The sequence below is a fragment of the Molothrus ater genome, chromosome 15 (assembly GCF_012460135.2).
Source record: "Molothrus ater isolate BHLD 08-10-18 breed brown headed cowbird chromosome 15, BPBGC_Mater_1.1, whole genome shotgun sequence".
NCBI classification, from domain to species: domain Eukaryota; kingdom Metazoa; phylum Chordata; class Aves; order Passeriformes; family Icteridae; genus Molothrus; species Molothrus ater.
The window spans coordinates 12,999,904-13,141,369 of NC_050492.2; the positions used below are offsets into that span (position 1 = coordinate 12,999,904).

Sequence of the window (141,466 nt, forward strand, 5' to 3'; positions counted from 1 at the left end):
CTTGGGACTCGGGTACAAGAGCCTCCCAGCAGGGGTGGCAAACACTTCTGCATGTCCCAGGGAGCAAAGGGATGCCAAGCACAGACAAGGACAGCAAGGACACCCAGTGAGACGAGGGGCCTGAGGTGAGCTGCCCATAAAATACTGAGTTGCAGTGCTGAGTGCACAGACCCATTGCTGGCAAAGGGTTTCCTTCTGTCAGAGGAGCTGATGTGCCTCCAGATGAGCTGCCTGAGGCATTGGAGAGAATGGGGGGCTGGCTCTGCTCCCTTTGGGACAATCACCCCTGTAATGCTGCTGCTGGCAGAGCTCACACCCAGTCCTGTGGCTGTTCCCTCAAAAGCCAAAACTGCTCCTGCCTCAAGCAGCTGCTCAGCCCTGGACACTGAACAAATACTCCAAGAAAGCAGAATTCTCCATTGTGGGACACGTGCTGATCAATGGCTGCACGCACAGCTTCCTGTAGGTAATATTAATAATTTTTGCTGTAAGTAATTTCATGTAGACTCAGAAATGCCTTTGTCAGAAGCCAGAGCAGCTCTGCATTTGCATTAAAACCCTGCACACGCCGTTTATCTTAAACCACCTGAACTTCTTGTTCCAGTGCAGTGCCTGCCAGCATCCCTCCACCCTGGGAGGTGTTACACAGCATTTCTCTGCTCAGAGCCCTGCTCCCTCAGGGCCTCGGTGGTTTAGATCATAATTCCTCAATAAGACACAAGCTGTTGGAAAAAAAAAAAAGAGTAAACACACCACAGAAATGACAGGGAGCCTGTGAGCACATATGGAGAAAAGGCAGAGCAGGTTCTGGGTTTCCCACCCCTGCTCTTCATGTTCAATTCCCAAACCAACTGCAGGCAAAGCCATCCAAAGCCCAGATGATTTGCAGATGTTCAGTGGGAATTGTTCTTGTCCCCGTGCTCCCATCACAACATTTTCATCTTTAGAGGCTCTTAATTAGCCACTCTATTTTTGCCAAACCCTCCTCTGTTTCACAGCCTGAATGTTGGGATGGGGCCACCCTGACAGCAGAATCCCAGCAGCCCTGTTCCCACAGGACCATTCCAGTTCCCCCTCTAACCTCTATGGAAACACAGAGCAGCACATCCCCCCAGCACCCCAATATGTTTTCCAAGTCATTTATTTGTAAGGGACTTAGCAGCAGGCTTGAAACTTTCCTTTTTGGCTCAGTAACTCCAAAGCATTGATGCTATAAACAAATGGCAAAACTTCAAACCCCTGGGCCAGGCTGTTCCCCAGGTGCTGCTCCCCCAAAAGAGACACCTCCAGAGCTCTGGAGGGCTCAGAAGGGCTGGCACAGCCTCTCCCAGCCCATGCAAGAGAAGGGATGGTGACGTTCCCTTCCCACCAACATCCAGCCAAGGAGGAAAGCGCAGGGATGAAGCAGAGGAGCAGCCAAACAGAGCTTCCTTTATTGATTTATTTATAGAGAATGAGATATTAATGCAAGACCTGTTGTTTGAACAGGTTTCTCCTGGCTGTGCTGGGAGAGAGGCCCTGCAGCGAGGGGGGTGTGCGGGGAGGCGTGTGTGGAGTGCTAATCCCTGCCCGGTCCCCTGTCCCCTCCTCACTCCATCTGTTCCTTCAGATGATTCACTGTGACTTCTCAACTCCTTATTCCCCTTTCCCCACCCTGAGCAGGGAGTAGCTGGCAATTAAAATATTAGCAGGGGGGAAACGCTTCATAATGCATATGATTATTTCTTAGTCCGAGGAATTTTAATTAGCTGAGCACATGGAAGGCCAGGTTTGGCCAGTCAGACCCCACAGCCTGATGCTGAAACCTTCACTGGCTGCCTTCTCCTGCCCACAGTGTGCCTGGATGCTCTGTTTTTGCTGGGTCAGAGCTTGTGCCTCCAGATTTTCCTGCAGCTTTATTATTATTTTTATGTCTTGAGTTTTACAATACACAGGCTTTACAGCAGGGTACTTTTTGTGATGTTTTTTTTTTTTACCTTGGCTTTGGTTTTTGCTCAGGAGCATAACAAGGTGATGGGATTTATGGGCAGCTCTGGGTTTTCTGTTACAGCATTTCTTAGCAAGATCATCACTTTTGCCACTATCCTTGCTGGCCTTTTTCTCTGGCTTTGGTCGTCCCCAAGAGCCACAGCCCACATTAGTTTCCAGCTGTTGTTCAAGCAACCCAAGCAGAGATCACACAGGAGCTATTGAAACTAAATAAAAGTTTCAAGAGCAGCAGGGTTTTAAAAGTCTTCTGAGCTATTTCTGCTGTCATCTGTTAACACCAGTTTGAGCAAAGCCCTGCTTACTGGGGACAATGGCAAAAAGCATCCTTGGCTGGAGGGCTGAGGACTAATGCAGAGTCCTGGATGACCAGCTGGGGACTGAGAAAGCAGCCAAGAGCTGCACAAAGCCAGAAGCTATAAATTAGGAGGAGAAAAAAAAAAAAAAACATAAAAAGGATGAGGGTATTATTTCCTAATGATGCCAAACCCAGGATTGAGGTGGGGAAGGTGTGAGCCAGCTCCAGTGTGTGCCCAGGCTGCTCCAGGAGCTGCCCCATGGCAGGGGAAGCAAAGGCTCCACCCAGATGTGGATTTGGGCCTGTGATTTTGGGGACAACAGCCATGAAGGCTGAGGGATCCCCAGAGGATGAACCTTCCTGCAGTTTTCCTGTGAAGTGTCACTGTCATATTTTCTGAAAAATCCCTTTGCCAGGATTTCTCTCCTGGGAAGCTGAGAAGCCTCAGAGAAAAAGGAAAACAATGTTATCTCATTTGCTTCTCCTGTGTTTTGCTGCACTGGAATGTGGCTGGAGATTGTTTATCCAACAGGTGAATTGTTTTAACTTAAAGTCAATCACAGCCAGCTGTGTCAAGGCTCTGGAGAGAGTCACGAGTTTTTCATTGGTATCTTCCAGCCTTCTGTCTGCATCCTTTCAATATTTCAATATATAATATAATATAATATAATATAATATAATATAATATAATATAATATAATATAATATAATATAACATAACATAACATAACATAACATAACATAACATAACATAATATATAACATAACATAACATAACATAACATAAAATAACCTCTAAGAACATGGAGTCAGATTCATCATTTCCTCCCTTCGACGGGGGACCCAAAAATAGCATAGGGAAGCAAAGAGCATCCTTCAGTTGAGAGCTTGGTGAGATTCTGGGGGTCCCTGCCAGCAGATCTGCAGGCTGAGTCTGGATCCAGCCCCATCTCAGGACTCTCAAACAGCCTCATCTGCATTTTACTGGAACTGGGCTAATGAGATTCACCAGCCAGCCACAGCAGGAGGAAGAAGAGCCAGCAAAAATCTCTACCCCCTGGGTTTTGTGGAGTTATCTCTTGAGCTTTGTGGTTTTATTCAGCTGGAGTCCCAGCCTGGGCACCCAAGGACGCTGGTGCTGCAGCCCTGCTCCTTCAGCATCTCTCAGGAAGGACAGGGGCCACAGCTCCCTCTCCACACCCTCATTTCTCTCAGCTTGCAGAGATGAGCACATTTCAGAGCTTTTGCTTACACTTTACAAATATTGCTCCCCCTCTTTGACCAAATACTGGATTTTTTTCCCCTCAAGGGAAAAATCCCAGTTGCAATGTGCTCTGTGACAGGTGGGGCAGGTGCAGAGTCTGGGGGTGTCCCTTTCAGGGCTGCATTTCCTAGAGCTATTTTCTATCTCAGCAAGTACAAGATCATTATCTTGCTCTGGAAAAGAGCAGGGAGGAGAGCCTGGGGGTTTTACAGGAGTGGCACAGCCACTGGCAGGCAGGGCTGACCCTGCATGGGGTGAGGCAGCTTTGCTCAACCTCCTCATGGGCTTCCCTGAGCTCTGCTCCCTCCAGTGCTATTTGTCTCAACAACTACCCCCTCCTCACCACTAATAAAATAAAATAAAATTTAAAATAAGTAAAATAAAATATAAAAATAAAATATAAAATAAGTAAAATAAAATAAAATAAAACCAAAATAAAATAAAATATAAACAAAAAATAAAATAAAGTCAAAATAAACCAAAATAAAATAAAATATAAAGAAAAAATAAAATAAAGTAAAATAAAATAAAATAAAATAAAACCAAAATAAAATAAAATATAAAGAAAAATTAAAATAAAGTAAAATAAAATAAAATAAAAATAAACCAAAATAAAATAAAATATAGACAAAATTAAAATAAAGTAAAATAAAATAAAACCAAAATAAAATAAAATATAAACAAAAAATAAAATAAAATAAAAATAAACCAAAATAAAATAAAGTAAAATAAAATAAAATAAAAAATAAAGTCAAGTAAAATAAATAAAATAAAATAAAATAAAATACATAATGAAAGGAGGAATATTTTAGATGCTCCAATTACAGAGAAAGCTTTTCCCATAGCAGGAGCTCTCCTCCTCTCAGCAGCCAGGGCATGGCAGGGCTGAGCCTGCCCTCTGGCAAGATGAGGAATTGTTCAGTGGGCAGTGTAAATATCTCAGCAGTGTTATCTCCCGTGTCTAATGCCCTGGCCATTCCCTGCTAATTCCCAGGGGTCCTGTGCATAAGCAGGCTGCTGGAAGCCACTACAGTGGGCTGGACACACATTTCCAGAGCCCCTAAACCAGGAAAATGGGCTCAGTTTGGAGCACAGGGGGTTTGGGGGAGATGCTGGGGTGTCAATCCCAGCTCCAAGAGCAGGAAAATGGGAGGGAGGGATTAAAAACAGGGGAGGCAATATTGACCAACACTGGCACTGGGAGAGCTGGCCCTGCCCCAGAGCTGGGGGTGACCTCTGGGGGTCCCTTCCTATGAAATCTGCCTGTGGAAAATAAAAATAGTGACACCCACCTGAGACTCCTGGGCAGCACAGAACCGACCCCAGCAAGGGGCCACCACCACTGTGCAAAGCCTCCCTCCCCAGAACTGCAACCAGCCAGGCCAGCAAGACATTATTCCTTTATATAAGGGAGCAAGATGAGAAATCGTGTATGGTTTCCCTGCAAGGGACAAAGCAAGCAGGGCTGGGTTGGTTTTTTTGGTTTGTTTTCTCTTTTTGGTGTTTTGGTTTTTTGGGTGTTTTTTTTTGTATGTTTGGGGTTTTTTTGTTGTTGTTTTTGGTTTGGGTTTTTTTTTTTTTGTTTTGGGGCGTTTTTTGTGGGGTTTTTGAGGTTTCTTTTTTGGGGGATTGAGGTTTTTTGTTTTGTTTTTGGTGGGGGCTTTTTTGGTTGGTTTGTTTTTTTTTGATTTTTTCCTGGCAGAGCCACTATAAATGCCAGAGGAGGAGGAGGAGGAGGAGGAGGGGGCCAGCCCTTGCAGGCCCTGGGCAGTGTGAGATGGAGCAAGGGATGCTGATGGAGCATGGCTGAGGCCATCTCCTCCCCACGCCAGGTGTCTGCAGGACACAGCTGCTGCAGGAGCAAAGCCAAGCTGGGCTGGTGCAGAGCCACTCAAAAATCATATCAGGAAAATTATACCTCCAGCTTTAGCAGAGATTTGAAGGGAAATCTCAAAGGGGTGCTTGCTATCAGCAATCAAAAAATAAAAAAAAAGAGGGAAAGGATGTGGGATGGAAGAAGAGCTGTAGGTGCTCTGTAATTTCCACTTGGTATTCTTCTTTCCCAAACTCTTGGAGGACTCAGTCTGGGCTGGGCATCGCTGACCTTCATCCCACAGGAGAGTCATAGCAGCCCCAGGAGGAACAGTGCCTGTCCTCAGCAGCTTGTGGTCAAAATAATAATTAAAAAAAAAGAGGCAGGAAGCAATCAAAGCTCAGGTGAGTGAGGTGAATTTCATATCAGGTAGGAATTTCCCATGGTTACAGCTTGCTGGCTCTAATGCCACTCTCATAAAAATGAACATTTCTTCCTTGGGAATATTTCAAGATTGATGAAAAAATATGAGTTTCCTCTGGGAGAAAGGGTGGGAGAGCCAGAGCCATTCTCCTAGTCCCATTTCTGCCTTCAGGGAGAAAACAAAATTAATGGGCACCGGTTGAGCAGTCACATGTTGAGCTGAGAAACCCCACTGAGCTCTCCTAAAGCTGTGCTGAACATCTCCTCCCATGGAAAATAAAAATCTGATATTGTGTTTCGCCCCAATTCAGGTATACAAAAATGGCTTCCAAATCACACATTTTTGAGTGTTGGGTGGGGTCTCATTTCCCAGCTGGCAGCAGATGTCAGCAAGACTCTGCTCTGCAGCATGCCCTGCCCAGCCTGCCCCAGTGTCACCAGTTTAATTGGCTGCTGTTCCCAGTGCCCGTGGCTCAGCTTAACTTCATGTGAACAGACCCTGCAGTGCTCCACAGGCTGCACTCCTGCTTGCACCAGGGAGGAATCAGCGCCTCTGTCTCTGGTTTTTTCTCTAGCCTGGAAGAAATTAAAACTCAGAGACTGGGCCCAGTTGGATTCATATGCTTGGTCACTCAATCCTGTCTTTTATCTAAGGAGGAAAATAGATAAAAAAGGGACCTCAGGGAAATGAATCCTCCACTGAACCTTGATGTGCAGCTTTCCAGGTTGCTGGTGTGAGCCTGGGAGTGGGATTAATCCATCAGAGGGACTCATGGAGGGAAGAGAACCCTCAGCAGAGGCAGGAGGGGACAGAGAGGGACCAGGAGGGACACATGGAAGGCTGGCTGGCAAAACTGGGTTTTAGGCACAGAAAGAGCAGGTTGTAATAAGGAGATAATGGGAAAAGTGGTGGCAAGAAAGGGAGGGGCCTGTTCTTCATCTTCTGCTGGACAAGGAGGGATGGACTGAAGCAGCAGGAAGAACATTGGGGATTTACACCAGGGAAAGCCTTCCAGGACAGCAGTTAACCCTGGGGCAGGCTGGCTGGGGAGAGGCAGGCACTGCCACTGCACTGCACAGAGCTGCACTCTGGGCAGAGCAGAGGGACTGTCACAGACATTCTTTTATGGAAAATCCTTTCCTTAGGATTTTTCCTCCTGAGAAGCTGAGAGCCTCAGGAACAAAATGTAGCCAATGGTTATCTGCTGCTGTGGAATGCAACAGGTGGCAGCTGGGATTGGGCTCATGTGGTTGTTTCTAATTAATGGCCAATCACAGTCCAGCTGGCTCAGACAGAGAGTCCAAGCCACAAATCTTTGTTATCATTCTTTCTTTTTCTATTCTTAGCCAGCCTTCTGATGAAATCCTTTCTTCTATTCTTTTAGTACAGTTTTAGTATAATACATATCATAAAATAGTAAATCAATCCTTCTGAAACACGGAGTCAGATCCTCGTCTCTTCCCTCATCCTGGGACCCCTGCGAACACGGTCACAGAGGGAGCTGATCCTGGCTGGACACACAGCTCTGGACCACACAAATTGCTGAGGTTTCAATGGCTCCACTTCCCACTGAGCCAGCCCAGGGCCAGCCCCTGCCTGACTCTCTTGGGGATGCATTTACAGCCACTTTTTGTCACTTTGCCACTTGATTTCCCAAGCAGCAGCAGCAGCACCCACCCATGGCTGGGGTACCCAGCTGGATTGGGCACCCAGGCACCCCTCCTGTGAGGGGAGCTGGATTTACTGAGCTGCAAGACAAACCTGTGCATCCCTGCCTGAGCCAAGGGGCTGGCAGTGTGCATGGCAGGGGCACAACTGCCTGCAAATTTTTCATGGGCTCAGACAGCTGAGGGGATCAGAAAAATACCACAGAAAGGTTTGCTGCAGTGGGATTTCTCTTGCTTGGCTCCATGAACTGGATCAGGAATCTCAGCTGGTATCTCAGAGCACTAAAGTGATCTCTTTCCCTTTGGATACATGACCAGAGACTTCTCCAAAAAGCTAGAAATCAGGTGATACTCTTTTTCCAAAGAAGAGCAGCACAAATGGGCTAGACTGTCTCACCAGCATCTCCCTGCCTGCCCCAGCCACGTCCTGCTCCTTCCCCAGCAGCCAAAGCTGCCCCAGCCAGAGCAAAGCCCGCTCCCATGGCAGTGAGCAGGGACAGGGTTTCATCTCCCTCTCAGGGTAGAGGAGGGGAGTGGGAGGGATGTGCAGGAGGGGGTAACCCTGCTGCTATGGAGTTTACCAGCTTTTTATGGTGTCTGATTTTTGTCATCTGCAAAGCTATCTGCTGAAAACGTCAAATTAGTGCTGTTAGTCCACTGCACAGCTCTTATCTGCGTCTCTCAGGATGGAAGACACTTCAAGATGATTATTGTTCCCCACTGCTCCTGAAATGAAATTGGCCCTCCCAGAGTGCTAAAAGGGAACCGAGAAATTGTTTGCCTGAATTTGCATGAAAAGCCCTGGAGACGTAATGAGAGCGGGTGACAAGCCCAGTGTCACCTTCTGCCAGCTAAATGACACAGGGAAAATCTCCTTTGTGTTTCTGCTTCACTTCAGGGCCCTGATTCCCCCTCCTGCCCTTTCCCCTGGCCTGTCCCTGAGCCCCTGAGCCCCGTGCATTCCCCTGCCCCTGACTGACTTGGGGCTGCCTGTTTTGGAGCTGGAGGATATTCTGCCACCTGAGGAAGGATGCTCTGTCCTGCACAGAGATCTGGACCCTATTCCCAGCACAACAGCAGTGTCTGTGTGCCCAGAGCACAGCTCTCCCACCTTCACCCCAGGCACAAAGAGGGTCCCCAGTGTTCTGGAACATCCCATCCTGCTGGAGCTTTTCTGAACGGCAAAGAGTGACACAACCTCAAGTCCCAGCCATTGCAGCTTGATATTTTCCTTTTGATCCACCTCTTTGGCAGTGAGTAAGCAAAGTGACATGGTGCCCTAGGACAGACTGAGTGCTTCCAGAGCTCCCCCTGATTGCCACGGTGTAGCCATGATATTGTCTGAAAAATCCTTTCCTTAGATTTTTTTCTCCTGAGAAGCTGAGAGGCCCCAGGAACAAAATGCTAAGCAATGGTTATCTGCTGCTGTGGAATGCAACAGGGGGATCTGGGATTGGGCTCATGTGGTTGTTTCTAATTAATGGCCAATCACAGTCCAGCTGGCTCAGACAGAGAGTCTGAGCCACAACCTTTGTTATTCATTCTTTTTTATTCTATTCTTAGCTAGCCTTCTGATGAAATCCTTTCTTCTATTTTTTTAGTATAGTTTTAATATAATACATATCATAAAATAATAAATGAATCCTTCTGAAACATGGAGTCAGATCCTGCTCTCTTCCCTCATCCTGGGACCCCTGTGAACACTGTCACACCCCGGGACCATCAACCCAAACCTGCTACACCCTGCATGGGGCAGGGGTGTAATGCTGGGGCTTGGCTGGTAAAAACCCCACAGCATCAAGGAAGGCAGGGCTGGGGAGGGGCTCCTGGCTGGGCTCAGGGCAGCATTTCAGCTGCCAGCTCCTGCAGTGCCCAGATGGGGCTCCAGATCCAAGGTTGGCCCAAGCAAGCTCATCCTTTTGTGTGTGTGCTTGCCCAGGCTGGGCAGGACAGCTGGCTCAGGGAGAGCTGCAGCCAGCTTCCAGCAGGGAATTTGCTCACAAGGCACAGTTTGTGAAATTGCTAATTCCCACCAGCCTTGTGGTGTCTGCTGCCTTCTCCCTCCAGGGCTGGCTGTTCCTTGCCTTGCGCCTTTCCTTTGTACCAGGAGCACCTTTTGAGATTTCATACTCCAGGAGGAGGCCTGGAAATAATCATGCAAACGGGCATGAAAGCTCAGAAACCCAAAGGAGAATAGTGAGATCGCAGAAAATGTGAATAAATGTAGAAATTCATGGTGTGTTCAGTTTGGTTTGCTTTGTCAGGGCAGGGCTGAGCCATCTCCACCCTGAGGACTGTGGAAGCTTTCTGAGAGTCCAGCTTCACTGGCTCCTCTGCTCCCAAAACTTCATCCCACGTGGTTTTTCCCTCTTGTGCCTCCAGCCAAAGGGCTGCTTGGGCACCAGAACAAACATCTGCACGGGTGGAAATGCCAGGAGGTCCAGGGAAGAACTGAGCTGCAGAGAGCTTAATCCACTTAGTTTCTCTTCTAATCCACACACAAGGAAATGTCCTGGAGGCAGGACCAGCTCAGCTGGGAGCTCCTCCTGAGTTTTCTTCCCCTCTCATCAGCAGGGGAAGGCAGACATCAGCCCCTGCTCAGCAGAGGGGTGGAAACAACTGTTCCAGAGATGGAGAGTCCAGCAGTGAACCCCAGAACTGGTCTGAGGGCGATGCTGGGACAGTCCCAGAGGAGCTGATACAGGGCTGCCACCACAGGGACCTCGTGGGACATCACCACATCCATTCCTGTCAGGTGTGTGAATTCCAAAACTGGTCCCAGGGCGATGCTGGGACAGTCCCAGAGGAGCTGATACAGGGCTGCCACCACGGGGACCTGGTGGGACATCACCACATCCATTCCTGTCACACACCTGACACCACCAGCAGCACCATCCCCTTCCCAGGGGACATCTCCCAGGTGGAACTGTCCCAGCAGTCCCACGGGGGGTTTCCTCCAGGTCTCTGTCTGCTTTGACTCCCTGCAGCAGGTTCTGTCCATTTGTCCATCCCTCCCTGCCCTGCGTCATGGCCTGTGGGGTGCCTCACGCAGGGGGAACACAGCCAGAGCCACACAAGCGTCCTCCTGCTGCTGCTGGAGAGGCTCTGCTGGCACATTTTCCCTCTCCCCATGCTCCCACCCCCAGCAGTGGGAGTTTTCTCACTGCCTCACCTCCCACAGCCCAGTGGAGGGGGGTGTTGTGTAACAGGAGCCCTCGGGAGGGGAAACTGAGTCACGGCAGGGCGGGCTGGGGGGACAGGGGAGGGCAGAGAGTGAGCCCAGCCCACCTGGGGATCCGTGGCCAGAGGAGCCCTCTTGGAATGGGGGCTGAGCAGGAGCATCCCTGCATCCCTGCAGCAGAACTCGTTGCCATGGCGGGGAATAAACGTGCCCGGGGCGAGGCAGGAGGATCTGCAAACAGCCAGCACAGCCCTGGGAGGGCTCCTGGGCTCTGCCCGGCTGCGAGGGGAGAAAAATCAGATGGAAAAATACACAGCTGGGAATTAGGAGGGATCTTTCAGAGCCAACAAGGATGGTTACAGGGTCAGAGATGAAGCCTGTGGGTCGGTGGTGAAATGAAGGCAGCGATTGCAATGGGAAAATGTACATATGAATATCTGGCCAAGAAAAGCAGATAGTGGTTCTTATGTTATGGAAGATATGAGATGTTAAGAATTCAAAAAACAATGAAAATAGCAGGGAAAAAGCATACCCAGAAGGGCTAAGGACAATAAGAACAGAGTTTTTCGAGTTGTATTCGTATTGTTACTGACAAATGCTTAATAGAGATGGCAAAATTGCTAATGATACATAACAGGCAGAAACAGGCAGCAAATATTTCTGTTTGGTGCTTGGAAATGAGCAGGCAGCTATATTTGTCTCACGTCAAGCTGCTGAAGCACTTTCTAGTTCATTAATTATGTGGCCTTATTAAATATCATCTGCCAGGAATAAACACTGCAGAAGTGGCAGGCCAGGGTGCTCAGCTCCATGCCCTGCCTGAGCCAGATCCTGGAGTGAAGCCCAGAGCCAGGGATGCTGCAGGAGGGAAGGTGAGTTGGCTCCTGGAGAGAAAACAGGGGATGACCCAGATCGGTGCTGCCTGCTCAGCCTGGCTTTAATCCTGTGCAAGAAAAGACAAGCTGATGTAAGATTCAATTAATAAAGAATTAAAGGATAGAAATCTAATTAATGCCAGTCCACATGGTTTATGGAAAACAACGTCTTGTCAAACAAAGCTGGCTCAGTCCGTGCTGGGGTGGGGTTGGGTGAACAGAGGTGACAGCACCAACCCACATTTCCTGGGGTCTGGCTCTGAACTGAAGGGGGCCTGGTTCCCCAAAACTGAGGCTGGCAGACTCTCAGCAAGGGCTGTGCAGTTGGGGTGAACTGTGGGGCTCACAGCATTGCAGGGACACTGCACAGGCTCATCCTGGGGCTGTGGTGACAGGCACAGGGACCCTGCTGCCACCCCCTCAGCTCCTATGCCTGGAGTGTCCCGTGTCAACTGAGGCAGAAGGAGACCTTTGGGGGCTGCCCCTCCTGCAGGAGGGACTCTGCCTGTCCCCCTCGACAATGTGTGAGGTGAAATGACCTCACCTGCACTCCTGCTCTTTGCACAGTCAGTCCACCAGCTGGTTTCCCCCCTTTTTCTTTTTTTTTTTTTCTTTCCATGATTCCTTTGTTGTTTTTCTGCTGATTTCTTTCTTCCCCTTTGTTTTAATCAGGGATAATATTTTGGAGGCAAAATAGACCCACAAACAAGGCACAAGGAAGGGGACAGGCACCTGTGTCACATCCAATAGTGCCCTGCACATCTGTCACCCCCAGCACAGTGCCAAGGCATGCAGGGCTCTGATGGGCACTGGGCAGGCATCCCCCACATGCCAGGACAGGGAGTTACCATTCATATTTCTGCCATGCTGCACATCACCCTGCTCTCACTCCTGAGGAGGAATTATCTTCAGAAAAAATGCAAAGATGTCCTACCAAGGCAGGTGCCCAAGTGCCTGTAACCTCGAGGTGCAGCACCAGAGGGGAACTGCGAGAGCTGCTCGCAGGGAGGGCTTGAAAAATCTCTTTATCAATGAGAAGGACATGGAGAGAACAGCTTCTGTTCCAGGCAGGTGAGCAGAGGGAAGAGGGGAAGAGCGTGGGCATCCCAGCCACGAGTATTGCAATAATTACCAATACAGCCAGATGGAGCGTGCCTGGGCTTGTCTGGCTCTCGCTGCTGGACCAAAGGTGGCAGCTGTGGTGATTTCACCCCACAGACACCTTTGGCTGGCTGGATGTTGCAGCTGGGCACTTGGGACAAGTCCAGACATGCAGGAGCTCAGGTTCACCTCTGGTGGAGAAGCTTTAAGGCGAGGATGAAGGAAAGGAGTCGGTTCTGAAGAAGGGTTTGGATCCAGAGTTTTATTCCTGGCCCACAGGCCTCTGAATCCAATAACAGCTCCCACAGAACTCCCTGAACCTCGTGGTTGCTGTTCCTTTTAACCCCAGGGAGAAGTGGAGAGAAGGGGTAGGGAGCCACCAACCAGGTCGGGGGCGAAGTCTTAAGGGACAAAGGACACCTGGATGGGCCAATGTCCCCCCAGGACTGAAAGGCATCTTTTGAACTCTGCCAATCCCTCGATGCCCTTCTGGAATGCCAGGACTGACAGACAGCGCTCAGCAGGCTCACGGTGGGGGAAAGGAGAGCTGACTGACACAGCTGGGGAAGGAATCTACAGGGAGAAACCCGGGGTATCTGAGACAAGCCACGGCATCACCCCACACCACACGAGCCTGGCTGGCCATGCTCTGCAGCGAGGCCAGGTCCCTGTGCAGGTGTCCCCTCCTCGGGCACTGTCCCCAGGTGCTGGGGGAGCTCGGGGCTGCCTCTGCACGGCTTGAGCAGCGCTCCGAGGCTCAGCCTCATTGCGATTCCGTGTCCTCGCGGCGTCTCTGGACACTGGATCATTTACAATGCCCAGGAGGCAAATACAATGACTCATTATTATTAGTTAATGAAGCATCCAAGCACTAAACCCACTGTCTGCCGAACGGATAAAGAGCTCTGGCTGAATCCGATTTAGCACGGCTGCATCTCGGCAGCTCCTCCGGCAGTGCTGCAGCCCCCGGCCCCTTCCCTGCCTGGATGGGGCAGGAGCAGGAACAGGGAACAGGGAAAGGGAGCAGGGAGCAGAGAACAGGGAACAGGGAAAGGGAGCAGGGAACAGGGAAAGGGAGCAGGGAGCAGGGAAGAGGAGCAGGGAAAGGGAGCAGGAGCAGGGAACAGGGAACAGGGAACAGGAGCAGGGAACAGGGAAAGGGAGCAGGGAGCAGGAGCAGGGAAGAGGAGCAGGGAGAAGGAGCATCCATCCCCCTGCCAGAGCGCTGCTGGCTGCTCCCACCCAGCAGAGACTGTTGCATTGTGATTTCAGGGTTTACCCCAGAGCCTTGGGTCCCTCCCCTGATAATTCCCTCCCAGGTGTGTCAGTCTCCTCTCCTTTCCCCTCCCTGACCCCTGCCCAGCACTGTCTGTCAATCCTGGCATTCCAGAAGGGCATCGAGGGATTGGCAGATTCAAAGGATGCTCTCTGCCCCTGGGGGGACATTGGCCCATCCAGGTGTCCTTTGTCCCTTTAGATCTCCTCTCCTGTACCTGCTTGGTGGCTCCCTACCCCTTCTCTCCCCCTCTCCCCGGGGTTAAAAGGAACAGCAACCATGGGGTCAGGGAGTTCTGCTGGAGGAGTTGCTGGAATCAGAGGCCTGTGGGCCAGAATAAAGCTCTGGATCCAAACCCTCCATCAGAACCGACTCCTTTCCTTCACCATCGCCACAAAGCTTCTCCACAGAGGGAAACCCGAGGAGCAGACCCTGTTACAGGGAGGAAGCTCCATCCCAGCACCACCAGAGCTCCTGCAGGCCTGGACTTGTCTGCAGGGCTCAGCTGCAGCATCCAGGCAGCCAAAAGTGTCTGTGGGGTGAAACACCACACACCCAGGCAGCCAAAAGTGTCTGTGGGGTGAAACACCACACACCCAGCAGCCAAAAGTGTCTGTGGGGTGAAACACCACAGTGCCACTATTTGGTTCAGCACCAAGCCCAGACAAGCTCAGGCACATCCCATCCTGCTATATTGGTAATATTCCAATATAAGAGACACCAGTGAGGCACTGGTATCCCCTCCTGCAGGAGCAAACCCATGACACAGAGCTGGCTTCAAAGCCACCAGCCTCAGGGGACAGGGGACACCAGGGGACAAGGGATGGTGCTCTGCATTTCAAACCTGCACCCTGGGTCAGGGTGGGTGAGGGCAGGGCAGGCATGGAGGACATGTCACGTCCTTGGCTGGCAGCACAGATAATGCAGAATTTCTCAGGCTGCATCTCCCTTCCCAGAAGAATAAATATTTGATAACAAATTACTTTGAAGATAATCCACTTAATCCTTTGCCATGTCTCCAGGTTTCAATATAATTAAAGTGTGATTAATGTTCTAAAGAAAAGCTCAAACCCCATGCTTCTTCTTGCCCCCTCTCCCCAGGCTGCAGGGGATGGGCTCAGCCCATGACAGGGATGATGGTGTCCTACCAAAATCACTGCTGGTGGCCAAGTAAGGTCCAAAACTGGACCTACACACATCCTGCATGGCTCAAACCACCAGGCTTGGAGCAAGGACAGGCAGACCAGATGTGCTTCTGGCTCTGCGAAGGGCTGACACAGGCATTCCCAGGAGCTGCTCCCACAGATGTTTCCCGGGACTGGGAAGGGGCTTTTGACCCCATATCAGCTTCCTTCCAATTCTCCACCAGCCCCTCACTTTCATTAGCCCTTGTCCCCCACTCAGGGCTGCTGATGTCCCTCTGGTATCCCAATTTCAATCTGTGGTCTGCAGAGCTGGTAGGATGCTCTTCTGCATCACCCAAGGGCTGATGCAGCTCCAAACCAGGACTTTCAGATGCTCAGCCCCTTAACCCCACCTCCATAGAGGCAAAAATATCTGATAGTGGTGTCTTGGCAGGGATACACACGTGACAGAGCAGAACTGTGTGGGCTGGGGAGCAATACAGAGGGGAGATGTGTGGGCTGTGCCCTGCTGATGGAGTGGGATCACCTTTCCAGTCCTCAAGCACTGAAACCAGGGTTGAGTCAGTTGATTAAAAATAGAGAGTGAGGGGAGGTGTGAAAGCAATGGGAAAAAAAAAAAAAAAAAAAGAAAGAAAGAAAACAGGAGAAAAATAAAGAGAAGCCAACCAACCTAAGACAATCTGCATTTGCCTCCCTGAAGGTCCTGGAGCTGGGAGGTGGGGGCCTGGTACTTGGGGTATTTCAGAGCTGAGATACCTCCAGGGAGCCATGGTGACACCTCCCTGGTGCTCCCAGACATGGCAGCACTGACTGGTCACACTCCCAGCACACAGCAAGGGATCCCAGGGCTGGTAGGGGGTGCTGGCAGCAGGTGACACCACTGGAGCTGGAGGACAGAACCCCTACTCTGCTCTTCTCTTGCCAGCACAGCTATCAGGGACTCAGATATGCAGAAACAGCACAAGGTGCATCCTTCATTCCCAGCAGTGTCCCTTGTCCTGGAGCTGTTTGCAGCAAACCCAGGCTGGATTTTCTGAATTCTGCTGATCACTGTTGAATGAAGCTCCCTACAAACCATCACCACTATGTGTCTGGGACAGCACAAGCAGAGCTTGTGCCAGCCACATGTGTGTCCCCTACCATCAGGAGGGGCAGTGTCACAGACATGCTGTATGAAAAATCCTTTCCTTAGGATTTTTTCTTCTTGAGAAGCTGAGAGGCTTTAAGAACAAAATGTAAGCAATGGTTATCTGCTGCTGTGGAATGCAACAGGTGCATCTGGGATTGGTCTCATGTGGTTGTTTCTAATTAATGGCCAATCACAGTCCAGCTGGCTCGGACAGAGAGTCTGAGCCACAAGCCTTTGCTATTCATTCTTCTTTTCTATTCTTAGCCAGCCTTCTGATGAAATCCTTTCTTCTATTCTTTTAGTATAGTTTTAATATAATACATATCATAAAATAATAAATGAATCCTTCTGAAACACAGAGTCAGATCCTCCTCTCTTCCCTCATCCTCTGACCCCTGTGAACACAGGTCACAGGGCAGAGCAGAGGAAAGAGGCAGCCCTGGCTGCTGACAGCCACATTCCACCTCCCTTGTGGCAAAGCAGCTCTGCCAGGCAGCACTGGAGGATGGCTGTTGCTGCATGCAGCTCTGCTCCTGGTCCTGCATCGCTGGTGCCACCACCTTGTCATCCCCAGGGGATTCCCCAGCTCTGAGCCAGCTCCTTTCAAGGCTGGGAGCCCTGGGGAGTTCCCAGCTGCAGCACAGGCTGAGGGCAGCCACATGAGCAGCCACAGTGCTAGAGCTGAGCTGGGCTTCTTGTAGGAGGTGATCCTGCCTGGGGAGACTGCAGCATGCCATGGGCAGGGAGCCTTGGTGCCAGGCAAGCCCAGCTGCCCATGCCAGCCCAGGGAGTGCCACACTTTGCCTGCACCTATCGAGGATACGGATCCTGGCTAAAATTAACACTGTGCTTTCACTGCTCCAGTCCTGGCAGGGCTTTCCTTGTTGTGTGCCCTAGGATAGTTGTGTCTTCAGGTCAATCCTGTTAAGAGAAGCTTTGGAGCTCAGGACCATTCATCATGAAGTTAAAAACCCCCTCAGCTGAGGGAGCGTGGGAGAGCGGCACGGAGCTGCACTTACCAGACAGTTCAGCACAATCAATGCTGGCTCTAAGGACACTGGTAAAGCTGCAGTATTCAGAATATGAGCTCTAGCTATTGAATGTCAATAGCTGGCCAGTGCTTTTAAGCATCAAACACAGCAGGCATCTCGCTGCAAGTCAGGATGCTGCCCTAGAGCTGCTTCTGCAGCCGGCACGTGGGCAGGGATGTGGAAATCTGCTGAAGAGAAGGAGCCAGCTGTCAAAGCCTGCCAAACTGTCAATGGGAAAAGAGTTACACTGCTGAAGGATCAGTTATTCAGCAGAGATGGCAGTTTCATTGCTGGGATGAATCACAGAGCCGTGGCAGCCATGGTGGGGAACTCTGCCCGGCAGAGGCTGTGCAGCCATCGGGGTCTGTGCTGCTGGAAGCTCTCAGTGTGATGCTGGGCACCAGGAGCAGGGTGGGTTTCCAACAGAATACCAGCAGGTTTTGCATCACAAGCTGCAGGGCTTACATTAAATGATAATGATAATGATAAGGAATAAAACTCAGCACGTTCCTGAGCGCTCGCAGGTGCTCAGCAGAGTGCAGCCTGCAAGGCAAGAGGGCTCTGCTCCGTGTACTTTGCTTTTGCTGCACCCTGGGGTAGCCCTGAGGGAGGGAAGAAACAATTTCTTTCACAAGCCTTCCTCCCTGCCTCTTTCCTCCTTCTATTTTCCCCACTGAATTCAGACTCCCAAATAAAACTAAGCAAAGAAACTCTCCTGGTGGTGTCTGGCTGAGCTCTCTGCAGCAAGAGGTATTTCAGGAGCATCCTGCTGGCCTTGCTCTCTCCCCTTACAGGACCTGGACAGCCACAGTGCTGAAGACCAGTGGAAAAGGGGTTGCAATCATCCTCAACCAGCACCTCCAAACCCACTTGGCAGTGTAGGAGCCCCAAAATCCCTTCCCTGGCTGTCCCTCCCTGCTGTCCCCTGAGCCCTGGGATGCCCCTGAGGGCTGTGCCCACACTGAGGCACGTAAGGGTTCACCTGGGGCCATGCCAGCAGGCAAGTTTTGTATTTATCTCCCTTGAAAATATGTCCTTAACAGGCAGTTAACATTATGCTTAAGTGACAACGAGTTACACATTTCATTTAAGAGCAGGCACAAGGAACAGTGTAATTCCCTATAGACTAATGGTGCATTTCTCCTCACAGACAGTCAATTAAATATTTAATCAGCACAATAGCCAGTTAAGTATTGTATATGGCCATAAATACAACCCAATACATTTCCATGCCACATTAAGCTGAAGCTTGTAGACACTTGTCTCCCCAGCATCAGGCACGACAGCTCGGTCAATGCATCCTTCGAAAGCAGATTCTATTTATTTTCTGTCATATTAAGCAGGCATCATTTCTGTCCTGTCCCAGCCAAGTGTATTAACTCCTCAGCAGCACCATGTGAATAATCTGCATCCAATTGTGGACTAGGGGAAGATTCCTGCCTTCCTGCTCAGCAGCTGTTTGTGAGGTGACTGCAAATTTTTTTGAATAATTTCTCTTCGGGTCACATCCTGAAGCTGCAGCAGTGGCTGGAGGGCCCCTGCTCCCTGTGCTCCTCGGATGCTTTAGAAGAGATGAAAGATTCAGCAATTAAAAGCACAAGCTACAAAAATAAAGGGAAAGAAAAGAATTCTGCTTCTCCTCATTTAATAGGGAGGGCTGAGGTTGGAAAAAGTAGCAAAATTTAGGTTTGCAGACAGAGCATTGCCAAAAGGAGGGAGGGAGGGAGGGAGGAATGGGGCTTATGGAACCCTCCAAGGACGCAGCAGAGCACTGGGTGTGGGTTCTTGGTGGCAGCACAGCACAGGCTGTGGGCACAGTGTCCCCCATGGGCAAGTGGAGCTGGCCCCAAAGGAGAGCAGTGCTGGATCTGGGCATGCAGGGCCATTCCAGGGCAGTGTCCAGAGGAGAAACATTAATTCCTCTTTCCCACCACCTGGGAGATGTATTCATTCGACCAGTGTCTTCTTTCAGGCTTGATTTCTGCTCTGCTTGCTTCCAGTCCCACTTCCCAAGCTCTCATCGGCTCGATTATAACCGTAAGAATAAATCTATTTATGATGCCTTGTTGCAAAATGAATCAATAAACCTGAAGCAAGCACAAGGCCAAATCCTCAACATCCTGAATGGTTTTTGTGTCAGCTGCAGCAGGGGCTGCCTCCCACATCCCCCCTGAGACTCTCAGGGGTGCTGTTTGCCAGCACAGGGGTCATTCCTGGGACAGAAAGTTAAGCATATGGATTATTGACAGATTATTTTCTTTTCTGGCTTTTAAGCAACTTCAGATACAACTCAAAATCCTCTTTTTAGTTTTGGCAGGCACAGTGATGAGTGCTGGTAAAGCAATGAGAGGAATATGAACCCCCTCTTGTGCTTGGAAAAGGGGTCTTTGCTTGATTTCCAGATTTCAAGCACATATCAAGGGAATGGCACCTGAGTATGGCAGAGCTCCCAAAAATCTGGGACCATGGAGGGTCCCAAATAACTGGAGGGCTGTACCAGAGTAAATCCTACAAAATGCCACTGTAAATGGCTTTTCAAGGGTTGTGAGCCACCCTTTGGAGAGCTGGAGACTGTGAAAAGCTGGTGTGTAAGGAAAGGTCAAACTATGGGAGGGGCACCAGATTTTAGTTCATTTTGCCTGTTTTAGAATAGTTTCTGGGGAAATCTGTTACAATACATAAAGGTTTGGGAAGGTAAAGACTGTGTAACTCACTGGAGGCCAATGCACAGACCAGGCACCCCAGGCTGAGGGGGTCACACTTTCCTGTGGTGGCAGCCAGGACTGTGACAAGTGACTTCATGACCTCCCAGAGCTCCATTCTGACACGCAATTCCATGCTCAGCCTGGCCACCAGCATGCTTTTGCTGACTGCATCCTCCTGGCTGAAGCTCAGTCAGGCTTTAAGCCACATGAATGCCCTCAGTTCTGTGGCCCTTGCCTTAATTACAGCCTGGATTTCATCAGAAGTCAGTTTGGTCCTGGGCACGGGGAGAAGTGGAGCTGGGAACCTGCCCACAGGTGCCCCCAGCCACCCCCAGGGGCTCCCTGCTGATAAATCCCCTTCCATTAGGAACAACAGGCGAGCACCAGGGGTGGTTTACGCTTTTCTGTCTCTGTTGCTCTTTGTTCAACCTCTGCAACAGCTGCCAGGAGCCATAAATCACCAAGCACAGTCCTGGAGCTGGGGATCACTGTCTTGTAAAACAAACATCTTCCAGATTTTGTAGCACCTGATGCTGGTTACAAACTGTTGGTTGTCAAATTCTTCCTCTACCATTTATTTCCCAGCCCCTCATCTCTGCTGCTCCTTGTCTGCTATATATCTTCTGGTTATTGTTATTTCTTTCCCACCTTTGTTTTAATAACTCTTTTACTGTGGATTCTTGTAAAAACAGCTGCTCTAGCCAGTAAAAGAAAAAAAAATAAAAAAGAATATCTGGAAACAGATGCCCTGGCATTGCTTCAGCTGTAATCTGTTAGATTTATAATTCCTCTTCAGTTCAATATTGATTCAGAATAAAGCAACTCAAAACACACTGGCAGCTCACATCTTTTTGTAGTCTTCTCCAGTCTTTCTTCTTCTCTGCCACAACATTTCTTTTCTCTTCATCCACACAACTAAAATATTCAGAGGAACAGCCCAGTCCAAGCTGATGAGATATACCCAGGTGCCTGTAGAGCAGAGGGTTTATGTCTGTGGAAGCTCAGAGGAATGATGTCAGCTCATTTTTTACTGTTTTAATTTCTTTCCTCTTGTCCAGCATCATCTCCCAGCACCCCCTTAAGTCACTGCCCTGTATTTCAGGGACTCTGGGAGTCCCCAGAGCTCCCAGGGAGGCAGTGGCAGCCTGGCAGCCCTGAGCAGAGCACAGCACCTGCCAGAGGGCACAGCTGGGGCCATTCCCCTGGGCTGCAGGTGCAGGGGCCCAGGGAATGGGCACTGAGGCTCCTCTTCTGCCTCTGAGCAGCTCCACAGGGGTTACTGAGTCCCCTGGCACCACACTGGGAAGGAAACACCAGAATTCCCCTTCATAAAGTGCCTTGAGAGCCCCCAGAGGACAGGAGAAAGCTGTTAGCACACATCTCAGGTCTGTGGAGGAAAAAGCCCATTTAGGATGCATGTGTGAGACATAAGGCAGCAGATGTCCCTGAACCTGACTGGGAGTGCCTGAGGGCCACAGCACCCTCCCACCAGCACACAGATTCCTTTTGACTGACCCCACACCAATGAGACTCTACCTAAGTGCTGAGTGGAAGGGTTCTCTGAAGCCTGAAAGAGGAATCTGCTCTTTTGAACGTTTTTCCCACACTTTATTCAATGCCACCTGCCTCTTGTATCTCAGTTTCTCTCAGGACTACTTGCTTTGAATGGTTGGGACTATTTGTAACTGGCCAAGTCCAAGGTTCCTTCCTCATTCCTGAGAAAGCTCTGCCAGCCCCACAAGCTGTGTCTTCCCAGTGGAACTCTCCTTTGGGTGCTGTAAATTCATTCATTTCTTCTTTAGGAGAGGTGGCCTGAGCTCTCATTAGATTGTAAAACCTCAGACGGTTTCCAGAGTCACATCCCACCCAGATATGGTGCCACCCACATTCTCCAAGCCCAGCAGATCCCTATGGGTCTCCCCTCAGATTCTCCCCTGTGTTCTACTCTCCTCTGGCTTTTTTTTTTTTCTCCTTTTCCCTCTGAGGAAATGGGCCCAGTTCAAGGGCAGCACACAAAGCTCAGCAGCCACGTGTGTCTGCATTTACCTAAAGCCAGGCTCTAAGAGGCACAAATTCAGGCAGTATCAGTCCTATGATAAGGGGGAAAATGCCACTTCTAGCAAAGCCAAACTGCTGCAGGGAATCCAATTTGGGGAAACAGCTCCCAGTGCTCCAACCCTCAGCCAGGCTGTCTCAGCTGGGACAGAAGCTCCCTGATTCCCCTGGCTGTGTCACATGTCAGCCCAGAGCTGAGAAACCCTCCAGCAATCATTTGCATCCCTGTGCCTGGAATGGCAGAAATGCTTCTAGAAATGTTCCCAGAGGCTCTACATCAGCAGCACAGCTGCTCCCACCCTGGAGTGTCCCTGTTCTCCCCAGCACAGAGCCTCTGTCAGGGTGGGTGGTGGTGTTCACAGGGATCCCAGGATGAGGGAAGAGATGAGGATCTGACTCCATGTTTCAGAAGGATTCATTTATTATTTTATGATATCTATTATATTAAAACTATACTAAAAGAATAGAAGAAAGGATTTCATCAGAAGGCTGGCTAAGAATAGAAAAGAAAGAATGATAACAAAGATTTGTGACTGATGGAGACAGTCTGAGCCAGCTGGACTGTGATTGGCCATTAATTAGAAACAACCACATGAGCCCAATCCCAGATGCACCTGTTGCATTCCACAGCAGCAGATAACCATTGGTTACATTTTGTTCCTGAGGCCTCTCAGCTTCTCAGGAGGAAAAAATCCTAAGGAAAGGATTTTTCATACAACATGCCTGTGACGAGGGTGGGTGATTCTCCAGGAGGGATGGGCAGGCATTTGTTTTTAGCAAGCTCAAAATCCATCTTCACCATGTTGGCCCAACCTGAATCATGTGCTAGCCAGGGAAAATGCCAGACAGGAGCAGCTTTCTGTGCTGAGAGCCCCTGTGGTCCCCAGCTGGATGTCAGGCACAGCCTGCTGTGGAACCAGACCATGTCCCCTGCCCTCTGCCCAGCCTGCATCCCAGCAGAGCACACAGGCAGCTCTGGAAAGTCACCAGGGAATGGCAGCAGTGAAATATCTGTGTGCTTCCAGCCCAGCAGCTTGTAATAATTGTGGCTGGCTGTGGGTCTGGGGATGCACCAGAGAGTCAGCACATCTTGGGCAGGTCAGCAGGGTGACAGACACCAGGAATGCCCCCCTGCCCCTGTGCTCAGCTCTCAGCAGCACTGGGGAGTTTGCAGCTTCAGTGTGTCACATTTTCTGTGCTGTCCCCTCCTTCCCATGGGAGCAGCACCAGGACTGAGCCCTTATGTGAGCTCTCAGGTCTGTCAGCTGGAGAGCTGGGGCTTGTGACCTGTCTGAGGTTTGTCACAGCGTCCTTGAAGTCTGCTGGTGCAAAACAGCTGGGATTTAACAAACTGGCAATCTCTGAGGGGAAAAACCCCTGTTCTGTTGAAGCATTTCCCACCAGCTCTGTGGTCACTGTATTTTTCTTTCAGGAACTGATGCATTGGCAGAAATGCACAACCCACACACAGTCCCCAGGGTGGCTCTCCCTGCCCTGCACCTCCTGCCTCTCCAGCTCATTTCCAGCACATTCCACTGCTGTCCATCACCACTGGTTGTTACTCTGCCACTCAGCATTTCCAGGGATGTGCAAGTGCACATCCTTTCCCAGTGGTACCCAGGCAGGGCCAGGTCCTGCCCAAGCCCAGGAGGGGCAGCAGGATGGTGTGGGGAGAGTTTGCTTGCCCTGTGCCAGAGCTGGCAGAGCCATCACCAGCCAGTCTGGGATGGTCCTAATTTGATTATTTGTTGGCTGCCTTCAGGGTGCTGGAGGACAATGCACACGGCCAGGACACGCCTGTGGGCTGGAGATGGAGATTCATTAGGCTCATTGCATACCCCATTACACAGTTATGAGACTCTCTGTGGCTCTGATGCAGCTCTCTAGAAGATTTGCAGTCACATTGCTCTTCCCTGGTCTGTCTGTATTTATTTCAGGGAAGAAAAGGTGAGCTAGGCATGATGGTGGCTGGAGAAACAGTCCATATGGAACTATTCCCACAGGAGAGTCCACACTTCTGCAATCTCTGTGCAAGGAGCAGGGAAATGTGATTTTCCAGACGAGAGCATCCCTTCTCCAGTGCTGGACACATTTGCTGTGTTTTCCTTCCCTTCTCCCTTCTCAGACAGCCCAGCAGCAAAGCAAGATGCTGCTCTCTCAACTCTGCTTCACCCAGCTCCTCCCTTGCTTGCTTTCCTGGGCAAATCTATGTGTCAGCTTCAGGCTGAAATCCAAGAGTCCCAGAACTGACTTTCTTGCTCAGTTTCCAACAAATTAAGCAAGCAAACACCAGAACTGTACCGGAGACTTCTCAGGCACAGAAGAACATGAACCCCTTCCCTTTGTCTCTGCCCTGGTAATAGGGGGACCCCCAATACCACCCCTCTGACCCCACAGCTCAGGCCAAGGAATTTCTGCCTGCTATTTCCCCTCTGTGATATGGACAGGGTTCACCCTGAGGTCTTCCTTGGGTGCAGGAGTTTTCCTGTCTCCTGTGAAACTTTTTTATGTGTTTCCCAGGAGGGAAGGTCTGGGGGAATCCCGTGGGAAGTGCTTTGTCTTACAGCGCTGTGTACTGCAAGGAGATGCCTATTAGCACGCTCAAAGCAGCTGCCAGTCATCTTTCATCCTGCTCTATCCCCTGGGAATAAGGCAGAAGGCTCTGCACAGGGCTTTGCTCACCAGGCTCGAGTCTTTAACATGGGGCTGCTGAATTAACAATCCTCAGCAGCAGCCACAGCAGTGGGATGTGACAGCCCCAGCCTGGGATGTCTCTGGTGCCTTGTGTCAGCCCTGCAGACTCACCTGCCAAGCAACACAGGTGTGGGACGTGCAGGATTTTGCTTCCCAGGCTTCCTCCCAAGGCAGCAGCATCCCTCCTCTGCTCCTGCTCCCAGCCCAGCCCAGCACTGCTCCTCCCATGGGGTTCTCCCTGCAGAAGGAGCCCAGGGAGCACTGAGAAGCTGTCACAGTGAGTGCTCCTGATGCTCCCAGGTTAATCACTGCCTCTCACTCACACAGACACTTCAGGCTGATGTTTGCTGCCCCAGGAGACTCATTACTGGCTGCCTCACAGGGCAGGAGGAGAGGGAGGAGGAGGAGGATGGGAGGGATGAACTGCAGACTACAGGGGGAGGAGAAGAACGGACATTTGGGATCTTCAGGATGAAGGCAGCACTGAACTTCACCTCTCCAAGTGCAAACATCTGATCCAAGTAAGTCACTGTAACATCTTCCCAGCCAAAGAAGGGGAAAATTCCTCCAAAGAAGAGGCTGCCTGTTAGAAATGCCTGTTGGGACAGAGCCTTCCAGGGAGAAAACTGCCTCTTCATTGACCTCCAGATAATCTCTGTGTACTTCTGAATATCAGAGTCAAAATGTAACAGAATTTCGTGTTGAATTACAAGATTCAGCTGATGGGAGCTGTACAATTCCTTCCACAACGTCTCTGTGTGTCTCAGAGGCCAGAAGCTTTATCAGGCTCTGAAGAAATAGAAAGAACAAGAGCAACCCTGGGGATGTGAATAAGAAAACATGAGGTATCCAAACCTCTAATGTTAAGATAGGAATTCATCTCTAAAAGATAAAAAACTGGCAAAATACACTGAGCAGCTGAGCAGCCCCATCCCTGGCTGATGTCTACCTGCAGCCACAGGGCAGCCTGGAGGAGTGAGGCTCCCTGAAGATGCAGGGGGCAGTGACTTTGAGACACAGCTGAAGGTCTGAGCTGACCCAGCAGGGCCTGAGCAGCGAGGTCCTGGTGCCACAGAGCTGCTGGCTGTCCCTGCTCATCACCAGGGACCAGCACCACCACTCCAGGGAGCACCTGCCCTCCCAGCCTCATCCTCTCATCCCATCCCACACCACGTCTGTAGCCACATTTCTCTTCACAGAGAAAAGCAAGGCACAATTCTTCCCAAGAATATTTCTGGGTTTCACATTCTCTGAACCTCAGAGAAAGGAAAAACAATTCTTATCTCGCTTGCTGTGCCTGTGTTGTGCCAAAGTAGAAGGCAATATGGAGATTGTTTACCCACAGTGATGGTGTTTTGTTTCCTTGGCCTATCAGGGCCAATGTCTGTGTGTGTGTGTCAGGACAGTCACAAGACTCTGTGCAGTTGAGTGCTTGGCAGATTCAGTTTAGATTTAATGCAATATAGTGGAATACAATATAGAACAATGTAATATGGAATAATATAATATAATATATAATATATATAATATAATGTAATATAATGTAATATAATATAATAATTAATTAGCCTTCTGATACCAATGGAGTCCTCCTCATCATTTCTCCCTGCCACGGGGGTCAGCCCATTCTGATACACATCTGCCTTCCTTCCCTGCTTCTCAAACACAGCTTTTTCTGCCTTTCTTTGTAGAGACAGAATATAAAGGACAGAGGTCCTGGTTTCCTTCTAGCTCTTGAGCACAAGAGCCCTTGGAGAGGATCTATTTTAAGAGAGGAGAGCCTTCCCAGTGCTGGCAGAGCGGCCCAGCAAGGGCAGGCTCAGTGCCGTGCCCTCCAGTCGGGCACTTGAGACACCTGCTGACAGCCTCTCCAGCTGCCAAATGCTCCTCCAGAGGGGCACAAATCACTGCCTCCACCACAAACCCTGGCAGGGTCCGTGGGGAAGAGGGGGGAAGGCAAAACCCCCACTGCACACCTTCTGCACTGGCTCATGGCATGGGGGGCAGCAACGCCACCTTTCCCTGGAGTGGGCAAAAGCAGCTGGGGGGCTCAGGACCCCCCCAAGGCTGAACATGTTGTGCTTCCAACCCAGAGGGCTGGAAGAGCTGCCCAGGTTCCCCTTGCTGGGGGCAATAATTTTTTTCCTCAGTATGAAAAATCCTGAAGCTGATTTTATGTCAGATGCAGAAGATCCCACAGAAGCCACTTGGCACATTTTGTTCTGTGCTTAGGATCATGGAATCATTTAGGTTGGAGGAGACCTTTAAGATGATGGAGTCCAACTGTTAACCCAGCACTGCCAAGTCCACCACTAAAGCAGCTTGTGCTCCAGGGTCACATCTCATCGTGGAAAGCCCCAGTGTGCCCACTCCAGCCTTGCCTGCTAGGTAATTCCCTGCTTTTTTGATTCTTCACTTGGGAAGGTTCTTCTTGACATCTGTTCTGAATTTGATTCTCCTCTATTTAGGTTTTATAGCCCTTTTTCTTCTCCCCTTGGTAATTCAGATGATATTATCCGTATCACTTAAGTTTTTAATCACTTCACCTAAATTTTCTTATAATCAGCTTTATTTTTCCCTTTCCAAATTTTTTTTAGTGGTGGGTTAAGCACCTTTATCCTGATTTCCCCTTTATACATGGTTCTTTTTTAGGGGTGTAAACAGAGTTTGTCACACTTAGCAAATAATCTGTTAAAAGAGAGCTTGAGCATATAGGCATTCTGATCCACTGCAGATCCACCCTGAAGAAGACTTTGGATGTTCCTCAGTGATGTTCCTCTCACCCCAGAATGCATCCAGAAAGCTGGAAGAAGAGCAGACCTATCCTCCAGGTTCAGCTCAGTGATGTAGAAATGAATCCTCCTCACAGGAAAGCTGCAAACCTCCATTGAAACCAGCTCTTTGTTGCTCTCACACATTGGAGAGTATCTTTAAATTCCTCCTTGTCTAACCCATGCAAGCCCTTGGCATGCCCATTCTAAGAGCTGGTACCTGTTCCAAGCACTAATGCTGCTTCAGGGAACAGAAAAGCAAGGCTGAAGGCTACAGTGTTCAAAGCTGCCTTAATTATTAGAGCGTGAGCTTCCAAACCCCTTGAGAAGCACAGGGAGTGTTGGCCTCAAAATTCACAGCGTGCTCAGAGAAGCCAGGGATCCAGGGAGGTTTGGGGACATCTTGACTGCAGTCTGTCTGCCTGGCTCCACCAGCCTTGGATTGAGTCCTGTTCATTGCAGCAGCTCTGAATTCAGAGCAGAGGGAGCAGACAAGGCTCATTGCCTATTCCAGCCAGAGAGACTGCAACAACATTTGTGGTTTTCGGGTTTTTTTTCTTTAAAATAAGGTTACTTGAGTAGACAGCCAGGAATAGACACTCTGTCTCCTCCTTCCTATACTGAGCCCCACTGATAATTATGCACAAACTGTCAGGGCTGCTTTGGAAAAGCAGTTCTAGAACTGAAGCAGCCTGACATGCAAAGCTTTGCCTGGAGAAGTGGTGTCCTCAATGACCACCAAAGTCCAGCAGGGAAGCTGGGACCATTCAGACCCTGCACAGTGCAGCAAGAACTTCTTTTCTTGGCCACCAATCTTCCTGAAATTGGGCAGCCTGGCCAAGAGGGGCATGGATTCATGTTTCTCCTCAGGAAAAATATATTCCTGTGCAAAGGAAATCTGTGGATATGCAGGATATGTATCTGTTTGCAATGTGGAATGTGTGAGGCTCCCTCCTTGCTTCATACTCTGCTGTGGTATTTATCCTCCCAGCAAGCCATCACTGCCTCATCTTCCAGGACTGTGCTTCAACTTAGACATCAGCAATTTCCCCTGCCACAGGCAATCAGTGAAATTACCTGATTTAAGGCCAGAGGAGTCAAAGATGTTACACCTTGGAAAACTCTTTCCTCAGCTTCATTGCTTTTGCACATCTCCCAGCGGCAGACAGACCCAGTCACTTCTTCCATTTTGCACCAGGCTGGAAGAGTGTCCACTGGTGATGGCACCACTTCCCCACAGGACTCTGAGCATCTTCCACCAGCATCCAGCTTCAGCCACCCTCTCCTGCCCTGCACTGCTGGGCTCTGTTTGTCCAAAGCAAATTCAGGCAGATTTCCCTGTTGACCGTGGGGATTTTGCTTGCTCCGGTGGATCACCCTTTTTATTTCATTTATTTTTCTGCTAAAAGTCTGTTCTATGTGGATAAAACCCCAGGTCAGTCATGCCACAGGTAACTCCCAGCCAGGACACAAGGATTCATGGATGTTGGTGCTGTCTCTTCATTTGTTGGGAGGGATGGGGAGAGGGTTGGATGCTCTCCCGCAGTGACAAGGTTTGCAATTTCTTTTTAAAAGCCTGTAATCATCTCACTTCTGTGAGCTATTCAGGCATTTACATTGTTTTTCGGCATCTTGAGTGCTGGCTGGAAGCAGCTCCAGGGTTTGGGGGAGTGCAGAAGGGTGGCTGTGGGGGGCTGTGCTGACAGGCACCCCCATACTGAGCAGAGGAGGGCTGTGCTCCTGCCCAGAGGTGAGCAGGTTCCTCTGCATTGTCTTTTATCAGGAAAGAAAAAAAGGGGGAAAAAACCCTAACAAATCAATTCTGTTCACATGAAATACGAGCTGAACTTCCAACTAATAAACACCGAAGGATAAAGAAATGCCACGAAAACAAAAGTCCTGTTGTGACACAGCCATGGCTGAGGTTCATTCATTTTTAGAGATTGTTTTTCCTTTTCTCCTCCTGGCTAAAAATGAGATTTTCAGAAAAGAGAAAGCATCACCAGCATACAAACACATATCAAAAAAGGAGCTGCCTTTCCCTATGGGTGCAGCCATCTGACACAGGGTGGACACAGAGACCTGGATGGAGCTCCCTGACTCCATCCCCCACAGTGGCAATGTGTACCTGCAGCATCTGGGAACCCAAGGGAAAAACCTAGCAGGCTCTTGGGTGATATTCTTCCCCATTTATTCCCATTGCAGATATGCCATCCCTCTGGCAGTGTTTTCTCCCCTAACCCATGCTGTGAGGCTGGCACAGCAGTGGGAGCATGGAAAGCCAGCTCTTGTCTCACTTATGACCACTTAGCAGGAGAGGAGAGGATCCCATAACCTTTCACCTCACCTGCAGGGATCCAAAGGACTCCCTGCTTTCCTTTAGCCACCCCTGCAGAAGCTCCAAGGTCGAAATGCAGCCCTTCACAGGAGTCAGTCCCTGCCCTGAGGAGCTGCAGGCAGAGACCAGAAGGCAGGAGAACACTGATTCCCTCAGTCTGTGCCATCTCATCTCCATGCTGTCATGCCATCTGTGGGCTTTATCCCAGGAACTCCTGTCACATCCACTCCCATTAGCATTTCTCAGTGCTCTCCTGCCCTTTCCCAGCATCTGCTGACCAAGTCCCTCTGGTCAACCCTGCTCCTCGTCCTTCATCAAGGCTTTTCATTTTCATGATGCTGTTACCCACTTTTGCTGCACTCTGCCCTGCAGCAGCTCAGCACACGAGCTGCAAACCAGGCAACCCAGCTTGCTAGCAAAGAGAGCTTCCAGACAGGGATTGAGCTGCTATTAATTTATCCTATATTTGTTTTGAAAAGATGCCTGGGGAAGGTACACCATTTCCCTTTCCAGTTAGAGGCTTAACAGCCACAGGCTTTCTCCTTTCTCAGAAATGGAAATCCATGTTTATTTTGCATGTACTCCATCAATCCCCAAGGCATTGCATCCAACAGGCCAAAATCAGAGCTCTGTCTCCACCAAAACACTTCAGGAGAAAGAGCATGCTCTACCTTTACTAGAAGAAACATCTATTTGTTTGGGACCAAGGCAGCAGCATGGAGTATAAATTATTTTAATTGGTAAGCCCAACAGGACTCACTCCCTCTTAAAGCAGAAAGGGAGGACCTGGAACATCCATTTCCAGAGTGATCACTGAGGAGCAGCCAGACTGCAATTCCTAAGAGGCTCTTCAGAGGGTTTGATCATTCAGGATGCTCTCACATGTACAAAGTACTAAAGTACCTGCAGCACCAGCCATAATCTGCTCCCAGTTAAAACGTGTGCAACTCTGCTGAAGCCAATTTATGAAGCAAACATTTAATTTAGCGAGCAGGCTCACAATCCTAAATTTAAACATATGTCAAGCCAGCTAGTGGCTTTGTTTTAATTAACTCTCAAACTTTGTGGCTGTCATTTCTTTATATAAACGAGGATGTTCTGCCAAGGGCAGCCTGTGAGCCTGTGTGCATCCCTAGGAAACCTCCTGCTATTTCACAGCCACTTTTCAAAGAGCTCTTGCAGGGGTAAGGGGATGTGGATGTTATTATAAGGGTCCATATGGCAGTACACTGGCACTGCAGCATTAAATCAGAGGAATTGTAGCTTTCCAGCCCGGATTCTCACAGTACCAGGTAATGTATATGTAGCTTTATTGTTGTACAATTTTAGTGGCTATGCATTATTCAGGAGCAGCCCGAGTCTCTGCACTGCCGGAGGTGATTCAGCGATGATAAAGGGAATACGCTTTGCTCTAAAGCAGGAGTGAAGGGATTTCACGGGTCGCTATCTTCTCCACCCACGGAGAAACAATGGAAGCGTTAACACTTCTGGTAAAGAAATCAGCTGGCGACAAATTCTCATCGATAATTAAAATGAAAGCGCGAGCTGCCTTAACGTGTAGTTAGACTTAGGAACCCTAACCTGCTCTCTAAATTAAATGCTCTCCTTGATAATTTGCCTCTCGCAGCAGGCACTGAAATCTGCTAGAAGATGCCATCTAGTGGGTTATGGAAGTTTATTTAAGTTTTAATCCACTTGCTGATGTGGGGCGAGGGTGGCAAGAGCTGCAAATGCTGGGGTGCATAATGATTCCTTTTTGCTGTCGCTCCAGGAAATTCGGTATTTCCCTGCGGGGGGTTGCATTGGAAGAGAACTAATATTTATTTTCCCAGTGCCCAGCAGGGCAGCGGATTGTCAGAGCCTTGCTGTTGACACAGCCGAGCCTCACGGCTGTTTTGCTGGCAGAGCATCTTCCCGAGCGAGCGTCGGGGCTGCTGCTCCTCATTGAGGAGACGGATCTGCTCCCCATTCCTGGGAAAGCTGTGCCGCCATTGCTTTTTTCCCTAAAAACACCCTCCAAACACTATCCCGTACCTCTAAATTATGTCGTTTTCATTAGAGTTAAAGCCACTTAATTGCTATCCGGCTAAACAGCACTGGTTTTTAAAGCGAACCAGAGATGGGGATGGATTTGGAGGGATGCTTCGATGGTATCTCCATCCCTGCTGGAGACTGCCTTGTTGTCCCCCAGTTATTGTGTGCCCATAGCGCGAACCCCAGCCCTTTGGGGACCACCCAGACCCTTTAGGGAGCATTTACAGTTCTTACCCTTCAGCCTGCCCCGCTTCTCCCAGTCCTCACTCCCACCCAAGGGGTCCCTTCCCCATTAAGGCGTTTTAAGCCAATTAACCACTGTGACCCCCCAGCACCGACGGCGGCTTCAAATCCCGCTCCGCCCAGACACCCCGCCGTGCCGCGGCACCCTGGGAGCGCCGTTCTTAGAGAGTCATTAGCGGGGAGTCATTAGCGGGACTCATTAGCGGAGGGTCATTAGCGCAGGGTAATGAGCGGGGAGAGGGGCGGGGCCTCCCCGGGCGGTGGGCGGGGTCTCAGAGGCCCCGCCCCCGCGCGAGCGGAGCGGAAGTGCCGGAGTTGCCGCCCGGCGCCGCCGCCGAGCGCGGGCGAAAGTTGCGCTCCGGGAGCGCGGCGGGGGCGGCCGGACCGCGCTCCCTGCTCACCGCGCGGCTCCTCGGCCCCTTCCCGCCGCTCGGCCCGCTCCCGCCAGCCGCTCCGATGCGGCGGAAGCAGAAGCGGCTGCTGCAGGCGGTGGGGCTGGCGCTGGCCGCCCTCGTCTTCTTGCCCAACGTGGGGCTCTGGTCCCTGTACCGCGAGCGGCAGCTGGAGGGCGGCGGCGCGGCCGGCGGGGACGGGGCGGCCGCCGCGGGGGCAGCGGCCGGCGAGGCGCCGGTGAGTGGCGGGGCTGGGGGGGCTGAGCGGCCCCGGCTGTGCCGAGGGGGCCGGTGGGCGCCGCCGGGCGGGGGTCGGGGGGCTCCGGTGGGAGCGAAGGTCGGGGGGCTCCGGTGGGATCCGCCGGGCGAGGGTCGGGGGGCTCCGGTGGGATCCGCTGTCGCACGGGGCGTGTGCGGGGCTGGGCGCGACCCCTCCCAGCACAGAGGGCAGCGAGAAGCGGCAGCCGCCCCCATGAGAGGATGGGGCAGGGCAGGGAAGCCGGGGTGGGCTCGGTGGTCCCCGGGAAGGAGCTGGGCTGTGTATCCTGTGCCTGCGGTGGAGGAGGAGCGCGAGTACTTTCTTGGCAATTCACGGGAGGGTCTCCTCGCCTTTTTTCGGCTGAGCGTGGTAAGGGAATAAAGCAAGGTCTTTGCTTCTTGCGCCAAGGAGCGAGGCAGGACTGGTCCCAGCCGTGCACAGAAAAGAACGACGATTCCGCTCCTCGAGGGTGTGCCTCCGTGCCATTTCTCTTTACCTGCCTTGGAAGGGTGTGGGAAGCAAACATCACCTGTTACTCGGCGTCCCCGCAGAGCTCAGGGCGAGGGCTCGCAGGGAGGAGCAGGTGGAGCTTGCGGGTTGTGTCAGAGGAGTGATGCTCCTTTGGGAAAAGCGGATAACTCTTCCTGAGAGGCAGAGGATGCCCGCCGGATATGTGGCCTGAGGTTGTTGCAACACATGGCTGCTTTCCTTTCTTGTCCCACTGGTGTAGTAGTAAATTTCACAGCCAAACCTGTCTGTGCAGCGTGTGAGTCAGGAAGGCTGGATCACCCAAATTAGACGTTTGGAAGCACAGTTTAGCTGCACTTACTTTTGGCTGTGTAATAGCTCTGTCCCCTTCTGGGTTTAGCTTTGTGCCATTAAGAATGATTGGGACTTGAAAGCTTGAAATGTCATTGTGTAACTATCAGTTCAGCTGCCACTCTAAAAGGCTCTGCTTGTTCAAAACCACTTAAAACTCTTATTCTTCTAAATCTTCTCCTCCTTGGAGACTTCCTGCTGTAACTGCACCGTAAAGGTGGAGAAACCTGCTGTGACAATTTTTGCTCTGAGGGAGAGAAGGCTCTCAAAGAGCTGCACTCAAACTGGGACTGAGCTCTTCTTTCCCCCAAGAAATGCTTTTTCAAATTCAAGCTTTTTAGTGTAAGTCTGGATAAAACCATGCTCATGTCCCATGCTGCTGGGGAAGGGGATCAGCTGTTGCCTGTCATAAAACATAAATTTGCAACAGATCCTCAAATCTGCACAGAAGTCCTTTTGACTTGACCACACAGTGATCATTACATGCCTGGAGTTCCTGATGTTGCTGCCTTATGCTTGTATTTCTGTGGGATGCAGGGAATCTATTTTGCATGGCTGGTAAAAACCAAGCCCTGCTTCATAGCTTCATGTGTTAGGGAGAAATGAAGACCTTTGTAAAATCATGTGTCCTCCAGAGGTAATGAGGAGAAAGTTGGGAATTATTCTTAGGAGACTTTAAAGTGGCAAGTTGGCTTTTATGGTTTTGGTCTTCCAAAATTGTCCTTGTACTGTAGGCTTTGGGTAGACGTAAGCCAGGCAGCATCTCTCCTGATTTCTGTGTCCTTGCAGTGTTCTCAGTGTTCAGCTATCCTGAGCTGCCCGTGTTGTACACAATGCCTGCTCCATTTTTCTTTATGTCTCTGTAAAGTATGGCAGCTGTCAGTGATTTGAGATCTGCTTTTGTTTTGATGGTGTGTGGAGTTGGAAACGCCTGTGCAGCTCGCAGGAAAATTTGCAGTAAAACCTCTCTGCACTTGTGTAAATCAGAGCTGCTGGGTTTTAGGCTGAAGGCTCCATCTTCCAGTCTAATTAACGTGGAGTTATGGGCTGCAGGGGGGTCTGTGAGTGAAGATATATTTGTGTTATGGGCTTATTTTTTGAATGATTTGGCCCTGCAATGATAGCTCCACTTACATTGCGCTAGGGAAAACATAGCCTTAAGGACAACAGGCTGTCTTGGTAAAAATAATTTCAGATGAAGCAGGATAAAAACAACTCAAATGTGATTTTGTTTTTCTGTTTAGTTGTGTGGGTTTGTTTTACTGTTGTCATAGAGGTATCTGCCAGCTGACTGCAGAGAGTTTTTTGGGGATCCTCACAACCGATGGTTCCAGCCTCCCTTCCTTGGTCCCAACAAGCATTCATGGGTTTTGTACTTAATAATCAACTTCCAGCTTGTAAATGAATATGCTGTTTGTCTGAATATTCTTCTTGTTCCTGAAGCCTTTCGAAAGAGCTGACTTCTTAATACAAAAACTCCAGATGATAGGAGACAATATAATGAAAAAATATATTCAGAGCAGTCAGAAAAGATTTTCTTCTGTTTCTGTCTTTAATTTGCCTTTTTGTGCAGGCTAATCTTTGAATTGAGGACATTTCCTATGTACTTCAGAATTGAGCTTTTCAATGAGATCTCTGTCCAGGCTCATTCTTTCTCTTTAAATGGTGTCTGCTGTTTCAGTCAGTAGTTCTATCCCTCAGAGTAAAAGCAGAAGAGGGGGAAACGTTTCAAGAAACAGCTGAATTAAAGCTATAAAACAATTCCTAGAACCTTGTCTTATTGCTAAAATTTTGAAGTTTGAAACCACCCAGGAGTTTTTGTTGTCTGTATGTGCTGCATGTTACCTTCAGTTACATGGCAATATGCATCACTATAGGTGATTTGGCTTTATTTAATCTTTCTAGTGCCCGAAACAAATATGTCAGAAAATTAAGCAATCAGAAACGATGTAAATATATTCTAGGGAAGATTATTCTAAACGGTTTCTGCGGAAGTGCCTAGGCAGCTAATTGCTTCTGTATTTACATGTTCAGGGGAAACATTATGGTGGCTGAAAATAGTGTCTTGCTTTAATAAGGAGGGTGAGGTATCTGCTCTTTCCTCTGCCTTTGGGTTCGTTCTGTTGCAGCTCTGTGGGTGTTTCTCCCTCCACAGAGGAGAGATGGAGAGAAGTCAGCAAGGTCTTGGCCTCAAGGTCGTGCTGCAGATCTCCTCAGAAAAGCTAGAGCTCTGAGTTAGTCCTTGCTTAACTGCTGTGGGCTCAGAAGTGGCCTCTGTCACTCTGTGCAGTGCTCAGAAGTGGCCTCTGTCACTCTGTGCAGTGCTCAGAGGGGAGATGATCTGTGAAGTCCTTTTTTCCTGGGGTGTGTAACAGGTCTGGCATTAAATGGGGCTGGTGGCATCGTGGTACTGAAGCGTTTCTGCTGACAGCTTAGAAGCTGCTTTGCCTTCGTGACTGTGCTGTTTGCTCATCACTACGTGTGTCTCAGTGTGCTCACGGAATGCAGATTGACTTTTCTGTAGATTCATCTTTTTCTTTTTTTAACAACTATTCAATAAGTAAAAACATACGATCTGTGGGTGTGGGGGTAGGAAGAAGCAGAAGGAATGCAGCTATTCCTTTTGTCTCTTGGATCTCTGCTGTCTGCCTCAGAGGCTGCTGAGCATCCTCAGCCCAAATGTTTAATTGATGTGGATGTAGCTTTGCAGTGTGTAAACCCTGGATGAGTTAGGCTGTGGGCTGGTGGCTTGTGTTTGGGCTAATGCAAGTGTTTATGTGGCTTTCAGCGCTCTGCAGAGCTGCTGCTCTGCTCTTCTGTGGTCAGGCTGGAGATCCTCCCTGTGTGAAACCTGCTGTTCTGGGAATGTGGCTTTTGAGCTCGCAGAGATGCTAAGCTGGAAGGTTTTTCTTTGAATTGCTGGCTGAAAGCACTGTAGCAAATGAGCTGCCTTTGGTGGCAGTGCGTTTTTATCTGATATGATGAATGCTTTATGGAGTCGCCCTGTAGCTTGTTGTGGCAGTAATTTGTGCTCTATAAATTAGCTCGGGAGCATGATGGAAGTGTATAAATCACATCGGTGATTGTGTGGTGCCCTCTGCTGCCGGCTGGCTGGAGTGATGTGGGGTACACCCTCCTGCTGCTTCCTTGGCAGTCAGAAACCAACTGCAAACTTGGGGCTGAAAAATGCCTGGGGAGGGTGCTGCTGTTGGAAAGTTTGGGGTTATAAACTTTGGCTTTAGTGCCAGTGAGCCTAAAGTCTCCAGCCAGCATGGCTGAAAATGCAGCCCTGGTGAGGACTGAGTGGGGAGTGATTCTGCTCATGTCCTCCTCAGCTGAGGAAGAGGATGGGCTTTGCTGTTCTGACCTGGGGGCAGCTGTGAGTTTGTCAAGGTTTGTCAGCATTGTGGTGTGGTTTGCAAAAACTAATAAGGAAGACCTAAAGCACAGTCCAGATGCCAGGAGCCAAAAAGTTTTGCAGTAGAAGTCTTCCTACCATGAAGAAAGGTCACCATTGCAGGAATTAAATTCATAATGAAGCATGTTTGAACAGTGAAACAGAACCACTTTTCCAATAACAGAAAGGAGGAGAAGGGCTTGGGAAAAATTAGAGGAACACCTGAAAAAAACCTGGGGAGGGAGGAGAAGGGCTTGGGAAAAATGAGAGGAACACTGTTCTGCTCTCTGCCAGCCAGAAGGGAGTTGGACAGCCAGCTTGCTGTGCTTCACAGGTTCCTCTGGCAGACTGGTCCTGTCCTAGACCCTGCTGCTGCTGCTCTACAGAGCTCTTGGGCACTGCTGTGTTTGCCAGGCACTCATCGGCCGATGGAAAGGGAAACTTTGAAAAGCTTGTTTTTGTAAGCATGGTGTAAAACAACTGGCATCTAAGGACTGGAGGACAAGTGCTACAGCTGAACAAGCCTGTTTTAATTAAAGAGTGACTGGTCGAATGTGGGCTGCTCTGAAGTTTATCACTTGAGTGAGTGCACTTGTGAAATGAGCAGGGTTTCCTGAGCTAGGTAAGCATGTCCTGCACTTGTGGTTGGCAAAGGGAGCTGAAGTGAAGTGTCTAAACCATCTCACAGCTGTAAAGTGCAAAGTAAAATTTGAAAATATGCTTATAAAGAGACTGGAGCTTTCAGTGGCCTTCACTCAAGGTCTCATTGTGGTGATCTTTGTTGTAATGGCAACACAGAGCTGAATGAACAAATGGGCTGTATTGTAGGTCTCCTATGCCATGTGAAAATAAATGGTTTATTATACTTTGTTCTTCATCATTGAGCAGGTCCTTCTGTTATTGGAAAAGTGGTTCTGTTTCACTGTTCAAACATGCTTCATATGCACTTAATTGCTGCAATGGTGACCTTTCTTTGTAGTAGGAAGATTTCTACTGCAAAACTTTTTTGCTCCTGGCATCTGGACTGTGCTTTAGGTCACTGGTGAAAGCCATAATTGTGTGGTGATCTCCAGAGCTGTGTGCTTTTGCTGAAAGAATATTAATCAAATTTTAAGAGACAACTGATTTAAGAGCAACAACAGTTACAGATAACTATCAGGTATTTGACTTAAGAGGACTGGAAAAACTAACAGGAAGTTACTTACTGCCAGTGAGGAGGGTTGGTGAAATTAGGCAGGAAAATGTTATCAACCAGACTTTGTTATATAGTGCCACCTTCCACTCCCTGTTTGAATACAAGGTACAGGTGTCACTAGGAAAAGATAAAGGGCTGCAGTTTCCCTTCCTGTCACTCTGTGTTTGCTTCCTTGTGTATAGAAAACTGGAAAGCCTGAATGCATTAAAACTGTCTGCTGTGATGGCAAGCAGACATTAATGATTATTTTAACAGTCATTCATTTAAATATTATTTAAATGTTGCTTCAGTCAGACTGAGCTAGATTGGGAATAGTTACTTTCTGTTAATTTAATTCGCTCTCTGTTCCTATTCTGAAATCAAATCAGGAATAGCCTTTCTGCCTGACATTTGCACTTTGTCTTAACCTGATCTCCTGTCCCTGGACAGAAGGATTTTGGTCAGTGCTAGTGCAGTTTGGCCACTTGGATATTTCTTCTGGATACAGCTTGGCCTGGGATTCCTGTGCTTCTAGGGAGTTATAAATGACATTCTATCTTGCCTTCAGGCCCCAGATTGTTTGCAGAACCAAAGCTGTCGGTGGGGATTTTTAGCAGTTCAGGGATAGTGTGAATCTGTTTATCATGTTTCACAGACTCCTGAACAAATTCTGGTGCCTGAGTCACTTCCAAGAGTGTAACAGTGCGATGCTTAATTTCCAAATCCAGGGATAATAGCCCCCACTTTCTAATTTTAAAAATTCATGTTCTGCTTTCAGACTGCCTTTTGTCTTGGTGGTGGTAAAAAACTTCTTTATTCTCTGTTATTTCTTGAAGAGTGTGCTTGTGGTTTTCCCTTCAGGTCATGACTTCTTACAGCTCAGAGAGCCACTAAGTGCTGCTGGTCCTGCTTTATTCCACATGAAGCCTGGCCCCTCAGTGGCAATGGTATCTTTTTTATCAGTGTAACCAACACCCATGGTGGTATTTCCTGCATTTGTGTTATCCTGCATGGGTGATGGATAGGCAACAAGGAATGGAGTGTTTATCTACACAGCTTTGTTAAGAATATAAGTAGTAGTGGATATCAAATTATGGCTGACTTGTCAGACTCTGCCTCTTTTGTTAAATTTACAGGGTCTGGCAAACGATTGCAGAAAGCTACAGATCAGTAAATCAATACCAGCACAAAGAGTTGCCAGGCAGGCCTCCTTTTCAAATGCCTGGCTAGAAGAGTAACTTTACTATGTCTGAGATCTGCTGGCAGCTCTGCACCCTCTAAAATACAAGAAATGAGTTGTTTGACATGTCTCCTTATTGTTCCTTGTATAAACTTGATAAAGCTTTAACTTGCAGCTTCAAAGAAGGGAGGTCTACCAGTTTTTGGTGCTTAAGTTTGCTTTTCTTTCTAAATAATTACCTTTCTTCCCTTTTGCAGTTCTTCCATTTTCTCTAATCTTAGCTCTAGGTTATAAGAGAGCTCCCTAGAGCATATATCTATAATTAAGGCTTTTAAACCACAATTACAGTGGAGCATCAGCGGTGCTCTGCTGCGACCAATATCCAAGGGAGAAACTTGCTTCAGCAGAAAAGTTGTTGATTTTATTACAAACAAAATCTCTGCTGTCCCACTCACAGAGTTTCCTCTGATACTGCTTCACGCCTTCCCACTTTGCTGAGTTATCTTCCTAAAGCTCATGACCATTAATGGCATGTCCTCTCTAGCTCACAAGAATAAAAAGGTTTTATTTAGCCCCCCTGTCATCTTCTGGAAACACAGGCTGCCAGCTCTACTGCCAATCATTCATTCCCTCATGAGTACATTCACAGAACTGGAGGGTTTAAAATGGAAACCCCGTTTTAAGCAAACTCATGTAACTCCTGTGGATATTTTGATTCTTTCTTTGGCCAGAAACAGAAAGCAAAGGAAGGGAAGGAGGATGGAGTCTAGGAAGGCTTGACTGTGTTGTGCTGCCCAGCTTGGTGGAGAAGCTCATTCTTAATGTCACCAAATAAAATGACTGTGTCTTCCAGTCTCAACTTCTTATTAATTTCTCAGCTTTAATACCTTTTTCCTTTGCAATTAGCACAAGTAGCAGAAAGCAACTTCTAAACACTGTCTTTGAAAACAGTGAATGCTGACATCCTTCCCTGTTAGGCTGCAAATTGCTTCTGCCCAGAGGTAACTAATTCCTGATCAAAGCTTCTCCCCTCACCACTAATGTGTATTTCTCATGTGTGTGCCATGTGTAGCTGATCTAACAGTGACCTGACACCTTTCCCTGATGTAGCTTTCAAAGAGAGAACTTGTCCTTGTTCTTTGTGGTTGCAGATCACAAGGCAACTGCTGAAGTGGAACTTCCAAAAGGCATATCAGAATTATTTTTTTTTAATATACAAAAAGTGCAGCTGTTTACCAAAATAATGACCAGCAAAGGGGTTAAATTTCAAACAAAAAGAACTCGTGTCTTAAACTTGGATGCCTGTAAATGAAGCCTATCTTCCTGCTGCAGAACTGTTTGGTCATAAAAATAAAAGATTCACAGAATAACAGTAAATCAGTCTGTCTCCTGCAAGAGTTTTCATTTTCTGGATGCATGGAATTTCTTTTTTGAATACTCTCCCTTTCAAAAAATCTGGTTAGATTGGCATTTTGTGTTTGTTAGTCAAGGTCTTGTGATGTTTTGGGACTTCACCAGATCTTGTCTGTAAACACAGCCAGCTGTCCCTCCTCCACACGGAGCTGCCTTGCCTCAGCCCTCCTGAACAACTGGGGCTTTTTTACAAGCTTAAGTTGCTATGAAAAGTTCTGCCCTGCTTGATCCCTAAAGCCTGAAATCCTTTGCTTGCAGCTATATGTGCAAGCTAAGGTGACTTTTCAAAGCAAAGTCATTTCATTCTCTGTCTGCTTATGATTATTCAGAAGACCTAATATTTAAATCCCCCTAGTAGCCAGTCTTGTTTTTTTCTCAGTGGAAGATCACATAGGCTTGTTTTTCTGTAAGTTGCCTTTGTTTGTGTTCAGATTCATTTGGGAGGTTGCTTTTACCTAGTTGATCACACTAGCAAGGAAACAATTTTTCTCCATGATGGCAAAGAACTAGGTTTGGTTTTTTTTTTCTTTCTTGAGCTTCCCTAATGCTTCCCATCCTTCAGATGGAGTCCAAAGAAGAAATGTTCACAGGGATTAGTAAGCATGAGCGTTTTCTTAATAAATAAAACAGGTGAAACAGAGTTTGAGTGCTCTTAACACTTAGACCAAAGTTTTCAAAGATGTCTTAGAGTATGATGTTCCTTTGAAAAATAAGAGTCTTAGTGACTTTGATCTAGAGTATGGTATAAAAATAACCACAACCAGGACTGGCATCCCATAAGATTTCTTTTTGTTTGTTTTTTGGGGGTTTTTATAATATTTTTAAAAGAGTAAGCAGCTCCCTCACTTTGCCCAGACTTACTTTAATCTTCACTCTGCTTCCTTGGAAGTGGCTCTCTTTAGAGACTGTAATTTCAGCTCAGATAAATACAAGCAAAATATATTCCATCACTGAAGAAAATCAGAACGCCAAAAACTAGATAAATAAGACATAATGGTGTTGTAAAAGGCTTTCATTGGGCAAGGAAGTAATTTTCTGTAGCATTACAGAAGGTGACTTAAACTTAACCTGTCCATCCATGTTAGCTACTGTGTAACAGGCTTGTTCAGGATCTCAAAAAGAAGTGAACCCTGTGATTATCTTCTGTTTTCTCATTTATCTCCCTGGTGGCCTGTTGCCAGTGTTTTATGTGTGATAGCCAAGTAAGAAGGAATAACTCCTTTTTTCCACTCCTGCGCTTGTTGGTTTTGCTGATCCACCAAATACACTCTGGGCTGTCACTTCCCTTTGATTCTCAGGCTGTCTCAGAAATATTTAAAACTCCTATGGATATCTTGCTGCTGCATGCTGCCTGTTTTTTTATGTGTGTGGCTGTTTTGGAAACTGATTCAAGGTACTAATTTAGCCTAGAAAAAAAAATCTCCCTTCAGAAAACCAGCATCTGCTCACAGGTCTTATTTGCAGCAGTGAAGAAGTTATATTGGGGCTGTTAAAGTGTTTGGAGTGAAATTTCTCAAGATTATTTTGCTTGCTTGGTACTGAGGGCATGGAAGTAAACTGCAAAAATATCTGTGAGGTATTGGAAGACCTGGGATATTTATGTAGAAACTGGCAGAATTGTATCTGGTTATGTGTATGGAGACCAGAGAACTATCCAGGTTATCATTGTTGCTGTTGTAGCTGATTTTTGGAAATGTGATTCTTGACCCATTGTGCCCCAGATTGTTTCTGATCTTCAGCTGTGAATTGTGTGCTCTGCTAATGGGAGATGGGAAAAGTCTTATCTGCAATGTGTGAAGGTCCTACTTGTTGTCCTTGATTTTGACTGCTGCACAGAATCTGTGTAAAATCTGTATAAAACATAACAAGTCTTCATTCATTGTACTGTCATATTTTCTGCAAATAGGAACTTGGGCCTGCTGATTACAGAAAAAGAGTCCTTGGCAAAGCAATTACAAACTAACAAGAAAGCGTCTTGAATTTCAATTTGTGCCAACATCCTTTTCTGTGCATCTTGGCCAAAGCTGCTATCAGCATAAACTTACACCAATCACCCTGGGTGAAAGGCCTAAGCTGTGGAAACAACTGATGGTTTGTGGCTTTTCAAGTGCTGATATTTTTATAATAAGTGGCTGCTCCTGGTAGAAATGCGTCTGAGAAGTTATGAATTGTCATGAATACATGAGCAGAGAGCACTGGCATTGCTGATAAATTAGCTGGGAATTGTCAGTTGTGTGGTAGAACTCAAATGTTGGCTAAAACTGAACATGTGAAATTAAATAGAAAAGAACAGATATTTCTCTCTGGATACTCAAAAACAATAACAAGTCATGTGAAAACTTGTTTTAGAAATTATTTCTAGAGGGTATGAGTTTTCAAGCCTAATGCAGTGAAGTCTATTTTTATAGTCCTTGAAAACAAAACCTGACAGACCATATTTGCCAGCACTTATATTGCTCTGGTGACAGTGCTTCTTTTTAGAGCATGCCAGAGGAAATACTCTGTGCTGGAGCATATGTCAGTGATTAGTGGGACCAGTGCTGCAGGATGAAGTGGAAGAAATATGGCTGTGTGAAAAAAAAAAAGCTGAATGGACAGAAACGTGAGAAATGTAGTGGTTTATGGGTCAGGTTTAGGGTAGGAATGGAAAATAGTTATTTTTAGGATGTCTGTATGTAGCTGACATGCTGTCTTCCAAATCACTGAGGTTTAACTGAGAGGATGACTGCTGTCTTTCTCTGTGTGTTCCCCTTAATTTCTTCTTCGTGTAGAAAACTGTTTTCCCTTTGAATCGATCTCTGTTTGCATTCTGCAGGTGTTACATAATGCAGGTGTTTGTATGCTCAGGGTGAACTGGAAACCTCAGGAAGTGAAAGACTTTGGCACCCACCCCTTTTTGTGAATTTGTGCATTCAAGGGCTGAGGCAGAGAGTTATCCTCAGGAGCCAGATGAGTCTCTCCAGACCTGACACCCTGGCTCCAGTCGAGCCCATGAGGTGTGTGCTCATGTTTGGGTTTGGGCTGGGATTTGTCAGCTCCTCCTCCCCCCAGAGCCACCTTGGGAAGGATGCTGAGGTCAGAGCAGAGCTCTCAGCCCCACGTTCTGCACCAGCCATGTGGGACTCTGGGTGCTTGTGTTCAACTCCTGGGCTTGAGGAAGAGGAGGAGGATGGAGCCCTGCTGCCCTTCTCCAGCATCACTGACAGCTTCACTCCAGAGCTGCAGTGCAGTAGCTACAGCCCTCAGTTGACTTTGTCTCCCTGCTTTGACCATCCAGAATAACAAATATCTGTGTTCTTTGCAGGCACCAAAGCATGCAAACAGCTACAAGTGATTTGTGTGCGATATAGAGGCAGCACTGTACGTAAATTTTGAAAAGCCTCTCGTACCCAGTTGTTTAATGGGATCCTGAAAGTGCCCACAGACCCCACTGTGGAAACACAAAGCTGGAAGTTGAGCTGCAAGATGCACAGCCTTGTGATTTTCAAGTTTCTTGTATATTTAGCCCTTGACATCATAGGTTAGTCATCAGTCAAGAGCTGCAAAAATGTTCTGCTGCCTCACCCTGTTTTTCGTATCTTGTCACTTACATTGGCGTGCTCCAAAATTTTTGCTATTCAACATAAATGGGAAGAAAATGAAAATGCTCTGTTCCCTTTATCACAATTGATGCCTGTACTTGAACTTTGCCAGTATTTGTTTATGAAAACTGCTTGTTTTTCCCTCTGAAATGTTTTTGTCAGAGCAGCTCAATACAACTTGTATTAGGGGAAGTCAGAAGAAGTTAGAGAATCCTTGAAAACTGGAAAAAGAATAGATTAGATTGCTACATAGAATTACCTAACTGGTATCAAAATTAGACTGCTGCTGCAAAGCAGATATTTGGCTATTAATATTTAAAGAAATAATGCAAGAAGCCAGGCAATATTCAATTAAATGCAAGTTATTTTCAATTAAATGCAAGTTATTTTATAACTGTCTTCAGCTCACTACACTTGTGATTTACCTGATTTAGACTTTTTTGGCAAAGTTTTCCCTCATATTTAAGTGTTTTTAAAGCTATTTTAGGTCTGGTTTTTGCTAAAAAATCCTGTAAAGTTCTTGCTTTTGAATAACTCTTGAGATAACTGGAAAAATAGAATTAAATTATTTGGCCCCTTTGGAGAAAAGTGAAGGCTTCATGAGATTTGATTTGTATTTCTGTAGCACACAGGAGGCCTAGTCAGAAGCCTGCAAGGAGAAAATAAAGCACCCAAAGGCAGACTGTTTCCCATAAAATAACCCAAACTGAAAGTATATATTTATTTTCCTTCCCTGAATTTGCTCTTGTAGAAAATATCTTAAAAATTGGATTGTTTGCTGGTACTTGTACCAAAAAAAGAAGCTTCTCAGCAGTGCAATAATTAGATTTTTGTACTGTGTCACCAGTACTGCATGGATTTCTGAAAGGGGCATCTGGATTTTCACTGGTGACTGAGTCCAGTGTTTAAAGATCTTGGTGGTTTCAGTCTGATATGTGATGTCTCTAAGTTCTGTGATTGTTTCATACTTGAATCTGCTGGCTCAGGCATGAGATTCATGGATCCAGTTTCTTCTTCCTTAGTTTGCCAGAGCTGTGAAAGGAACTGACTTTGAAACCTTGATTATAGTTAATCTTTTTGCTTCCTTACAATTGTTAAAGATCTAAACATTTAAGAGGAGGAGCACCAGCTTACCTCATTTGGGGGTCACAGCTTGGTGTCTTCAGCAAAATGTTGTCAAGCTTGTGGAAGTTGGATCCATTTGAAATGGATTCTCATTGTGTCTGCAGATACAGTCTGGGGGTTTTTTCTCTTCTGCTGGAGGGTGGTGGAAGCTGTGGCTCTTGGTGAAGTGTTGTGATGTTACTGTGGACTTGTTCATCATCTGCAGTGATCTCTGCTCAGGAGGTGGAAGAGACTAACAGAGGAAATTTCCTTCCATCCTGCTTAGGAACCTTGTCAGCTTAACATGAGTGAGTTTGGGCTTGTGCTCAGTGCTGCTGGATGATGCAGTTGGGATTCTCTTCTGCCTCCCTAAACAGGAGGAGCAGCCTGTAACACACACATCACCATTCAGTGTGTGTGCAACCTGCTTGGGCTCTGTGCAGTCAGCAAGAAGGGGCAGGATTTAAATAATGGGATCAGATCATGCACCTGGATCTCGTTTGAAATCACAGGGTGAAAAGCTTCTAAAGCCTCTAAAACCTTTCAGCAGCTCCTCAGAAGAGGAGACTGGTTGGCAGACAAGACCCTGAAATCTGATGGGTTATAGTTTACTCTTAAAATTTAATGAAATGTAATCCAAGGTTTTTAATTGCATGTCTGGGTTTGTGCATTTCATGTTGACTTTAGCAATTGTGCTCAGTACCTAATGAGGCTGAACTCTTTGTGTAACAGTGAACCTCCTCCAAAAGATTTAAAGATTAGGAAGTACTTGAAAAAGCAGGGAGGGAGAGACAGCAGTTGCAAAGATACCAGCTAGTTTCCTGAGGCTCCTTGAGTTTTAAGTGTCCTTTGTGGTTCAAAGTAATCTTGGCTTCAGTTTGTTATGAAAATTTCTTCCTTGCTGGTCTGCAGGATGGCTTGGGTGACCCATGGCAAGTGTGTCAGAGATTTCTGTGATCTGCAGCCGGAACAGTGCAAGCATCAAACAGGCTCTGTAGCAAACATACTGCAGAACAGCTTTCCAGGGGCATTTAGAAACATCCATTTCTTCATCTGCTCCTCAGGCAGCATCCTAATCCCAAACCCAGCAGCCAGGGTGGGCTTTGATGGGCAGACACTAACTCCAGGAAAGCTGATGGGCTGTGTGCTAGGAGCTGGCATCCTGTGGATCTGACACTGGGCTTGACAAAACTCCTGCTCTGTGCTAATGGAATTGCCTCAGTGGCCTTAGTTTTTTCACTGTGGAGTCAGCAAGGGGGTGTTTCAAGTCTGTGGGGTTGAACATTTGCTCCCAAGGCTCCCAGCCAGCTCCAGGGTGGGAGCTGTGTTTTCAGCAGGCCAGTGTGCAGCTGATGCAGAAGGTGGCTGCACTAAAGCAGCACTCTGAGGTTAAAATGCATCAGGAAAATAAAGTTGTCTGGCCTTGGCACCAGATGATCATCTGAGGTGATCATTGTGTGTCCTCTCTCTTGCTTTCACGTGTCAGAATTGCTCTGGTTTCTCTCCTGGTCTGCAGCTTGAGAGGAAATATCTGTCATGTAAACATTTTTGTTTATGTATAACAAACTGTAAACACTGAGGTGTTTTGGTATCTTAGAGTGTAAGGCACCATCCAGAAAGAGTGGCATGGGTTGGATGGGCAGCTTTCAGAAAGAGAAAGATGTCTCTGCTGGAGCTTTGCTGCTCCATCTATTTCTATCATCATTTCTATTGCTAGAAGGGGACTGGCTGTACTTTGGAAAGGTTACAGTTGAAAGAAGTTACAAAACAGCGCCCAGCAGGGTATAATCTCCTCTAAATAAGTACTTGATAAGGCATTTCAAGACATAAGCCTTCTTTAAAGAGTAAATGAAAGTTCATTGGTGTCCAGACAAAGGCCCTTTGGCCATCTGGACTTGACTTACTGTTGTCTGCTCCTGCTCCTGGGTGAGGAGGGCTGTCTGAGCTGTGGATATAAGGTGCTGTGCAACACTTAAGCTCCCCTGACCTAATTCACTTGCTTTTTTGCTGGAGCATGGATTAGCAGTGGCTTGCTGGTGCAAAAGTAAGCAGCAGTTAATTCTTGTAAGTCAAGTCCTGTATGGCTGTGATTTGGGTAATGCCATCTTTGTGGAAAAAGCAGGGCAAATTCCTCAAATGAAGTGATAAAAGAGTGGCAGGGGTGATCCTGGAGGCAGATACCAGCACAGCAGATGAGTTGTGTGTTCAGGTCTGGATGATGCTGGCTGCTTCTGACTGCTGCTTTCCCTTTTTAAGTCATGACTGATCTCAGCTGGGGCAGAACAGCCTTCCTTGGAGGCCTTAACACATTCCACAGGATTCCAGATTGTTCTGAAAATGCTTTCTAAACGCTCTGTTAATTAAAGATTTCTCTAAGTCAGAATTAAGTTATTAAAATGTTCCAGGCATTTTGTAGAAGTCTTTTTGAAAGCTGACTGTACATTCCTTTCAAAGTTGATCTACTGCCTCTTATGAGTTACAAAGTAATATTGTGCTGCTTGTGGGTTACAGATAAGTTCAAATAAACAAATGGTTAGGGTTTTTTTTGCAGTAGTTTGCCTTTTTGTGAACTGACACTGCTATTGAGTCACTCTTTAGGATTTTGCAATTGTGTAGCTGTGGTTCTTCAGCAGTAATGGAAGCAAAAGCTTCATGTGCCTAGGAGGGCACTGCTAAAATCCCTGGCTGTGTCAGAACAGGTAGTGCTGCACAGGGCAATGGATTAACAGCCATCTAAAATGGTTTTGTTTTGTTTTGCAGAACCTGTGTCTGCTTCTAAAAGACTGGGTGATCATAGATGATAGATTTTGCGTCATACAGAAGAATTGCACTGTGTGGCAAGTTTGCTCACTCAGCTGTGGCTCTGCAAGTACTCAGTGTGCTGCTGAGGTGATCTGAAGGTGACAAGTGCCAGAGCAAGAGGAGCTGTGCTGTCCTGGGTCTGTCCCTGCCAGGCTCTGTGAGAAGAGAGGGTTCTCAGCCACCAAAATAGCAGTGAGAGCCTCAGAGCCAAGCCCTGTCCTGACTGTGGATGTATGCTGACATGGATTGAGTGCTGTTGTCTGGGTTTGAATCAGGCTCTTAGTGTTTTAGAGGCACCCTGCAACCAGAAATATTCTGTGTATCAACCTGAAAAGGCTGTGTATCAGAGGGAAGTGGATTTCTGTAGCAGTAGATTTCTTAGCTTAAAATACATGTTTGTAAGAGAGCTCTGGTTCTGCTTCCTTTGCAGATCCGAGTTCTGCATAGATTATTTTGCAGGTGTTTTGGAGGAGCTTCAGTGGAGCTGTCACCTTTTCCTGGCTGGTGTAGTTAACTTCTGCAGGAAGATGAAATCAATGTCCCCTTGACTCAGTGTTAGGAAACCTTGGCTGCTGGCTCCAAGGTAAAGTCAGGGCACTGGTGCCTTCCTGAGCTTGCAGTTTGCTTTGGCATTTTGCTGCTCAGCTCTGTGAAGTTACAAAAGGTTTAAAAAAAAATTGAATGAGAACCTTGTCAGTTTATGTTGCTTTTTCGGGACCCATGAGCAGCTGTGAAAGAGCTGATAAAGTTCATGTTCCAGTTCTGACTGGAATTTGGAAGAGCATTTCAGGTCAGAACTTGGCCTGAAAACAAATGTGTGGTTGTAGAGAGCACCGTTGTCATGTGCATCATCCCAAAATCTTTTACAGTAAGTGAAGTGTTGTTTTCTGTTTGCTCTGCAATCTTCTGCTGTATCAAAAGCTGTGTAATTATCTTTCCTTATTAAAAGTTCAGCAGTGGGAATGGATGACTGCGTCCATGTTTGCTGTGCAATTGCTGTTAAGGAATGGGAAAGCCTGCTGAGGGGTCAGTCAGCAAAAGCATTACTGGGAAACTGCATCTATGGAGCACATGGGAGCAGAAGACAAATCTTGAAATGTCTTTTGTGTTCTGAAAGAAGGATGGGAGGCAGCTCTTACAAACTTTGCACTGAGATCAGAGTCTAAGCAGTGAAGGCAGTGAGTGCATTAATCCATGGCGCTGAGAAAATGTTTCTTTTCCTAAGATAACAAAGTTTGACAGGGCTGTTTATCTCCCTTAAGTTTCACAGGAGGTATGAACTCAAAATGCATTGTGCTCAGCCTCTTCTATCACTGTGCTAGATGCTTCCTTTGTAAAACATCTTGCCCAGAGAGGTCAGGTTTTTAGCACAAGCCTTGCTCCTCTGTTCCTGTTCTGTTTTCAGTGTTTTGCAGATGTGCCTGGTTTGTGAGAGGTGCTTTCTCCAGGGCAGCAGAGGTAAAATGAAGTTTAGAGCTGCTTGCATTTAAAAGACAAGGCAGCATCATGCCTGTGTGAGCAGTTGCTGTTTTCTGACCCACAAAACAAAAAAGTATTATTGGGAAAATGGAGTTTTTGGGGAAGGTTTACATAGTTTTTTAACCATTTCACTGCAATCTGGAGCACAAGTTGTGTGTTTGTTTAGAGCATTCCCATTTGCAGTACATCACTCTCCCAGTGCTCTTGGTCTGGGTCTGGCTGGTGGAGTGTCCTTAGTGATGCTGAGCTGTGCTCAGAGGCCACAAAATTGTGCTGAACATTTGCTATTTAAATTGAACATTTTTGACTGCCTGTAGCACAAGTTATTTAAGCTGGCTTTAGCCTTACATTCAGGAGTGCCTGTTTAGGGCCATAGGAGCAGCAGCTCAAGAACCTTTGCAGCAGGAAAATCCCATCACCTTGTTTGAATGGCTCTCATTCAGAGGGAATGGAAACCTGGGTCAACACCGAGTTCCTGACTGATTTAAAATCCCTGCTCTCATGTACTTCTTTTGAAGCAGTAAGCCACTATTTATTTGAGGTGAAGGTTAAATTTAAAACCCACAATGTAAATTACTTGGGAAGGGATGTCATTTTGTGCACCCATAATGGTGATAAGCTGAATAAAACAATTGCAGGAAACTTATTTCTGGGGGAGCAGCCAAGGGAGGTATTTCAGCCATGGCACTTTTATGATAACTTCTTGCTCCTCTTACCAGAAAGATTATGGATGTTTGACTGGTACAATCAAAACCAGCTGGATTTGGGGAATTTTAAGGGGTTGCTTTTTAAAGCATTTTTATAAAAACCCAAGAAGTCCAATTAGTAGAATTCAATTCATAGGAGTTTAAAAATTAATGGTAACTTAGCTTATGAAATATGGATCGCTTGAGACTAAACTAAGAGCAGACATATGGTTTTGATTTTTTATTTTCCTTTAAACATGGGCACGGTGCTAAGGCCAGACAATTTATTTTCCTGATGCATTATAACCAGGTGCAGATGTTTTAGAAGTTATCGCTTCTAAATGGGCTCTGACAAATGTCTCCTGGAAGCCAGCAGCTCTAAATATTACACACACTGTATTCCAAGGAAATGTTGAAAATAAAGTTTTAGGAATTAAATGTTCAGTGTCTGAATCAAGAAAATTTACTTTCTGCCTCTCTCAGGGGGATTTGCTAGCTGAAACCATTATTTTGTGAGACAGGCACAGATGTTAGTCAAGGCACACATGGAGACTGGAACAAATACTGCCACAGATGGTTTTGCATGGTGTTATTTACTGGCCCTCTACTGCTAATACTTGAAGGTGGACACCTGAAAAGGTACCTTGACATACAACTAAAGGCTGACCTGGAATTTGTAACAGGTGTACAGCTATTCAGCATTAAGGCAAAAAAATTGAAGCATTTATTAAAACATATGGGAACGTTGTGTTTTGTGCATCAGTGAGCAGGGCATGGCCCTCTGCTACAAAAACTTGTGATATTTCACTTACTCTGTTCAAGACTGAAGTGAATAGTTTTAACTGAAGATTTTTTTTGTGCTTCTTGTCTTTTCTGCATAGCTTTGAATCCTTTGAATCACCCAGAAGGACATTTTCCCATAGATATGGGATACAAAACATTGCTTCTGTATCAGATGTGTGGCTTTGTGGGGAAAGAGGGACCATATGAATATTGACATGGGAATTGCATCTAATGTCCTTGACTTGCAAAATTCAGACAGCTTGATTCATCACTGCATAAACGATTCACATTCATTTTTCCATACCCTGAGAGAGTGGGAAATATCTGTGCTTTGCTGGAGACACCTCATTACCATGTGATTCCATATGCAGCTCTCAGAGTTCTCAGGTCAAGGCAGGAGGGGAAGGAGGTGTCCTGAGGGGACAGGCTGAGTGACTAAAGGCTGAAAACTGGGTAGGAGAAATACCTCTTCAGGCAGGGATGTGCCAAACAGGCACTGCATCTGACAGGGCTTGTTCATATGTTAGCAGCTCACCAAGTAATGGTGCTCCTTGAAATTTTGTTGGGAGTCTTGCCAAAACTCTTTATGGAGTTTTAAAGGAAAATGGGAATTGCTGAAGTGTTATCAATAACTTTTTCTTTTTGTGTGTGTGTGTGTGTGAGAGCTGTTTTGGTAAAAAGATATTTCAGAACATGGTGTGTACTGATTATATGTATAAAAGGTTAATAATGCATCTAGTTTGTGCCACACAGGGTGACCAAAGGGAATCTCCTTGCCTGTCTGTGTTACCCCCAAAGAGCCTGGGTCTGGTTTAAATATAAGCCAGCTTGTGCTCACTGGAATCCCTGGGGTCTGCCTGGCACTGGGGAGCCATTCCAAGGGCAGATTAGGGCTGGAAGCATCAATGGGTGAGTGCTGGAGCAGGGACCTGCATGCTCTGCTGGGAGGGACATGGCACAGTGCCCTGGGTGGGAGCAGAGCCCAGCAAATGCAGGTCTAATGATTTGGATTTTGCTATTTTCACATTAGTGTTTAAAACTGCTTAGATATAATCCCCCCAGCAAATCTCTCCATGCTCTGGGATGGTGAACATTGGCTGCTGCACGCTGATTTTTAAGTATGAACTGGTTACACTGAATTCTTGTGCAGCTGAACAAAGGCTCTCTCTGGTGCCTGGCAAAGAGGAGAAGTTTTCATGTCTGATTCTGTTTGTACAGGAGCATAAAATGGGTCTTTGTATCAACATGCTATAACAAATGAAACATTCAGGCAGAGGTTTAGTTTGATGCTTGCCAGTTGTGTGGTGGCTCTGGAAAATCACAGAATGTATGTATAAAATCCTTGGCAGGGAGGAGAACTTGTGCTGAGTTCAGAGTTCCAGAGCTACTGGTTGCATGTGTTGAGTTGGACATTTTTCCTTGGCTTACAAAGCATTACTGAGAAAGTTTATACATTGAAGGTTGATGTTTGTAATATGAATCTTTTCTTGGTGGTTGCTCACCTGAGCCACAAAGAAGTTTCTTCCTCCAGTCACCCAGGATATTTCCATCATCTCTTGAGCTTGCTCTGGTGTCATGCCACCACTCCATCAGAAAAAAAATCTCAAAGATAGTACGTGCCCCTCAGCTGCAGCTGTCTCAACATAATTATGCTCAGAGGTCCTTTTTCTCTACTGTGTGTGGAGCCTCAATCCCTCACATTCCAGATTAAAAGACAAGCCACAGTTCATTTTCTGAAACATGAAACATCAGTCAAAAGCACACAGTATTTTTGTAGAGCTCTTAGAAGATTGATCTGAATACTCTGAAATCCATAGAAGCTATGAACTTTGGCTTGCATCTTCTTAAGGAAAAGAAAATGATCCTACCTTTGATGGAATCTAGCAGAAGGTTGGCTTCCATTTAACTGGAAGGAATTTGGGGTGGTTTCTCATCTCTGTGGTCTAAGTGGAATATCCTGGCTTGTTCGAAACAACTGCTGCTTTTTAAAAAATGCATTTAAAGGAATTTTGGAGGTTAAAGTGTTTGATTTTCCCATGTCACTCATCATGTACTGTAGTTTCTTCAGACTTTCCCCCTCTTGGAGGAAATGTTGAGCTTAATGCAGTGAGAGCTGCTGCAGAAAGTGTTCTAGAGTCAGGAGAGTTCTTACAGAGGATAGAGGATTAAGTGATGAAAGCTTTTATAACTACATGAGCATTGGGTTAGTTTTGGTTTTTTTGGGTTTTGGGTTTGTTTTTTGTTTTGATTTTTCTTATGCAAAGGTCTTTCTGAAGCTTGCAAAGAAGATTAAATAGAACAGTGTTACTGTGGAGTTGTTGTTTAATCGGGCTCTTCTTTGACTGTTACTGAGATTAAAAATGTTAACACAGGATTGATGCAGTTCTAGAAACTAAAGCAAGTGCCTCTTTAAAGTTCCATCTAGGGAAGGTGGCTTAAATTGCAGCAACAAATTAGATTCAACTGTTTGGAGATGCTAAAATAGGTGTACTGAGCAGACAAAAATGTGTGGAATTTCTCACCTGCTAATAATTATTTATTGATTCCTTTAAGGCTGGCACTGAGGTTTCCCTTCTCTTTTGACAGAAGCAACTTTCTGCTACAAAAGGTTTTTAACCTCTTTGGTTTGATAAGCCTAAAAGTTAGGGGGAGGTGGAGATTGATACATGTTTCTGTATGAGGAAGTCTGAAAGAGTTTGATTTTTGGAGTGGTAGAGATGGCAGGAGGAATAGTAAATTAATTGCCTGAATGTGCTCTGCTGCCTGAAAAATAAGGATACAGTAACCAGGGCCTGTTAAGGAGGACTTTGACAGGGGCTGTCTCAGTAATAGAGGCAATTTGATGATCTTGCCCCCATCTTCCAGTTTACTTTTCCCTCCACTGAGCTGGTTTGGCCCTGGATGGGGACTTACTGCAACCAGGTCGATGAGAGAAGCTGAGAAGAAAAAAGCCTTTAAACTGAGCCCTGCTTCTGAAGATGATGAGTGCAGAACAGCAGTGTAATTCAGCAAACTGGTTTTGCTCAGCTGCGTGGAGTAAAAAGATTGTTGGTCTCACCCCTTCAAGGAATTTGCAAGGATTTACTTCAGACCATGGACAAAAGTGTCAGGATTTATCAATCTAAGATTAGCTTTACTTGAAAGTACAGAGCAGCCTTGATTTTTGTTTTGTTATGCAAATTGGACACTAATTCCACTGAATTGCATGTACTAAAAATCTTTCTTTTTACTTTTTGGCTAGATTGACATCTCATCATTACAGTAAGTGTTATGGTCCTCCCTCCTTTTAATGTAATTTGTGAAAATCCTGTCCTATGTAGGCTCTTGTGAGCAGCTGTCCTAAATGGGATTACTGAAACATAGACATTTATCTGAGCTTTTTGCTTTTATAATTCATAATAGTCAACTGCTCTGGCTTAGGCTTTTTGGGATGGTGAACTTGTCTTGCCTCTTTGCACAATGGTAAATTTATGGAAATACATAAATATTTCCTAATCTGGGAGCATCATGTGGATGCTTAAATCTTGAAGTCTCTTTGCTTACTTCAAGTTTCAGAAGCTGTTCTTAGAAATAAAAAAGACTGGTTCACTTTATGCATGGCCTCTGGAGTGTTTTGTGACATGAGGCATTGGAAAGTAGGTCTGCTTGAAGTCATCTGTGAAGAAGTACTGAGAGAGAAGTGGCACTTCTCTCTGAGGTGGATACTGAGGAGGGGTGAAAGTGTTTCCTTGCTCTGTCTGCGTGGTGAAGTGAATTTGGATGCATCTGAAAGACCACTCTGCTTGGCATCTTGCTGTGAAATGCCAAGGCTGACTTTTAGTATGTGTTAGATATGAATTATGAAGTGATCTGGGTCCATATTCAATGTGCATCTCTTAATAGCATAAAATTATTCAAAGTTGACTTGTTTCCATGCATTAAATGTCTGGCATATTTATGATTCTCTTGCCTTTCTAGGAAAGGTGGCAACTTCCACATCTAACATTTTACCTTGTGTTTTGGGAAGGCAGTTGCTTTTCTTTTTTTTTTTTTTTTTTTTCATATTACCTTAAAATATGTAGCTTGTCTCCCAGTGGTTTTGCATGTGCTGACACCCAAAACTGGCACTGTATGTAATGGATTTGGGATTCAGACTAAAGTTCTTGGGCAAAACACGCTTGCCATATAGCATCATGTTTCATGATCTCATGGGGAGAGACTGCTCACAGGATTAGGTGTGGCTGCCTGTGGTTTGGGCTGAATAACCTGCCTGCTGATTACTGCTAGTTTTTGTAACCAGTGTGGTGCTTTTTCCCCCTGAAGCTTGACAGGCACCCATCCTGTTGCAGTTCCACCTTTATTTAAAAAGCCATCTTTCTTACCACAGCCTGTGTCATCCATGAATCCTTACCCTGAGAGCAGCACTGCAGAGGGGATGTTTTCCACAAGAGGTTAGTTGATTAAATGCTATGACAAATTATTACAGCTACTTGAAAGCAGTTGCTTCTGTCTTTAATTTTACAGTGTCAAGTTACTCTGTCTCACTTAAGTGCCAACACTCTCCAGCTGCCTTTTGTCAAGGTCATTGTACATGGCTCACCTGTAAACATCTTCTCTTCTCTGGGAGGGGAGAGCAGATGTTTCTGCCTCCAAAAGATGCTCCAGGCACTTGCTGCAGGAGATGGTCAGCAGGCTGTCAGAAGCAATCTTTATGGGCAGGCTGGTCTTTCACAAGGAGATGTGTTTACAGAGCATGAAATGAACATTTTTGCACAGAAGCAAATAATTGCTTACAACAGAGACTTTAGTAGCAGATTTGAAGCTTGAATGATCATTAGTAAGGTCAGCTGGAGCACACACAATGTCCATCTCCTGAGCAAAGTCATTCAGGACTTTTTAGCTGTTCTTTTGTGCTGAAAGGTTTTAAGACATTGTAATGTTCACGCCACGAGCTTGTCACTTTTGATAAAAACTTGTGATAGGCTGTGTTGCTAAATGTGTATATGTCATATAGTTTCTTCAAAATCATTCTTGAATGGAAAGCTATTTTTTGACTTGCAGGAAGAGAGGAAGGAAGCCCATGCCCATTATCTCAGTCTTAAATTAATATTTAATAGTATTCCAGCATTGGTAGGGTTTTTAAGATTCTCTGCATGAAGTGTGTGTGAAACAGGCTGTTGTCACAAGCAAAAGGGATCTCTGTGAAAGCTTTTTGTGGTCAGGAGATGGGTCTGAAGGGCAGCAGCTCCCAGGCAGTGTTGGCTGCCCCAAAATGCTCTGGTTAATGCTCTCACTCCTCAGGTCAGAGCTCTTTCTTGGGCAGTAATGAAAAATGGTTTCCGAAGAATGGCTATTGGCAAAATTAACCAGATTGATTCTTCACTTATGACACAGATCAAGACTTGAACTTCAGTCTTCTATGGTAATAAGACCAGTTCATCATCAGTAATTGCATCTCTTTGTTCCCAGCAGCTTCTTCAGCCTCCTTACTCTCCTCCAAGGTCACTTCCTCACTCAACAGATGTGCAAGTCTGGCAGAGCGTTTAAAAACCACAGAGCTTGAAGGAGATGAAGTTTTTGTTAAAGCAGTTCTGTTTGATTGCAGTTCACCACGTCACAGGATTCAGGAGGTCTGGCTGATGTGAGCTGTGAGTGCAGACAAACGTCAGAGCAGGGGGAGTCTCTCCTCTCTGCCCACCACAGTTGGAAATGCTTAAGGCTTGGAGTGCTCCATTTTCAAAACATCTGCACTGCTTCAGGGAGGGGAAAAATTGTCAGTGTCACAAAGGCTGTTCTGAAAACCTCTTTAAAATGCTGTGTGTTACACCCATGATCTTCCCATTGCTTTTCTGTAGGACATCATTCTCCAGAGGGCAGTGGCCCTTCTTCCTTCATTCACATTGTGCAGAACAGTATTAACCATAACCCCTTTCAGCAGAGCTATCCTTGTCTGTGCTGAAAGCCAATGAATGTGGCTCTTAAAAGGAACATCTGAGCATTGCCTGAATACTCCCAGAACAACTGTCCTTGAGTCCAGGGAACACACAAAATCCAGGATACAAGTTGTGTCTCACTCCCTCTCCCCATCAAAAGGAGGCTTTAAAATAGTTTATACTGCTCTGTACAAGGCTGAACAGAGATTCACCTTCAGAATTCCTCCAAAGAGCTGAAGTGGAGCTCCCTGTGTGAGCTGAGCAGCCAGCACTGTTTTGCCAGTGCTGTTTTTGCCATGAGGTGTTACACCATAAATTTTCAGAGGACTCCAGAGAGATGAACACACAATGAATTAGTCAGGCACTCTGTAACACGACCTGCTAATAGCTGCCCTCTCTGAAACAGTCCCAGCAGTGGGAACTTAATTCTCTTTTCCTGTTTAATGAGACTTGGTAGAACAAACACCTAAGCAAATCTGAGGGGTTTGTAGCTGTCATTCTCTGCTGCATCTCATGTATAACCATGCGTTTTATTTCTTTATTGATTTTTTTTCCCCCTTTTGGTTGATGTTTAAGCAGTATTCTTTCAATACCAGATATAACAAATTCTACTCAAATTGGGTGCTTCTTTATTCTGGTATGAGAAGCTACAAAAACTGTATTTCAGAGATTGTCCTGCTGTACAGCAATTTTTCTCAGTCCCATGGAGCTTCATTATAGCGAGGTCAGACTATGCCGTAGAGAAGAGAATTTATATTTTATCATAGGGCTAACTTCTATGCTCTTGTAATGACCCTGAAGGACAGTAAATGCTCTAAATAATTCAGCTTCTTTGGAATTTAGTTCTGCTGTGCTATAGGAGCTAGAATAGATCTAGGAAAAGAGAAAATATTGTGGTATAATTTAATGTGATGCCTAAAGGATGCTCATGAGGATGTTTGGCTGCTATAACTCTATCCAGGAAGTGGACATGTAAAATTTCAGGAATTCAGTGTATTCTCAAGGGGAAGACCTCCCTTAAGATCCTTGTGGTGAAATGAAACTCCTCAAAGTCTAATTACCTCTTGGACCAGGATGGAATATATTAATTTCTCACGTAGTTGAAAAGCCTCTTCCATAATTCCATGTGTGGTACTTCCAATTTCATGGCTTGGCTGTTTCTTCTTTGCAGCAGTGTGGAAAAGTGTGAGGGCTGTTTGTAATGCATGCCTTTCCTTTTCTGCCCAGTCATCTCTGCCCTCATCAGCATCCATTATTTTGCATTTTCCTGCGTGTGATGTTTTTGTAAATATCTCAGGATGAAATTAGCTTTTTTCAAACAGCAGGACAGAGTTCCATACAGTCATGATGATAGAACAGCTGCTGAACAGCTGCAAAAAAATCATTGAAGTCTCACATTTGTGCAGCTAATGTCTTTTTTACCCTTTGAATTGTATCCTAAATTTTTGATGCTTTTTTCTGTGGCCAGGACTGCTTTTGAATTTTAATTCCATTCTCCAGTTAGCGACATCAGCAGATTTAACAAGCCTGTTTTCTATTCCAGGATTGAAATCGATAGATAATTTCACAGGATCTAGAAAGATTCTGGCAAAGATTATTTTGACACATGACCTGAATGTTTGCATCAGAATTTGTAAGTTTTGATTAGATTTGAGTGAATTCCAATCTGGATATTAACAATAACAAGACTCAGCATGCTCAGTTTTACATCACTGAGTGACTCCTCTCTTTTCTCTCCTGCCTGCCTGCTCTGCTTGTTTCTTCCCTTTTAATCCTGACAGTGCTGTAGTTAGCAGCAGTTTGTCACTTTTAAGATGACATCCAAAAGTGATTTGTCACCTTTTAGACATATATGATGTTTTGGTGTCTGTATCTCCAGCCCTGCTCTTCCTCAATTCCCCAGGAGTGTTCAGCATCTTTCAGTTATTGGAAATACTATCTGCCTTCCACAGGCAGCCTAACACTGCCAACCAGCTTCTTCCCAGACCCAATTAATTTGTTTTTCCAGCCACTTATTTCCCCTATTACAGGCTCAGTGGTCACTACCGAGGGCATCTCTAGAAGGGACTTGAACCTTTCCTGTCCTTGGTTCAGCCTCACCTCACCCCAGGCTGCAGGCATGGACAGTTAAACCTTGGGGTGGCATAAAGATATGTGTGATATTCCCAACTCCATGCAGTGGCTGAAAAAAGGGATGGAGTGAAGCCTCGTGAGCAGCTTGCTTGGGAGAGGGGTATGAGCCTTGGGAAGTGTGAGGAGATGATGCACACAGGGTGCCCAGGAGCAGGAGTGCTGCAGGGAGCTCTGCCAGCTTTCCCTGGGGAGGCAGGAGTGGGGAAGGGGTGCCAGACGCTCTCCCTCACTGGGTGCTGTGCTTGGCACTCAGCTTTTAACTGCTGAGAGCCCTCTGAACATTGCTGGAAATGCAAATGTAAATTACTTTTTAGGTGCTCAGCACTCGTCCATGGGATAACCTTCCCTGAGTGGTTCCTGGTGGACTTTCTGGTCCATAATTGTGTGATGTGTGTGTTCTCCCAGTCACTTTTGCCACCCATCAGTGGTGACCTGGTCTCCTAGAAGAGGTTGATGACTGAATTTGGGATTTTTGTGCACTCTGATCTTTGAGAATTTGGGAATTTGTGCATTTGCTGAGCAACAGTTAAATAACTCCTTGGGAAGAAGAGCCCTGTTAAATGTTTCTTTTCAGTGCTGATTTTTCAGTTTAACATTTAACATAACACTGTCAAGAAGCATCAAGTTTGCCAGGAAGGTGATAAGGAATTCACTTCAAAATCTTTAAACAGCTAAAAGGGAAATAGGAGTATTCTGTTGATGAAAGCCAGAAAATTGTGGGTTTTCTGTATTGCTGCTAAGAAAAAGCTGTGCTGAGGGTGATGCTGTTGGTGGGAATCAGGCAACCAACCTGTTTTGGAGCACCACCTGAAGGAATAGTAAAAGTTTATTGAAAACAATGATTTTTTTTTTTTCCTGAACTAAAGCTGTCAGAGTGGTTGTTGATTTCCCAGTGTCTGCAAGGCAAGTGAGCAGTGTCAGCACTGAAGGTACTGCCTGAAGAGTGTGGGAAATCAAACAGAAAAATGCTTGTGGTTCTTTTTGCTTTATTGGAATTAGCAGGAACTATTTGGTTCAAGATGTGTGTGTTATGTAGGCAGGCTAATTGTTCCTGGTAGCAGGAGATAAATGGGGAAGAGTGCACTCTGAAAATAGCTGTAGGCCTCTTGATGGCTCAAGTTCTCCCTGAAATCCTTTTGGCTGAGTATTTACTGTGCACCTGTCTGCATTTCCAGGGACACTTGAGGGTTAAGCTGCAGTCATGGTTTGCTGAGCAGCTCTGGGGATCATTCCTGTGTTGGTGGGTGCTGTTCATAGATGTTCTGCCATCCTCTGGTTTTGGGTCTGACTCTTCCACAGATGACAGTCAGATTGTGCCTCCTCTCAAATATCTGGCTACAGATACTTCATTAATTTTATGTAACTCCTAATGATGGATCAAGGCTCAAGGAAAAAAACCTAAAATACAGATTTTTTTTTCTTTTTTTTTTTCCTAGTAGCTTTCAAAATTCAGAGGAGAAACAGTTTCTAAGTATGATATGCAACTTGCTGTGGGAAGCACTGTGCTGACATAAAACACATTCTCAGTACCTGGCACACAACAAAGTGGCAGCTCCAGTTCTTATTCCAGTTTTTGAGTCATATCTGTCATGTAGGTTTTGTATGGATTGAATATATTTTTCCATAGCACTGAACATTGGGTCTTTTTTTACCTTTTTGGAGATTTCAGAAGAGCATTAACCATTCTGAAGCCAGTGTACTGTGCTTGCTGACAAATCTTTGCCCCTCACTAGGCATCAAACCTTCCATAACGTGCCCTTGAATTTTGTTTGTGTAAGTTTGGCAGCAGCCCAGTTTCCATGAGGAAAGGTAAATATCTGATCTACACTGTCAGCTGTTGCAGACTGCAGCAGCTCTCTCAGGCTTATGGATGCCTTATGGTGCTCTGCCTGCTTTTTTGGGCAAAATCCTGAGCATTTCTGTTTACTATTATGAACTATAACTGTTGGCAAGCTTTCAAACTGCCTCGCTCATCTTACCTCAGAAAACATGTTCTAGTGCAGTCTCTCTTGTGCCTTTATCACAAAGTGCAGAGTGTCCTGGTAGTATACTTTGCACATTGCTAAGTCCCCAAAATTAAGTGTTTTCCTCTTGAAATGTCTGTCTCTGTGGAAAGTACTTAGCATTCTTCTTTTGCATGTCTAGCAGCCACATTTTTTTTCCTGTCCTCGCTTCAGTGATTATTGAAGCATTAGCAGCTTTATCTTTTTTTTTTTTATAATTTGATTTCTTTTTTCATACCAGTTATGCCAGTTTATACCAGGGTTTCCCAAGGACCCAATCAGGTGGATTCCATTGAATGAAAGGCACAAATTACCATGTTTTATCATTCAAAGAGTTAGAAATGCTGTACATTTTTTCCTGTAAAATGAACAGGTCAAATTTGCAGTCACAGCTTTGCCAGGTCCACCTACGTGCAGCACCACCTGAGTTGTCATCTTGTATTGGTTGAGTGCTGGGAATTTCACCTCTGTGCAGTATTTCTGTCTTGAGGATATTCAGGATGCTCATTTTGATGTATTTTTAATGAGATTTCTGCTAATATTATACAGGGTGTGCTTCTGTGTTTGTGTATAAAATATTTGGAAGTTGTGTTCATCTGAGCAGTCCTTGATTGGTTTAACATTCCTATAATCTCATCTGGAGTTTATGGCTCGAGTACAGGGAGTTCACCTTAAAATGATGGAATTAATAGGGTTTGTGTCCTGCATTTTTAATAAATCTTCATACAGATTATTCACCTATTTTTTGCATATGCAGCATAACCTGTAGGTCTTACTGGAAAGTCAGATTTCAGAAACAGTGCTCCAGATTTAGCCCTTGTAGGAAGCCACTACACCTTGTGGGCTGTTCAGCTGAGTTAAATGGAGTGTGGGTATCTGCAGGCATGTGCCAGCTTCTGCTTCAAATGGTCAAAACCAGCTTGCTCCCTCCTTCTATATGTAAGGCTGTATTTTAGACAGCTTCAGCTAGCACTAGGTTCTGTGGAAAACAAAGTGCATCTCTCTGGATTTCATGCCCTTAGCTTCTGCCAGGAGTTCAGTCCTAAACCAGCTCTTGGACGTGTGATAAAACACTGAATGTGCCCTGCTTCCTTGGGAGAGCTCATCTAGTTTTATGTTTCCAGCAGGAGGGGAAGGTGGGAGGGGTGGGAAGTCTAATCTCATTTGGAATGGCAGTTGAGAGATTACTTTTGTCTGCATCTTCATTTTGTATGTTTATTGTCCAAGCCCCTCCTGCTGTTGTACCTCAGGCAAGGTGAGGAGTGGGCTGTCTCCATCAACCAGAGGCTAGCCAGGGTATGAGATGTTATTTGGGAATTTTATAGGGTGTTGCTGTATCATAGAGCAAGGTCAAAGAATTATTCCTATTGCTTGAGGGGAAAACAAGGTGGTTTACCCCAGCTAAATGCCTGCAGGAGCTTTTTCCAGGGTGTTCAGCAGATTCCTGAGCCAGGCTCAGTGTGGGAGGTGGAGCAGTTCTGGAGATGGAGAGGGCTGTAAACGTTTTAGTGAGCAGAAAAGATGAGAAAGCTCTTGTGGGCAAATGAATTCTAAATCTAGGCCAGCTGGGGTTTTAACAGCTGAAAGGAAAGTCTGAGACTGAAACTGCTGTGCTACCACAAGATGTGCTTAAATCAGGGAGGAGAATGCTGCTTGGTGCTCTGTGCTGACCTTGGAAGGGGCTGTGCCTCTGCAGGCCTGGGCTGAATTAGTCAAACAGTAAGTTCAGAACAGCAGAGATCACAAAACTACAATATTATCTCTAAAGGTAAGCAAAGAACAAAGTGTGAGGGGTTTGGCAGAGATAGATGACTAAGCTGGATGTCATATCACTGTCCTCAGCTGATGTCTGCAGACTTTAATCCACTGATGATCCAGGACTTTTTTGCAAGATGAATTTTTTTTTTTTTTTTGTGCTAAGGGACTTTCAGCAGTTGATGTTGAATAAAACTTGTTAACCAAAGGAATTTAAAGGAGGGGGGGGGGAGTTTCAGTTCAAACAAGTACTGTTCTAGCACTTGATCCAAAAAACTTACTGCATTAAAAAGCAGAGTCAGCTGAAAGCAGCAGGCTGTCCCATCCATTGAGTGTTCTGCAAGGAACATATTCTTTAATAACTCTACAGCTCCCAAATGTCCCTGGGTGTTCTGCACAAAAGGCTCTGCTTTGTGCCTGTCTGCACTGGTCCCTTCAGCTGGTCCAGCTGTGGTTTCATTCTCTGACACAGGGTAAGGACTGATCCAGGAGTGCCCACAGTGTCCTGGGGCTGCTGAAGGAATCAGGATATTTCCATGCTCCGAGGCCTGGCCTCCTCAAAAACAAAGCACAAATCTGAATTTCAAATTTTAACTGGTGTTACAGGTGGGAAAGAAAATGATGGCCAAGGTATAGCATTCTGCAGGAAAAATTCAGGTCTGGTTCAAGCCTGTTGCTTGGATGTGAGTCCCAACAAGCTGTGATGATGAACTTGGCTTCTTTGTCTTTGAAAGCATTTGAAAATTCTGCATGATGGGATACCATTTAGTCCTGCATTGCCTTATAATAGTTCCTCAAATGTTGGAGGTTTGAATTATGTTAATGTACCTTTTAAATTTTTTATGGACTGAAATAGCTTCAAAAATTAACCTTTTGAAAACACTTGGGTAGATCACACAACAGGCTTTTAGCAGCCTTTTTTTCCAGTAGTGTGCTGCCTCCTGTTCCAGTAAATGAGGAGCTTTGATTGACTGAGGTTATGCTCAGCTTCCTGACCCAGGAGCAGCCTCCAGCTGATGTTGGTGATATTTTTATTTTTCATTAGCTCATCTGAAAGTCTCAGCTGTTTTCCTGCCAGTGAAAAGGATGCAGTCTGTTTGTGCTGTGTGAGTGCTGTACCAGTTTGTTGTTCAACACTTGCTGATGGAGCTCTGACAAACCAAAAAAAAAAAAGAATTTTCATTTCTTCATGGTGCAATAACACTTGCCATCTATTTATTTATGAAAGGGTTGCTTACATTTGGCATGGATGGCCCTATGATCATTAAAACCTGAGTTTGCTGCAGTGAGAGGGAGGATTCCTCCTGTTTTCTCCTAGACCTGGCTTCCCTCACATTTTGCTTCCTGAAACACCTCAGCTCCTGCAGGTTTTGGAAGACTGGAAAGAATCTGCCTATGGATGTTTTCTCTTTCTGCTTTGCCATGTCACACAGTGTGACAACTGGGTTGTTCCCAGCTGTGTGCTCTTGAGTGTTCCACTGAGTTCACCTCAGGTTGCAAGTTCCTTAATAAACAGAGGAACGGTTCTTATTTGCTGCTTTCCCGCTCCTATTTGTTTTCCTTAAATTATTTTGGCATCTTCAACATCTTGTTTCAGGATATAAGTGCAAGACAGACTTGCTGAGATGCTGGGATAAGTGATCTGGAGTGGAGCAGACGCCCTGTTTGACACTGTCTCCAAAAATCATGGGTCTGATTATAGCTCCTTGGTTTGAAAGAAAGTAATAAATCAGCAAAACAAATGTTTGAAGAGGGTTTGAGATCTCCACAGCATTATGGTTAACATAAATGCTTCAGCAAATCTTTTTTCCTCGTGTGTAGAAAACTCTTGGTTTATGTGTTGATCTGCACTTCGTTTTTTTTTTTTTATTTTGGCTGCAGCCAGACACACTAAACAGTGATTAAACAAAAAATTAAAATTCTGTTTTTGTGCATTTGGCGTTTGAACGCTGATCAATTGCTTTGGCAGCGTGTTAAGTAACAGTGTGGTAGACAACAGAAGTGGCTTATTTACAGCAATCTGTCTAAATCCATTTTCAATGTATTGCTTAATATGCCTTTCTACTTTAGTTCATTTTCAGTTTTTAAAAAATGAAGGCTGGAAACAGGCAGGAGAGTGGTTTAAGATATTGCTGGAGAAGTAATCACTCCTTAGTGGTAAACAACTTTCAGTTCTTAAGGGAAAGAAAATGTGCTTGAGCTGAAATAGAACTTTTGGGCTTGTTGGAGGAGTTCCTGGATGGAATTCAATGGTACATTTATATAGCCTGAGTAGGTGATCATAATGAAACCTTCACGCTTTAAAATCTGATTTTTACGTGTTGTTTACAATTGACCATTTAAAAAAACAGCAATATTTTTGCAAAATGGGAAGCTAACACAGAGCAGAAGTGAAAATTGCTGACCTCTTTTATAGGGATAGAAATCCACATCCATAATGTGCATTTACCCTAACCATGCAGAATTGACAGCTCCAATGTTCAAACAGTGGTCACTGCATTCCACAGATAAAATGCACATAAAGGGGGATGTGGTGGAGGGTTTGGACAAAAATGTTCTACCTCCTGCTATGCAGTTAGAATTAATGAGAAAATTAGGATGAGAGTGTAAATTGAGATGAAATACAGCATTACATGTATGACATAACTCGCCATAAATGAGATGTTTGTTTAAGACTTAAAGAAAAAATCAGTCCTAGGAAACTTGCTGTGTTTTGCAGATTGCTCTGATATCACAGTCTAGAGCATTTGTTGAAGGAGTATCATCAAGTTATGTGATTTGCATAATTGAGTCAAATCCCATGCAGCATCCCTGAAGGAAACCACTAAAAAAAGCAACATTCTGGTCTCTCTGTATGCTGTGTCTGGATCTCTAGAGCCTCAGACATCTTTTACAAAGAGGGGGCTGGAGGGGTAAAGCAAGAAAGAAGGAAAAGATCTTCCAAAATCTGCCCATTTTCCCAGTGAGAGGCACTTTGAGGACACACAAAGTGTGCACACCCTTCCTCTGCCCGTGGTGGCACCGTGCCTGCAGCCTTACACACAGCTCTGCTGAGAGTGATGGCATCAGATAGCTGCAGTCAGTCAGGGAGGGGCAAGGCAAATGCTTTAGAGCTCACACTGACTGGTTTTGGTGGTCTGCTCAAATTAAGTTGGTGTTGAAAGTGGGGTTTTTAATCAGAAATGCAGTGCTGATCTGGCTGCTGCAGCTGCACCTTCCCTCCAGGGCTGTGTGCATGGTGAGGGCTGGCAAGGTCACTGAGGCAGAGACACTGATGTTCCTTTTCTAGCACTGAAAGTCTCTTCAAAATGAATGTTTAGACACTGTTGACAGAACTTGTCAGTGACTCACAGCAGACTTTTCAGTTATGGTGTTTTAACAGCGACCTGCAAAACCAGTGTAAGCATTGGGTGTTTGCTTGCAAGGGATACAGTAAGAAATATTCTGACCCCTTAACATTTACCCAGGCTGAATTAAATGTAATGGAGGACTCCAGTGTTGGATGAACTAAGGTAACTTCTCTGCCAAAGACCAAAAAAAGCTCCAGAATGCAGCATGTCTGCCATGACCTGGAACTGTGTCTACCCTTCAGGATTCTAAAAGCCACTTGGAGGTTTGTGTACATGCAGCAAGAGGTTCAGGTTGTGCTTGTCCTGTGTGAATAGGACAGTTTGGGGTGAGCTGTACAGGGCAGAAGCACCACGAGCACTGCAGGCAGAGGAGCTGGGAATGACTCACCCTGCACAGTCCTCATTTCATTCTCTCAGTGCCAGCATGAAGAAGTGTTGATCCTTGTAAGTCTCCAGACTGAGAGCAGTACAGAGCCTGTTCCCAGCCCTTCAGGATCAATAACTCTCACTCTGTGCACCTCTGAAGTCCCACACTGCAGTTCAGAGAGGTCTGGATAACTGATGCATGTGCTTCAGTTCGTTTTCCCTCTTGCTTAATTTAAAGTTTACAAATTACTGACGTGTGTGGCCCTGACAGGGTTAGCTTAACCCAGCTCACAGATGCTTTTGTGTGTAAATTTATCTGGGACTGAGAGAAATGCATCTATGTGCTTGGCTTTCTACTGTCTATGTGTCTGGTTGGTGCAGTGGTTAATACAGTGGCAGTCTCTGTGATTTTTTTTTTTCCCCTGTTTTTGTTTTCCTTTATTTTCACAGCCCTGGAGGATGGTGTGCTGCTGCCTGCTTTCCTTCTATCTCAGGGTTTAAATTGCTTGCATTAGGTTGTTGCTTGCTCTGAGGATGTTTACGTGCACATTGCTGACCCCTCTAAAGAATGGCTCAAAGCTGTGCAGAAAATTTACTTCCCTGTACACATTATCCTGCACTGAGCACACAAACACAAGGACCAGTCCAGCCCAGAGCCTGGGGCTGCACACACTGAGCAGGGATGGCTGTGAGTGCTTTTTAATGGCTTTTAGGCTGCTGCTGTGCTGGGACAGCTGTGTGAGGGTGAGAGATGCCCCCTCCTGCCCCAGCCCAGTGCTGTGGCCTCCCTCAGAGGGGTCTGGAGATGTTGGTGTGAATCCTTTGGGATGTATTTCCAACTTCTCTCCCATCTCCTGGGAGCTGTGGTGGAGGACAGCTCCAGATCCATCCCCTTAGTGCATTTCAGTGTGTTTCAGAAGGAGTGTGGCCTGGAATGTGTCCTGGTTGTGTCCCAGCTGGCAGCTCACCCCCGCCGTGGGGTGGGGCTGAGAGCTGGCAGAGTTAGAAGTGAGAAAACTCATGGGTTGAGAGAAAGAGTTGGAAAAAGTAAAGCAAAAACCCCACAAAGCAAAACAAACCAGGGGATCCATTCCTTGGCACGGGCAGGCAGGTGTTCAGCGTTCCCCAGGAAAGCAGGGAAGATAAATGTCATCACTCCAACAACCCCTGCTTCCTCTCCTTCCCCCAGCTTTATCAGTGTGACACCACATGGTTGGGATGTCCCTGGGGACAGCTGTCCTGCCTGTGTCCCCTCCCAGCTTCCCATGCTCTGCCACCTTCCTCTCTGAGGGCAAAGCCAAAAAGCCTTGACTCCGGCTAAGCCCTGTCCAGCAGCAACAAAAACATCTCTGTTTTATCAACACTTTCCAGCACAAAGCCAAGTCACAGCCCCATACCAGCTCCTGTGGAGAAAATTAACTCTACCCTGGCCAAAACCAGCTCAGAGAGCAGTCCCCATGGGTGGGTACCTGCAGCATGGACAGGTGTTTTCCATGGATGTTTTCAGAGGGAAGGGAGGTGCCTCTGTAATTCTAGTTTTAGTTGCCCCAGTCCCAGAAAGAGATGAGATTTAAGCAATGCTCTGTTAGACAGGTTGGATTTGCTGTTTGCTGGTGGGTCTGAGTTTTCCTCTTTTTCCCCAGGTTGCCTCAATTCCCTGCTCACTTTGTCTGGGTTTGGTTTGGGCTGCTGGGCTGCCACAAGCACAGTGGGTGTTGTGAGGTTCAGGGTTGCACTGTGTGTTCTTCCTTCTGGATCCAGTCCCTGGACACTCTGGCCATGCTCTTCTCTGCAGGGCTGGGAGGGGTTTCCACAGCAACTGCCTTTAAGGGGTTTTCACATGTTTAATCCAGCAAATGGCAGGAGGGACAGTGGCATTGTCAGTGATTCTCCTGGTGTGTGCATTCAGTCCAGAACACTACAAACAAGAGACAAAGAGACCTAAAATATAAAAATTTCAGACCTGCCAGTTGTTCCTGTGCCCATTATGATCCTTGTGCAGGAGGCTAGTGCTCAGAAAGTTGGCAAAACTCTCCTGGCAAGGAGGTGCTCTGGTCTGTGAGAGCTTTCCAGGACTTTTCCTGGCAGAGGAGAAGGCTGGTCAGTGAGCTGGCCTGGCAAAGAATTGTTCTTGTAAAACAGAGGCAAAAATGTCACAGCATGGCAGTGTGCTCTGGTGTGGGTTGTTTAGTGGGAATTATTAGCAGGACTGGCATTATCACCAGGCAGGAATTTGCAGAACAGTGGTGTTAAATAGGACAGCTGGAAAACCACAAAGCAGGTTAAGCAAATTAGTTTGATATTTATGTTTGGTGAGTTCAGGTGAGCCCTTCCAGGACAGGAGTGTGTGGTTTTTCACCAGCTCAGCTGCTCTGGGGCTGCACTTGCCTTCCCCTGCATGATGTGAATCAATATCAGGCTTTTGCAGTGCCTCTCATGACTCCTCTTCCCTTCAGCAAATGTGAGTCTCCATCCTGAGCAGTCAGAGGTGAGCTGGAGACATTGGATTTCTGGGGATCTTCATTTGCTGACTTGTTTTCAAAGCACCTGTGGCTTGAATTTCAGGAACAACATCATGAAATAGAATCTCTAATTGGGTTCAACAGCAAGAGTCTTAATAAATGACCTTTTAAATCTTATTTTGATTTTATTCAGGTGTGGTAGTGTCTCATTAATAGTGATCCTGCAGTAGGTCTCCCAATACATCCTATTTAATTAACAAAAAGGCTGTAAGATGTATTTGAGGTTTTCAAAATGAAAATGGGAGTTTTTAATAGATTCTCTGATTAAGAAATAATGTTCTGCATATGTGATGGTGCCTGGAAAAATATCACTTAACAGACACAGATAAAGTTCTGAGACAAGCAAAACTCACGTCCTCCCTCACCCCTTTCAGGCTAAAAGCCACTTGCCTGTGATGCTCTTACCTTAAGGGAGATATTTAATTTCCTCTTACAGGAAGGGGAGGCTGCTGAGGAAAGGTTTCATTTGTTGTGTATTTATTACATATCCAGTTTTTTTGTTTAAAAGGCACCATATGTGAGGCAAAAGAAAGACCCTTACTTTGCTGATGGACAAAGGAAAAAGGACTGGCACAACAAAGAAGCCATAAGGAGGGACTCAGAGCGTGTAGGTATGTAAGATTGCTATAAAAATGTTTTAATACAGATTGCAACTTTGATTTTATTTGGTAGGCTGAGTGTAGAACAACATGTTCAATGTTAGGGTCAAGGTGATGTTCTTGACATGATGCAGCATGAAAGCCAGTTCATCTGTTAATCTTTTAACTGTGTTAATCCCAGTTAAGTTCCTTTTTCCTCATCTCCACAGTAACTATTTTGAGGTGCAAATGCATCACTTAAATCTTGGTGTTTTTATGACAGGTGGAAAACTGACTTTAAAAAACTTACCCCCCTCCCTCAAAAAAGTGTGTGCATGTACCTCTCCCAAAAATGGGAAATCCAGAAAGGGAGAATAAGAAAAACGTTCTGGACTATAACATTCATGCAAGTCCATCCATAATTCTGGGGTTTGTCTTGCATTGCAAATAAGGCAATATTTCCATTTTGAATGTCACGGCTTTACACTGATGTGTTTGCAAGGGCTCTGCCCCTCAGTGCAAGAGCACAAATCCATCTGTGCTGAGAATTCCAACAGTGCTGAGATATTCAAACCACATGGATTCTTCCCAGTGTGAAACAAAAGGCATTCTGGAGATCTTCCACAGCATTGCCAAAACCCCTTCATCTGTTTCTGGTGTTAGGAGGAAGATTTTTACCTTGGATTTGCACAGCTGAGTGGTTTGCAGCAAAACTGCTTATCAGATAAAATTGTTAAATTGACGTGGTTGACCTGGTGCTAAATGACACAGAGCACAAAACTCATAAAGTAATGTTCAAAGGACTCTAAGATGCTCTTTTTTCTGCTGTATGGATTAGTTTCTGGCCCGTTAAGCACTAATTAGCAGCAATGATCTGTATTTACTTTCTGTCTATCCACAGGAAATGGAGAACAGGGAAAACCTTACCCAATGACTGATGCAGAGCGAGTGGACCAGGCATACAGGGAAAATGGCTTTAATATCTTTGTGAGTGATAAAATTTCTCTGAATCGTTCCCTTCCAGACATCAGGCACCCAAAGTGAGTATACAGTTTGCATTTCTAGGAGTGAAGCTTTGCAAGCCCTAAATTACCACCTCTACAGGAATGTGTTCTTTTTTCTTATGGACTCTTGTACCTTTGCTCATAAAATCCAATCTTTGCACAGCTGGATCCTGGTATTTCCTTAATAAAGGACAGCATATAGTAATTTCATTGGGAAATAGAAGAGATCAAATCTGGGAGAAAAAAAAAATCTCTTTTTGATTTCAAAAGACTTAAAATTACCACAAACTTGCAATCCTGCTCATAAGAAATCTTTAATGTAACCCTGAGGTTCCACTTATGTTGGCCCCTGGCTGGAAATGACTGTGGAATGCTCAGGAGCAGAAAAAGATGTGAGTAGCTTCACTCAACTATGTATGAAGAGTTTTACCAGGTTTATGGATTATTTTTGTGGACATATTTTGTGGACATTATTTTTGTCCTCATAAAAGCAGCCTCATCAGGGTTTACAAGTAGAAACGAGTTCCAATTGAATACTGACTTTAGAGTTCATCTGGTTTTGGACATTGTGCTGTAGGATGGTGCTGAACTGGATTTTGGACAAGCCAGAAGTTTTTCTCTTGCAAAAGTGCATCAGTTAGATTAGACCTTAGTTTAGACCTTGTTTAGCTGAGAGGTTTTTAAATGCTTTTTGTGAGGTTCTTAATCTGAAAGCATTGTTAGACATTTGAATCTGAGATTCTTTTGTGTAAAGCTGTGTTTATCACAGTTTAATAAATCTGAATTCAACATCTACTTTATTCACAAGACACAAGTTCCAGAAGTCAGGTTTTATAATTTGTTAACTGCACAATTGAGATATTACCTCTTCAGCTGTCACAGCAAACTAATCAAATACACTGGCTTGACACTCTTTCTCAATATAAACACATAAAAAAGGTAGTGAGTGTAGCTCCATAAATGTTTTAGGCATGCAGCTGAAATGTTTAAACATAGAGATAAATCAGGTAACTGAAGATGTTTGTGGATCAGCCCATGTTCAAGTTCTAGGAAATACATTTTGAGTTCACTAATCTAAATTCTACCTGGCCTCCATTTACAGGGTCTGCCTTGGGCTCTGGGAACTTGAACATCAGATAATGCCAGTATTTTGTTATCTGAGGGTTAAATGTGTTACCTCACATGCTCCAGTGTTTCCTGAAATTGCCAACTCAGTGTTGCTAATTCTACTATTTAAACTTTTGTAAAATGTGAAACTTCTAACTCCAGCCCCAGATAAAATTAATAAGTGAAGTGAAGGGACACCAACAACTTAATCTGTGATTAATGGTGCTGCTGCAGTGATTTGCTTATTGCTTGACAAATCCTTTCCCCCAGCACAGCCAGCTGTAATTGTGGGGGCCTCAAGGAGTGGATAAACAGCATGTGCCTAATGGTGCTGGGGTTGGCTGAGCTGGGTTACCCATGGTGGGGATGTGCAGAGAAGGAATTCACAACTGGAAGGATCTGCTGTGCATTCTCTGTGCCCATTAAAAAAGATAGGCATGAGATGGTATGGTTTGTGTTACTGGAGAGGTTGAGGAGGGCAGTTTAGAACAAAGTTAGGCTGAGACCTAGCCATAAAGTTACAAGTCCATAAAGAGGATTGCAGGAAGAGGGGAGCTGTGGTTTAGAGCTTCTTACATGCAGTGAGGAGCACGAGGAGAAGGTGTGCTGGGGGAAAATGCATCATCTGCCTTGCCCTGAGCTTTGGGGCCACAGCTGGGCTTCCACCCAACAGCTGCCCTGGCTGGGGAGGGGCAGAGAAGCAGCTGATGGTTTGTGTGGACTTTAATACACCAAACAGTGTGTCTGCTTTCTGTTAATTGTGGGACTCAGGGAGATGGGCACAGCATGTACTGGATCTGCCTGGTGCACACATTCAATTGTTTGTTTCGACAGTCATGTCTTCCCCTGATAACAGTTCCTTTAGGCTCCTCTAGGGTTTTTAATATTAAATACTAATTTTGCGGGTCTTGTAAAGCAATTGTAGATACAGTAGCTGGAGGGAAGCAATTTCTCTCCGTGCTTAATGGTTAAACTTAATAGCTAAAGTTTTCCACTTGTTAAAGTTAGAAAATGAGGATTCCAGTGTAAGAAGAGTTAGAAACAATTCAAGGGCTCTTGGTTCATATTGGAACAGAGCTGTAGCTAGTAGCTGTTGGAAGAAGGTTAGGGTGGCAATGCCAAGGGCTGGATGAAAGCAATCCCTGCAGCTTCAGTTTGCATCTTGCATCTGTGCATTGCAGCCACAGCCTGCAGGCTCTTGGCAGCACCCCAGCACAATTCATTGCACCCAGAATAAGTTACTGTCCTCTCACACAGGCTCCAGAGTAACTTCCTGTAGGCACAGATGTATTGAGCTTGTATAACATAGGTACATCCTTCTCTGTGCCCTGGGAAGGGTACCAGGGAGAAGCTGCTGCCAGCGTTGCTCTCGTTCCTGTCTGTCCTTCCGGGGGCCAGGGCAAGGAATTGCTGCCTGTGTGCATGGGATGGTGCACAGTGACAGCCTCCAGGGCAGGGCACAGCCTGCACAGCAGCCTGGGGGCTGTGCAAGGGACAGGGGGCAGCGTGGCACCTCCCTGTCCTGCTCCTGGGCACAGGACAGCTTGTCCTGCTGGCACTGTCACGGTACCACCTCCATTCACACGGCACACGCTGGTTGGTTCTGGACATGGGGCTCCAGGGATGGAATAGATTTTTGGCCCCTACTGAAGAACTGCTGAGTGTTTTTTTAAGTACATTGGGTCACTGTGTGGCCTTAGAGGTTACCTGTTTAACCAGGTGTGAAGTCCACTTATGGCCACACCTGCAGGAAAGTAAACTCTGCACTTCATACTGCAGAATTTTATTAATGATGCTACCTTGAAACAAACCCTACAAGGCAAGAGTTTGTTACCCCTATTTCAAATCAAGAAAATTAATGCACTCTGCATCATTTTGAGGAGTAAAGAAGTTCACTAAATTTACTTTACTAAGTTGCTTACTGGTAATTAATATGGAAGTGCTGGTGTGTTTTGGTGTGTCTGGTGTGTTCTGGCAGCACCTTTTGACTTGCTCTGTGTGTGTCCAGCTGCAAGAACAAGCTGTACCTGGAGAAGCTGCCAAACACCAGGGTGATAATCCCATTCCACAAGAGTTTGTTACCCCTTTTTCAAAATCAAGAAAATTAATGCACTGTGCATCATTTTGAGGAGTAAAGAAGTTCACTAAATTTATTTTACCAAGTTGCTTGCTGGTAATTAATATGGAAGCACTGGTGTGGTTTGGGTGTTTTTTGGTGTGTCTGGTGTGTTCTGGCAGCACCTTTTGACTTGCTCTGTGTGTGTCCAGCTGCAAGAACAAGCTGTACCTGGAGAAGCTGCCCAACACCAGTGTGATAATCCCATTCCACAACGAGGGCTGGTCCTCCCTGCTGCGGACGGTGCACAGCGTCCTGAACCGCTCCCCGCCCGAGCTGGTGGCAGAGATCGTGCTGGTGGATGACTTCAGTGACAGAGGTAGGATGGTTTTCTGTGACATTCCCACCAGCCTTCCCTACCTGAGGGATCAGTGCACTTGTAAATACGTGTGTAATGACCTGAGGGTTTTTACTTGCCAGCAGCAGAGCTCAGGGCAGTCTTGCTGCCTTTGAAAGCAGAAAATTCATGTTCCGTATTCAGGGTGTGCTGGTGTAGCTGCCGCTGGGATGGGCTGTCCTGTGTTCTGGGCAGTATCAAAAGCCAGAGAAGCTGGTTTTAATATTCAGCTAAGGACCTGTGTAGCCCTTAATGTAAAATGTTAAATGTTGACTCTTGAAATAACAAAAAAAAAAGCTAAGAGGTGGGAAGGTGGGAAGAGCTCACTCCTTACATTCTACTTTTTTTTTTCTTTCTTGATGCAGAACATGTAAAAGAATCCTTGATAAAAGGTTCCCATCTGGGACTGCCTATGATTTGGCTTGCCTTTCTCATGAATTTTGTGCTCCTGAAAAGTAAATGTGCAGCATCCAAACCTTTTCTCTCCCTTTCTGGGAACTTCCCTCAGTATTCTGGACTGCAGTGCCTGGAGCAGTCACTTTGGGTTGGGTTGGAGTGCTGTCTGCAGAGGTGTGGAGTCACTCACACATCACCACGAATGGAACAGCCACTTGTCATTGCAGCAGCAATGTGTGCATGTGGTTGCTGAGATCTTTTTCTCTGAGCCATTTAAATGGTGCCTGATGCAAATTAAGCTGCACTTTGCCTTGTGTTTTGCACTCCTGCTGTGGTGGAAAAGGCAAGTGAAGGAGGAATCAATGTCCCCATCATGTAGACATTGCATAGGGGGAGAAATCCCATGGGAAGTGCTGTGACTGGTGTTGAAGAGGGCACAGTGACTTTGAGGGGTTATGGTCAGATCTGGTAACTCTGTTTTCTCCTGTAAAGTTACTTTTTAGCTTTATGAGCTGCAGAGAGTTCAAGCCACTGATCAAGTGAGGCAAAAGAGCTTTCTGTACAGATCCTAAAGGATACATCTCCAAAAACCTTACACCTAGGAAGCTCCTAAATGAGCTTGGAAACAAGCTTTTGAATATTTAGTGTTCTGACCTATACTGCTTTCCAAATAGGCACTACCCAGCTGCTGTAGTACTTGGTCTGAAGTTCTTCTCTCATTAGTTTGCAAGCAAGGCATGCTGCATTGAACAAATCAATGTTACATGAAATAAGTATTTCTTAAGAGAATTTTCAGGCTAAGGTGAGGAGAAGGAAAACCCACCTTCCTGACAAGGTCTTTTTATTGCTCCTCAGTCTAGAAGCAAATTAGACAAGCTCATGCTGTAACCACGAGTGAATTGTACAAATGGGTTCTTTTCAGAGAAGTGGAAGTAATGAAATTTAGTTTCCTGTGGGTCTGTTTTCCTTTTTCTTTAGATGTGCCCTGACCAGGTGAAAGAGAGCCCTCCTGGCTCCACCCCTGCTCCTCAGTCTGTACCTGTGCTGTTTGTCCAGCTCACTGTTCTCTGTTCCCCCTGCCTCTGATAAGACAAAAACTCTTCTCCCTTGGTCATCCATCTTTCTTACAAAGGTTGCAAGAAGTAGCTGGGATTCACTTGTGTGCAGCATCTATTTATAAATGGATATAAAAGACTCCAGGTGCTGGACAGGAGGCTAAATCAAGGGAAGAGATAACACTCATGCAAAGAGAGTGTGTTAAGAAAAACTGGTGTGGGGTTTCTCTTTGGGGTGGATTTTTCTTGTTTGTTTTTTTTTTTTTAAACCAGTATTTTCCTGCTAGCAGAGTTGATTTCTGCACACTGGGACAATTGCTGGTTAGGATGAAACATCTTTCCTTCAGTGCTGTCAGTTTCTGCACTTTTCTTTCTTACCCACACTGGAGTTGGCTTGCACATCCTTCAGTGGGCTTAAACAGATCCTTAGGGCTCTTAAATCCTAATCACATGATCTTGACTTGAAAGGCTAAAGGTTACAAATTTCTGGTTGTAATTTATCCACTGTTTAACAAAAGAAAAAAAAAAAACAAAAAAACAAAAAAACCAAAAAAAACAAATAAAAGTCCCCAAAACCTAAACAACAAACACCTGAACCCAGTAACTGGGAATTGATGAATTGATAGTTTAATGCATCAAACTGAAATGCATGAAGGAGCAGAAGTTCCAGGAAAACTTTTACTTGTATCTTATATGTTCGAAAAGAGCACATTTTTGGATTTGGACTGTTAGGCAACTGCTCTGGTTGTCTGTTTCTTATGATTAAATTGGGCAGATAATAAGAACTCCATGTCCAAGCTCATGATCATCACAGCTGTGCCACAGAACTGGAGAGCAGTAAAAAGAATGAGAAGAAATTTCTTGATTTTTCTTTGCAAGTCATAAATGACTGGTCCTCTGCATTGTCTGCAAAGTATTCTGTATTGTCCTCAAGAATTCTGTGCTTCTGTTTGAAATAATAGCCCCCTTAATTTGTAGCAGCATCTTTTAAAGTTACAGACTCGCTGTTGGATGTAGTGACAGTAGAGGCCACGGCTGAGATCAGAGGGGCACAGGAGGAACAGTAAATGTCATCTCCTTCCCTGAAGAGATCAGTAAATAGTCACCATAAACTCCAGTGAAAAGCCAAGGATGGAAAGGATAATCACTCAATAAAAATCTATTATTAATTTTTTTTTATGGAGATGTTACTCTGACAGGATAAAACATTGGATATCTCTGCTGTATCTCATGCTGGCCTTTCACTCGAGGGTTGTCTAAACAGACCTCCAGAACTTTAATAACTCTTTAAAGAATATTCTTCAATAGCTTGACCTTCCCTGGCAAGGAGATTCTCTCTCTCTCTCTCTCTCTCTCTCTCTGTCTCTCTCCTGCCAGCATTTCTGGTGTGCTGACCTGTGCTGGGGTTCAATGTGCTGGGGTTTGCCAGCTGCTTTGGGTTCTGCTGTTTCACTGCTTTCTGGGAATGTTGGTGCTGATCCATCAGCCTCTTTCATCCCTTTGTCTCATACATGGAGATTCTTTGCTGCACATGAAGAAAAGAGGACTTTGGTAATAATGGAAATAGTAAGTGTGGAAACCTGGCTACTGTAAACAGTGTTTTTCCTGACAGATGTTATTTTCATATGTTTTTCATCTGGTTTTAAGCTTGAGTGTAAGGAATTTTTGGTGTGTCTATGAAGAGGGCTGAGAAGTTGGCTAACAGAGTGACAGGAGAGTGAAGACAGATTTCTGGGTTGGTTGGTGGCTGCTGTGGTCTGCAGCAAACCTGAGGGGCAGCTGTGGCTGTGCATTATTGGAGCTCCTGGACAGATGAATCATCATCTGGAAGTGTCAGCAGCCATTTATTTCTTAATTTGTTTGAAAGAGACAACTCTGTGACCTTTAGCAATAAACATTTTTCATCCAAAAAATGCTGTCCCGATGACAGCAAATCTTAACAGGGAGCAGCAAAAGCTTTACAAGACATGTTTTTTAAATGTTTCCTTTGCTTTGTACTTGGAAAGTCAAAATGTGCTGGAACAACTTGCTGTCTGGAACGTTTTGGGGTTTTTTGTATGCCTGCAGTATAATGCAAATGGTCCAAATCTAAAAAAAGGCTAGAGCTTTACCTCACCCAAATTCTCACCCAAATTCTGTGCAGGATTCTGTGTCAGGCAGAGTGCTGTGGGAAGGGCTGCCTGTCCATGGGTGTGGTGGCTCCATCCCCTTTGCCTCCAGCTGCAGTTATTGCCACCTCCAGCAGCTCCTTCTGACACTTAAATCTTCCTCTGTGGGGACTCCCTTGGTAGGTTGGGTTGATTTTAAAGGAGCTGCTTTCCATCATGTGCCATTGGTCACAGCAGAGTGAATATTGCAGGGTTGTTTTTTTTACTTTTTCTACTGCTAGTCTCTGTTGTATGTGTAGCATTGCATTAAGAATGCTGTAATGCTTTTTTTTTTTCCCCACAAACTTGATTGAGAGTGATGTAAGATCTTTCTCCCCAGTTCAGAACACTTGTAGGGATTTTCTGTGCAGAAGAAAATAGTTGAATATAGAGTATAATTGTATAATAAGTTGAATATACAGTATAATAATTCAATATATTGAAGAGGGAGGCACCAATTCAGCAAAATGTTGTTGGAGAATAAGAATTAACCTGGCCAGCACTGGTTGCTTCTTCCTGCATGGAACAGAGAACTGCTGGAGAGCCACAGGCTGACCTCCAGGGTTTGATGAACCTCAGCTCTTGCAGGGTGGTCCAAAATAATGCCTCCCCTTCTGGATAAGCAGAATCCTGAATGCAGCACATGTGAATTACCACTCTAGAATTCCTGATCATACAAACTCCTAGCTGTGGCAGTCCTGTGTGGATTTGTGTCTTCACTTTTAATTTCTATAGCTATTCTTTCAGTCTGATAGGTTAAATTAAACCTTTTCATATGCTGGCTTGCAGGATACTAATTGCATCCCTCCAAGCCTGTTGTTACCAGAATGGCCCTAAGTAAACAAAAATGTTTTTTCCATGTATATCAGTTTTTTCCTGGGGACTGTCATGTGAAATTTGTTTGCTTTTTGAATATCTAATTACCATGCTGCTGAGTGGGAATTTGGTTGTATTCATAAAAATGGCAGGAGGAGAACTGAAGTGGAATTGCAGGTCAGTTTGTAACACTGCAGGTTTTTCTGTCAGCTCTGATGGCATTTTGTTATTGATAGCTGGGAACAAGTCACAGGCAGGCAGTTCATGGTTCTTCAGGGTCTGCTTCAGTCCCTGGGCCTGCAGCAGAATTGCTGTGGTGAGAAATGGAGCTGTTCAGCTCTAGTGTCTGTCTTGTACTAAATGAATTGTTGGTCTCCACCTAATTCCTGCAGCTCGTGGACACCTCTGCTGTAAAAGCTGTCTCAGTGTCTGCATGAACAGATGTAAAGCTGTCCTCTGCCTCAGTAAGGAATGGTCAGCCCTGAGCTGGGGGAGCAGGGGATGGCACATCCCTTTGCAGGATGTCTGTCAGAATGGGCTTTGCTTTTCACCTGGTGCATGTTTGGTGGCCCAGCACAGCAGTGGAACATCAAACACTCCTGCTGAAAGGCAGAAGGCAAACTCCTCTGTTTTGGAGGAGAGGTCTCTTACAGGTGCAGAATCACAAATAGCTGAGTTTGGAATGGAAATCTGGAGATCATCTAACCCAGCCCCTCTGCTCAGCTACAGCAGGTTTCTCCAGATCTTACTATTCACTCAAATTTTGAAAATCTCCAAGGATTGAGACTGCCTGATGTCTCTGGGGAGCCTGTTCTTCTGTTCAGTCACTCTGTCAGTGACCTAGTTTGAAAAAAAAGTAATTAAAAAATACCTTATGCTTAACCAGCATTTCCTGTGCTTCAGTTTGTGCCCAAGGACTCCCAGGTCCTTTTCTGCAGAGCTCCTATAACTTATCTAGGAAACACCTGTAAAAGAATACCTCTAAAACAAACTAATTGTTTGTATTTATGTGCTTCTGGAGCAAGCTGATATCATGGATTTTTCAGCCTTTCCCCTAATGTCAGGCATGGTAGGATTTTTACCTTTTCACCCTTTGCAGCAATGGAAATTTAAAAATTATTCAAGACATTTGGAGCTTACTGTGTGCAGGAGGCTGTGACTTAATTGCTGAATGTCATTAAAAGAAGCATCTTGTGGTGTACTTGGGGCAGGCTGTGTGCTCAGAGGAAAGGCTACACACCACACAGGGTTTATCTTATTTTATGGCTGAGCTTGACAGAAATCAGTGGTTGTGGCTAAGTGCTTGAATTTCCCATAAAACTCACGTTTCAGCATTCAATTATTTGCATGTTGAGTGACAGCCTGTTCTTACTTGTTTTTAAGATTACTTTGGTAGAAATGACAGTGTTTTAGAACAAATGTTGTCCCTTGTTGAAGATGAGAACTGCAGCATCAGTCATCTCCAGAGCATGAGTTACATGCAAAGCACTCTGTTGGTGCAATAATCAAGCTGGATGTGGCAGCACTGAAAATACTGCAGTCTCCAAACATCAGGATTGTTCTGGAAGTGTTAACCCAGCTGGGCCCTGTGCCCAGGGTGTTGCATGTCTGTACAGTGGCAAGGTGTGAAATCTGAGCATCCTTCTCAGAGCAGCCAGGCAAAATCTGCACCTGGCACTGGGAGGCAACAAATCCTTGAGCCCACGTGTTGGAATGTGTTTGACCCAATATGAAAATGACATTTGCAAAGTGAACCCTCTGGCCTTTACCTTAAACACAGCCTGGTTTAGGCTGTCCAGGAGGCTCTGTAAATACATCCTTGGCTGCAGGGGATTTCAAGGAGACAATTTTGTTCTGAGGAATGTGTATGGGAACTCATTTTCCCTTGGGTGGGCATTATGGAGATTTTGGATTTCAGCTTCATCTTCCAAGACTACTCTGTTACCTTGAACCTCATCTTAATTTGTGAAAACTCTTTTTAGGAGTCTATTCTATTTATATGTTCAACCATTTAAATTTTGTTTTTTAATTCCTTCCCTATCAGAGGGGAGGCACAACCAAATCCTTCTTTTTCCCTTGACAGATAAATCCCTGTGACATTTTAAACCTCTCTTTATATTGCAGTACAGGTAATTCTGGAGGTATGGGATAATCTGAATGGAAAACCAAATGTGAGTGAGGGAACTTGGCTGAACCATGAGCAGCATGATTTGGTCTGGAGGGCAGAAGTCACTGAGTAATGCAGTGAGGAGAAGGCCAGGGGTGATTAATGTGTCCTTTGGTGCAGCAGCAGGTGTATAACAAATACAGCTCTGTTCCATTAACCACATCTGCCAGGCCTTAATTGAAAGAAATCATGTTCTGAGTATCTGAAATAGAAAAAGGTTTAATACTTGAATTCTTTTTGATCTTTAAATGGAACAGTAACAGATTTATGCAGCTAAAGAGATTATCTTTTCATCTTCAGGCACATGCACTGTAAAAGTAATTTTTTTTTTCTCTTAAATGCACTGGAGTGCATCTGGTTAGTACATCTCAGTATGGAGTGCCTGTGCTTAGGACAAAGTGATGACAGCCTTTCTTGCTGAATTATCAACATTTTCATCTTAAAGCTTCTTACCAGAAAGTATGGAGAAAAGAAGAAAAAGCCAAGCTCTTTTGGGCCAACTGTGCTTTTCCACAACCTTTAAGTGTTGCTTTCAAGGTCTCATAAAAGTTGTGGTAAATATTGTCCCAAACAACTGATAGAAAGATTATTTTTGTAAATTAAGTCACAGAATAAAGAGGATTTTTTTTTCCTTGTTAGAATTCATTGCAGATCTGTTTAGACTAATGAAAAATGTCTTTGAAGTAACAGACAGTGAGATAAATCTCCCTTTGGGTGAGTGGGAGAAGGTTGGTTCTTCTTGGGTGGAGAGATGTGGAATTTCTGCCCCAAGCTGCAGCATGGCTCCCAGGGAGTAGAGCAGAGCAGGGACATGAGTGTAGGAGTGAATTTGTGAACTCACCAGCAGTGAATTTGTGAACTCACCAGCAGTGAATTTGTGAACTCACCAGCATTCTTTTCCATAGTGAGCACCAAAGGGAGCAATAAAATAAAAACTGGTGCAGAGGTCCCATTTTTGTTTATGAGAACCGAGTAATTTGTTATTCTCCATTTCTGGCAGTGTCTTGTGAGTGTGGGATACTTTAGATAACAGTGACAAAGTCTGCTTTGGATCAGTGAGATGTGGATGAAATTCAATTTCATGTTTTCCCTTCTTTGAGTATCCATTTTTAATGTGTGTTTAATGTCTGTACTCGTGTATTCCCTTCATAAAGGGATGTCTAAAACCTGCACTGTTCATTAGGCAATGGCTGGGGAGCATTAAAAGTTTATTCTCTGGTGTTTTAAGAAGTGTGAGGGCCTATTGTAGTTGTTTACTACAGCTTTGTTTGTGACAGCCTAAATTAACCAGTTTACTTTTCATCATCCTGTATTTATTTCTCTAAGATCAGTTGCTGTGGCTGAAAGATTCTTCTAGAAAGGAAATGAGGTGGCTTTGAAAGGTCGAGTGTACTGTGACCTCTTCCTCAGCTAATTATTGTGTAGTGAAGGATGTCTGGCAGTCTAAAGTTTAAAAAAAATAAATAATAGAGGAGCAGAGTTTCCATTACAGCTCATTAAGTAAATCTCAGTGCATTGCTTGCTACTAAGAAACCCTACACATGTAGCTTCTGTTAGAGGAGCTTTGCAGGAAAACAGCTTTAATTTCATTCTCCTCACCTTGAAGTACATGTCCTCATCTGCTAGGAGTCAAAAATCTAGATATCTGCCAGCTGCAGTGCAAATCAGCATTTTAATGCTTTACAGCTGCTTCTCTATAGAAGTTAATTAGAAATGTGATTCAAACACCCTCTGCCCATATATGATATCTATTACTGGTAATCATAGTTTCTGCTATTTAAACCTGCATTTGGAGTGGTATTAACAAAGCAGCTGTTCCACACAGGGACTCTGATAAAGGTGGAAACTTCCACTCTTCAAAAAGCATTTAGCTTCTTCAAAATTGGAAGCTAAACGCTGCTTCAACTGAGAAATAAAAGTGGATAAACCAAACCACAGTCCTTTTCTGGTTTTAATTGCAGTTATATTTTCTTAGTAAAGAAATGGCACACAGTTCTGTCAGTGTAGCATCAGCTCCTGAGGAGCACTGCTGCCTGTTTGTTCCCCACATCAGGGATGCACTGATGGAGCACAGAAATTTAACTCTGCTGGGCAGGGGGAAGCCAAAGCTCCAGATTGAAAAGCAGGGACCTTCAGCCATCAGCCCTGCCCTGTCCTCTGTCATCCAGATAAAATTAATGTGTTACTTGAGAATGGTGTTGCCCACAAAATGGCTTAGTTTTGGTATCAGTACAGCTGGAACAGGCCTGGATCTGTGCTTCAGGATTTAATAGATTTATTGACCTTCCTAGCAGATGTCACTGACTTACTGTGATAGCTGCATTTCCTGTGAGTAAAGTAAACCAGAGTGTTGGGAACTGATGGTGAAGAGGTCTAAAAGAAGAGTAAAGTGTGAGTTTGTAAATTATACTTGTAGCATGGCAGAGTTTGTTACTGCAAGTCATTTGTGTGTGTTCTCCCTGCAGCTGTATTGCTAATTTTTTCATTTGCCAAATACATTGTTTTCTGTTCTCTGACAGAACTACAGGACAGAACTCCTTCTGTTTTGTCATTCATGGTTATTAATGTTCAAACATCATTGTAGGGCTGAAGGATTATCAGTGAGTTTTCCAATATTCCAAGTTGGCTGCAACCCCAGAGCAAAAACTCTGTAGTTCTCTGCTATTAATTTTAGGTTTCATAGTTGTTCTTCCTCACTTAGACACTTGAGATCAGAGCCTGTGGGACCCAAAGGGTGCATTCCTACCAAATCAAAGCCCCTTTCAAGTGAGTTACATCTCTAATGGACTGTTCTCTCACAAGGCAAAAGTCTGGAGCAGATTTCTCTGTCAATCCTTGTGCTGTTTCTGGAATATTTCCTTTTCTGATGATTTGCACAGAGCAAATACTTTCAGGCCAAGAAGTTCTTTGCCTCTATCAGCACTATTCATGTACAAAGCCAGCCCTCTGAGGATTGGTTTGTTTTGGCATCTTTTCTTTTCTTTTCTTTTTTTCCCCTGCAAAACTCAGTGACTTTTAAGGCTTTAATCTTGCAACTTTGATATGTTCCAAAATGTTTCAGTAGGAACTGTCTTAACACTTCATCTGCCTGCATCTCTTCAAATGATGGCAAGTTTTGCCTTGCTGTTGGTCATGGGCTTTAGGCTCCTGTCATCACACACTGTGCAGAACATCACTGGCAGCAGTGGCTGTGTCCTGGAACACTCCCTGGGCACAGAGGAGGCTTTGGAACAAAATTCTGAGATGCTTTTGCACCCCTCCTTGTCTCTCCAAAAGCAGTTGATGGTGTAGGTTCAAAGCAATTAAAGATTTTGAGAGTGCAGGAAATCCTTTGGTTAAACAACTGGTCAGACAAAGCTACTGATGTGGCCTTAAGATGAGTGCAGAGATTGCTTGGGTTGAAGGCAGGAATTTGGGACAGTAATGCCCTTCCTTGCCAGTCACCATGGCTACATCAAACTTGAGCTGAATATTAAGTGTACTGCAAGGAATTCTCCCCTGTTTTGCAGCTACAAAGGCTGTGTAGGCCAAACCCTGCATCTCTCCAGTGTGTGTGTGCCAGCACAGCAGCTCTGAGGTTAAAAGCAATCAACAGGAAATCACTGAGAGTCACAAAATACCCTCTTTAGATGAAATGTAGTCAACAGAAGAGGAAAAAACCTAAGTGGGTGCTTTAATCTTGATACATATTTAATGAAATGGGAAGGGAGAAGAGTAAACTAATGAGAATGACTTGACTGTTTCCCCTGGGAGAGATGGTTCTGGCAGAGGGGGAAAAACTGCTCTTGTAGGTTAGCCAGGAGGTCAGTGTGCAGGAATTAGGAGGTGATGCACACACCACAGGGTGGCTGCACTGCTCCCAAGGAACAGGAGGTTTACACCTTTACAGCCTGAAGGAAAGATAAGTAAATGGGTTTTTCTGGATTCCCTCAGAAAGCAGCACTTGGAACAGACTCCTTTACAAATTAAACTTTCCTGAGAGATTGAGAGGTTGTGCTGTCACTGAGATGATTGCTCCCTGTGTGTTTCCCTGCTTGAAATTACATCCTACTAAACTTTCCTTGGGGTCTGGGTGTGTTTATATACTGATGCCAGTAAGTGTGAATTTCCCCATTTTAAAATGACACCTTTGTCTCTGCATTCAGTGCTGGTATCTCCTGAAGGATTCCTGAGCAGGGTTGGGATGTCTGCTGCAGGGTGGAGGAAGCACTGACAGAGTTCCCTTTGCAAACTGAAGGGTGAATCGATGGCACGGGCAGGACAGCAGAAGTTTGTGAACCTGAGTTTATCACAGCCCAGGCTCACACCTGGTGGTCTTTTCCCCACTAACTCACAGTCTGGCTTATTTCTTGGCCACCATTCTTCCACTTCTGTTCACTTTATTGAACCTGAAACAGAAGCTTGGTTTGAAACCATTTAGAAAGAGAACAAAACCAGTAAGGTTTTCAGCAAACCCTTTTAATCTTTGTTGAAGTCCAAACTATGCTGTATTATCATGTGGAGTGATATTCAGCTATTGTCTCATGCACAGAAACCCCTTCCCCCTCAGCTTCTGTTTTTAAAGTTGTGCTGAGACCCAGCACTGATGCAGAATGGGCAGTGGAAACTGGACCCCCTCCCCTTTTGGAGTCCACCCCAGAACTGTAATCAGTGAAGCAACAAATATTAATTCTCTCCCTTCTCAAGCCTTTTCCTCTTTGTAAGAAGATTCAGCTTGGAAAGCTGTGATCAGCCTAATCAGTTTTCTATTACTGAGACTGATGCTCATAGTACAGTTTGTTAAATCAATTTATTATCCTCCCAACCAACTTCAGTGATCAGAGCGTGAAAACATTGAAAGAAAATTAAAACTAGTGGAAGTGCTGCCTGTTTGGATAACAGCACATTTTGCTGTTTCAAAGGATTACTCATCTGCACCAAAACAGGGAGAGAAGTTAATTCCAATGATTTAGAATCTTCTATTTCAGGGAGGCCTGGCTTGCACATTATGATGGATTCAGGAAGAAGTATAATTCGTTCTTAAATTGTTAAACAGCACGTTGGGGCCAAGTAGCCAAGTAAAAATGAATGGATTCATTTGTAATCTTCAACAAGCATGTCTGTGTGTGGGAGGGTGGGGATGGCAGGCTGGGGTAACCTGTAAACAAATGCCAGATGCATGCTGGCACTTCAAGCTTTGCTGTTGGAAAGCAGACAAAATAACCTGCAGAGAAGGGAAATGGTCCTTTTCTGCCTAAAATGGAATTCTGCAGATCCTCCAGTCCTGTCCTCCTGTGCCCTTCGCTGGGAGGGGGAGGTTCCCTGGGTTTTCAGGGGGCAGTGGCTCTGCCATCTCCACAGCTTCAGGACTGAGTGTAAACGAAAGCACCTCAGCAGGTCCTGTAGGGCAGGGGGACCTTTGGTGCTATCCATGGCATCTGAGTAACATGGGAAGGTGTCTGGGAATGTTTCCTTTTTCTGCAGTGCTGTTCCTTCTGGTTTGGGTTCATTATACACATCTGGAAAAGGCACTGGAGCTACAGATGTGCTGCACAGTGTAAAATTCAGAAACCAAAGCTGATGGTATCATATGAACCATGAAATGTTGCACTGGCAGGACAGAAGTGTTTCATTCATAGTTCTTTCACAGGACATAAATCACTTTAATAGTTTCAAGTCATGGCTGGTAATTTTTTTCTATGGCAAATATTGGTACTCCCTTCCCTGCCAAATACTGCAGAGCTGTTAGAGTGAGTATAAGCTATTAAAAAAAACCAAAAAAGCCTCCTTGGATTCTTCTGTCTTCCTCCAGCATCTGCATATGCTTGTTTTTGAATTTCTTAGGTGCCTCTTCAGGTGGCAGAGTACAATGTTGGAATGAAAAGTCAACTGGATATGAGGAATTCCAATCTTGGAAGGTCCTTGCCATGACTAGAGGGATCTGAGGGCAGCTCTGCTTAGATGAGGCCAGTAGGAAGAAGTACAGTAAGACCACCAGAGAAATTTGACCTAAGGAAAAAAAATGCCTTATTTTGGAAGGTTTGGGGCTCTTCTGTAAAGCAGGCTGCTTGTTAAAGCTTCTCTGCTGTCTTCACACAGCTTTATTTACAGCTCAAAGTAAGGAAAGCAGCAGTTCTTGACTGGTATACACTGTACATCAACTTTGTTGCAAAGTGTGCTAACAAACTACCAGAATAGTTTTTAATCTGCAGATAATCTTACTCTCATTTATATTTTTGGGCTGTGTTACTTTGCCCAGCATAGGCACAGCCATTGGAATCTGTCCAGTTCACCTAACAACCTTCATTAAAGAAAATTGCCCTTGTAATAAAAATTACTCAGTGTGACAAGATTCCATAATATTTTTTTAAAGCTTCATTAAATTTTGTAGTAGTTAACGGCACTTGTTTGGGTTTTTTTTTCATTTTCTTTTAAAAACAAAATTTGGCTTATTTGGGACAATATTTGAAATAGAATGAAATAACTATTTTCTATCTGGGTGCATGGAAGCCAGGCCATGTGACAGGAATAGCACAAGGATAAGGAAATAAAAAAATCTCTTTGAAAACCACATTTTACTGAGTTGTGAGGTTGCTCAGATGTCTGTGACTCTTCAGTTAGGCAAAGCAGATGCAATAAACTCTGCCCACTTGCAGTTCATGATAGAGAAGTCTTAATCTTACAAGATGCAGTGACCAAAGATGGATTTTTCTGCAGCAGGTGGGAGGAGCAGCTTAGCTGAGCATCACCCTGAGGACAGCCCTCAGCAGCTGTGTCCCCTGCAGCAGAGTGAGCTCACAGGTGCTGCTGGAGCACCTGCAGCTTCTCCTTGTTCTCCAAACCATCAGGGGCAGGATTCCTGATGTGTGAGGCACTTGAGCAGAGCAGCAAACAGCAGGCTCCTCTCTGCAAGCGTGGAATGCTTTGGTATTTTCTTGCTATGGAAATGCAGTGAAGTGCTGAAGAAGCAAACCCAGCTTTTGGGAATGCAGTGAGAAGTCAGTGGATTGGGCTTTCTGCTGTCTCTTTCCAGAGTGTTTGCCTGAGAAAACTCCATGCCTCCAATGCCTTCCTTTCCTCATTACACTATAAAAATGGGGAAATCTCCATTTCTAGCTGCTTGTTCATCAATAGATACAAATCACCCTGTCCTCAGTCAGTGTAGCAGAGCAGCCATCATCATCCTCACAGCTGATGTGGCCAAGTCCAGTGACTCTGTGTTCACCTTCTGGGTGTGTCAGAGCAGATCCCAGGGCATTGTTGTGTTTGGCAGCAGGCTGAGCATGCTGTGCTCGTGTCCCTGGAGGAGTCACTTCAGCTGCCCCAGGTGTCCCCACAGATGAAATTGCACCACAAACCAGAGCAGTTCAGAAAGGCAGGTGATGCTAAAATGGAAATGATGAATGCACATGTGGTAGGCAAACCTCTGGGATCTTTCATAGTCTCATTTTCTCATTTTAATCAAAATAAAGAGCTGAAGAAAGGCTCTTTGTATTTTCCATTGGTTTGGAGCTGTGGATTTTTTAAGACTTTCCAGTGCTTTACAGATTTGGCTTGAATAATGTAAGTATTGTCTAGTCTGATCTTCCAAGTGTCTTTTGCTATTATCAATCTCTGGCTGTTGTTAGGGAAATCAGACTGAGTGTCTGTGTGACAGTTCCCTCCTTTATTATAACGAGCACCAGCAGCCACTCTGGTGTTTATCTTGTCTTGGGTACATTAAGTAAAGTCTGCATCCTGGTTTGGGCTTAGCTGATTTATGCTTGAAGTGAGGATTGTTTGTTCTCTGTGATGAAACAATCTTTTGTGACAAACTAACAATGGCAAGGGATGAGCTGTGATGTTAAACACTGGTAGCTTTTCTTTCTTTTTTATTTTTTTCTCTTCTCGTTTTAAGTCTACCCACTGCCTCAGGAGGAAGGCAGCTGCACTAATAATATGTCTAGTCTCTGTGGAAGGCCCTTATTTGAAAAATCTGTAATTGAGTGGACAGAATTTCTGGTTGCTTGAGAGGATCTATTCAGAAGAGACCTGAAAAGGATAAGGGAAAAGCACTCTAGACATCAAGAAGTCCTAAGGGCTCTATTGAGAGGGAAACCTATGTAGATACTGTGAGACAATTACACTTGTCAGGCAAAACACTAAAGTGGATCTGTGAAATAAAATCCTGGGGAATGTTAAGCAAAGCTTTGAACAGGGCAGAGAGCTTACTGGGAATACCTCAAAAGCAAGGAGGTGTATTTGGGTGATGTTTGAAGGAAGGCAGGCACAGAGTGTGTGTTAGCCCAGGGCTCCTGACCATTCTCACAGCTGCCAGGGCAGCACCAGGGGAGAGCTCATAACTAGGTTAAATTTATTTGCTCCTTTGCTCTTTTCAGTGAGCTGCTGCAATGCCCAGCCTCCCTGGTGCCCTGATCAGGGACACTTTCCTGCTGCTGGCCTTTCCAGCCCCTGCCTTTCATTTCTGCTTTGGAAGCTGAGGAAGATGTGCTGTACAGAGTGGAGAGGATGTGTTCCTACAGAAGGCACATACCCTCACAGGGTTATTTGTTGCTAACTGCAGTGGGTGGTGTGGGGCATTAATGAACAATCTCTGGCACCCTCTGAATGGGCTTTGCTGTCAAAACTTCAGATGCCTGAAAGATCAACCCATTAGTGATGAGGCCAGCATCAGCTCAGCCTATTTTTAGGTTTTTCTTTGCTGCTTCACTCTTTGATGTAAAGACAGCTGTGTTCCCCTCGCTCGTTATGCAGACCAAACTTTTTATCTCCACTTTGGAACAAGCTGTCCATTGTTTTGATCACTCAGTGATCTTTCTCTGCAGCTCTCCTGTTTGAATTCTTGTTAATCATGGTGACTGCCACTGTGTTAATTCAGATGTGGTTCCAGTCCATGTTCAGTTGTGTAAATATTTCCATATTTTAATGCAGATCTCTGATAAGCATTTAAGGAAGCCATCCCCATACACACTATGGCTGTGCCTGCCTTGCAGCTTGGAGGGGTGTCTGACTTGGCTTTTCCCTGGCTTTTATTTATGCATGAGTAGATTGTTATATTGTGTGTTTTGAAGAAACCACAGAGAACTTAAATGCTCTGAGTGTGGTTTACTTCTGAAAACCAATTCCCCTGTGTCTTTTCTAAATTACGGTGGTTTTCCACAAGTGCCCAAGAATCCTGGCTCAGCTGTCTTTTCATTCCTCTTTCTCTTCCTCTGCTTCTTTCTTTCTCATCCTATACTTCTTATTCCTTTTTTTTTCCTCCTCTGTTTAATTGCTTCTAAAGTTTTGGAACATCTTCAAAAGATGCTTAGGCAAAAGTCTTGCTTAGGCAGTTATTTTTTGACCTTTAAAAGCAGTAAGTTTTATTTCCTTTTTCCTGTTACTGCATTTGTTACCTGTCACAGACATATTTTATGAAAAATCCTTTTGTTAGGATTTTTCTCCTGAGAAGCTGAGGTGCCTCAGAAATGAAAAGTAAACAATAATTATCTGCTGCTGTGGAATGCAACAGGTGCATCTTTGATTGGTCTCATCTGGTTGTTTTTAATTAATGGCCAATCACAGTCAGCTGGCTCAGACTCTCTGGTCAGTCACAAGATTTTGTTGTCATTCCTTTCTATTCCTTGCTAGCCTTCTGATGAAATCCTTGCTTCTATTCTTTCAGTATAGTTTTGTGACAGTGTTCACAGGGGTCCGAGGATGAGGGAAGAGACGAGGATCTGACTCCATGTTTCAGAAGGCTTGATTTATTATTTTATGATATATATTATATTAAAACTATACTAAAAGAAAAGAAAGGATTTCATCAGAAGGTTAGCTAAGAATAGAAAAAGAAAGAATGATAACAAAGGCTTGTGTCTCAGAGTCTGAGCCAGCTGGGCTGTGATTGGCCATTAATTAGAAACAACCACATGAGACCAATCAAAGAGGCACCTGTTGCGTTCTACAGCATTTGTTCCTGAGGCCTCTCAGCTTCTCAGGAGGAAAAATCCTCAGGAAAGGATTTTTCAGAAGATATCATGGCTACATAGTTTTAATATAATATAATATATATCACAAAATAATAAATCGGCCTTCTGAAACATGGAGTCCACATTCTCATCTCCTCCCTCGTCCTGAGAGCCCTGCGAACACCACCATAGTTACCTGCTGAGTCCACACTTCCAAAATCCACCTCCCCCTGGTAAAGCCCGAGCAGCACGTTTAGTAAATGGTTTGTTGCAGTGTGCCAGTGTCTGCTTTGCCCCCAGAGCACCTGAAGAAGCGGCTGGAGGATTACATGGCGCAGTTCCCGCGCGTGCGCATCCTGCGCACCAAGAGGAGGGAGGGGCTGATCCGCACCCGCATGCTGGGGGCCTCGGTGGCCATCGGGGACGTCATCACCTTCCTGGACTCCCACTGCGAGGCCAATGTCAACTGGCTGCCACCTCTGCTCGGTGAGTCAGGGGCGCTGAAATTGTTCCCACCTGCTGCTTTCCCCTCCTGCTGTAGGTGGGTGAAGAGAGGGGAGATAGCGTAAAGAGAGAGCAAACCAACCACAAGACTCAAGTGAATTGTTGGCAATTTGTAGTCTTCAGTACAAGATTTTTTTTCTGTTCTGGGGTCCTGCACTGTGCAGTAACCTTGTCATGTGGTTTTGTTAATTAAAGAGCAGAAATCGTATTCTTCTGTTTCCTCATTAAATGAAATAATTTGCATCTTGCTAGAAGAGTAAACTATCGCATCAGCTTGCAGAGAGGAATGGCTTTATGATACAGAAGAGATTTTTACATACAGTTTTTGAGTAGCTTTTAAGGGTTTTATCTCCTATATAACTATATTTAACTTCATAGTCTGCAAGGCTGTGAAAAATACTTCTTGTGAATGAGAGCTGCTGGTGTGGATTTGTGGAACATGGGCACCCCTTTCCAAGGCAGCACTCCATCTTCGAGGAGGTGTCAGTTCCTTTCAAGGATGACTAACTGAAGGGCCAGTGCCTTCTGTTTCTGGTACCTGCCTGCCTCCAGCCAGTACCAAACTCCTTCACAGCCCTGCTGCTAGTGACCTGTCAGAGCTCGCTGAGGTGTGACTTTCTCAAATAGGCTGTGGCAACAATAGTCAAGCAGACGTTTAAGAAAGAGTCGGATTTTCCAGCAGGATCGATGGATGGTTATCCAGTTGCTTTCACTACAGTTTATATTTGGCAATAGTTTGAAACATTTGCAGCTTTATGAACCCCAGGGAGGGAGGACAGAATTAGCTCCAGTGCCATTTAAATGAGAACACAGAGAGGATGCTTTGATTTTTAAAGCACAGAAAGGATTTCTGTGAGATGTGTTTTGGAAGCTGAAACATCATTTTATTGCCTCTGCTCTGAGAACTAACTTCCAACAAGAGACCATCTCAGTAACAAAGTATTTAAGGAATTCCAGATGTTTATGCAGAAATTTATCCTGTGTTGTATTATTTGGTTGGAAGAAAAGGTTGGAGGGAAAGAGGTAACACTTGCATTTCTTGAGCCTGCTGAGAGTACTTATGCCATTAGTCTGAAATGCTTCCTGCCAGATTCTGGTGTGGCAATTAGGGCTGGGTGGTGCAGTGGGTTAATCCCTGGATCTGGATCTGCACAGAAGGGGTTCACATCCTGGTCACTTGTGGAAATGAGGATTGCTCACTGAGTACAAGAAGTCTGGTTTTAGCCTGGCAGTCAGTTCTCTGTGGTAGTGTGGCTGTGTCTTCCCATTCTGCTTCTGGGTGATGGGTGCCTGGTGTTTTTCTCTCAGTGATTGCAGAAGGAGCAGATAAATTGATATAAATTGGAGCATCTGCTCACGAGAGAAGGAACAGGAAGAAAGCTGTGTCATTCTTGGACAACTTCATCTTTTGATGCTCTTTTTTTTGTAATTTCACAGTGAAAGGAACCAGCTGGTGCAGGTTTTCTAACGTGTTTCTCCCATCTTCAGATCGCATTGCCCGAAACCGCAAGACCATCGTCTGCCCAATGATTGATGTCATTGATCACGACCACTTTGGATACGAGACCCAGGCTGGAGACGCAATGCGAGGGGCATTTGACTGGGAGATGTATTACAAGAGGATCCCTATTCCTCCTGAGTTACAGAAACCTGATCCCAGTGATCCCTTTGAGTAAGTTACTGAGACTGCTAAGAGCCAGCTAATGAAATAACACCCTGCTGCAGGCTTGCTTTACACCTCAGCGTAGCAAAAGCCAGGAGCTGGTGTTAAGCTACTTGCTTTTTTGGCAGCTGTTTGCTTTGCTGGTTTAAAAGAAATGCATTGTATAGTAGCTGTGAACACTCTCCTTTTCATTGCTGTTTTTTGCCACGTTAATTCCTGCAGAAGTTAACATTTCATTGAAAACTCTAATGTGTAACAATTAATGTGGTCATTTATTACTGAGATCTTTCAAACATAACTTAGTATCCCTACTGCTCTGCCAAAAACAACAAATCAATGGTGGGTTATGTGTCGTTCCCAGGTGGGGGAAGAAGAAAACTTAGCAGAATAATTACAGCAATTTTGATTATTACAGTGCACTGCAGAAGAAAATCTGTGATCAAGTTGTGCTTTGCTGTTGCTGTGCTTGCCAACATTGAGACAGTTCTGCTGTCCTTTATACTCTGCAGTGTTTAAAAAAAAAAAAAAAACAACAAAACACTTTTTGAGGTCAAACTCAAAGACTCAGTCCTACAACAGAAGCAGAGCATCAGCATACAGGTCCCTTGGGCTGAGGTGGTGTCCTGTCACTTAATAGTCAACTCCCTGCCTGCTTGGAGGAGAGGCATTGGCAGGTTCTGAAGGGAGCCTGGTCTGATCCTCCTCCTTTGCAAGTGGGAAATCAGTAGATAACCCCAAAACAGCTGTTTGATGTACTGACAGAGCTGTACAGGCACTGGGAACACTGGGTGGTGAAAAGAATATTTGCCAAATCTTGCTTTGTTTTTTAAATGTTTAGCTAGAGATCTGTGTCTTTGTAATGTGTTTGTAATATGGAGTCTGGTTTTTCCTTAAGGTCTCCTGTAATGGCTGGAGGACTGTTTGCAGTCGATAGAAAGTGGTTCTGGGAGCTGGGAGGGTATGATGCAGGTCTGGAGATATGGGGAGGAGAGCAGTATGAAATATCCTTTAAGGTGAGCCATGTTCTCTGGAAATTACTTTTGTTTTGAAAAGTAAGAATTTGTTCTGAGGTGCAGAATATGAATGATCTGTCTTGTCCTTGCTTTTACGTGTGACTAAAGGTGAAAGAGCTGGGAATAGTAAGATAGTGCCCAGAAGAATCAGCACTGATGTGAGCAGTGACTGTGAGGGTGAGTTTTGGAGCAGGATTAGCTGGGGTGTGCCTGTTCTGTGGTCACAGCTCTGGTGCAAGCACTCTTCCCAGCAAGGGTAAGTCAGCTGGTGTGGAGCTCTCTGCCTCTGGGGCTGCTTAATGCTCACCCTGGCAAGATGTGAAATACTCCTCTCCTTGAGGGAAGGAGGATTCCAGTTCCAGAGGACCTCAGTGCTCAGCTTGAGTTCTCAGAGAGGAGAACATCTTTGTCTGAACTCAATCCAGCTGACCCTGGCTGTGAGGAACTCAAGCTTACTTACCTGGGAAGAAATCTTCAACAACTGCAGTCATTACTGTTGCTGACAATGACTTTGGGTCATTATCTGCCTGGCCTGGGGACAGTTGTGCTACTGATTGACTGAGCTGGTCAGTGGAGGGCTTGAAGAGTTAGCCAGCTGACCAAAAATGCATACAAAGAATAACAAGTCACTGTAACCCACCAAGACTGCTGGTACCTGTGCTAGGTTGGAATATGGCACTCTGAAATCCAATTTGGGAAACCCACCAGAATGTCCCAAAGCCCTGAAGGCAGGTGCCCAGTCTTCCCTTCAGTGGGGGGAATCCTTCCCATAGCCTGGACCAAACTGAGTAAAGATATCTACATTAAACTCTGTTTGAGGTTTCTTTCAGAGGTTGAATATTTGATTTTACAGGTGTCTGCATGCCACTGGTCTAAGCTAGCTGACCTTAGCACGAGGCTGGAGGATAGCAGAGATGTGGTGCACAGTTTGGCTTCAGCAGCTAAAATTCTGCCTGTCTCTCCTGACAAGTCATGGCTGATATGACAGCCTTACAAAATCTTACACAGCAGATTCCAGAATCTCCATGCCTCTGTGCAGTTCAGAGAATATCAATCCTCAGCAAGGCACATTGCCATACACACACCCCTTGTGCTACTGGGCAGCAAACTGGGAGAAAAGACACTGATTTTGGGACAGCCTTTTGTTCCATCATTTCCTCACCAGAACCCATCAGTCACCTTGGATGTCCCTTGTCCTCTGTAACAGTGGCAGGAAGGGAGGGCTTGGGGCACCCTCTCTGGGGGTGTCACTGTGGTTAGAGCCATTTCACCTTTGTGTTGCTTGTAATGAAATTGTGTAAGGCTCTCATTCTCTGCAGGAGGGGCAGCATTCAGGCCCTTCCTCTCTGAAAATTCTGGTTTCCAAGAGTGATGACAGTGGCTGGGCAAGCCCTTTGTCTCCAGTGCCACAGCAGACAGTCACACTGCTTGATCTGCAGGAAATAAGACTGCTTCATTCATCTGTTTGCTTATCCCCTCTGAAACATGCTGTGTTTTATTTCAGTCCAGAGATGGTAATTTATGGAGGGATAAATTTGCTTTAATTAATCTCTGCAAAGACCCCCTTTTTTCTTTCATTGTGCAACAGAAAAATGAAGTTTTCACTGAAAGAGGCTCAGTGTATTTTCAGAAATTAAGATAAATTGATACATTCATCTGTGGCTGATAGATTTAATAATTCTGCTGGAATTGCAAGAATAGAAGGTTTGTTCATAGAATTTATGAAGCTATGACATTTCCTGGTGAGCTTAGAGCTACGTTTTTACCTTTAGAAACAGACTGAGATTTTGTAGTTAAAGGTGCACTGTCAAATAATTTAAAGCTCTGGCTTTAGGTGTGGGGTGCCTGCTTTCACATTATCTCATGGGAATTCAGATTATAAGCATGCCAGATTTACAGCCCACCTTTAATAAAGAATCTCTTCCTGTCCCTGGGTGTTGTGGGTGCAGGTATTCTTCTGTACTGCTGGCCTGTGATCCATTGCATTGGATCTGCCCTTCTCGAGCCTCACCAGGAGTACAGGACTTCTGGGGGAGGTTTTTTGTGGTTTGGATCTGTTTTTGCCTCAAGCATATTCTTTTTTTGGCCGTTCATGGACTGTGCTTTGCTGGTTTTGCCTTTATTTTAAAATCCAGGGCTCTGTTGCTGAGAGACTGGAAATAAACAAGTTTATTTAGGAACCTCTTGCCTTTCTTTTTAGAAATCATACGTATTTCTGTTATCAGCTGGCTCTGCTTCCTTCTGAGCAGAAATTTTCAAGCCAACAGAGAAAGCATCAGTGTTTAACACCTCAGAAAATATTTAGCTAGAGGGTAGATCAAACTCTAGAAGCCTTGCACTTTGTATGAAACGTGTGCATCAAACATCATTAGAAAACATTGCATGTAGGAGGGACAAAAATTGAGGTGAACTTTCTAACCTTCGCTGCTGGTTTGTTGTTTTCTGGATCTTAGCAATCCCTTAAAACAGAAATTTCTAGTTCAGAAAGGAAGGAGTTGATCTATCCATTCCACAGTGAAGCAGAAAACAGGCTCTGCTTCCTTCTCTTGCCCTGTGTGCATCTGCAGCAGCTCAGGGTCTGTCAGGGGGTTCCTGCTCAGGTCACCCCAGACAGATCACAGAGAGATCACAGTCTGCATTGGTGGTTACAGGTGAATTCCCAGGTGCTGCTGACCTTGAAGTGTGTTCCTGGATTTTGGAAAGGGTAAACAAGCATTCCCCACTGTCTCTGTGGAGCGTTTGTCACCTTTCCTTTCTGCTGCCCCCCTGGTTCCTCTCTTCAGCAGGCTTCGTTCAGGTGGGGTTCTTTGCTTTTTTGGAGTCACTTCCTCACCTCTCCTCTCTTGCAGTTTTTCCTGGTCTTTTTTTTTAATCTTCCTGATTGTGGAAACAAAACTCAATTCTTTACCCAAAGTTATAATGGAGCTTTCCTCTTCTAAACACAATTTAACAGCTGCCTACGTAACCACTTCATTTTTTTTGACATAAGTGCATTTAATTTGGAGCAGTATGTGTGAAGCATTTAAACTGTTCCCTTCTGCAAGTGCTACTTTGTACAGCACTTATCTATGCTCAGTTTTATTTGAGATGGTGTTGCCTATTTTCCAGTATTTTTGTGGCTTCTATTCTGTTTGGCTTACATAAATCTTCACTAAACTGCTTCACGCCTCTCTTCCATAAATACATAGTCTCTGATGTTTTTGGTTATGGGGAAACAGAAGAGTAAAAAGGGATATGTCTGACTTGTGTAGGCATAAATAGAGATGTACTTTGTGTCTCAGATCCGAGTGGTGTGGTTCTCAGTCCTTTAATTGCACACTGTGCTTGAAGAGTAAAGAATGAGAATCCAGAATGTCCCTCTCCAGGTGATAAATCATTTCAGTTTTAGAAACGTTTGTCTTGTAATTTGGAGATTGTAAAGCCTTCATAAAATGCTAAGGGCTCCGTGCAAACAAGCCAAATTGACAGTTTCCCTGGAAAGAACAATTAAAAGGGAGACAGAAGAGCTGGTTAGTACTTGTGGTCTTCAATTCTTGCTGCAGCAATGGGAAAAGAGCCATTGCACTTATTCTGGTCATTGTAGGTCATTGCATTTTTCCAGATCCTTTTCCCAAACCATCAATGTGGGTTGCTTCTGATTTCCACAGCTTAAACCATGTTACATGTTTTCCAACAAATCCAAGTGCTGCACAGCTTCTGTTCACATGTCTAATGCCTGCCTCTCCTTTGCCCCATGCCAGCAGCACGTTTTCTGATTCCCATTTTGCCACTGGGCTCTGGCAGGTGGGTAGTTTGGGTGCAGCTGCCAAGGGATCCCTTCTGACAGCATTTCCACTTGTGTAGCTGAAGTTAGTGCTGATTGTGAGCCTGCACTGCTTATTCCAGGCACATCCTCACTCCACTTTCCAGCAGCTCACATTTGCCCACACTGGAACAGGCCAGGCATTCTGCTGCTTTTTTTTGTGGGTGGTTTTTTGTTTTTTTTAGCCAGCACATGCTGCTTAATTCTAAGGCTCTCAGCTGCAGTACAGGGTGGCTTCTTTCTCCCTTCCTAGCTGGTGATGCACAGATCAGTTTCAGACCATTGCCTTGAATTTTTTGCCTCTGTGCACCCTCTTCTTGGTTCAGGCTCCTGAGCAGCCTCCCACCAAGCAGCAGCAGGGAAGTGCTCCCCTCCACTCCCTGAAATGTGATTATTAGGAAGTGCTGTCATTACCCTCAAATGCTGCAGATTGTGAGGAGGGGCTTTACTGATGTGTGGTGTGTGAGAAGGTGCTGTGCAAACACACAGATCCCAGTGCAGCCTCATGGGCTGCCTTAATCTCTCAGAGAGCACCAAGTCCCAGCAGCAGGAGCAGCTGATGCTTCCAGTATAGAGGATTACAATTTCCCTGAGTTATTGCCCTTGCTTTTCATCCTCTCACCTACTTTGTTAGAAAGAGAACCCCCTTGACTTATCCTTTGTGCCCTTTTCTTCCCACCTTTCAGTGTGTGCTCACACAACCAGCCAGCTGCTCTCTGTTGGTCCATCCCATGGTCTTCATTTCTGTTGTCTCTTGCAGAAGCAGCTTTATTTTCAAGGCTTAACTATCCTTTGTGTTTTTTCCCTCTCTTGGGAAGCATTGGCTCATCATGGTGCAGTCTTTGGAAACCATAAACCTTGTATACCCAGATAATTTGTGTTCACACACCAACTGCAGCATTGTATTGTGTGTTTGAGAGGAGAGGTTCAGCTGTCTTACCTGACATTGTTTTCTGAAATTGCAGAAAGGGAATTGGATCAGCATAACATTCCCATGTAGAGAATAGGTGGCATATTATCTGCTGCTTTCACAGCATACTGACTGAATCAAAGGCTCTGGAGTCACTTTATGAATATGGAGTTACAGCTCTCCAGGCTGCTGGGAAGATGGAAGCAATATCACCAGTGCTAGTTTATTTCCCTTGTGTAGTTTTTATTATTAGGGTGAGATTGTGGCCTTAGCTAAATCTGCTCAGTGTGCCCGTTGACCTCAGTGTAGCCAGGTTTTCCTTTAATTCTAGATCTGTCAGCTGCAGGATTCCAAGCCCAAAATGAAGATTGGCAAAATTGTGCCTGAGGAGGAAGAGAAATTTCCTGTCCTCTCTTGATGAGATCTGATTAGATTATTGTAAGAAGCACTGTCTGCCTGACCAGCTTTAATTCTTCTTCTTCTTATGGCATAAATGGCTGTTTGAAAATCAGGTGCAAGTTCAGGCTCTGATGTTTTCTGTCATGTCAGCTGAGGAGTGAGGCAAGGTGTGTAAAACACCTAGAAGAAACAGGCCTAGAGAAGGCAGTAAGTGACAGTCAGTGTTGTGGGGAAGGCATGAAGTGCTGCCCCACAGCCCAGCACCATCTCAGCTCTCTGACAGCACGGTATTTTTAGCAGTGTATGTTCTGGTGTGTCATGCCTGGGAACTGTAGTCTTGTTTAAAAACAACCAAATATCAGTAGCTGAGTGGAAGCATTCCCTCAGCTAGCACACAGCTATTTTGGGTTTGCTTCTCTTGCATTTACTCTTTGACAGACCCCTGGATGTGATTCTCTGACCTTTAGCTCTGGCTTTCTAGTGCTTTTGTTAGCTGTGTTTTACCAATGCATATCACGCTCTTTCCCTCTCCCCTTTCTTCCAGTTGTATAGATAAGGACTGGTAATTGTCTTTATGGAGGTTGTAATGAGTTCTGTCACCACACAAAGCAGCTCACTAATAAAATAAATCAAAGCAGCAACGAATGAATGGAAAGCATGCCTTTAAAATTAGATTTGTACTGCGGGTGCCATACTGTCACTTGCAGTGTGAGGCAACGTTAAAAAGGCACAGAGGTGGCAAAGTACCTTGAAAGGGTCACTGAGCTGTGCTGGTAGGGATTAGGAAGCCTTCCATTGCCTCCATTGCAGCATTGTTTGCAATATTTAAAAGCGTGAGCAAGAAAAGAGCAAGTCAAACTGATGTTAGGTTTTATTTATTAAGCAACTCAGTCAAGTAGCTTTTCTGATCACATTGCATGTGTTTGTGTGATGTTGTCATCTCTGCCTGGAGTCTTGTACCAGCTTGGAGCTCCTGGCCCATCAGTTCTGTCCAGCTTCCCACTCCTGCTGCCTCTCCAGCTCTGCAGCACAAGGACAGCTCTCTCCTCCCCAGCTGTACTGACTGAGCAGGGCTCTGCTGCTCAGCTTACACAGGGACCTCATGTTCCAGAGAACTGGGTTTGTGGTGGCCTGGCTGAAAGCTTTCCTTAGAGACAGGGCAGGTGAGGCATCCTGTGGGCAGGCAGCAAAGAGAACAGGCTGGTGTTTGCAGCCAGGCTTGTGTTACACCAAAATGCAGCTGCTGTGAACCCCTCAGGCTCCTTGCTGCAGGATACAGTGCAGGTTGTTGAGGAGTGTGTGTGTCTGTGCAACTGAGCTCTGGGCTTCTGCTGCTGCTCCTGAAGGTTTTTATGGTTCCCAGGACTGTTGCAGCTCTTACAGCCTTGCACAAACCATTTCTGTCCTAGAAACACAAACCATGTCCAAATCCTTGTTTTCTCAGCCTGTTAATTTCCCAGCAGTGAAATCACGCTCTGGCCCTTTGCAGTCAAAAGCACACTCACTGCAGAATAAAAAGCATTTCTAATTCCATAAGAAACTTCACAGAAGCTGAGTGCTAGTTTCGTTTTCATCTCTCAGGACACAGCAGGGACAAAAGGAATGAAATTCTGTAGGAGTGTTTGTCAACTTTCTTCTTGTCTCTCTCACCATAACGACATGTAATTAAGTACCTTGAACTTTAGAAGTTGCCCGTGAAAAATATTTCTCTAACTGAGAGCAACCAACCTCCATTAGGTTATATGCAGTCAGCAAATGACTGTAATTATTAGGGCCAGCAGACAGAGCTGAAACTCCAGAGGACTTTAGTGTCAGAGCTAATAATTATGCAGCAGCCTTGGCCAAATATTTCTCTTCCGAGCTAAGTATTTAATATTGTCGCTGTAGAATATTAATGGAATTGCCTGCTCTGTGTGAAGCTGTTGACTAAGCTCATTGTACAGTGAACTCTGGTGGCTCAAATTAGCCCCAGTGAACAGGGAAACCAAGAGCACTGCACCAAAATCCACGGCCTTTGGGGCACTCCCATGGGATCTGGGGACAAACAGAAGGGCAAAGGCAGAGCCTCCCTTCAGGAGTTCAGAAAGTCATTTCTTTGGCATTCTAAAGGGTACTTTTTCTTTAAGTATTGATTGGATATTTCTGAGAAAGACTGAAATACTTCTTAAATCTAATGAGGTAGATTGGCTGGTTTAGAAAGCGTCTCCTTTTGTTTCACTTGGACAAAATTACTACATCCACACTATAAAGAATAAAAGAAAGTTGTTGCAGAGTGCTGGCACAAAGTGAAATCTTCCCAGATGGGGAAGGAAGCTTTTGGGCCCACCCTAGACATCAAGGTAGTCATCTCCAACTAGCAGTGTGTTCTAGTGACTTCCTGAGGGCTTTTTTAAAGCTATTTATGTGTTCACCAGGCAGAGATTTCCACTTAATTGTAAGGCTGCAAAAGCAATGAATGAATGTCAGCAATGAAACCATAAAAGAGCAGTGATAACCACGGGAAAAAGTAGCAGTTTCTTCTGATTCCTGGCACTTGAACAGGCTCATGAATTCCCTGGAGCCTTTTGCATAACACATGATCACCTGTACTAGGGAGATGGCCTCCCTTTTACAGCCTTGTTACACAACCCACACCCAGGGGTTTTTATGGCAGCCCAGTTTAACTATTGTGGTTACTATTGCTGTAATAACATATATCAGTTTAAAGGGAGGTGTGTGCTGTTTTCTCATTGCTTGAATTTTTTTCCCTGTTCTTTTCTGTATAGAAGGCTTGTGAGCACTTTTGCTAAATCAAAGCTTGCTGAATGGCTCTAAGCAGGTTGTTATAGGATTTGGGGCTAAGGCAGGGAGGGCAGGGGATTTGGGAAGAGTGTACTTTAATGTAAAAATCTGGGTTAAGTTTTTTTATTACTTGGAAGTCTTTTCTGTTTCATTTTCCTCCACAAAGCCAAGACTGAATGTGTTTCTCTGCTGTTCCACAGGTATGGATGTGTGGAGGTCGCATGGAGGACATCCCTTGCTCTAGAGTTGGTCATATCTACAGGAAATATGTTCCATACAAGGTTCCCACAGGAGTCAGCCTGGCAAGAGTAAGTGGCAGTGGCATTGCCCACAGCAGGACTCTGACTGCAGCGTGACCATGCTGCTGTCTACTCTCACCCCACAATGGGAGGCAAATGCAGGGGTTTTGTCTGTAACTTGCACTTGTACAGTGCAAGCTGAGCAGTTTTGCAGTGGTGGATGTGTAGCACAAAGGGAGGGGAGCCCAGGGAGCTGCAGATGTGTGTATGAACAGCTGCCATGCTCCAGACATCAGCCACTGCTGGGTGCTAGGCAGGGACTTCGTGGCTATAAAAACAAGATATGGCTTTATTTGTATAATAACTTCAGTCATTTTATAGCTGTGCTCTCTAAGAGCAGCAGGCTTCAGCGTGGTGATTGGTTTTGGTGATTGAAAGACCTCTCAACTTCAAGCATCACAGACCACTGAATGGGCAAGCTGTAATTTTCCACAGTGGAATGTTCCTTGCCATCTTATTTCTTAATCTAGTGTAGCCCAAAGAAGAAAGAGCTTTCTTCTATCCTGCACTGGGTTTCTCTAGCTAATTTTCAAATTGAGGAGGGATTGCATTGCCCTCTGGTGGGAGAAAAACATCCTAGAAGCAGGAAGGCTGCAAAACTAAAAACCTCAGAGAGGTGCCCTACTGTTCTGAAATCTTAAGGCTTGCACAGTGTTACAATGCTTTAATGGCATCACCCCAGTTATAGATCTGGATTCATTCCTCAGCCCAGCAATGACCTGTCAGAGCTGCAGAGCATTCTCCTGTCTGTGCCATCTCTTCAGGAGGGAGCTGTACTCCTTTTGATTCATAGTATTTTGATTTCAAGTACTTGGCTCTTGTGAACTCCCACAGTGCTGGAAGGAGACAGCAGAGAGGCAGGAAAGGCTGATTCTTGGCATCTTAACAGACACCTTGAGGTAAACACCTGCTCCTGTTGTGTGCAGGTTGCACTGGGGGCAGGATCAGCACACTGCTCACTCTTAGCTTCCGAACTTTTTTGGCAGTAAATGATCACTGCTGGACTGAGCAGCTTCAGGTGAGGAGCCACAGCTGCACATGGCACATTACCAAGGGGCACCAAGAATTGCCTGATGTTCCCAGAGAGCAGCCCAAGCTCCAGCACTCTCAAGGGCATTGTGACAAGCAGGTTGTCTTGAGTGGGTGGTGTCTGTTGCTGTCTTGGAGGTGCACAGGGGATTAAGCTTTAAAGTAATACATGAAATGTGCTGCTGGCACAAGATAAAACCCTTTGCTTCTATTCTGAAGGGTCATCACCTGAAAGCTCTGTATTCCTGAGGTATCTCAAGAGTTTTACCCAAGAAAATGGAAAAATAGTGCTAAGAAAGAGTATTGTGAACTAGAGCTTTTCAGAAGGGAGTACTTCAAATCCCATTCCTAGATGGATATAAAAGATGCAATAAGAAGGATTTAAGAAAGCAGCTTTTTGTCAGAGACCTTTGAATGTCCTGTGGTATTTACCAGCATCATGCTCTGACTACTTTCCTTACAGAAAAAAGGAAAAAAAAACAACTTTTGATTAATGTTGTTTTTCTTAGCCACAAGGAACTAGATATAATGGCCAAGTGCCAGGATTCTGTTTTGACCTCAACTGAAAATATCTTTCTAAAAGTCCCTTGGAACTACAGAGTAATAAAAATAATCTTTGTCCTGAAGCTGGAGAGAAAGAGTGGATGTGAATGAAAATCCTTTCTGAGCAAAAACACGCGAGCTGCTCTGAATGCTAATGGTGGTTTGTGCAGCTCTCTCAGGTGGTTTCCCCTCTCACTCTCCCCCCCCAGAACCTGAAGAGGGTGGCTGAGGTGTGGATGGATGAATATGCAGAGTACATTTACCAGCGCAGACCCGAGTACCGGCACCTCTCCGCGGGCGACGTCGCCGCGCAGAAGGAGCTGCGCAACAACCTCAACTGCAAAAGCTTCAAGTGGTTCATGAACGAGGTCGCCTGGGACTTGCCAAAGTTCTACCCACCAGTGGAGCCTCCAGCAGCTGCCTGGGGAGAGGCAAGTTTGTGCTCTGACATCTGCAGTTTGGTTTTTTAAGGCTGCCCATGTGCCTCGGTTGCTGTGAGTAAGGTGCGAGCGAGTGTTTAAAGATCTGCTTGATGTTTCAAAACCCAAAACTCCTCTACCATTGCACTGGCCTGATCAAAGCAGGCAGTTGGGCAGGCAGCTGCTTCTATTAGTGCACAGCTCCAACGAGAATAGAGACTTGGCTTGTTCTGCATGTTGTGTATTTAGCAGAAAGCAGAATATGCCAGAGGGAGGATTAGGGAGAGGCGGCAGCTGAGCAATAGTGAAATCTTGTATTTTCAAAGGGCTTCACAACTGTGTTGAGCTACTCTTGTCCTTAGCTTTCCCATGTGAAAGGCAGGAAAACCAACTGTATTTTTCAAAGTCAGCTGTCTTCTGGGAGTAGAATCACCACAGGATTGAGGCTGTGAATTGTTACACACAACTCTTGTGGCTGAGTGTTTTGGGTCGCTCAAAGACTCACTGGCAAAGGTATTGGCAAAAGCAAGTGTAATATAAAAGTGAAAGCATGACAAAATTTATTGGTAAGGTTCATTCTACTACTTTCTAGAGGGTTAAAGCACACAGAGAAAAAGCAAACTAAAATCTAAAATCAATTAGTCTAAAATTGAAATCAGCCTGTGTGAAGACTGGAGATGGAAAAGCTTAAGGATAAAAAAGAATAAGGGAGATCCTTCTGTGGAGTCACAAGGTTCAGAGTGGACCCCCTTACTAAACTTAGCTTTGAACTCAACCAACAGGTTTAACAGCATTTAAACTTAACAGCACTTAATCTATAGCTTAAGTTAAATAATACAACAAAAGCTGCATGTAGAATTTACTACAGCACAAGAGTAACTCACAAATCTAAAGTACTTAAGAATCTAGAAGAGCAGCATTCATTGTACATTTGCTATAGAATATTCACACTGGCACCGACTTAAGGGAGGAGGTACAAGGTACAGACCTGTGAAAAATGGCACTACCAGACAACCCAGCCCACAGTGGGCTCTGCAGTCCTGTCACTGCTGGGTTTTGCTGTGTGCTGGGGGGTACAGCTGGGTCCCATTTTGAGTTCTGTGCTTTCTTCCAGCTGTTACTGACCAGCTCAGACTCATAGTTAAGAGAGGAATCTTTAAAACTACCTTCCTATAAATACAGCTGCAATTTGAGACTATTTGAGCTTTCTTTCCTGGTAGGAGTAGGAGATTGAGTGATTAATTCACTATTTCAGATCCGCAATGTGGGAACTGGACTGTGTGTGGACACTAAGCATGGAGCCCTGGGATCCCCACTGAGGCTGGAAAACTGTGTGAAGGACAGAGGAGAGGCAGCATGGAACAACGTGCAGGTAACAGCCTGAGAAATCATCAGCCACTAAATCTGGGCAGGGACAGGTTCCAAGGACCAGTGTGGAAGGAAGGAAGGAAGGGCATTCAGAGCTGTCAGGTGCACCCCAAGGCTCACATGCTGCTTGTGCTTTGGGACAGGATGTGGCTGGTGCTTGTGGCACAGGGGGGTCTGGAGCCTGGCAGGTTGTGCAGAGCTTTTACCCCTGCTTTGAAGTTCTGAGAGTGAACAAAAGAAATGACAAGAAAACAGTGTGCCAAAACAATAAACCAGTAACAAGGCAGCTGTAATATGTAACAAAGTGAATATTAACTTCAAAGGTTGTGCTGAAAGAAGTGATAGAGGAGCATCATGCATATTAATGAACCTGCAGGAGCATTCAATAACTGTTCACTATCATCCTCCTGACAGGAGGCAAATGCATTATAAACACCCAGCCATTGCTGGGGAGATGAAACCAGCCAGGTTATAGATTCACCCTCTCAACATATGAGGTGCCAGAAACGACAGCTTTATTGTAACAGAAGGGAGGAAAATATTAGTTTGTCTAAACTGTAGTAGCTGAGCTGAGAAGAATCAAGAAAACAATGCCTCTATTACAGAGCCATGCATAACTCTTCAGGGAATGGCTTCAGTAGTAGGAGACAGAGGGTTGTTGCATATCAATTTGATGCGTGAAAAATAGAAACAAAACCAATTTACTCAGGCACAGTCCAAAACTAAGCCTCTGTTGTGTCAGGAGGATCTTGAAAATTACTTTTGGCTTATGTTTAGGAAGAGAATGTGGCTTGAACTTCTGAGTAGCATTGAGCCTAAATGATTGTGGTAATTTCTGTCTCAAGAGGGATTTAAAAGACAGCCAAGAACAAAGTAGTTTCTTTGTACAAAAGTTTTTGGCCACACTGCTTCAAATAGCAGCTCCCTGATCGTTACTTGCCTTTCTGAGTGTCCTGTGAGAGATCTCTGAGGAGAACTGGTCCTCCAGCTGCCTCCACAGGAGCCTCCAGAACAGCCTTTTCCTTAGGGACTGGAAGGGAGGCGTGCTGGCTGGCAGCCCTGCAGAAGCACATGGGCCAGTGCTGCCTTTTCATCAGGACACTGCATTGCCAGGCATAGATGTGCTCAGTTACTGGAGTTAAAGCTCTTCCTCTGCTCTCTAGAGTCCCTCCTCATTTCACCTGGCAGTGCTGAGAGTTCATTGCAGGGTCAGTAGAAGGGAGTATCAGGAAGCAACGCCCAAGTGTTTGCCCTTCCTGCTCTCCTGTGGGTGGGGTGGGAAGCTGTGGCTCCTGCTCTCTTGTCCCAGGAGTGTGGGACAATTTCTCAAGGTGACTGCAGGCTGCCTGTGCAGCCTCTGGTGTTCACTGCCAGCGTTAACTCTGAGCTGCTGGAGCTGTCTGACTTTTTTTGCTGGCTGGGAAGGGCTGTAATTGGTCAGCTGCTCACCTAATCCTTGATGTATGTCTGCATTGCAGAGACATCCAGGGCTGCTCTAGTACCCAGGCTGACCAGCATGGCTGGCTGCAGCAGCACAGGCTCATTTCACATGCTGTGTGACAGCTGGTACAGAGTCCCCTGGTCAACTGTCCCTGTCCCAAACGCAGGAGTTTTTCCTCTAGGAGATGCTGTCCTTCCCTTGAAGGCATCCCCACCCTGTGAGCACAGGGAACAGCATTCTGCCAGTGAAAGTATTATGACCAGCCATTGTGAGGGTCCTGTTTGTCCTGACAGGTTTTCACCTTCAGCTGGAGAGAGGACATCCGTCCAGGGGATCCTCAGCACACCAAGAAGTTTTGTTTTGATGCCATTTCCCACAGCAGCCCTGTGACCCTCTATGACTGTCATGGAATGAAGGGGAACCAGCTCTGGAGATACAGAAAAGTGAGTCTGTGTGTGTGGGTGTATTCTCATCTAAGGTGTCAAATTGCCTGAGGCGCTTACGTTTCCTGAAAATGTCACCACAACGTTTTATTCCTTCTCTTGGTGTAGCTGTAATAAGAGAATCTGCAGACAGCCTGTTGTCATTGTACCATTGGTTAAAAAGAGGTGACTCCCCTGTTTCACTGGTTAGAAAGGTGAGGACCCCAGGGCTCCTGAGCAGGGGACAGTCTCTGTGCAGTGTCCCCATAGCTGACAGTGAGGTAGTGCAATGCCCTTGAGTTTGCAAAGAGGTGTTCTGAGAGTTGGTTTGTTCTGAGCACTGCAATGTCCTGCCAAAAGTAGATAAGGATTTATTCATTCTCCTACTAAGCAATGCCATTGTAGGCCACAGGTAAGTAAATTCTTGTCTAAGTGCTCTGTCCTAGGCCTTGCAATCTGCTGGCATGGTGCCCCAGTGGGATACAGCAGGATTCCAGTGAGAGCCCCTGGGAAGCTTTAGAGGGTCCCAGCGCAGGTGAGGGATTGGGCTGCATTCTCTTGGAAGGGGTGGGAATGAACCCAGACACTTGTCAACCACTTAAGTGTGGAACAACTTCAGATACACCCAAGTGACATAATTGGTTTTTAAGACTTCTTTCTGTTGGTTTTAAAACAACTTTTCTTCTCCACTTAAGCAACCTGACATCAAATTTCTCTCCTCCAGGACAAGACTCTCTACCACCCAGTCAGCAGCAGCTGTATGGACTGCAGTGAGAGTGATCGAAAGATCTTTATGAATAGCTGCAATCCTTCATCTCCAACACAGCAGTGGATATTTGAACACACAAACTCAACCATCTTGGAAAAATTTAACAGAAATCTTGATCTTTAAAAGACTGAGAGAAAATATATATATATTTTACAATTATAGTTTTTACTGGGGAGGGTTACAAAAAAATTTTTTAATACTTTTTTTTAAACGCTTAATGAAGGTAAAAGGGAGAATCTCAGGAGAAGGTTAATTTGCAGGCCAGTCTTTATTGTGAAGATGCTGCATCCTTCTCTTCTGGGGATGGTGGAATTTTAAAGGCTTTGCCAGAGCCACTTCTGTGCTGAGACTGAACAGAAACTCTGTTTTTAGAGGAGTCTGAATGTGTTTCAAATGGCGCTTTTTATTTTTTACCTTTTTTGTTTTGTTTTATTTCCCACTGGGGTCTGGTGTTAAATGATTTTGTTATCCAGGACCCTGCAGGACTTTTTGTAGCTGCTATACCACCCACTGAAGCATTCCCACATAGATGCTTTATCTTCCAAACTCCATATAAGTAAAATATTGAAGACAAGATTTAAGCCTCCAAGCAAAAAAAAAAAAAAAAAAAAAAGCCCATTATTGTAAAATGAAATGTGTATTTTTTTTTGCCCAGAACCAAATATATTTCAAACAGGTTGAGTATTATTACTTTCCAAATCATAGCTCTGATGAAGGAATGAGCTCTAGTGGAAGTGCAGCCAAGTGTTGGGAATATGGCTGTTGTTATTAGCCATGAGGAATCTGAGTTTCTGGTCCATTCACTTTGCAGTCAGTTTGTCACTCACTGTTGAATCTTCAAGGTGAAAGATTAGCAGAGGGTTTTTAAATAATAAGTTCTTACAGGTAAAGACTTTATGCTAAGAGCCTTTGGATATCAGGTTCCAAATTTGCCTCTTATAACCTTTTTAGCACAGACATCTCTAGGATTTCTGAGTTAAATCTACTGCATGAAGACAATTTCCATTCTTCCTTTAAAGCTTTGAAGGCTAAGTTAATTTACAGTTGGTGTGAGCAGATTAATTCAGGATAATAAAGTCAGGGCTGAGATTAGCCATTGGTCTTTATCCATTTGTTCATCAGTCTGTAGTTTCTTGAGTCCTGTGTGGTCAGTGGTGTTCTAGCCTTGTGGAAATGTGCTATTAATCTCTCATTTCCCAGCACCCACAGCACTGTACAGTTTACTGTGACTGCAAATCTGTTTGCTTTAGCAGAGATGTGGGACTGATGGACCCATTTTCCTGGTACCCTCTCCTTTGTGCAGTGAGTGAGCAGTGCAAGGTGTTACCCCTTCTGGTTTGGCTGTGGGATCTGCCAGACATGAACCAGGATTGTCTCATCCCAGGAGCTGGAATGTACTGACACTAAAGAATGAATGGAGGACCATTGGTTCAAGTCTATCTGAAGCAAGTATTTTTTTAAAATCTGGTTTAAAATGAAGTTGTTGCAAAAACACATTTACTAGTTCCCCTGACTTAGTCTTGTACTGAAGGGGGGAGCAGTGGCATTTTCTGGTAAAAGCTGGGAATGATGATGCAGTGAACAGGATTCCTTTGCCAGGAATTGCCCAGCTCCTTGGTTTGTCTAGCTGCCCATGCAGGGGTGTTGCAAGAGTAGGTAGCAGGCACCCAGTTCTGGGGTGATGAGGAGGGGACCTCTGTGGGATGCTTGATGAGCATGGTTAGCACATTGCCCCTCCTCAGAGGCACAGGGAAGCTCTGCTCTGGGATGTCTCTCAAGTGAAGGCAAGGAGATGCTTCCCTGGTGTCCCAAAACAAGCAGGGTAGCTCCCTCTGCAGAGCTCCAGAAGCAAAAGCCCTTTTGTTGCCAATTGTAGGGTTGTGTCCCCTGTTTCAGATGTGTTGGAGGCCATGTAGGGCTGTGCCTGGCAGCTGGGAGCAAACAAGGACACAGCTGTCTGTCCCCAAACTCTGGTGTATTGTGTAGGACATGCTGAATCTGTCTGTCCCCAAACTCTCCAGTCTGGTGTATTGTGTAGGACATGCTGAATCTGTCTGTCCCCAAACTCTCCAGTCTGGTGTATTGTGTAGGACATGCTGAATCTGTCTGTCCCCAAACTCTCCAGTCTGGTGTATTGTGTAGGAGGCTCAGAATCATTTCCACCTCTCTCATCCACACAGCTGAGGCCATGTCTGACCTTTCCTGCCAACTTAGCTGGTCCATGGAGGAACAGGAAACATGGGCACTGCATTGCAGCTGGGACCAGGCTTTGCAAATTTTGGTATCTAAGATTTTGGGAGTGAAGAAAGAAAAAGCAGCCCTAGACTTCCCTTGTGACAGTTCTGCAGCAGTATTGGATGGAAGTGAGACTAGCTTCAAGCAGAGTTGACATCTTATGTTCTCAGTTACTACAGTATGTCTGTCATTACATCCCTTTGCATTTCTGTGGGAGCCTGAGTCACCTTCCAGCACTTTGTGTCTGACTGCTGCTTTCCCTAAGTTATTAATGCTCTCATTAGCAGAGTAGTGCTGACTGTGGAGCCACTAGATGGCCTGACTAGATGTCTTTATGAATGTTTTAATGCCTGTGGAACAAGAAGCTGTTTGTCCATGAACAGTGCTAGTTTTTTATAACTGGGACGCAATCAGCATATTCTATAAATGGACTGTAGGTTGTTCTGCTTGCAGGTTGCAGCTTTGTGTGTCTCAGTTTTCTAATGAGAGGATTAGCTTGTTTCTAAACTGCATGGCTTGCTTTGTACTTGGGCTCACCTTGTGAAGGGAGCCCCCTTGCTTGGCTCACTGGATTCTTGCTTCAGAGAGAGCTGCAGCAATGAACAGATCTTTTACCACTTGGTAATCTTAATTTGGAGAGAAAGGTCAGCTCTTAGCAGCTTACACCAACAGATTAAGCAATAGTTGAGGCAATTCCTGTTTAACAACCACCACCAGTACACAGAAACCAGAGATTTAGTGTCAGTGCTTGCACCAGGTCCATCTCAGTGTGGTTGATCTCTTTTCTGAAGGTTTGGGATCTGAATGTGGCAAGAGCCTCACAAATTCTGTATGCTTCTGACTAGCTCACTGGGCTTTGAGCTATTAATTATCAGTTACACTTTTCAGTACCCTAGAGGCTTTGTTGACTAATGCAAAGACTTAATATTAGCCAACCATCCACTGATTGAGAAATATAAGCTGTATTTTATCATTTGCATCTTTAACTGAGCCTTTGCAGGGCAATCTCATTAATTATTCTAATTACTTTTGGTTATTTGTAAGCAAAATCACTAAAGCATGAGTACATAATCAAATCTTCACATCTGCATGCAAGTCAAGACTGGAGATTAAATACTGGTGATTATCTAATGCCAAATACATGTTTTCATATTTTCCCCCCAAAGGTATTGAAATACCCCTCTCTTTGTGGCTGCATAAGTTTTGCTGCTTTTAAGTATCAGAATCCCTGACTACAGGGTGTGTGTTATGTTGCATAAAAATACTTTGATTTGCTCTTGAAGCTGTTGTTGATCTATACTGGTGCTAATCTCTAAGGCCTACAGACAGTAAATAGGTTTGGGGCTCTCATATGTGCAAGGTGTCTTTTCTCATACCTAGGAAATTAATTATCTTTTTCAAACCACAATAGAAGAAAGTGTGAGCCTTCCTGAAAAGGGAATACAGCATCATTAAAATAAAGATGTGCCTTTTTAAATGTAAATGTACAGCAAATGCTTAAACTTGAACCATTTCCTAGTGCCTTGCTGGACAAGAGAGGAGAGGGGAAGGGGTTGGGGGATAAGGATGTAAGAGAAGGCTTGACTCCTGCAGCCTGTGTGGGATTTTTTTTTTAAATGTCTGATTTTCAGTGCAAAATTTGTGTGAACAACAGTAATTCAGAAGCTCCTGGGCTCCCTCTGTTAAATCGATATGGTTAATGACTCTGGGGAGGTTTGTCACTCCTAATAGAAGACTTGGAAAGGTTGGCAGCTTCCTCTGGATGTGCTCTAACAGCTGAAGCTGTACTGGAAGATGTCTTGGTGAGCTGCTGGATGTTTCACCTCATGGTGATGGCTCGTGATTTCACGGGCATGCAGGATCCTGCATTTTATTTTCTAAGTATGCAAATCACAAAAAGTCCCAAAAGCATATAAAATCTGTAGCAGAAGTGTCTTTCAGAAGAAATTGATGCCTTCCATCACTGGGAAACTTTTTCCAGAGTGTATTAAAATCTCTAATACAGAAGTAGCAAGAAAGCAATTTCTCAGCCTAACTTTCCTCATGGCTGGTTTTACAGCAGTCTGTGCACAGGGCTTTGCTTTCCTTCACTACTGGAGTGTTCCAGTCAGCAAACTTTCCTTCTCCCTGAGAGTCAAACAGGCAGCAGCAGCATTGCAGGAGCACAGTGCTCTGGGGCTGCTGCAGGGCTGTGACAGCAGCTCTGCTGGCTCACATCACCCAGGGGAGACATCTCCTAACAGCCAGACTGGGCAAGCATGGAACTGCCAGGTAAAAGGGAGAAGATTTTATTCTAAATTGTCTTTCAGGATACAGACAGGGACTTGGAATTGATTGGAGAGAACAGCCAGCCTCTGGCAGTCAGCCTGTCACGCTGGCAGTCAGAAGAGCCCTGGTAAAGCCAAGTGTGAAGCAGCCCAAGTGATGCAGGTGTACCCTCATCCCACAGCCACTTCCAGCTGCTGGGGCTCCTGGGTTCTGGGTGGGTTCACAGGTTACACAGCAAAGGGGAGCTGGCTGGTGAGTCAGGAGCACTGGGCCCTGCTCCCAGCTGCCATGGCCTGTTACTTACCTTGAGCAAGGAAAGTCTGTGTGCTGCAATTCCCAGCTTGTGTAGGATTCACCTTTAAGTGCTTTATTTTCTGACCTAATGAGTGTTGAGTCCAGATTTTAAAACAAGCTGCAAATCCTCACCTGGTTCAAGTGGAGAGAGATGTGGTGGGTGGAGAATGGGAAATGAGATCTGAAATTGCCATCAGCATTCAACACAGACTCATCAATTCATTTCATATTCCTCATTAACCAGTCAGATTGATTTATTCACATTATAAATTTGAAGTGTAACCAAAATAAGCTCACCTCCTGCTCTGATTTCTACTTTGTAGTGCCCTGCTTTAGCTTGGAGAATCTGTAAGGAACTAGGCAATGATAGATCATGGAAACCCTAATAAAAAACCTGTGTCTGTTTTTGACTCTGCCTCTGCTAGCTGAGTACACTCCTCAATTGACTGCATTTGAGCTTTCTTGATGCTTCTGTATGACCCAAAAGTCTTCAATGATTCCAGCAGTTGTGAGTGATTTGGGAGTTTATATAAAGCCATTGGATCAATGTGGTTTTAAATATACTAGTTCAGCTCATGGAGAAAAGTCTTAATCCCTGGTAGTGAGCAAACAAATGTGAACTTCAGCCACAAAACAAGATAAAAACTGATCAAGCTAACAGCCTGAAACCTTAGCCCTTACGATAACAGCAACAAATAGCTTTAGCCTCTAGGGTGGAGAAGGGAATTGGTTTCAAAATGCATTCTCTAGGATCTCGGTGATTAGGTCTAAGTTTGTCTGTACCTTGTACTGCATGCATTTTCTCTGTAAAACTGGATGGTGCCTCTTGAATCAGTGTGTATTTATTTTGTGCGTATTAGGACCAACAGCCTAATATCTGGGGGTGGTAAAGGACTTGTAGCACTTTAATGTAGTAGCTTTCATAAATTGGGAATCATTGATAGAATGCCTAGTGTTTTTAAAGTTGAATGGACTTCCTTTTATAATATATTTAAAATAAATTTTTAATGTGTTTTCTGAAAACTGTGTATGCAGACATGACTGTCCCTGCCTGTTTTGCTCCAGTGATTGATTTCTCTTCTACTTGTGAGAATAAACTCAGCTGCCCTGGTGTGGTGTTTCCCCAGCACAGGTTTCCTGTCACTCCATGCCCAGTGGTGCAATCCTGAAGCAACCATGGATGTAATGGATGACTTGTGCCCAGGTAGGACCCTCCTGGGGCGGACTGGCCTTGGCAGGGCACAGGGGGGAGCACAGAGGAACAGAGATAACCCAGCTGTCACTCTTCTTTCTGTGCCTCTTGGCCTTGGGAGTGACTGCTGGGAGATCCATCCCCACCCCTTGGTTTGCAGGGGCGGGCTTTAACAGCTCATGGCCTTGTTTGTGTTCTGATCTCCACTAGAGAAGTGTATCAGCATTGCTCATGTTCCCACTGGGACCTTCAGTGCTTCCTACTGTCACCACTTCATTTCTTCAGTGGCCTTCTCAATGCTCCTTTTTACTCAGCTCCACTGGGGGGAAAATGGATGGGAGACAAACAATGAAATGTGTGAAAATGCGTGTGTGGGTAAAGGAGCCTTTCTGGGGGGACCAGCAAGGCACAATCCCCAGGGGAGACTGTGCTGTGATTCTTGGCCACGGGAACATTGCCCAGGGTAAGGATGTGCCAAAAGCTGTGACAGTTTAAGCATTTTAGCAGGTTCAATATGTGCAACCCTAGAAAAGTGCTGAGGAGAGTGGGAGTCTGGGGGAAGGTGCCAGAGCAGTGTTTTCATTGGCCTCCCCAAGGTACTGTGGAAGGAAATGGTCTGATTTCTGATGATGAAAAGTTTAAAAAACCCTTCTTCCCAGGACATCTCAAGCAGCACAGACCACTGGGAGAGAAGTATTTCTGTCCTGAGTCCCCTGAATGGCTCCATTAAAATATTAAGTTCCAGATGACAGCCACACTGACTTTTCTTTAGAGGGTAGTGCTGCTCCAGGTGAGATTTACAGGCCTGCACAGGCTTCTCAAATTTGATTAGAGGCTGACTGGGATGGCCAGGCTATTACTGCTTCAGAGGTACTAAAGCTGCCTGGGTACTGATGGGTTTATGAAACATTGTTTCTCACTTCATTGCAGCTCCCACAAAGAATTATTGGATCAGGTTAGTGATAGATACCTAATAAAGAATGTCTCGATGAGGCAGTTTATTTTGCAGAAAGCTTGTTCCAGACTAGCAGACTGTGAAATCTGGAGGTTCCCACGAGGATAAATATGCTGAAATAAACTGCAATTATAAAAACACCTCCATGCTTTTTTTTTTATTTGAAAGACTGAAAAAGTGTCATCGTGTTAGCCTGAGCAGGAGGTAATTAGCATCGAATTAGCAAACAGACAATGACAAAAGCTGGGTTTTTCCCTCTAGTGAGCATTGCAAAAGGACTTAAAACCTTTTTCTCTGCAGGGATGAGAGGTTGCAGCCCAAGATGAAATACAATCTGATGGTCAGTACCAGCCTGTTCTGATACTTATGGTGCCTGTTTCTTCCCAAAATATCGGCAGGGAGCACCTGCACAATCTCTTCCTCAAGGGGACAGGAAGAAGTTCTGCTTGTTCCCCTTTATCTCCTTGCTTGCAGTTATTATCATCTATCCCTACAGTCTGTGGGTTTGGCTTCCTGAGTGTCAAGATAATCCTTCTGCGAGATTTCCTCAGCCAGCCATTTGATTTTTATTGGTAATGTGAAGATAAAGCCAGAAAGCTTGTTATCAGCAGCTCTGAGATCTCTATCAGCCTCTTGGTGTTTTCCCTTTCCCCCAAACAAGGGAATATCTGTATGGCTTTGCCAGGAGGCTACTACTTCAGGCAGGCAGATTCCAATCAGTTTGGTCTGGGGCTTTTATAAGCCGTAGTGTTTTACTGTTTTAGATCTCTTTGCTCTTTGCTAACTGCTTGTTTGCTCTGTGGGTAAAGCCATTTGTTTCCAGCAGCTTCCCGTGAGAACGGCCGGCTCCGAGGGAGCGTGTCCCCAGGAGGGTGCACTGTGGTTCTCTGTGGTCACATGCACAAACAGAAATTACTAATTGCCTGAGGGCACCCGCAGTAAAAGCCAAGACAAGAGGCGGGACTGTTGAGGAGTATGAAGTCTCTGCCCTCCAGATCTATTCTGAGGCTTGTTTGGTATTCTAAGGAGTGCTTGGAAAATACAGATTTTGGCTTTTCTCAGTTGTCTGGTGCAGAGCATGCAGAACTGCTTGCCAGCGTTGCCGTGTGGAGCAGCCTGAGCTGATGACCAAGGGCTTTAAAGAGTCTCTTTCTTGCGAAGGTGTTTGGTGTGATTCAGCACAGTTCACCCAGTGCTCGCTCGCATTGTTCCATGGGCAGGATTTCAGGCTTTGAAGTCATTTTAGTCGATAGAACCTTTCTTCTGTCTGAGCAGAAAGTCCTTTCTTCAGGAAGATGAAATCCTTTTCCTTTTAGAGCTGCTCAGGAGCTCTACAACAGCATTTGCTGTCTGGTATTACAGAAGTCACAGCATTTCCAGAAGTTACAGCTTCACAAATCATCAGGAATTTCATTCTTTCCCTGCCACCCCCAACTTTGCCTCCTCCTTTTTTGTCCCTTTTTATTTTTGGGGAGATTTGGGCGTTGGGGTGCGGGTTTTTGTTGTTTTTTAGGATTCTTTTTGGTTTGGTGGGGTTTGGTTTTTTTTTTTTCCTGAAGGTGAAAAATGCGAAGTTTAAAGTCACATTGCTTTGAGAAACACTTCTCCAGGTCCCATCTTTTCACTATCCCTGCCTTGTCACCAGGAAAAAAAAAAAGAATAAGAAAAGAATAAATAAATACTGTATTTCTTATAACGTAAAAAATTATAGTTCAGCCAGGAACTCCAGCCTAGGCGATGACCCAAGAACAGGCATTTGTGGCTATGCCGACCCGAGTTTTGTACGAGGGCCGGGTGGGAGCCGCAGCTCCAGGCCTGTTAAAGGTCCGGGTCTGTCACAGGAGCGGTGCCGGTGCCGCCGCGGGCGGCTGCAGGACCCCGCGGTCCCGCGGCTGCATGCGGGCGTCCCGTGCGCGTCTCGGCAGCAGGGGAAGCTCCAGGCCGGCGGGGCCGGAACGCCTCTCGCCTCCTCCGGGCGGAACCAGCCCGGCACCTGCCGAGCAGCGCGGGGAGCGGCCGGCTCCCCTCAGCGCCGGGCGGCCGGGCCGGCCGGCCGAGCCGCCGCTCCCTCCGCGCGCCCCTCACGGCGACCTTCCGGCTGCGGGGGCCGGGCCGTGGCGGCGGACGGACAGCTCCTGCAGCCAATCGGCGGTCGGAGCGGCGCGGGGCGCCCCGCCCCTCCAGTCGTGCAGACCAATCAGAGCCGCGCTTGCGGGCCGGGGGCGGGACTTCCGCGGCCGGGGAGGCGGTTTTGTGTGTGCGAGCGCTGCGCGGTCCCGGCTCCCCGCGGGCGGCGGCGCTTGGGGGGCCCGGCCCGGCCCGACCCCGCGGGCAGCGTTGAACGTCGGCGGTGGAGGGGGGGTCCCCTCCCCTGCCGTAGTGGGGGGCCCCCGCGGAGGCGGCGGGGTCCCCCCGAGGGCGAGGTAGTGACGGCGGCTCGTCCCCCGGTTGGTCCCCCGGTTGTCGGCTCCCCGCGCGGGGTGAGGGGCGGGCAGGTGGGCGATGAATGGGTTCAGCACCGAGGAGGACAGCCGGGATGGGCCGCCCGCCGCCCCCTTTTACGGCCAGAGCTGCTGCCTCATCGACGACGGGGACCGCTGCGTGCGCCCCGCCGGCAACGCGTCCTTCAGCAAGAGGATCCAGAAGAGCATCTCGCAGAAGAAGCTGAAGCTGGACATCGACAAAAGTGTGAGTGCGGCCTCGGCCGGGGCTGCCGGGCGCTGCCGAGCCCTCCGGAGGGGCGGCTGGGCCGGCCCCAGCCGCCACCGCACTGCGGTGCCTCCGGGGAGATGCGGATCCGCCCGGCGAGTTGAGCTCCCGGGCGGCCGGGGGGGTTCGCGCTGGGGCTGCGGGGCTGTGCGGGGCACACCCGGTGCCTCCGGAGCGCGTCTGCCCGTCCGCAGCGCTACAGCGCTCGGGAAAGGGAAGGACGTGCCTGGGTGGACCCGGCTGTTCCCCGGGTGCAGAGCCGGCTTTTCCCTGTGGCTCTGCCCGCCTGCTGAAGCTCAACGTAGCTAAAGCACTAAACGCAGTGTTTGGGAGGCGGCTGGTGTGCGAGGAAGCAAAGGAGAGAGCTGTCAGTGTTCGGAGGCAAGAGTGCTGTTCTCATTGCGGGCTCGGGTTGGAGAGGCTGCTGCTGTCAGGTGAAAACAGCGCTGTGCTTGCTGCTTCAGTCAGGCGGCACTGACGTTACTTCTTTAATTGGTAAGAATTGGTGTTGTGGTGAAGCAGGTTAAAGACCGAGCTGGCGGTGAGATGCGCTGCTTCTTTAGCTGGGTTTATTCGCACGCAGAACAGCCCGGTTTGCTGCCTAATGACATTGACAGCTGTCAGCTCGAGATACAAACGGGATATTTGCCCAGCAGAGAAATAGGCAGAGCAGAGCAGATCACAGGAGGAATTTCTCAGAAGTGACTTCGTTAACGGAGTTCAGCTCTGTATGCTTTTTTTTCGCCTGATCTGTAAAGATCAAAACCGCTGAAAACAAAGCAAAAGCAAAAAAAAAAAAGGTGAAGTTTTGAGTCAGTCTGTTTGGCAGCTCCCCAGTTGATTGGGTCCCTTCTGCACAGCCGAAATGCATCGTGTCACGGGAAAAGTGACTCAGTTTGAAACATATTCTTAAAAAACAGAGCATTTCTCCCAGTTGTAGTTCTCAGCAGATTTGTCTAGTGGCGTAGTAATTTCTTGCATTTTAGAAATGAGTCTTTGTTGACAGATGCCAGGCTTTAGAAACAAAAAGGGGAAATGAGACTAATGCAGTCAGAACAAAGGGAAAGTGTAAAGCAGGCTGCATGGAGTGAATTTGGATGTAGAGTGCCTGTGTTATCTGAAGATATTTTGCCTGTATTATAGGTACCAAATAATTTGGATCATTTGAAGTCCTTTGTTTTGCTAACTCTAGTGACATTATATTTGGTAAAAGGGAGATTCCATTGCTGAACAAGCAATAAGAAGGAGGCTATTCTGCATTTGATCTGTTTTAATTGAGGTGATCAGCCCAAGTTTTATTTGTCAAGGTTTTGAAACACTTGCCTTAATAATCTTCTGTACTATTCAAGCCAGAAAATTCACAAGGATGCAATAGAATACATTTTTGGTAGCTACCTGCTAGTAAGTCCTGAAATAAATGCACTTCCTCCAGACAAGCACCCATTTTTTTTTCTGACATATGATGCAGCCATAAAAAAGAAATTTATTATCTCCAGAGGTTCAATTCAGCTGGAGCTTGAGTTCTTTGTTTTCTTTGCCTTTAGTCTTTGTAAGGTGAGTTATCTCTGAATAAAGAGTGTGATATCAGGGCTGGGATTTAAGATTAGAAATTCCTTGATGTCAGTCGGTCGCGCCAGTCTTGAGGGATGCACCTGACACTGCTGTTGAAGTGGCTGCTGTTGGATGCTGTTTCACAGTATCTTTTTTGATTGCTTTTTCACCACTTCTGGTTCTCAGGTGAGACATCTGTACATTTGTGATTTCCACAAGAACTTCATTCAGAGTGTTCGGAACAAGAGGAAGAGGAAGACGAGCGATGATGGAGGTGACTCTCCTGAGCACGACACGGATGTCCCGGAGGTTCGTGGGCTGCTTTACCCCTTCTTAGCATCTTGAAGTTTCACTTGGATGTTCTCATCTTTCAGAAAATGTTTATATTTTAAATTGCAAGGCCATTGAAGCTGCCGTGGAGTTAATTTCACTTTCAAGGAAGAATTTTTTCTAACGTGTAGTGTCCTAATTTTCTTCATTCCCCTATGAGTTCTTTGCCCATGTAAAGTTTTCTATAAAAAGAGCTGTGATAAGGTAACTTCATGTACATACAGTTAAAATTGTATTTTAATCTATTTTTCTTAAGGCTAAAAATAAGTTCTTTTTGGTGGTGTCTGATGCCCTAACATAATTCCTTGTTACTGTGTATGCATCATTTTGCAAACATACTACAGAATTCAATAGGTCACTCTCTTTGATTGGGTATTTGATACCCAGAGATATTGAGCTGCTCCAGATATTTGCATATATGGTATTTTTTAGCACTATTTTAATCTACCTTTAAATAGTTTGTGACACATTTTTATTTTCAGGAGATAGGCCTGGGGGAAGTTTTCTGTGATAGAGAACTCTAGAATAATCCTTTCTCTGTGCCACTGCGTGCTGCACTTCCTTCAGTGATGTGTCTGGTACTGTTGACATGGCAAAAGTTGTGCAGAGGTGATGTTCAGAGAAGCAGAGCCCTCTGCTGGAAATGCCAACCCTTTTGGCAAAAAGCTGTTTATTTCTGAAAGAAAAAAAAAAAAAAGCCACCAAGAGTCATTTTGCCAGGAAAGCTGTGTCTTGGTGCAAAGCTGGTGCACACACCTCTTGTGTGGAGGTGTTGAAAGAGTAGCAAGTTTTTGGTATGGAGTTGATTTTAAGATAACCTGACCTTTTTTTATCACTGCTCATGTTTCCATTCTACAAGCTTCTCCATCAAAACTTTCCTGTTCAAGCTTTGCAGTAGTTGCCAGGGTGATTGCTGAAGACCCAGTTGGCATCTAAAAATGTTGGTGCTGTAGAGCACACAGAGTATTTGGTGACTGAAGCCTGATGGATGCACGTCACCCAGCTGAACTGGGAACTCTGCACCATGTTAGTTTTAATGTCATTTCCCTCTCAGTTTTCAGCAGAGATTCCTTTTGTCTTTGAAACTTGGCATTTCCCACATGATCTTCATCTTTTCATCTTCCTTGCTGTAACCTCGTCACCACCCCCTTTGCTTCTAAACTCTGCACTTCCTATTTAAGTATTTGAATTTCATTTCATCTCTGTACTCTGTTTTATGTCACAAGCCGTTTGTTCAGTGCCTGCTAAATTGTTATTTCATGTGTGAGCTTTTTAAACCTTGTGGGAACAAAAGGTTCCCCTTTGCTTGGAGGTTGCAGAGGTGTAATTGAGAGCAGAAATTGGCCAGCAATTCTGTTGACAGCATGTGAACCAGAACAAAAATTTCTATTTCCCTGGGGCTATTTTGGTCCTTTAGCATTAACAAATACAAAATATACTTAGGTTTGTCAGTAAGACAAACCAGTGTGGTTCTGAATGCAAGCAAGGAGAAGTCCTGTTGAGGAAGAAGTAGTTATTTTTAGATATTTTTAGATAAAATAACTACTCACAGAAGCTAAAGGCAGTGCTCATGCCTTCTTCTTCTCTTTATCACTTCCAGGTTGACTTGTTCCAGCTCCAAGTGAACACCCTGCGACGTTACAAGAGACATTATAAGTTGCAGACTAGGCCTGGACTCAACAAGGCTCAGCTTGCAGAAGTAAGTGAAGACAGCAGTGGTGTTATCTCTGTTACAAGAAAACTTTTTATCTCCTCTGTTCAAGGGCAGATTTTGTGGGCATTCACACCTGTGGGACTCACTGGTATGGACCAGGTGCCCACTGGAAGGTTTCAGGGAGTGATGCCAGCAGAAAGCTGCCTGCTTGCTTTCACCTGGGACAGGCTTGGAAGGCACAGACAGTGGCTGTTCAAAGCCTGTTTCAGTAACATGCTTGTCTCTGCTTCCTTTCCCACCTTTTTCATAGTCCCAGTTGGTGCCCTTTAGGGAACAGAAAGAGGATCCAGTTTTTGGGTGTTATCTGGGGATGGCTGCTCAGCTGAAACTCAGATTTAACCCACTCATCATCTCCCTAAGTGCTCCTGTTAGTTTTTCTTTCCTCACAGGCACTTGAACTTGTTGGAATTGCTTATTATTAAAGGCAGCATCACTGTCCATGGATCCAGAGTCTTCATTTCCCTCCCTTGTCCTGACAATTCTGTGTTATGAAAGGCTTTTTTCTTAAGGGCCTCTGCTGCTTTCTCACCATATGGGCTATTTGTTCAGAAAGAACTCTCTCTATCTCTCTGGTATTTGGGCAAGTTGTGCTTGCTGTGATTCTGCTCTGCTCTCTTTCCTGACTTGATCTGAAGCCATGCTGTGGAAAAAATCTTCTCTAAACTTGAAAAAACTGCAGTAGTTACTGATTAGTACTGAGGTTGATTTTGTAAGTTGTGGCTTTCACAACTGTCTGCCTAAAACTGTCTGGTTTGCTTTTACTTTTGATTTAAAGAACAAAAACCTGACAGACCAAAAAAGTCAGCAAGACATTGTCTTTCTTTCAAAGTCATCCAGGGAGTGAATATATAGAATATAGAGAATGTGCAGTGTAGGGCATGTAGGAGTAAGTTGAACAAAGTAGGGTGGCGTTGTTCCTCATTAGCAGTCCTGATTTGTCATATTTTAACTAACCAATTCATGTCTGTCAGCTGCCTCCTGCCATGAAGGACTGCCTGCTTAAGGAATTTACCATGAATGTACCCAAGAGGAAAGAAAAGCTCAATTACTGTGCAGGCAGAAAATAAAGGGAACCTAACTTAAAGCTGTCACGCAGTTCCCAGATTTCCTGTGAAGCCTGAGCAGCTTTGACTCTCTGCTGGATCCTCATCCAGCTCCCATGCTTGAATCACTGCTGCCTGAGGCTCTTTCACTCCTCATGCTGTCCCACTGTAAGGGAAACTCAAGCTTCCATAAATCTCCTAGGAGTGACTTATTGCTCAACCTGCATCAGAATCCTGTTCTAGAGCTGTGTTGGGTACCAAAAAAAGTTTCTTCTATGTGAGGAGCAGATCTTGTCCAGCTCCAACGTGTTTTCTACTACTGTCAGAGAGGGGTAGCCCTAACCAAACCCTAACCCTCCCATTGCACATTCCCTGATGTTCCTTTCAGTGAAAACCTAAGAATGCAGAGGAAATGTTTTTGGCTGAAACTTTGCTCCACCTGGTTCACACAGCAAGGTGCTGCAGCATTTCTGACACTCTCCTTCAGAACACAGAGGTGCAGGGAAAACTCCCTCGCCAAATAATCTCAGCACAAAATGTTGCTGAGGAGAAGCTGTGCTGCTTTGGCAGGAGGACATTCTGGCTTCCAAATTCCTCTTGTAGGTTGGCTGCAAATCCTGCTGACATAGCAAGGCTATGCTGTGTTCATACACACATTCCAGCTGTAAAGAGAGAGGGAGGTAAATGAGGACTGACAGTTGGAATTGGTGCATGTTTCACTCAAAGGATAATGCGCTCAGTGGCCATAAAATCATTTTTGGAAAGTGAAGAGAAACCCTGTTCTGAGTATTTCTAGTTTTTAATTCCAGCATTTCTGTCCCTTTACCTGTTGTCCTTCTAGACTGTCAGTCGTCATTTCAGGAATATTCCAGTGAACGAGAAGGAGACACTTGCATATTTCATCTACATGGTGAAGAACAACAAGAGCAGGCTGGACCAGAAATCAGAAGGCAGCAAACAACTCGATTGAAGATGAAGAAGGCTTGGAATAAGAGAGACCTTGAAGGAACATGTGGTATTGTGCATTTTAGGTTTATAAAGACTGTTAAAATATATTGTAAATTTTTTTAAATGCAGTGTCGGGATGACAGAAAAAAATATAGACATTCTTAAGAGGAGTATTTGAAAACATGTGTCCAGCATGTTTCCGAAGACTTCTTCCCCTCATTTCAAAGTCATATTGGAATAAAGAAATGAGGATAATGGGGAAACCAAATAAATCTGTAGAACTGTGGAGTTTGTCAACTTGGTGTTTTAAACCATTTCTGGAAATCTACATCTCAGTGCAATTAAAATGCCAGATGGAATTTTTTTCACTGAATTCAGGCTGCATCACAAACCACCATGCAGTTTGTCTTGGTACAGGACTGGAAGAGCAGCAGAGATAAAATTCATGATCAAGGTGCATGGGTCAGAAGTTTGTCTGAAGCTTGCTGCTCACCTACACATGCTCTGTCTTGCCTTGAGTCAGTGCTTCAAGTCCCAAACTTCTACAAATGCTCCAGCTCACCAGATCTACTCCAGTGAACGCTACTTGACCATTCTGAAATTGATGGGGGTTTTTTTGCCATTTTTTTTTCCTTCTGACCCCATCCGACACAGATGCCAACCAACTCTCTGCAGTCTCTTTTCTAATTTCTTTTAAGAACTCACTAATTAAATTTTCTGTAAGCATTTAAAAATTTCTGCATTTCTCCGAATGTGGTATTAAGGCAAACACAACCTATTTGCTATGTCTGATCATGTTGGTAGAAGTGCTATTTAATTGATTTATGCATATTTCAGTGATGGTAGGTAAAACAATGGCTTGAGACATCGGTCTCTTAATTTCTGTGTCAGATCAGTATTGGTCACAAGTGATGTGCATTTTATACTGAAGCTTTAGCAGGTGGCACAAAACTGCTGTGTGCATTCAGGGGCTCTGTTTAGTATAAAGCAGATTTATGGGTGAGGCACCATAACCAGGGCAGTGATCTGACTGGAGCATTTCATGATTCATTTCATTTCCCTTTGCAATGGGCAAGAAGCATCAAAGCATTTGCCTTTCATGAACATTACATGTGCTTTCATGAGAGCTGTGTGAGTGAGGGTGGTACACTGGTGCTCCCTGGCAGGGCACCGTAGGAGGAGATCACCCTGATTTTATTTAAAGCCGAGGTGCCCTTACAGATAATACAATGATTATTTTGGCAAAAGGAGCTTTTAAAAGTGTTGGTCATGACTGACTGTTCTCCAGTGACCTCAAATTCTCTTCAGGGGATCTCATGATTTAAAGCACTGCTCTGTTTCTTTGCTGTCCTGACCAGTGTCTCCATTCTGGTACAAGATGCCAAGACTCCACATAGAGAGGATATTCTTAACAAGCCTTAAGCAACGAAATGAACAGTAGAAAACTTCAGCTAGCATTTTGTAAATGGCAGGTTTTATTATTTCAAAACTGGATGAAGCTTTGTTTAAGAGCTGAACACACTGGTCATGGTCCCAGCTTAGTACTGCATTGTGTTTTGTAAGGCATGAAGGGTTCACTTAGTGAAGCTCTTGTTAAAGCTCTCCCAGGGTCTCTTTAAAATTGAAGTCGCAGTTTAAAGCAAGTTGGTCACATCACTCTGAATTGTTTGCTAATACTCCAAAAACATGTTCAACAAACTTCAACATGTCTTAAGTCCTGTGTCATAGGCAGAAATACTCTGTTATGGTACATGTCCCATTTGTGACATCTGGGGAGTGTGATTATTTCAGCATTTCCTTGTTCAATTCTGTATGGATTTTGAGAACATCATACAAGAGAGAGGTTCAAGGAATGAGGAGAGAATGTCTTGTGTCAGTATTTCATGAATGTTTAAAAATTTCCTATTTGTGCTGATCCTTTCCTTATTGAAAGGGTGGAGTAGTTCCCACATCAGTCAACACGATCTGGCTTGTCTCATTCAGGACAGATGGTTAGAAGGGTACATTCTCTGACTGCATGTTAACCTTCAAAGTGCTCATGTAATCAGAGGATGCTACCAAGGGAAAAGGAGTTTCTGAGTTGAGAGGATTATGCCTCATAGTGATTCTTCCCTCCACTGGTCACTGGTGAGGCCACACCTCGAGTGCTGTGTTCAATTCTGGTCTCCTCAATTCAGGAAGGACATTGAGGTGCTGGAGCAGGTCCAGAGAAGGGAAACAAAGCTGGTGAAGGATCTGGAGCCCAGGTCCTGTGAGGAATAGCTGAGGGAGAGGAGGTTCAGGGGGCACCTTCTCATTCCCTACAACTCCCTGACAGGAGGGTGGAGCCAGGTGGGGGTTGGCCTCTTCTCCCAGGCAGCCAGGGACAGGACAAGGGGAAATTGCCTCAAGCTGCACCAGGATAGCTGAGGTTGGACATTTGGAGGAATTTCTTCACAGAAAGGGTGATTAAATGTGGGAATGGGCTTCCCAGGGAGGTGGTGGAGTCACTGTCCCTGGAGGTGTTTAAGGAAAGACTGGCACTTGGTGCCATGGTCTAATGGACACGGTGGTGTTTGGTCATAGGTTGGACTCGATGATCTCAGAGGTCTTTTCCAACCTAATTGATTCTGTGATTCTGTGATTCTAGACCAAAACTGTAAAAATGTAGTTTGTTTGGGATTTACTTTTCTTTTTGTGGTTGTATTTTATTTTGTTTTATTTTTAAGAGTAAATAAATCTGTTGGGGTGTTTTAGTAGCCAGCAGCAAAATGATTCTTTTCAAGGAAATATGGTGGCAGGTTCCATCTGTTCAGGTGTATTCACTGGAATGCTTTTGTGCCGAGGTGGTATCCCGGAAACTTTTCTTTTCTTTTTTTCCTGAAATAGTCAATTGATGTTAAACGTGATCCTTGTTGGTTTCACTTCTAAAGCAATTCTACTTTTTTGAAAAAAAAAAAAATTCTTAGTGAAGTGTGATGATGAAGAGATGTTTACCAGCCATTAGCAGTTGTTTATAAGGTGGAAAGCTTGGAGGCAAGACACCAAAGAAACAGAAGAATCTTTGGCTGTCAGACCCCATGGCCTTATAAACCCCTTGCAAATGCCTTATTACCTTGTTCTCAACTTAGCTAGAGCAAAACACCTTGAGCAACAGAAAGCTGATGGTCTTGTTGGAAGGGTCAGCCACTTGCTGGCTCCCATGCTATGAACTGAAACCACATGTCAATTCAGTAGCAATATCCATGTTCAGGGTGCCTGTGATTCTTGAAAAGCATTTAGTGTCTAATAACCAGAAAACGCAACAATGCAATTGTCGTGTACGATACCGTGCTGTGTGTTCGACTCCTTATGCTGCATGCCAAGTAAAAACAAAAAAAAAAAAGACTTTCCAACTTTTTATTTTAAATGTCAGATTAAATGTGTTTGAACCTCACACTTGTGAAGCCATGAGGTGGGACATTTTCTCAGCACTTTTAGATGGGACTTGTTGGAAAGGTGTAAGACCCAAATCGCTTTGGCTGGTATGATATTTTTTTTTTGCATTTTGCTTTTCACAGATGGGCCTTAAATTCTGTCTAGCTTTGAACCATGGAGCACAAGCCTTGGGGGCATGGAAGATGACCAGATGTCATTTTCTATTTATAATAGTGGAAGCTTATTTCCTACAAGCCTGCATAGGTGACATTCACCCTGGGGCAGAGGAATTGTCTCTGAAGGTCTCCAGCCATTATATAGCCTAATGCAATTCCATAGCCTAGCTCAATTCTCATTGCAGAGTTCCATTAACTTAATTAGAGTTCTGAATAGATCCAAAGCCATTAGTATGCAATCCAAATAATGCAGAAACATCTCTTCTGGGGTTAATTTCATCCTGTATGCTGACCCTCTGCTCACTTCAAGGGAAGAAGAAGAAATCATTGCTGGTAGTTATTGGCTTGAGCTCAACTCAGGGGAGTTGGAAGCATGCAAAGACTCGAGTCAGTAGCAGCCTGATGGCTGAAAAGTGCAAACACATCCAAGGAGGCTCTGTTAGAATGCAGTTTCCAAAATGTCATAATCTGAAAGATTACTGTATATCAACCTGAAGTAAACAATTGCAGTAAAAAGTAATGTTTCTTTTGCCAGGCACTTTAGATGCTCAGCCTGAGAAAAGCAGAGCTTTGTACCACTTCTCTCCAGTATTCTGGTGTCCCAGTTTTCCTTAGAAATGTGGCTGTAAACCACTAGATACCCCAGGGTGCAAAAATTGACCAGAACATGTCAAGCCTAGCATTTCAAGTGAGCCAAAAGTGCAAGCTGGGTTCAGAGAAGCTTTGAACACAAGAGCTGAAATAATCTACAGTAAATGGGAGTTTTCACGTGGGTCATGATGGCACAGGGAGGATAGAGCAGGACATGGCCCACAGGGAGACTGAACAAAACACACTTCCACAGCAGCAGCAGCGTGGAGGGAGATTTGTTCTGTGTCAGCTCTTGTGATGGATGTTTTATGAGAGGGGGAGGAGGGTGAGCTGTGCACTTTACATCTTTTGGTTGAGCCAAATGTAAATACCAATGGGAGATCTTCAGCAGGAACTGCAGTTGGAGGGGAGAGGAGGGGTCTGCTGAGGGACTCTTTGTTTAAGTTTGCAGATCCCTGGACTGCCTGGAGCACTAGAGTCACTTTGTCTCTACAGTTTAGAAACGTGGGTAATACAAGGTGGCCTCCCTTCCAAAAGGAGTCCTTGTGCTGCCCAGAGGAAGGACAGAAGAGTCCCAAAGGTGAAGGAATGTTATTGATGCCTCACTCCTCGTGTCACTGATGCCCTTTAATCATGTCTAGCTTATCAAGTTAGGGGGTTCTCATTTTCCACTTTCAGAGTGTAAATGAACTGTTAGGATGTAAAATACTCCTTGCACTTTTCACAGCTATCCCTGGTCTCCTGTTTTTGACTTGCTTGTGAACACAGCTGGTTGGGATGAACTAAATGCTTGAACAAAGTGTGGGGAGAGGGGGAGGCTCCTGCTTTAAACCTGAATTTCCCTTGCAAGCTGCTCTGCAGGCCATCCTGTGCATCAGCAGGCTCCAGGAGCCTCTGGCTCACCTGAGCCTTACCAGGGCTGGCTTTACTCCTGTCCTACCCACACCTCTGCTCCACAGCTGCTGCAGGGGAGGTGGGTAGCAGGTAACTTGCAGAATGGTTTGGAGTCTTTTGGCAGGCTTACTGGGAGAGAAAACTGTGTTCCCTCTTCTGTTTCTGGCCTCCATGTGTTGTGCTGATCTTATGCCAAATGTTTTGGACACCTTGTATTTTTAACTATGTAATATAGCTGTGTATTGTTAAAGCAACTTAGTAACTTATAGCAAAAACTGTAGAACTCATTTCTCTGAGGTGTAGGAAATGTCCTGCTTCCACTGTGTATGAGACTTTAACTCTGTACTGTCTGACAAAGATAAAATTCTGAATTTCACTTTAATAAATGATCTATCTAGCAACCAGGCCCACATTCCCTTGTTTGCCTTTCTGCCCTCAGCACTGATGGTTCCAGAGCCAGGGGAGTTCTGCTTTGTGTGGATGTTTTGTGCCAGGCTTCTCAGATTCACTGCCTTTTCCCACCCACCTCTCAGGGCTGAAAACACTGCAGACATGGAGCAGAGAGTGGCACTGCTCAGTGGGAATGCCAAGCCTGCAGTACAAATCTCAGGTGATGGGATATTTTCTGACAAACCCAGGTAGGTTGCACAGGTGCAGTTCATGGAGTCTTTTGAATGCAACAAAAATACAATTTGCGAGAAATACAAATACAAAAATACAACTTGCAAGAAATATAGAGGCTGTTGAAGAGCCACGTGCCCCTGCATTTTGGGGAGTGTTTCTGTGATAGGAATTCCTCCCCTCCTGTATCATGAGGAGTCTGTCAAGTGCAGCTTCTCATTTGATTCATGTTTCCTATTGAATCTTCTTTATGTCTAGTTCAGCCCTGTGCTTCTGCTCCTTTCTCAGGCACATCCTTGGCTTTGTTTCATGCATGATTTACAGTTCCTGTTGTGCAGAGTCAAAGCTGCATGCCCAGCTGACAAGGTGGGCACTGCTCCAGAGCAGTAATGACATGGACCATCCCAGCATTCAAGATCCTTTGCCATGAATGCTTTGTTCCATTTCTTTTTCTGATATTCCTCCTGACCATCAGCCTTACAAGCAAAGGTGCCTCACTTTTTTTGCTGCACTGAGAAAGCAAGTGAAAGAAACTGGGACTTGAGTATTTGTTTGTCTGAACTCTGTCATGGTGTTTTTAAAGGCTCTGCTGGCACTGTTTGAGTTGTGCTTTTAGCCTTGATTTTTAGCCAGAAGAGGTTGTAGTGTAGCATTTCACACACTTGGGTTCTCACAGAGGAGGATGATCAGATGTCAAAAGCTTTACACCCAAAACAGATCCTGGTGTCCCCAGTGCCTGCCTTTGTGGAGGTGTCTGGAGGCCTTCATGAAGCAGGATAATTTTGGAACATGCTGCTCTGCCACAGGAGGTTGTCCCTGCCTCGGGGAGCTCTCAGGTGAGGAAGGCAAGACCAGAGGTGACACAGGTGGGCACCATGATCACGTCACACAACCTGTGTCTGTCAAGGGTTATTAGGAGGTGTCAGGGGAGAGTCTAACCCGGTGAAGGGGAAAACTGTGTCATTTGCATTCCCAAATTGATGACTGGGGGCTCTTCTGCCAGCACAGTGAGAGGAGAGGCAGCAGGGCTAAAGGAGGACAGCTGTAAGCAGCAACCTGTTGTGCAGGTGCTGCCTTTAGTACAAGAGGGTATAATGCAAACTTGTGACAGAAATAAACTGCCAGTTACTCTGTTATTTGTATAGAGTAATGAATAATGCTGCTTAATCCCAGGTTTGCTCCCTGCCAAGAAACCCACAGAAGATTTCAACCTCGAAACCAAGGCGGAATCTGCTCAGTCTTTTTAAGATATTCGCACTGCCAGACAAAGGAGCCAGCAGATTGATCTGGCGGCCGGGAGCAGCACATCCCTCTCTGCACTCCCGGCTGCCGTGCGAGGGCAGTGTTCACTCAGCAAGGCGGAGGGGGAATCGCTGCCCCTCCGAGCCCAGGGCAGCCGCGGGGGCACCGGGGCCGTGTCCCCATCCCCAAGACGCCTCCTTGGCAGGAGCTGGCTGTGCCTGTCAGAGACCGGAAGCGGGATGATGCTGTGCTGGGATGTGGAGATCATAAAAACTCTTTGTTTGGGTTTTGAGGGTTTTTTTCCTGGTTGGACATTGAAATTGAACACGTCCGATCCTCTGCGTGAGCCGTCCTGCGGCCTCCTCGCAGCCTTGATGGAAACCAGGCATTGCTTCCCTGCTCCCCGGCAGAAAGGGCAGCACAGAGGACCAGGGAAAAATGTGAATGTGGAGTTAATGGTTTTGTGTCTTAGAGATGTGACTGTGCAGGAGGAGTGTGGGGGGAAGAAACTCAGGACTTGCTTTCTTTTTTTTTCTTTTCCTGCTTTTTTTAAAAAATTCTCTATCCAATAAGGAATAACTACATGGCTCCACCAGCATTCAGTCTCACTTTGCCAGGAGCTGGGGTCCATTTTACATCTCTTGTCCTTGCAGGCAGTGCTGGCTTCTTTCCTGAGTACCTGAAAACCCCCCAGTGTGCTTTTACTTAATTGTCTTTTGCACTTTCTCCAAGATCTGATCCCTTTACCTGTTGCAGGAAGCACCCCAGCACCTTCAGCAGGAGTACCTTGGTGCTGTGGGGAAGAGGGAACTCTCAGGTAGCTGAGGTGGCTCTGCTGCTTCTCCTACCACTGCCATGGACTGCCAGAGGGCAGTGATGGGCACCCCACAAGCCCCGTGTCTTCCTGGCCTTGACACCTGCGTGGGCAAAGCCTGTGGGATCCAGCTCCTTTGCGCCTCACTTTGCTGTCTGGATTCTCAGCTCCTGCCCCCAGCCCAGCAGCTGTGGCCTGGGAGGAACCCAGGTGAGCAGAGGGAGTTTCAGGGTTCCAAATTCAAACTCATAAATCCTTCCCATCTCGGTTTGGGAGGAGCTCCTGGCCATGGCAGGTAAACCAGCCTGCTCTGGCCTCTGCTCTCCCCTCAGCTGCTCCTGCAGGTCAGTCACAGGCCATGACAATTTTGTCAAGGTAGCTGCAGTTTGAGGGGGAAAAAAAAAATGCTTTTCCTCTCAATCCCTCAGCCTTCAGCTGCCAGTGATGCCATAAATTCCCTTACTTCTCTGGTTACTGTAAAGTCTTTCAGGGTGGTCAGGACCTGAATTCCTCACACAAAAGAAGAATCAGGGGGAAAGGAAACAGCAGGAAGGGCCTTCCCTGCCTTGGGGATCTGCCACAAGGGCTCAGCAAGGCTCCAAGCCTGTGCTATATCTCAGCAACCCCTCTGCTCCTAGGTGACTGCCTCTCACCAGTGCACATCATCCTCCCAGCCTGTTCCAGCAGCTCCATGTGACTCCTTGGCCCCTCTGATCAGCTCCAGGGCTCCTGGAGCTGCAGCACCTCCAGGTTTGTTACTGCACTTCAGCTTTGGAGTAAGCAGGAGAGACAGAGCTCATCCAGCATCACAGGGCTGTGGCACTGAGTGCTGCTGAGCAAAGTGCCTGCATGGTTCCACCCCCTGAGCTGTACAGCTCTGGTCCTCTGCCACTCCTTCCATCCCGGGCCTTAAATCCAGCTGCTGCATGAGACACAGGTGGGCTGCTGTGCCACCCCACAGCACCCACCCTCACCTGAGGCTGAGATGTTGTGGCAGATCACTGGGAAATTGCAGCAGTGTCAGCACTGCCAGAGAAGGTGTTTGCTGTGGGGATTGCTCCGCCACTGAGCAGGACAAGAACAGGTAATTCTGCAGAAAGCTGTAGGTCTCCCAGTCCTCTGCACTGGAGAAAGAGCCTTCATGGAGTAAAGGAGCAATGCAGGCTGGCTTTGGAGAGGCAGGGACATGGGATGGATGATGGGTTTGTCCACTGTTTAAAGGTTGGCCCAAGGTGCAGGACTCTTGGTCTTTTCCCAACAAAGGCAGCTGCATGGAATAATTTACCCTGGGCAGAGCTGAGTGCAAGCAGAGCCAAGCAGGAACTGCCACAGGGGTGAAAACCCAGAGAGTTTAGATTTGGTTTAGAAAATAAAAGCAAGTAAAAAAAAAAAGTCAGTGTAGTCAGTGTTCATCTACCTTTGGCTGTAGAGTCTTCCCGTGCATCCTTCCTACAGGTAAGGGTTAGAAATGCATCATCTCTTTAGATGGGTCTGGGCATCATGTGACTCCAGGAGCGTGGAGATTTGAGGAAGAACTATTGAATGCCATGAACTTTGCAGCTGGGCGGGGCTCGGCTGGCAGAAAACCTTCCCACCTGAGCAGGGCTCCCAGGAGACAGCCTGACTTAGGAGCCAGCAACTGGCCTGAGAGGCTCCAAGTGCTGGGAGAGGATCAAAAAGCTCCCCTGGCAGTAAATCTTTCACCTGCCATGTGACTCACTGGGGCTTGTGGCCATTCCTCCGAGGTCGGCCCCGGGTCAGGATTTCTCCTGTCTCTTTAGCCCCCAAACCTGGAGATTTTTGTCTTATCTTTGACGCCATCTTGACACCGAAAACAAATTATGACCCAATTACCCTTACTCAGAGGGGCTGGGCTACCTTAAATGGCCACAACTCCCAGGCGCTTCCTTAAGAGCGGTAATTAGGGGGGCGTGGGGTGGGGAGGGGGCAAGGACCGGGGGTACCCCTGGCATGAGGCTGCCCTTGCTGCCCTGCTTGCCAAGGCAGGAGGGGACATCCAGCCCCATCCCATCCCATCCCATCCCATCCCATCCCATCCCATCCCATCCCATCCCATCCCGCCCTATCCCCGCTGCACTTTGGGCTCGCTGCTGTCCGGGGTGGGGGCTGCCCTGTCCCCCGCCTCCCCCAGCCCTGTGTCACCGGCTGGGCCAGCCCAGAGGGGCCCCGTGACGGGAGGCAGCAGCCCTGGCCCTGGCCGTGACCTTCGGGACGACCTCGAGCGAGTCCCTGCCCGGGCTGGGGACCGGCTCTGCCTCTCATTCCAGGCTGGGACATTTCCGTGCTCGCCCCGAGAAACACGGGACAGCAGCATCACGGCTGAACCGCCATAGCAACCGACCTGAAACTTCTAAAAAAATTTTTTTTCCCCATCTTTCAGTGTCATTACCCTGTCTTCTCCTCTGCTCTGTCCCTGGGAATTTTTTTGCCCAGGGTTGTGATGTCTGCCCAAAACCAGCAGCTGTTTTGGGAGCTGGCAAATCCTGCCTGCAGCCTGGACAGTGCTCATGGGCGATCGGTCGGGGTGACTGGGTCTGGGTGTTTCTTTCTTCCCCCCCCCCCTTTTTTTTCTTTTTTTTTTTTTTTTTTGTCAGATTGGTATTTTATTTGGCTCCATCCTGTCTACCGAGCTGTCCAGTGTAACCCTTCCCTTGCTGCTTCTGAGATAAGAATAGGCTCCCCCGAGATCAGATAAACAGGCCCATAAATACCTACAACAACAAGAAGCGGGGTCTGGGCTTGGCAGGAAAGGAGGGGGGGGAAAAAAATCAAAAAATGAGCCATTCCTTTGCATGCCAAACCAGGAGCGCAGAGCGAGGGGTGGGAAGCACCCGACAGCCTCCTTGCCCACATCATTGCCCCCACGGCCGGACAGGGAGCCAGGGGCCAAGCAGGGCTGGCAGCAGTGTCCCCTGCAGTGTCCCCTGCAGTGTCCCTGGTGGCTGGATTCCAGGGCAGGAACCTGGCACGTCAGGCGCTGCCCCGGGGCCAAGCGGTCCCTGCGTGCGTGTTCCTCTGCCCGGGCCCCGGGCCGGCTGCTTCCCAACGGCATCAAGTTCACGGCAGGGTCGAGCCGAAGGTATGTGCAGGGCCGTGTCCCCTGACCGATGAGCTGGGCACTTCGACAGCCAAAATCTCAAAGCTGGTGGCCAAACCGCTCTTCCAGCGAGTTCTGGTGCCGGGAGCTCTGCCGAGCGCCGCCGGGACGCCGCTCCCAGCCGTGGCTCGCTGCCGGAGGAAGGGAGGCTGTCCCTGTGCAAGGTTTCCATCCCCTGCAGCTCCTCTCCCTTTGGGGGTGAAGGGGTGACCCCATCCGAGGCGGGAACAGGCGCTGAGCTGGAATTCGGCTCCCTTTCCCGGCACCGGAGTGGCTGAGCTCCGGTGCGGAGCTGGGACGGAGCTCGCTGCTGGCAACCGCAGCCCTTCCAAAGCGTTCTGGGTGAGCGGGGGAGCCCGAGGCTGTAGGAAATGTTTAGTGGTTTTTTCCCCCTCTCTCCCCCCAAACGCTGAGCCACTACATTACAGGAAAACCCTTTTGCTGGGCAGGGAAATCCTCTGCAGCCGTGGAAACGGAGAGCTCTTTCACTTGCAAAATCCCGAGGAGCAGGGGAGGCTGGCACTGGGGACACCTTCCCCAGCGGTTTGCAGCCAGCAGGTACCACCACCAGAGACCTCTTGTAAGAAGAGAAAAACTCCTGTGGACGCAGGCAGAACATTGCCCTGGCTGTGCAGGGCGCCCCTTCCCAGAAGCAAAATTGGAAACACACGAGGTAAAAACCAGCGGAGGTTTCTGGCGGGGTGAAAGGTGCGCAGGCTGAGAGTGATGTACCGTGGTGTGCCGGCACCGGGGACACGAATCCTGGGCAGAGTCACCTTTGCCTCACAGCAGAGCGAGTCCCGAGTCTCTTTTTAACCCTTTCCCTCATCGCTGCCGAAGGGCAGCCCCGATTGGCGCTGGATGGATACACGGATAGCGGCTGGCACATATGAACAGGGCTGCGGACACATTTATGGGGCGCCGGATTGTAGTGTTAGTGACAGCTTGGGAGCTTTCCCATAAAAACCCAGCCTTTAGGAGACTGTGAAACTTAGACATAAAATAGGATCTTTGAGGCTGAGTTTCTGTACGTTTTCTTTTTTTTTTCCCTCCTTGAATGCATTCGGGTTTAGGAGTACCCTACTCCACTCATGGAAGTGTTATCATGCTAAACCTCTTATAGCTCAAACAAAAAGTAACACTGCGGGCGGGCACTGCTCTTCTCTGGCAGTCAATTTTCATCTCAGCCTCGCTCAAAGGGATCAGAAAATAGATCGGGGCAGGGAAGGCGGCCGTGCAGCGGCTCCGGAGCGAGGGAAGGCTGATTTAGGCAGCAAGATTCTTCTTCGTCGAGAGTTAATTACACTGTAATTGGCTGTACCCCCCAATGTTTGTGTGTCCCTCCATCTGTATTTGTACACATGCACAAAGTGGCTATAAAACCTAAGCCCCTTCCCGATGGGTGAACTGGAATATTCTTGGTGTGTGCAGATTAATCGTGTCAGTATTTTACAGACGTTGCATCATTATTTCTATACCTTCAGTCGCAATCAAAAACTTGGTTTCAAACAGAAAATGTAAATGTCTCTGCTGTGACCCCTCAGATTAGCCCTAGAATAATGTACACATTTTCTCGCACTGTTTTTCTTTGCCCCAAGCAGCCTCCCGAGTGTCAGGGTTTATCCCGGTGTCTCTGGGAGCGGCGGCGTGGCCAGGCTGGGAAGGCAGGATCGGGCTCTGAGCCCATGCACGCACGTCTCGGAACTCTTTGGTGAGAGCACCGTGTGTGCACAGTGGTGAGGATTTGGCTTTAATTATAAAGGATTATTAAGGATTTATGCCTGAGTGGTGACAGAATTCGGGCTGCGTGAGCGTTGCTGTGTCTGAGGCTGGTGACATCCATCGTGCTCGGATGGCGAGGAGGGGACGCTGCTCCTCCGAAATGTGGCCGGGGCAGCGCCGAACAGGGGATCCCTGTCAGAAAGTGCTGCCGGTGCCAGAGCCGGGTGCGCTGCCCCGGCAGGACAGAGGAGCCGAGCCCCGGCTCTCTGCGTGGCAGCAACAAAACCTGGGGCTCCACAGCTCTCTGGTGCCAGCAGACGCTGGAAAGGCCTGATCCTGCCATCCTTCCCCAAGCCAAGTACGAGTCCAGAACCTCTAGCTGGGCTCCTGAGGCGGGAAGGGAAGGGAAGGGGTGGTAGGGCAGGGGCAGAGTCCGTGCCCTGGAGGAGATGGCGGGTGCAGAGCTCCATCAGCTCCCGCGGTGACCGAGGACGGCATAAACAAGTCTCAAAGGATCCCGGGCTCCCCAGGAAGGAATTCCCTGGCATGGATCGGCCCCACAGGAGAGTACTGACTTCAGGGATGCCTTTAATCCCGCAGCATCCCTGTGGGCAGTGCAGGGGACCCGGCCAGAGCGGCGCGATTGCCGGAGCAAGGGAAAGCAGAGGGCTCGGACCCGAGGCCGTTTGCATAAAGTTTAAATTTTATTTTATTAATTTTTTTTTTTAGTTATTCAGTTTTAAATACGTGGTGTGGCGCGCTCGGTCCCTCGGGAAGTGGTCATGCAGATCTGAGGTAGAAAACCCGGCACAGGAGTGTTCCCAAATGCACCTCTAGGTAGTTTCACCGCAGCCGCACGTCGGTCAGGCAGCGGACGGGGACAGGGGATCGGGGGCTCGTATTTACAACAGCAAACGAATCGAACCGTCCAGTCCGGCCCGGCGGGGCGGGAGCCGCCGGTCGCTGCTGGCAGCGGGAGGGAGCAACGATTACTGCAAATGCGGGAAGGGGACGGGGGGAAAGGGCCCGGCTGGTCCCCGCTGCCTTCGAGGCGGGCAGGAGCGAGCCCGCAAAGCTCGGAGAGCATCCGTCCGGGCGGGGGGCAGCCGGGCCTGCTCCCCCGAGTCCTGCGCCTGGATGGGCTCCGGGGCCGGGCTGGGCTCTCTCCGACATTGCACATGGAGGGGCGGGCGGGGCAGCTCTCAGGGGTTCAGTTCCAGAGCCCAGACCTGCTGGGGCCAACCCGTCCGGCCCTTCAGCTTCTTCTCGCCGTGACCCAGAGGTTGCGAATAGACCTCGGGCTGCTGCGGGAGAGGAGATGGGGAGAGGAGAGGAGGGAGAAAGGAGCGGTCAGGAACGGAGCGGGGTCCCGGGCCCCGCAGCTCCGAGCGGCTTTGGCAGCCCGAGGACAAAGAGGGGCTTTAGAGGTCCCCACCCCGCACCCGCCCGCCGCAGCACGGGGAGAAGCGGCCGCCCTGGCTCCGAATCGCTCCTGGGCGAGCTCCCGGGAGAGGCGAAGGGCAGAGCGGGGGAGGCTCCAGCCCCGGACCCGCGGGCTGACCCCTCGTGCAAAGGGCTCGGAAGCCCACCCGGCCCGTCGGGCTATTTTTCCACGAGTTTTCCTTCACAGATTTGTTATTACTATTATTATTATTGTTGGGGAAAAAGGCTTCCGCGAGGCCGGGAGAGTTTAGAGGATTTTTTCCCCCAGCCCCGGGGTTTTTCCCGCCCGCTCCTGGCCCACGGAGAGCCGGGACGCGGGTCCCGATCCGCCTCTTACCGTCTCCCTTTTCCTCTTGTTCTCCCTGCCGTCCGCCTTCTTGAGTTCGGCTTTGAAGCCCTCGGTGTCCCCGGGCTGGCTGTCCTTGGCCAGCACCTCCATCAGGTAGGCGATGTAGCTGGTGGCCAGGCGCAGGGTCTTGATCTTGGAGAGCTTGGTGTCGGCGGGCACGTTGGGGATGCACTCGCGGAGCTCGGCGAAGGCGCTGTTGATGCTCTCCGTCCTCCGCCGCTCCTTCTTGGGTCCTCCGACACCTTTTCGCCGTCCCAGGCGGCCGCTGAGAGCCTCCAGCCGCCCCGGGCCGGCCGGGCCGTACTCGGCGGGGCCGTAGTTCGGGCTCTGCCCGGCGAGCTCGGGGGTCGCCTCGGCCGGGTTGAGCACCCAGCCGGGGAAGTAGGCGCGCTCCTGGTGGCACCGCGCCGCCGGCCCGAAGAGGAAAGGGTCGTGCAGCATGTGGTGGTGATGGTGGTGGTGGTGGTGATGCTGGTAGCCCCCCACCAGGTTCATGATCCGCTCCGCTGGCCCCGGGGGCCGCTCAGCAGCGCTCCATGGCCGGGCGGGAGGCGCTCCCCGCCGGGCGGGCGCGGCGGGCTGCGGGGAGCGCGGCTCCGGTGGCGGAGGCGGCTGTAGGGTTTAGGGTGGGGGCGGTCGGGCTTTGGGGTTTTGGGTTTGTTGTTTGGGGTTTTTTTAACCCCTTCTGGAGCCTCCCGACTCTGCCTTTATATAGGGCCGCGGCCCCCCCGCCGTGGAGCCAATGGGCAGGGGAGGATGCGCGGAGGCCCCGGGGGGAGCGGGGCGGCGGAGGGGGCGTGCGCGGGGCTTGGGGCTCACACCTCCGCCGCTTGCCCTGCGTCCCGCCCGCTCCTCGCTTCTTCCAGGGGGAAGGGGGTGAGGAAGAGCCGAGGGGCACCCCACCCCCGTCCCGGAGCGCTCCGACCCCCGCTGCCTCCCCGCTGCCGGGGCGGGGGTGTCCGAGCCCCCCGGAGCGGCCGCGCCCGGCCCGGGGAGGAGAACCGGCAGTGGGGCGGGGGAGCCGCGGCTGTCCGGAGCCCCGACGGCCCGGCCGAGCGAGCGGAGAGCTGTGGAGGGCAGCGCGGGGTGCTCGGGGCCGCGCTCGGGGCCGGGGGATGGGGAGAAAAGGGGGCGAAGGTATCGGAGTGAGGCGGGCTGGGGGCGGCAGGGATGGGGTGTGGGCTCCCTCCCTGCACTTGGGGCTCCTGGCCCACGCCTGCGCTGCACAGCTGCACAGGGATGTGCACTGCACGCGTGTACAGCACACGCCCACGCTGTGCAATGCACGCTGCACAAATCCACACTGCACCCGTGTTGGTTACACCACGCACTGCTGCTCACACCTGGGCACTGCACGAGTTGCCCACACGCACCATGAAGATGCTGCATGCACCACACGACTCTGTGCTGTGCACACACTCCACGAACATGTCACACTCGTGCACCCACGTATGTCACACACACCAGCACCACGGATGTGCCACGTGCACAATGTCACTATAAGTACATGACTCACACACGTGGGGCACATGCACACCTATCACACACATGGCTTATAAACACACGTGTGTGTGCTGCTCACAGACACTGCATAGATACATAAATATATAACAGTTATACTGTCCGTGCACACAAATGTATTTACAATAGCGAGAGGGGGACCTGCCCTGCGTTTCCCTGTCCCAGCCTGGCCACGAAAGGGCTGGGGAAACCCGCTGGGGTTGGGGTCTTGTACTTCACCACAGCCCCAAACCCAAGCCCAGGCGGGGGCCCTGAAGTGGACAGCGCATCCTGCTCGCCTCTGCACCCATGGGTGACAGATCCCCGGGACGATGCCTCCCAGAGCCCGGGCTTCACCCGCATCCCAAGGGCGGCACCGGGGCTGACCCTGCTCTGCTGCAGAGACTCCAGAGAGGACAGGCCGGGCACGGCAGCGGCGATCACAGCCCGGCGGGGCAGGAAGGGGCTTTGGGTCCAAGGTATGTTAGCGATTAGCGGCGCTTTCCAGCGATTCATCTTGCAGCGGAGGGTGGAAACGTTGGAGGGTTGTTTGCAGGCGCTTGTATTAATCATCCGGGCTAACACACCATTAACGTCCTCCTGCATTTTAAAGATGACAAATTTTATTTGACTTCTCTCAATCACGGTTCCCGGGCGGATTCGGGAGCCACTTAAATGCCTCGGATTTTCCATCGTTAGTTGTTACAAGGCGAGCTGCAGAGGCAGGAGGCTGGGGGGGCCGGGGCAGGCTGCGAGCGGGTCTCCGGTCCTGCGGCCGGGGGGGAGCGGCCGTGCCGGATCTGCCCAGCTTTGTTCCCCCCCTGCTTTGTTCTCAGCTGCTGCAAAGACCCCGCTCCCCCACCCCCTTTAAACAAGCGCCCTGCGAACATTTGCTAGTGATTACTGTCCTGTTAGAGCCAGGCTTGGGCAGGGTAGGGCGTCGCGTCCCCGGTTTCCTTCAGAGCAGCCGTGGTTGGGTGGGATCCCCGAGCCCGGCTCAGAGCTGATGGGAGCCCAGTGCCCACCTGGGAGAAGCTCAGGGGTACCACTTCCATGCCTTCCCTCTCCAGGCTGGCAGAGCATCACCTGTGGAGATCTCCTCTTACAAACCACCCAGGCTCCTCACTGAGCTCCTCCCCAGCCCTGCAAACTGCCAGGTGAGAGTCTGTGGCACCCGACCCCAGCTCTAGAAATACCTCCCAAAAATACCCCTTTGATCCCACAGCTCTGCATTGATTGCACAGGCCACTTACAGCCACATCCAGCTGGGAGCTGTCACCTGGAGCCATACACCAGAGTCACCTCCAGCCTCCAGCTGCCAAGCCAGGTAAGTCCAGCCCAAGCCCGGGCATTATCTTGCTTAATCCACCCCCTGATGGAGGTCCCTGGACCCTGCAGAGTTTGGAAGTGCTCAGCTGAGCAAATAGTGGGACCAGAGGGTTGATTTTTCCTTTGGAAAATCATTCTAATCTTTCGTGTTTTAATAAAATAATAAAACCAGAGCCCTTTTCATGCCGACACCTTCTAAATCAAACCAGACTGCCTTTGTCATGGCGTCCAAATTTAGCACTTCTTAAACCTTTGGTGAGTTTCTTTAATTTCACATCTCCCCACTCGCATGGGGGAGAAAACGCCAAGAAGTTTGGATTAGGAGATTTATGGCTGGCATGGCAGGAGGAACCACGTTTCTCTCCACCTGTTTTCCTTCAAATCAGAGAAAGTTTTCCTTCCCTCACCGCCAGGTGATGGTGAGGGGGCCAAAGCTGCATGTTGGGAGTGAGGTTATCCCAGGTCCCTGTGAACCCCAGCACCCCAAACCCAGCAGGGGCACCAAGCCCTGCATCCATCCTCATTTCTGGGGCAGGAGCTGAGGTTTTGGCCCTGGCCCCTCAGCCACCTCCTTATCAGCGCCCAGCCAGCGGCAGCCCCGGGTGTCCTGTGACTTTGACGCCAGCTCTGCTCCCCCCCTCTGGCTCCCTTATCTAAATAGGAGCGTAAATCAGGGCCTTGGCAGATGCCCTGGCAGGACAGGGACTCCATAAAAAGGGGCTCTGCTCCAGCTCTGTTTACATTGCAGCCCCGTAAAATATTCCCCTTGTCTTCCTTGTTAGCGTCTCCCTGCAGCATCCCAGCACCCTGCTGCACCCACATCCCCCCACCCCAAGCTCCTCCGAGCCCCAGGGTGCAGCCAGGAGGGTCCCAGCCCT

At 46.4% G+C, this 141,466-nt stretch overlaps 3 protein-coding genes across 3 annotated transcripts; 2 read left to right on the forward strand and 1 right to left on the reverse strand.

The window, feature by feature from the left end:
* Nucleotides 1-32,457: 32,457 nt before the first annotated feature.
* Nucleotides 32,458-113,974, forward strand: GALNT10 (polypeptide N-acetylgalactosaminyltransferase 10). Its single transcript, XM_036391681.2, has 12 exons — nucleotides 32,458-32,660; nucleotides 69,649-69,751; nucleotides 70,620-70,758; nucleotides 74,098-74,264; nucleotides 91,093-91,278; nucleotides 92,785-92,968; nucleotides 93,855-93,972; nucleotides 102,065-102,172; nucleotides 103,945-104,166; nucleotides 105,410-105,526; nucleotides 107,257-107,406; nucleotides 108,110-113,974. Exons 1-12 carry the CDS (start codon nucleotides 32,487-32,489, stop codon nucleotides 108,275-108,277), a joined length of 1,836 nt encoding a protein of 611 aa, XP_036247574.1. The 5' UTR covers nucleotides 32,458-32,486; the 3' UTR covers nucleotides 108,278-113,974.
* Nucleotides 113,975-117,396: 3,422 nt separating this feature from the next.
* SAP30L (SAP30 like) lies at nucleotides 117,397-128,851 on the forward strand. Its single transcript, XM_036391537.2, has 4 exons — nucleotides 117,397-117,786; nucleotides 119,545-119,667; nucleotides 121,289-121,387; nucleotides 123,287-128,851. Exons 1-4 carry the CDS (start codon nucleotides 117,601-117,603, stop codon nucleotides 123,413-123,415), a joined length of 537 nt encoding a protein of 178 aa, XP_036247430.1. The 5' UTR covers nucleotides 117,397-117,600; the 3' UTR covers nucleotides 123,416-128,851.
* An 8,318-nt stretch (nucleotides 128,852-137,169) lies between these two features.
* Nucleotides 137,170-138,254, reverse strand: HAND1 (heart and neural crest derivatives expressed 1). The gene is made up of 2 exons (XM_036391867.2): nucleotides 137,748-138,254; nucleotides 137,170-137,271 (listed from the first exon to the last, which is right to left on the reverse strand). The coding sequence occupies exons 1-2, from the start codon at nucleotides 138,252-138,254 to the stop codon at nucleotides 137,170-137,172; spliced, it is 609 nt and encodes a 202-aa protein (XP_036247760.1).
* Between the last annotated feature and the right edge of the window lie 3,212 nt (nucleotides 138,255-141,466).

What these genes read in the sequence shown, in the direction of transcription:
- GALNT10 (XM_036391681.2), top strand. Translation starts at nt 32,487, where the DNA reads ATGCGGCGGAAGCAGAAGCGGCTGCTGCAGGCGGTGGGGCTGGCGCTG. An exon ending in GAGGGACTCAGAGCGTGTAG is followed by an intron (nt 69,752 to 70,619) that starts GTATGTAAGATT and finishes GTCTATCCACAG; the next exon opens with GAAATGGAGAACAGGGAAAA. An exon ending in GATCCCAGTGATCCCTTTGA is followed by an intron (nt 92,969 to 93,854) that starts GTAAGTTACTGA and finishes TTTTTCCTTAAG; the next exon opens with GTCTCCTGTAATGGCTGGAG.
- SAP30L (XM_036391537.2), top strand. Translation starts at nt 117,601, where the DNA reads ATGAATGGGTTCAGCACCGAGGAGGACAGCCGGGATGGGCCGCCCGCC. An exon ending in AGCTGGACATCGACAAAAGT is followed by an intron (nt 117,787 to 119,544) that starts GTGAGTGCGGCC and finishes TCTGGTTCTCAG; the next exon opens with GTGAGACATCTGTACATTTG. An exon ending in ACGACACGGATGTCCCGGAG is followed by an intron (nt 119,668 to 121,288) that starts GTTCGTGGGCTG and finishes TATCACTTCCAG; the next exon opens with GTTGACTTGTTCCAGCTCCA.
- HAND1 (XM_036391867.2), bottom strand. Translation starts at nt 138,254, where the DNA reads ATGAACCTGGTGGGGGGCTACCAGCATCACCACCACCACCACCATCAC. An exon ending in ACAAGAGGAAAAGGGAGACG is followed by an intron (nt 137,272 to 137,747) that starts GTAAGAGGCGGA and finishes CCTCTCCCGCAG; the next exon opens with CAGCCCGAGGTCTATTCGCA.